Genomic DNA, 138,271 nt, shown 5'->3' with positions numbered 1-138,271 from the left:
GCTATCCCTTTTTTTCTTTTGTACCATGAAACTGATTTATCTTAGCTGCTCTTGAAAGAGAAGCATGACTATTACAGCTGTCAATATTTTCCCCAGTAGAAATTAAAGATAATCCTCATATTCAGGAAGTTTTTAGCTTGACCTCAACCTGAGTGGATTCACCAGGCAAAGGCTGACTGAATAATAAATTTGAGGGGCTGGGGTTGAGGCTCAGTGGTAGAGCATTTGCTTAGCATGTGTGAGGCACTAGGTTCGATTCTCAGCACCACATATAAATAAATGAATAAAATAAAGGTCCATCAACATCTAAATTTTTTTTTAAAAATTATGAGTTTATAAATACTATTTTTCATTCATTGAACTATAATTTCCTATTTTCTTTGTTGTTCAATTTTTTAGTCAGCAAACAGACTTCCTAATTACCAGGGATGGGGATCTATAATAATTAAAGGTGGCTCTTATTTCAGAGTTGTTTTCTGACATAGGAAATTACAAATTGTAGACTAGGGTAAGTGCTGGAATGTGCTTACCTGTGGAAACATTATAGTTGAGCAGATTTTTAATATTTTAAACTATGGGCTCAAATATGGAAGAAAAAAATCATTAATTTTTGTCTTGCCACTGAATCTGCCCTTATTATCATATCCCATGGACTTCTAATCTGTTTTCTCATTAAATAGCAAGTAACTCACCAAAGGGGTTTGAGTTATTCTGTGCAAAGAGTGTTTATGAATACTCATTTCTACAAGTTCTTCTAACAAAGGCTTTGAGCAAGGTACAAATGGAAATTTTTACCAGTTTGAAGATCATCAGGCATAGATGAAGATGAAGATAATGAAAAGAGTTTATATTGAGCAATGGGACATTTTTTCCATATCTTTCCTCCACTCAGAAAGAAGGAAAGCAAAGCAATGCTAATAAAGATAGGAAAAAGAAGTTTCAAAACAAGGGTAAACAATAAGGCAGGGAATGCACCCAATTCAGACTGATAGAACTGAAATGGGTCCACTGTTAATGTTTTCAAAAGATAAAATGGAATCAATTATCTTAAAGCTTAAGCCTGATGAAAATTATATTAAGATGTTTTATGGAGTTTTGGAACTATGGGAAAATTCTGACCAATTTAGAAAAAGAAAATACCTAATGAATGAACCAGGCACTGTGGCATACTCCTGTAATCCAAGCTACTCTGCAGGCTGAGGCAGGAAGATTGCAAATTCATAAATTTGAGGTCAGCCTCAGCAACTTAATGAGAGTGTCTCAAAAAGGGATTGAGATGTAGCTCATGGGCAAAGTGTTTGCTTAATAAGCAGCAGGTTGTGGGTTTGATGCCCACCACCATACACACAAAAACCCTAATGAATGAAATTTGAAAATTTAAGCAATAACCAACTTTTAAAAAATCAACAAATTAAGAAATAAAACCACATATACACTGTGTAACTTGACATTTCTATTACCAATTTTTAACCCCTAAAGGTGGGGTTCTTTTTCCTTCTCTGAATTATAGACCCAATAACAAGAACAAACACCCCTTGAATAGCACTTATTTTTTTAAGAGAGAGAAGAGAGAGGTAATTTTTAATATATATTTTTCAGTTTTCAGTGGACACAATATCTTTATTTTATTTTTATGTGGTGCTGAGGATCGAACCCAGCGCCCTGCGCATGCCAGGCAAGCGCATTACCACTTGAGCCACATCCCCAGCCCAAGCACTTATTCTTAATCAAGAATAAAAGTGGGAAATAAATTTACAAATCAACTTCCCACCCCTTAGGGGTCAGAAGTTTATAGGTATAGGGTAAAAAAAAAACAATAAAAAACAATAAGGGGGAAGGATAAGCTAATGAAGGTGAGAAATATTCATGTATTTTATTATAGTGAAGTTAGAGGTTGCTGGGTCACTGGCAATCATCTTAGATGGTTGGGCCAGTTTCAAGTTGGCCCACCCAAAGAGGAACTACTGGCCTTCAAACATCCTGTCCTCAAAGACCAGCAAGATTAGGGTAGGATAAAAATTCTGCTGGGCCACTCAGGCAGAACTAGACCAGGGTGGGATTACATTTCTACTTCTAGGTTCTTACCCTAGAGACACTCATTGGTGTGTGGAAGGAGATACATATAAAGATACTCATTTCAGTATTGTTTATAAAAATATGTTGGCCAAAAGAAAAATGTCCATAAAATAGGGCTGGGGCTGTAGCTCAGTGGCAAAGCACTTGCCTAGTATGTGTGAGGCACTGGGTTCGATCCTCAGCACCACATAAAAATTAACAAATAAAATAAAGGCATTCTGTCCATCTACAACTACAAAAACATTTTTTAAATGTTCATAAAAGGGAGAATAAATAAATAAACACATTTTGGTGTATATTTAAATGATTATATTTAAATGGGGACTGAGGCAGGAGGATTGCAAATTCATAAGTTTGATGCCAGACTCAGCAACTTAATGAGACTGTCTTAGAATAAAAATAAAAAGTGTTTGGGATGTAGCTCATATTTAAATATACCATTTAAATTATTTTAATGCTATATTTAAATAATACTCCTATCATCTTGTAGGTAAAGGTAGTCCACTAACACTCGTCATTATCAACATGGGTTATATTACAGAAACAATGCAATGAAAAGAAAAAGTGGTTAGAGGATGATTTGTGCAGCATACATTCATTTAAAGTAAAATTTGAAACCCAAAAGATAATACTAATTATTTTGTATATATGCTCATATGTGTGTAAAATGTGAGTGGAAGAATGTGAATGTATAAGTGAGGTAGAACAGAAGTATAGAAATAAAAGGTAGAATGGAGAATAAAGGAAGGACAAGATAAATGTAATTTTAATCTAAAAGCCTTGTGCTGAAGTGCCTCATACCTTCTCTTCCAAAGCTAGTATGCCTCCCAGGCCTGTCATTTCCCTAGTTAGCCATCTCTCCCACTCTCAAATTTCTGGGAAATCTATACATCCTTGCTCTCAATCTTAAACTTACTGGAAATTCAATCACTATGAAAATTGCCCTTTGTTCTGTTAATAAGCCCATTAATATATGTATTTTTGAAAAAAAAATGAGCAAAAGGAAATATGAAACCTGTAATATAAGATACTTTCCCAGTGTTATCTGTTGATCAGATGATGGAGACAACCTAAGAATCCTGAGAACTTCCAGAACACCAAAAACAAGTTTGTGATCAGCAGACTGATGTCATTCCCACATATCTTCCCATACCTACCCTTTACCTAGTTTCCTGTAAAAGAAGAGCCTGAGAACCCTAAAAACATCTCTCACTCTTGAGATGGCCCAAAATTCCTGTTTTTTTTTTTAAATAAATCTCTATGCTTCAATATCTCACATACCTAGAAAATCTTTTCTATGGTTTTTGTCAAGGGCCCCATCTTCCTGAGTTGAGGTCCTACTCTCTGGAACTTCCTTGGACCACTCATGCATTAAATTTATGGGAACAAATGAAGGAAAATAAGACTAGATTTGGGACACAAAGAGTCCAATTTACCCTTAATAATTTATTGACAACATTATAAAAAGTTGAAGTAAATAGTTAAGACAAAATCTTAACTATTGAGGATTTTTGTGGTTATTTCACGCATGTGTTTTATTGCTTTGTGTAACTTTCTATTTTTAAAATATATTGTTTCAAATTTTGTGTACTGTTTTCAGATTTTAAAGTTTAATCACACACAATTTTGTGAGTAAATCCATAAAGTGTAAGAATTAAAGAGCAAAACTTTTGGTGTGAGAAAACGTAGTACTTTGGAGTAAAAGGAACATAGATGGAATTACACATACCTCTCATGAACATAATCTAAGTAATAAGTACTAACCAAGTTGTAAAACTGCCATCAACAACTTTTTGCTGCCAGGTGTGGTGGCACACACCTGTAATCCCAGAAACCTGGAAGGCTGAGGAAGGAGAATATCTCATATTAGAGGCAAGCCTCAGCAATTTAGTAAGACCCTGTCTCAAAACAAAAAAACTGGGGATGTAGCTCAATCGTAAAGAAAACTTGGGTTCAATCCCTAGTACTGGGGTTGGGGAGGTTAAAAAAACAATCACTTTTCCTCTCAAAAGCTAAATTCATTCAAAAGTGTTTTTAAATAAGCCCATGAGCTGAGATGGGAATAACAAGTGTTTGTTTTACATAATTGTGTTTTAAAAAATCATACATTAATAACTTATTAAGAGAAGGATTTTTTGTGGTTATTTCACAATACATGTTTTGTGGTTATTTTGTGGTTAAGCTAGATATGATTTTAAATGTTAACATTTAAGATATCAAGTGAAAATTCCTTTAGTTTGAGATTTTTTCATAATAATGAAGAAGCCAGTTTCCATTACTTATTTTTGTATAGAGATCATGTGAGAATGTCAAGCTGCTCCACTGAGTAACCTCACCAATAAAGAAAACATGGCAGGAAAATGCTTTAGTACTTATGGTGCTACACCTGCAATGTAGCTCTAGCAAATCTGGTTTTAAGTACTCCCTAATTATATATTTAAAAATGCATATCATGTATCTTGTAGGCTGGAATGAAGCCCTATAGCCATTTCAGTTTATCAAGTAAATGAAGTAATTTTTTTAAAAAAAAATTACACAGTCAATTAAACCAAGCAGCAATATATACGCATGATTATTTGTAAAAGCTACCATTTATGGACTGATTTTCTGTTTTATTGTGTGCTTAAACATCAGAGACTTGAACCATTGAAAACTAACCACACTGCATAAATCCAGAAAGCTGAGATGATGGCTCAGTAGAATCCTTCTCTAATCATGGCAGCTCTTATTTAACATTCACAGCACATCAGTAGCCTTCTAATCATTTTATGGAATGTCCCTGCCCAGTGCATTTACCTAGTTAGCATCAAAAGAAAGACCTTAACGTATCACTGAACATCTATAATATCTAGTTTTTATTTCTCTCCCAAATTGCTCAGACTTCTTTTTTCTTCTACTAGAAAAAAATATTAGATATTCATTAGGAAATTTTAGAAAAACAAAAGTAGAAAGAAGGAGAAAACTCATCCATAGTACACACTTGAACTGCCATTATTTTGAGATGCTTATTCCTCCCCATGGATAAGGTTATATTGGGGGATTGGGGATGAATATACAGATATATACTCCTGCTACATATATGTGTATATATATATATATATATATATATATATATATATATCATTTTTAATCTTTTCAATTCAAACAGTAGTTCATCAAGTCTTTTCCCACATTGTGATATACTCTTCATGAAATTATTTTTTAAATAATGTCAATTTATAGAGTGAATAGCTGACAGTTTATTAAACCATGTACGATATTTACTACTTAGTTTATTTCCATTTTGCTATAATAACTAATACTGGAACAAATATACTTGGATATGTCTCCATCTGAAGAAGCTTCCACTAAAGTAGCAAGATGGAAAATTGCTACGGCATAAGGTGTGAAAATTTACAACTTTACTAAAAAATTGTTCTCCAAAGTGGTTCATCCTATTTATCTTCCTGTCAGTAGAATATTAAAATTTGCATTACTTCATATCCTAAAGCTTGGTAATGTCAAACTTCAATTTTTTTTCCATTGTACTATTATTTTGCATTTTCATATTTATCTGTTTTGATATGTTTATTGTCATTCAGGTCTCCTTTCTTGTAAATGTATCCATTCTTTGCCTATTTTTATTATGATCTTTTTCTTATTTATATTTTTATTTATATGTTATACATTTTAATTATTATGTATATTTATAATTTAAATTTTTATAATTTTTAGGATTTATCTAATATAAATTCTAATTTTTAAAAATATCTTCTCCCATTTGGTGATTTATCTTTAATGTTATATAGTGCAGAAGACTTTTTTCCATGCTTTTTATTGGTTCATTATAGTTGTGCATAAAGAAGGTATTTGTTGTTACATATTCTTACATGCATACAATATAACAATATAATTTGGCTAATATGGCCACCTGCTCCATTGCTCTGCTCTATTGATCTCTCCCTACTATTTTCATGAGAGTCCCCATCTTTCTTTTTCTTTTTCCTCTATAGCCCCCACATATGACAGTTAAGGATATAGTCTCATTCTTCTATGGACAACCAGTTTTCCTAGCACCATTTGTTAAGTAGACAGTCTTTTCTCAACTGTTTTGTTTTGGGCCCCTTTGTCTAGGATCTGATGACTGTATCTTTGTGGGTTCAACTCTGTATCTTCTGTTCTATATGGTATAGAAGTTTTTCATTTTAGTATAGGCAACTTGCAATTTGCTGGCCTCTTACTTTAAAGGTTGATATTTTGTACCTCTTAATAGAAAGCTTTTCTTATCCAGAGTTCATAATTACTGTTTCTTAATATCTGATTGTTTTTTAGAGAGAGAATTTTTAAATATTTATTTTTTTAGTCTTCCGTGGACACAGCATCATTTTTTTTTTTTAATTTTTATGTGGTGCTGAGAATGGAACCCACATCCCTCTCGTGCTAGGCGAGCGCTCCACCGCTGAGCCACAATCCCAGCCCCAATATCTGATTTTTAAAAAAATTTTTTTAGTTGTAGATGGACACGATACCCTTATTTGATTTTATTTTTATGTGGTGCTGGGGATTGAACCCAGTGCCTCACACATGCTAGGCAAGTGCTCTACCACTGAACCACAACCCCCACCCAATATCTGATTTTTTAAGGTTTTTTTTTTCACATCTGGAATTTAATTTGTGTCTGATGTGAGGTAAAAACCTTATTTTCCCTTTGGATACCTAGTTGTTTTCACACCACATACTGAGTGGTGTAACATTCCTCCATTGCTTTGTAATGGAATATCTGTGCTATATTAAGGACCTCTGTGTGCGTTTGTCTGATTCCAGGCTCTCAAGTTTTTCAATCGCCTGTCCCTATTGCTGTCATTCTTGAATGTGGAGACAACGTAAAGATGGCATATTCTTTGGTTCAAACTTAGAACTGCACACATCTTTTGCTTGATCATGGATCTTTGGGAATACATCCAAAATGTTACCTTAATTCCTGGAAAGCAAAATTTCAGCTTTTTAAAAATAAATCTAATTATACATTGATTTTATAGTCAGCTTGATAAACAGAAAAAAAATTCCTGTGGAATCACATTCCACATGAGGATTCTAAAATTATCTCAGAAATTGTTGTATATTCAAAGGTACAATGGTACCCTTATTTATTTTGCCCACAAAGTAAAAAAAAAAAACCAAAAAACATGTGGTTTTATATTTTAAACATGACGTGTGAATTCTAATGCACAAGAAAGTAGGAAAATCCAATCATCTTGTCTACAGAAAAGCAAATGCTGATAACCACAATATTTTATTTAGTAGAGAATAAATCTTGATGTCACTTAACAAAACTTCCCCTCCTCCTAATTTTATTCTTTTTCTTCAAATTTTACTTGGGAATTCTTAATCCTATACCCTTGAATTTGAGGATTGGCCCCTGAAATTCTATGTAATACACTGTTTTAGTCATTTTTCTTTTGTTTGTTTTTCTGTTGTGACTAAAAGACCTGACAAGAAAAATTTTAGGAGGAAAAGTTTATTTAGGGGCTTATGAATTCAGAAGTCTCAGTCCATACAAGGCTGGCTCCATTGCTCTGGGCTGGAGGTGAGGCTGAACACCTTGGCAGAAAAATATAATGGAGGGAAGTGGCTCAAGACAAAACACCAGGAAGCAGAGAGAGAATGAGTAAACTCAGCCAAATACATACCGCAAAGGGCGTCGCCAATAACCACCTCTTGCAGCCACAAACCACCAGCCTAGAGTTATCACTCAGTTAATCTCTATCAGGGAATTAATTCACTGATTAGGTTAAGGATTTCATGACCCAATCACTTCACCTCTACACCTTCCTGCATTGTTCACACATGACCCGTGGGAGGATACCAAATATCCAAATCATAGCATATGCTGTTGTCATTTTTATTTGGTATTACTTTTAGTTTATATATCAAGTTGAAATTTACTGTCTTTATGAAGTTGATTTATAAATCCATGTATATGATGTATCTTTTCATTTATTTAGGTTTTCTTAAATGCTTTTCAAAAAGTTTATCATTGTAACCAAGAAGGATTTACATATTTTCCTGAATTTATTCCAGGAGACTTATTCTAATATTGTTTAATGTGTTTCACTTAATCTTCTTCACAAGCTTTAATGGAAATATAGTTTTATTTATATAAAAAATGATCCGTGATCAAGCAAAAGATGCAGTTCTAAGTTTGAATCCAAGAATGTGCCTTCTTTCAAAGGATCAGCTTTGAGCTTTTTTTTTTTTTGATCCTTTTCGTTTCTGTTTTTTATTTTGTTAATTTCTGTGGCTTAGTCTATTGCACTTTTTTAAAGTCATAAAATGAAATTTTATTCATTAATTTTCATTTTTTCTATAGGTACATTTAAAACATTAAATATTGCTATAGGTCTGGTTTTTGCACTAAATCACTTTGCTATTCCTCTCTAAATATTATATAATTTCCAATTACATTTTATTTTAGCCATAAACCATTTGGTTTAGTTTTCAAACCCATGCTATTTTGGCTAATTTTGTTCAGAAAAGGAAGTCTTTAACACAAGAATTGTTTAGTATTTATTGAATTTTGTTTTATGACTTTATACTACTCAATTTCTATAAATGTTCCATCCTTTTAATATATTTTCTAATTGTTGGAAAGAAATATCTATATGTAATAATTAGATCAAGTTTGTTGGTTGTGTTTTCCTAACCTTCTTTGTCATTGATTTTTGCTTGATCTATACATTTTTTTGAAAGTTTGTCAGTTTCTACTGTGCTTCTTTTGTTCTTCTGCTTTGTATGTTTTGAGATGATTCATTTAGATACAAAATGATTCAGTATTTTGCATTTTCCTAATAAGCTGGTTTTAAAATCATTAAGTAGTGATTTTTTTCTGATTCCTTTTTTGCCTCAAAGTCTATATTTACTGAAATTTTATTGCTAACAGATACTAAGACAACTCAAAATAGATTTTGATATACCAGCAAAACCAGCTTTCCTTCATTGGTATTTCATTTGCCAACAATTTTCATTCTCTTACCTTCAGTATATTTGTATTTACATTTTAGATACTTCTTATAAATTATTTATGACTGTTTTTTTAAATTGGGTATAAGAAACTCTGATTTTCAATGAGTCAGTTAACCTATGTACATGTATGTGCTCTATATGGTTGCATTTCTGCTAATAGATTTTATGCCTTCTGCATGCTGTGCTTTCCATTGCTGCTGCTGCTGCGTCTTTTTTTCTTTCTCTGTTTGCTGTTGTTCCCTTATGTGCATTCTATTTGATTATTTAATTTACTGAATTATTTTTCTCCCTTTGAGTCTTCTGGAAGTTGCTGATTCTTTTTAAGTAGTGACTCTTATATTTTTATCATACTTGTCTTAAGAAGATCTAAAATTCACTGATATTTCTGCTTTATCCAAGTTAGAGTCACTTCTTTCCACCACTGTCCCCTCTTACCAGAAGCCCTTGCCATTGCATCCTAAGTTATAGAGGAGGTTTAATATCAGGACGGAATTGAGTAAATCCAGTGGGCAAGTGGGAACACTTTGTACAACTCACTTCCTGTTCATTCAACTTGACCTAACAGATATGATCACAAAACATTTTGAAAGTGCAATTATCAGCATTTGCTTTTCTTTAGACAAGCTGATTGGATTCTCCTACTTTCTTGTGCATTAGAATTCACACGTCATGTTTAAAATATAAAACCACGTGGGTTTTTTTTTTTTTGACTTTGTGGGCAAAATAAATAAGGGTACCATTGTACCTTTGACTATACAATGATTTTTGAGATAACTTTAGAATCCTCATGTAGAATGTGATTCCACAGGAGTTTTTTTTTCTGTTTATCAGGCTGACTATAAAATCAATATCTGATTAGATTTATTTTTTAAAAGCTGAAATTTTGCTTTCCAGGAATTAAGGTAACGTTTTGGACATATTCCCAAAGATCCCTGATCAAGCAAAAGATGCGTGCAGTTCTAAGTTTGAAGCAAAGAATGTGCCATCTTTACATCATCTCCACATTCAAGAATGACAGCAACATATGAGAAAAAGTCTTATCCTGTTTTCATCATTTCCAGAGTGAAATCAACTTTTAATAATCAGATTTCTTAGTGTGATAATCCTTAAGTTCAGTAATAAAGAGTATGATCCTAAAAAAACAGAGCTAACAAAGTTTTGATATTGATACGATTTATTATATATTGAATTGTTGTAGAAAAATAAGTACACTATACAAATAGTTCATTCTTTCTGCTTAAACATTATCAATAATTAGAAATACTTATATATATAAATATAAATACTTATATATACTATAGTAAATATTTGTATTATATTTATACTTAACAATTATGACTTAACAAACTTTTACTTGAGTTCTTTTATATAGGCAATACATCTCTTTGAATACATAAATACTTAATTTATTAACACTCAATTCTTAGCAGTTTATTTGATTTCAACTGAATTTAGATTTAGTTTCTAAAAAATGAAGCTCAGTGGGCTATAAATGATTAATATAGAGTCAGCAAACAGAAGAATAATGATATCACTTTACTGAGGCAAGCCAGTATCTGTGGTGAACAGATTGTCACAATTCTAAAAAAGAAAAAGTCGCAGATAAAGTGATGCCAGTTACAATATGTAAGAGTTACATTAGTGTTTGCTCATTTAATTTGCTGAGATTAAGTAATTATAGAAAGTTGGGGTAAAAATTGTTCTATCAAGAACTACCTATCTTTATAGCCTTATAGCTACAATATAATTTTGCCTTTACTGTTTCAATGTTGGTGTCTCTCTCCACTCTCCCACATCCAAATTTATAGGTAGAACCTGTGCCTGATGTGATAGTAGTAGGAGAATGGGGCCTTGGGGAAGTGACTAAATTATTAGGGCTCCAACCTTGGGAATGGAATTAGTGTCCTCAAAGAAGAGGTTCAAAGCATATTGGCTTAGGTCCCGACTTCCTTAACAAGACTCCTAAAGCAAAAAGTTAAATTAAGCATCAATAAATGGGATGGATTCAAACTAAAAAGCTTCTCAGCAAAGGAAACTCAAGAATGTGAAGAGAGAGCTCACAGAATGGAGAAAAATCTTTCCCATACACACCTCAGCTAGAGCATTACTCCCCAGGATATATAAAGAACTCAAAAAACTGAACATCATAAAAACAAACAGCCCAATCAATAAATGGGCTAAGGAACTAAGCAGACACTTCACAGAAGAAGAAATACAATCAATCAACAATTATATGAAAAAAATGTTCAACATCTCTAGTGACTAGAGAAATTCAAATCAAAACTACTCTTAGATTTCATCTCACTCCAATCAGAATGGCAATTATCAAGAATTCAATCCACAATAAGTGCTGGTGAGGATGTGGGGGGAAATGTACACTGATTCATTGCTGGTGGGATTGCAAAATGGTGCTGGTGGGATTGCAAAAAGTAAACTTGGAATGGAACCACCATTTGGTCAAGCTATTCCACTACTGGGTCTATACTTAAAGGACTTAAAATCAGCATACTACAGTGATACAGCCACTTCAATGTTTATAGCACCTCAATCAATAGCTAAACAGTAGAACCAAGATAGATGCCTTTCAATAGATGAGTAGATAAAGAAAATGTGATACATATATACACAATGAAATATAACTGAGCCTTAAGGAAGAATGAAATTATGGCATTTACATGTAAATGGATGGAATTGGAAAACATGCTAAGCGAAATAAGCCAATCCAAAAAAACAAGATTTTTTGATAAGTGGATGCTGATCCATAATTTGCAGGGAGAAGGGTTTCAATGGAAGAATGCAGGAACTTTGGATTGGGCAGAGGAGAGGGAGGGGAGCGAATTGTGTGTGGAGGGGATATGGTTGAGACAGACATTATTACCCTATGTATGGGTATGATTGCCCAAATGGTGTGACTCTACATGGTATTCAAACAGAGAACTGAAAATTTGTGCTCCATTGTGTAAAACATAAATAATATAAAAGAATACAAGCAACAATAAATGTTGGTGAGGATGTGGGAAAGAAAGATACACTCATACAATGCTGGTGGGACTACAAATTGGTGCAACCACCCTGGAAAGCAATATGGAGATTCCTCAGAAAACTTGGAAGGAAACCACCTTATATAGCACAACTTTCCATTTCTTTGGTTGAACATGATGTAGAGTCACACCATTCATGCAATAATACCAGTACATAGAGAAGTTGTACTCTATATATGTATGATGTGTCAAAATACTTCTACTGTCATGTACAACTAATAGAACAAATAAAAAGAAGAAGAAGATCTGTAAACGGGAAAAGGAACAATGAGGGAGGAGAGTGAAGGTGGAAGCACTGGAGATTAAAATGGAGCAAATTGTGTTCCATACGTATAATAATGTTAAAATGAACTCCACTACTATGTGTAACTATAATATGTTAATAAAAAAATGTTCAAATGTTTGATAAAAAAAGAAAAGAAGAGGTTGAAGGGAGCTCCCTTGGCCTTTCAACAGGTAAGAGTGCAGCAAGAATGTGGCATCTTTGAAGCAGTCTGAGTCCTCACCAGACACTAAATCTTCTGACACCTTGGGAATTCCCAACTTCAGGAACTATAAGCAATAAATTTTTATTGTTTATGAAATACCTCATCTAAGGTATTTTATTATAAATCCCCCCCCCAAAAAAAGACTAAGCCTATATCACTAGGTAGAGAATTTTTGCCTAAATCTGGGAAAAATTAAATGAAGAAGCCAACCTATCTCCTTAGACCAATCCCTCCAAACTTTAGAGAGTATAAGAATCACCTGTGAACTTGTTAAAATGATATTTGCTAAGCTTCAACTCTCAAAGGTTCTGGATTCAACATACCTGTTTTTAGGGCTAATAACCCATAGTTTAATTGCACCACATTTTAAAATCAACCACATACTTATATGACATGGGTAATCTAAAGAGCACACTAGAAACAGTGCTTTAGGTTGAGATGATTTTTTTTAACCTTCCAGCAGGTCCATTAGATAAGTAATATACCTTATACAGCAAATTTCAAATGAGTTTCATTGTCTCTTTATGAAGTTCAAATGAAGAATTTTATTCTCTTCATGAACACTTTGCTCTCTTATTTAAGAGTTCCTTTGTTTGAGAAGAGACCCCTAACATTTCTTTTAACATGTCCAAGTATACTTTTATTAGAGAATACCATCGTGTAGCTTTTTTAAAAAAATGCCTGAAAAATAACTTGTCCATTTCATGATAAATTTTCTTTCAATGGTGACAGCAAATACATACTAAAATCAATATTGGTGAAGATTTCCTTTCTAGTAAATAATCATTTCCCTTAGATAAATTTTTCTATACTTTCAAAAGCTTATTTACTCTCTTTAAACATCTTTCAAACCTGAAAAAAGTTTTTACCTATTTATAAGATGTTGTTTCTTTTCTGAATTAATTTATGCAATATAAAAATTGAGAGTTTGTATTTAGAAAGTTTGAAAATGCAAACTTTGTTAATAGTAGAATCATTTTGGGAAAACATCCTTTGTTTATTTAGAAAACCTGACAGTTCCGAACTCTTAATTTTCTAGTTTCCTTTATTCTCCTCTTGATAAACAAGTTTAAAATTATTATTTTTTTCTCTGAAAAGACTGAATGAAATTTGCTTTATACCACCATTTAGATGAATCACTCTAAAATAGTTAGAGCATTATAGAATCAAAAGGGCATTTCTTGTGACCACTCAGCTCTCTCTCTGATAAAAGCAGGGCCTTTTTGTTGTTGTTTCTTTCCTTACCTTGATATACTTCTACTTTCATTAACTATTTTAATTGGACAGTAGACCTGGGTTTTATTTTTAATCTTAACTTCCCTCCAAAGTCTTTTCGCTCTGTAAGTACTTATCAAGGAATCACTATCCTCAGAGAGTTGTATCAAATGTCTTTGAAGACAAAAAGGATAAAAGGGAGGGAGAGGGAAAGAAGAAAACTCTGGGGTATGTGCATTGATTTATAATCTACTTCTGTTAACAGTGATGTGTGCTATCCAGCTCAATGTATTTATGATTCTACCCCTCTTAAGCCACTTGACTCAATTTTCTCTGATTATAATTCATGAGTATGATGGTCAACTTTACGTGTTAATAGCTTTCTAAAGGATGCCCAAATGGCTAGTAAAACATTTTTCTTGGGTATGTCTGTACAGATTTTCCCAGAAAATATTAGCATTTTTAATTAGTACACTGTGTAAGAAAAGATACCCTGCCTACTGATGTGACAATGCCTAAAAATTTAAAATAATCACATAATTACTGGAGACTTAGGTATAGCTATTATATATTTTATTATAAATTGTGTTAGATTTTAGAAGTTGCCGCAGTCTTGCTGGGCAAATTAAACGGGGGGGGGGGGAGGGGGAGTGACAAGGAACTTGTGAAGGTTGGTACAGCGGGAGCCGCTTTATTGCAGGACGGCAGAGATATTTATACCTAACTAAATACACAGCCTGTTTCAATTTAGCATCATCCAGTTACAGCAATCAGTCATTAAGGAATCTTCATCATCTTAAAATTACACACAGCTTAACTCAATTAACATAAACTAGATACAGCAGTCAGTCAGTCATTAAGGAATCTCTATCATCTTAATGGCTCGATGGCGTTACTTCACAAACCACTCCTCTGGCAAAATGACAGGTGCCATCTTGACTTGTTTACGGACCCTAACAGAAGTCATTGCTAAAATTATCTTCCATTTTTCCATCCAGAGAATATATCTTATTCCATGCAATTGTTTATTATTTCTATCTATGATATAATACCCAATATATAATATATAACTGTGTAATGCTATATAACATGAACACAGTGATCAATTTTAAATCTGAATATATTTTGCTTTGTCTTAATTTCCCTAAGACACTTGTCTGTATTTTCTATTGCCACTATAATAAATCACCATAAACCTAATGACTGGAAACAACAAAAGTATATACTCATACATTTCTATGGAAGTCTGACACAAATCTTTTGGGCTAAATCCAAGGTGGCAAGACGGTATTCCTTATGGAGATTCTGGAGAAAAACTCATTTCCTTGCCTTTTTCAGCTTTTAGAAGTCACTCACATTTGTTGGCTTGAGGCCCCTTTATTTTATCTTCTTTCTTCCATAGTCAGTCATATTCGCTTCTGATCCTTTCACTTTTTAGGATTCATGTAATTAGACAGGATCTAATGGGATAATGCAAGATGATCTTGTCTCCAGGTCCTTAATTGTAATCACATATACAAAGTCCCTGTGGTTATATAAGATAGCACATTCACAGTTTCTGGAATTAGGACATAGAGATCTTTGGAGAGCCACTATTCTACTTTCCACATTGTGAATCCACAGATAAGATGACTCCAAAACAAGTCTTTGATCTATTAATCTGTTACGTTTCTATGTGTGTAATTACACATCATGAGCATATAAAATATTTTTGTATTTGGTATTCTAAGCTTCTTAGTATGTCATTTTATTTTTATCCCTAAGAAATCCTCGTGCAAAATATTGTGAGTAAAGTTAGACTTTTTTTTTTTTTTTTTTTTTTTTGGTACCAGGAATTAAACCCAGGGGTGCTTAACCACTGAGCCACATCTTCAGCCCCCTTTGTTTTGGTGGGAGGGAGCGGTACTGGGGATTGAACTCAGGGGGTAGTTGATTTCATTATTTAATTCACTTTTGAAAGAATCCTAAGAAATAAGTCCATTAGTCCCATCTTAAAGATGAGGAAAATTCTCCAGTAACAGAACTAGTAAGTAGCAGAGGAAGACATTTATCATTAAGTAAATTAAATTATCTGTAGAAGTATACTATTATTTCTTGCACATCTCATGTATCCCTTATGTTATTTGCATAGCAGCCATAAATATTTTTAGAAATGCATAATTAACAGAGTTAAAAAGGTCCTAAACAGAAGCATACTGTCTAGCAACAACAACAAAAATAAAATGATAAATATTTTTGTAAAATCACCAAACAATTTTTCTTTATTGTTGACATATTCTAACTTGACCTAAATCTACTGTGTGGTATGTAATGTCCTGCTGCTTAGAGATACCTGGAAGTCAACATTATGAAGATGCCTTATATTTCCATCAGTCCAAGAACAAGGATAGTCTCTAAGACCTATTATATTGTTCTAAAATTCTTTGTCAGCAGTTTAAATTTTTGTTTTGCGTCCTCAGCCAAAATGAAGGGAATGATTGTCCAAACAGAAAACCTGAATAATTTAGCCCTCTCTTGGGAGAAAACAAAGTAAATCTCTCTGAAATCTATATAGTTGCAGAATCAGTAGCTCATTGTACAATTCTCTATTTTACTTTGGTTATATAGATGTTATGTTTAGCATAACAAAAGCATTTTTAAACTTTTGAATGAAATATATAAAGTACAAATGATCAAATATATATTGTTAAGGTCAATATTTTGTTTAAATCATTTTGTCCATTTAAAACAAAAGATCAGCATCTCGAAACAATTTAAATTTCTAAAGTTCATCCATTATTGTGAAGCTTGGGAAAGGACCAGAGACTGCTTAGAGATTTCTTTTTTTCCTTTAAGTGGTCTTTTATCAATCTGGAAGTCTATCAATAAAGGCAAATAGAAAATAAAAAATGTAATATAGACTTTTCCTATTGCCAACTTTGGTTTAATAAGCTATATCACTATTGGCTGGATAGGACAAGCCAACTCTTTCTTGAAAAACTTTTCCATCATAAAGGACAATTCATTTTAAAATACTTAGAACCCACAGATTATATTCTCTATTAAGGATTTTTTGTTTTTGTTTTTTTCTTTTGCTTTCATTCTAGACCCATTAGACTACTTGATTTGTTTATTGATTCAAATCTGTTTAGTTGTGCCATCATTTAATGAGAATTGGCTACACATAGGGAGAATTGTTATCAATCTTCAGGTTAGTGTCTGCTTTCATAGCATTTTTTATATGCTTAAGAAGAGTTCTAAGAAACAACCCAGATTAATTAATTTGTAGACTTCATGCCCATGCCAAAATTCAACTTTCTAGATTCCATAGCAAAGGAGATATAATTTTGTTTATTCTAACTCCTTTAATTTAAACACATTTAGTAGGGGCAGATGGTTCAATGGAGTCCGCACAACTCCTTATTATCTTAAGGCATATTTGCTTCACCCATTTACATTAGCTATATCTAAACCTTGCAAGCATTTGAGTTTCAGCCCATAAGTTTAATCACCTTATTTTATAATGAGAAAACAAATGCTCACAGAGATTAAATAACTTGGCCAAGGTTACACAGCTAGTTAGTGGCACTGAGCCAGAGTCACAATCCAAGTATACTGATTCTTTGCAAAAGGTGCTATATTCACTTCACTACGATTTCATCCTCTTTATTGGAACCTAACATTTGTCTGAAATAAGAAGCTGCTGTGCTTTTTAACTTTAAAAAATGTATCGTGGCACTTACAATTTTTATTCACATCACAAATTTCAAAATGTCATTAACAGATTAAGCATTTTACTACGTGCTATTTTGGTGTTTGCACTCCTCCTCCTCCGCTGCCTTCCAGCTGCTGAAGGGAGAAAAGAGTTACACAATTACATAAGAAAAGAATGAAGGGTTTTGGGAGATGAATATGAATGAGGGGATGGTAGGATTATCAGAGGGTAAAACTGCAGAGGAAGGACAGGGGAGAAGGAAAAAGTGAGGCAGTGCTTCCTGAAGATTAAAGAGAGGAAGAGTAGAGAAATAAAGGCAGCCAGGTCACAAAGTTTTTTCTTTCAGGAGATATGCTTATTTTGTGTACATCTGCAATGAACTAAATCCACTGACTTCAGGCAGATTTTTCTTGGGCTCAAGTAGCCAGTCCCATAAAAAATTGTGAAGTTGGCAGAATTTATCTTGGAATTTTCTTTTGAACTTTCGCCCATTCAACCATTTTATATAGAACATGTTGCTTTTTCTTCTTCTCTGAATCACCCCATGCTGAAAACTAGGTCTTATCTGACAACTTAGTTTTAAGCCTCTACTCACTCTGGAATATTTATATTTCAAGTCCTCTCTTAATTTTTGAGTGCAAGGACCTCTCAAGGTTGGACAAGGGACTGTTCAAACAACAGTGAGTAGAGAAAGGAATCACTACAAGATCAAAAGAATCCTCCCTAGAGTATCTTTGATTTCAAAATCAACTGACTTTATGTGAGGCCCACCTTACTCCCATTAAGCCTGATTTCTAAAGTACTCAGCATTCTTTACCCGCTTTCCCTACTCAAACCCTTAGGTTTAAAAATAGACAAGAAAGATACAAATAGTATATTTGTAAAAGTTAACTTAGAGAAACATCACTGAAGACCCTAATTCAGAATAAGCAGATGTAATCTTCTGATTTTTACTCAATGATCTGTGTCATTCAAAGTAAGTTTTTATTAATTTCTCTTCCTATTGAATGTAGGAATATGGGCCTTAACTAATTTAGTATTTATGAACAATGTCTTATTTCTATTCATAATTGAAGAAAATATTAGTAAAATAAAGAGAATTTCTGTGAATTCATAAATGGAGGTCACTGAAAAGTTGATTGCTATAAATGAGATCATAAAGTTCAGGGAAAATTTTTAAAATTTCCCAAATCTTCTAAATTCTGAAGCCAGATTCCTTGCATCCAATATTGGGTTCTCCTACTTACTAGTCTCAATTCCTTATCTATAGAATTGGAATAATAATAATACCTTAATTAAAGATTTGCTGAGAGGATAGAGTTAGTACTTTAAAGTGTTTAGAACGATGCTAGTAACTCTACGTATGTTACTAAATAAAATATTATAACTAATATTTCTTTCCTGACTTTGATGGCAACTAGTTAAGTCTACAAATTGATCTGTTGTAGAACTCAAATTGATGTTGGATTTATACATCTTTATCCAGTTAACTTATTACCTTTAGCATGGTGCAGGTGGAGAAAAGACTATTTTACTTAGTGGAATGACTATAGGCATCAACATTTCTCTTCAATGAGAAAACTGAATAAGAGTATGTGACTCATTGCTTCTTCATAATATTATGTTTATAAATGATAGAGCACAATTTTGCCTTCAAAATCCCAAACACTTTTTTAAAAAGCTTTATTGAGATATAATTCAAATACTATACAATTCATTCTGTCATCAGTCTAATTCCTCCTGCTAATATTTATTGACTATTGTGTCCAAAGCAATATTTACATATTATTTAATTTAATCTTCACAAGAATCCTTAAGGTAGGTATTATAATACTCAATTTTTATTAATCTACAAGTTAAGTACTTTGCTCCTAGAGGTTGAAGTGAAGTTTGAACTAAATTCTACATGGCTACAACATATTATTTTCATATCATACTGCCTCTCTTTGGATAATTACTTTGGAAAAGGGGGAAAATATAACTGTGGATACCCATGTTTAGAGAAACACTATTTTTTTTAACCCATCAGAAGAAAAGCCAAACAAGAAAGAGAAGTAACTGGAAGTTGCTTTCAGACTCTCAAGTAAAGACTGACATGATAATGCAAAATAGTATTGTATAGCAACAAGCAATTATAATATGGATATAACCAAATCAAATACCAATATACAATACTTTTATTTGGTAAGCTTCAGCACTTCTTACCAACATAACTACACCAACCTTCCAAATGAGTTAGGGTAGGCATTAAAAATGGGGAAATAAGAGAGATCATGTCAGGATTCTTGTTAATCATTTTATTTGTCACATCAGATGTTAGACGTTATCTTAAAAAGTCACATCTGGACATCTTCATGCTTGTAAATACTTAATATTGTGGAAAACTGCTTAACTATGTAAGTGTTGTTTACGTTATTCAGCATGATGCTAGCCACCAAATTCCAGAGAGAGAGAGAGAGAGAGAGAGAGAGAGAGAGAGAGAGAGAGAGAGAGAGAGAGAGAGAAACCCTAGCAGAACAAGAGGAACTCAGTTGCAGCTTTTGTGGGATTTACATTTTAATTTAGGGTTTCCTAAGGAGAGGTAGAGTATGCTATAGATTATAGTACATGGTCTTTGGAACCTGGGCTGTGAACTTGCCTCTCCACTTGCTATATGTCTGACTTTGGCATCTCGATTTTGGACAGTTTCCCCAGTTGAACCATAATTGTTGGCCTCGAAAAAGCTCACGTTATCTAAGTTTCAATTCAGGTGCACACACCATGGGATGACACTAAGGAAATGTTACAGTGACACAGAGGAGGTTTTTCCCAGTTTTCTTCCCCTTGGTACCTGTCATGATTCAATACATGATTTTACTCCCTGTTCAGCGAGGAACTGGGACATGTTTTTCACTGCAGCTTAGTTGTCTGGGTGTGCCTGGGGAGGCGTCACAAAGAGCCTGTGAAAAGGTCCCTACCTATAGCAAGGGAGCTGGAAGGAACCTAGGAAGGGCACTGCAGCCAAACGTTCGGTTTCGGATTGTTCTTTGTGCCAGTAATCATTGAGCTTGGGTTCTGCAACTCGCAACCAAAAGCCCAAAGTCACGGAGCTGTAAATTTTCTGCCATATCTTAGCCGTCCCCACACTCCCCGCCCCACCCCACCCTCAAGCGTGAGTGAATACGCAAATAAGGGTTTTTCAGGCGTCCGCAGGAAGAAAGGAGGGGTAGGCAAAGTCGAGGCTGGACGGGCCCTGGCACCGCTGAAGCGCAGAATGCCCGAGTCCTCAGCCACAAGAGTTAAAAGCCGGCGGTCCCGGGCCGGAGGAGGCCCAGGCGAGATGCTGGACGGGCGGGGACCGATGGGGGGCAGCAGACCACAGACGCGCACCCAGTCCACCCCCGAGGCTTCCTCTTGTCCCGAGGCACCCCCCTCCCCCCGCGTCTCTTTTGGTTTCGACCTGCCGACTGGGAGGGGCCGCGGGACGCCATTCCCACAATGCTCTGGGCGTGCCGCCGCCGTAGCTGCCGCCTCCGCTGCCGCTAGTGGAAGAAGATGGCGGAAGGCGGAGCGGCGGACCTGGACACCCAGCGTTCTGACATCGCGACGCTGCTGAAAACCTCGCTCCGGAAAGGGGACACCTGGTAGGGGAAAGATGTTGAGGTGGTTGCAGTTGCCCGAGGACGGTGGAGGACTGGGCGGGAACGGCGGGCTGGTGTGTTTCTCTAGTGACAGGTGCGGGCAGGTTCGGCGGCGGCCGCCTTAGGCAGCAGGATTTTGGGGCAAAGGTTAGACCTGAGATGAGGGCTAGGGTTCTTGGCTTGTCGGTGCATGCTGAGAGGTATGTGGGGAGCGGCGTCGGCAGCTCGTGCGGGTCCCTTCGTCGTCCTTCCTCCCGTAGTGCCGCTCCCACCTCAGGCCTTCCCGAAGGATTGGTTGTAGTCGTTCGGCGTGGGTTTTACACTATTTTGACAGGTCCTCGTCTTATAGCTTATCATAGTTTCACTCGCTTTACTTTTCCAATCATTTCCCTTCCCGGCATTGTCGGCATCCAAGTTCCCCTTTATTCAGATTCTAGTAGGCTTCCGGGAGTCAGGCTGCAGGATGTTTGCGGTCTGTACTACACAGGTGGCATATGTCAGGGCGCTACTTAAGAGAAAGAAACCTTAATTTCCAGGTCCTTGTGAAAAGGAGGGAGAGGAGTAGGGAACCTTAAGCTTAAGAGAGATACCACGTGGTCTGGTGCTCTAGTGGAGGCTTGGTAGAAGCCGGCAGTATTTCTGTTAGAAGTGCAGCCCTTCCCTCCTGTTTGAAGGATAACATAGGCCTGCAAAAAGTAGATAAGTCTACTTGAGGCTTAAGTAACTTGCTAATATTCAAACTTGTAAAATACTGTACTTAAAATACTGAAGGAAGTGTGTGGAGATTTTAATACTTGAAGCCACAGCAAGGGACATCCAGAATAACTTGAATACATGAATATTTAACATAAAGGGAAAATACTTTTTGGAAGAAGGATAGTGTGCTTCTTCATTATAATAAAAAATTTTCACGTCCCTCTGTCATCAGAACAGTGATATATAATTCACAGTGGGTTTTCTTTTTCTCTCGTACTCCAGTGTGACTTAATGGAAGGAGTATAATAAGATTTAAACTTATTTCACTTAATTTATTCCATCACTTAACTTGCAATATGACTTTGAGGCAAATTCATGTAAGTCATTGCACCTCAGTGTCTTCATTTATAGAATGCACCTTAACAATTTTATTACAGGGGTTATATTTAGATTCAATCAAATATTCCAAAACGTGTAATACCTATTAAATAGTCTTAGTTACCTTTTTATCTCTGCCATTGACTCCTGACCAAATGCTGTATGTAGTATTGGAGTAGTTATCAAATAAGCTAATAGTTGGCAGATCTGGGACTTGAATTTAAGTACTTTGATCTAAGCCTTAGTCCTTTTTTTCCTACTTTGTTATGCTACATACAGTGTTTCTGTAATGAAAATCCCTAGGGGTGCAAATACACACTTGTTGCTATACAGCAAATATGGACTTACAAATTACTTAATAATCATTTTTGTTCATACTGCAATGTTGTTCCTAAGATGTTTATTTTTGAGGAGATTTTGAGCATTTCCTAGGACACCTATGTTTACCTTGGCCTGTGAATTTTTAAAGATGAAATCAGGCCTTCTTCTTTATTGTATGCAAAAGAATATCTTTTTATTTTTTTTAATATTGTTTAGTTGTCAATGGATGTTTATTTTATTTATTTATAAGTGGTGCTGAGAATCGAACCCAGTGCTTCACACATGCTAGGCAAACGCTCTACCACTAAGCCACAAACTTAGCCCTGCAAAGAATATCTTTTAAAAAATTTAATTCACTCACCCTGTTACTGTGTCTTAAAATATAAATGTGGATATCCATAAAATATAAATCTTTGAGTTATAATATATATTAATGTCATGTGTTGGGTATATTGAGTAATGATTGGTTGTGTTTACAGTATGATAGAAGCAATATGTTGAGGCATTGAAGTTTGGTATTTTTCAAATGAGTGTATTTTTGCTTTTTGGCAAAGTTACTGAAAATCATTTTTAGAGTAGGTCCATAGTCGAGTCAGTTCAATGCTTTCATTTTAAAGAAAAGAAAACAGGGCACATATATTCAGGTATCTGTGGAAATTTTGCAAGTTTGATCCACACATTAGTTTTCTCTTTTATTTAAAGGAAAAAATACAGGCAAAAAAGGTATTGGGGAATTTCAGAAACCAATTTGGTTTATCCATGAGCCACTTTACTCGCCAATTAGCAGGTGAAACCTGTCCAAAAAAAAAAGAGTGTAAAGTAAAAACTTGATTATAAAGGAAAATAATCTGATAAATAGAAATTATATAATGAACTCATGAGTACAGAACTGATAAGAATATTTAATAAAAATAATTTAGTTGTTAGACAAATTTTTGAAACTTATTAGAAAGTTTTCATTTTTAGGGCCACTCTGTAAGTCTCTGGATTAACCTTGTATAGGTATTTGGGCAAATCCTGTCATATTAGAGCTGAAACTACCCTTAACAAAAGTGGAATATTTTCCTTACCACATACATAAAACCATCTCAGAAAGACTGTGCTGCTAATAAAAAATGGTAGGTTTATCATAAAGTTTATTTACTCTTGAGAGTTTAATACAGGTATTTAGAATTAGAATCAAATGGATTAAATTAGTTCTTGAGCACTTTGCAAATAAGACTTTTTCCTAGACTTCTAGTAGGAAATCTTTATACTTGCCTAGGTACTAACTCTAGTACCTAGGCAAGTATAAAGATTTATTTGATCTTGCATGAATACCAGAATTCTGCTCATTTGTAAGCAGTGACTGATTTTTATATATAAACCGATATTCTACAGGTGAAAGTAAATTAAGTAAGTCTGAGATGAAGAGGCACATACCACTGTGAAGTAGTAGAGAGAGGAAAGTAACACCAATTAGCAAAGGAAGTAAGTCAGTAGTCTCATTATGCTATTTGTTGATCTGTTTGCATTATAATGAGATTCAGAAAATCATGAACAAGATTAAGCTAGAATTTAGGAACTATATAAAAAAGACTTAATCTCAAAATTGTTAAGACTGGTCTAGGTAAACAGATGAGTTACAAGGAAAGTTACTGGTTTGGGAGTTTCTTTTAAAATAGACCTATTGAGAACAAATAAACATTTATCAAAACGAAATCACTACTTTATTTTCCCCAATTTACTAAATGGCATTCATCCACCAATCATTTTCAGTAATTTTTTTGTTCTGTTTTGTTTTCGTTTTTGGTGCTGGGGTTTGAATTTGCTCAGACCTGAAAGGCAATTACTGAGCTACATCCCAGCCTTTTATATTTAAATTTTTACTTTGAGACAGGATCTCACTAAGTTGTCCAGGCTGGCCTTGTACTACTGGTCATCTTTCTGCCTTAGCCTCCTGAGTATCCGGGATTGCAAGTGTGTGTGTGACCTTGCCTAGCTTCATTTTCAGTAATATTTATGTCTGATTATATTTAATGCTAATGTGTAGCTAAATATTATGTGTCATTTTTGTGAAACACATAGTAACTCTATTAGGTTTTAGGTAACTTTGGAAAGTAATGTTTGTTAACTTGTATTTAGAATCATTTAATATGTCTTTATTTTTGTTTCAATAAATTGCCAAAGAATTTCAAAGATAAGTGAAGTTTTAAATAGGAACCCTTGATTTCAGCTTTTAGAGCTTTCCCTCTATTTCACAATTTTACTTAGAAATCTTTAAGGTTTTATTTGTTCCCTTATGTTTATGTCACTTTGACACAGAAAATAACTTTATAATCATAAATCAGTTAATAATGTAAAGGGAAATTATACACTAACATGAGTTCCAAATTGTTTACTATGTACTTAAGAAAATTATACATTACTATTTAAATTAATTTTAGTTGTGCCAGGGTGTTTACTACTAAGTAGGATACTTATGCTATTTACAGGAAATGAAACAAGACAGCAAAACTTTTTAATACTGATAAATGGGTGAAACTAAGGACAGAAATCATGCCATTAAAACACATTTTTCACAATTTAGTTGTTTAAGCATCTAGAAAAGCATTTTTTTCATACTTTAACCGTTTTCTGTAAGTTCATTAGTGAATCAAGGATTAATATACCCTATTTAGCCAAGAAAATTCAGTACTAGTCAGTGATTTCATTTATGTAGTTTGTGACATTCAGGCTTGATTTTGTACTGTTTTCCTATTAGCACACGCAAGGTATTTTTACAAAATAGTTTTATGTTAGTTACTAATCTTGCTTATACATAAATATAATAAATAATAAGTTTGTCAGGCATGACCTACAATGTTACATTTAAGAATACTATGTGCCAATTACTGTTATACACATAGAGACAGATTTGTTTACTCTTCATCACAATTCAGGGCACTTCATATTTGACAAAATAAGAATCCATGGCTCAGGGAGGTGTTCACATGGTAGTTCAGCTGGGATTTGACCCTAAGTGGTCAGGTTTTTGGTTCATTCCCTTAACTTGCTGAACTAAACTTGCTCTTATTTTAAAGATTCATTTAAGGGAGTTTTAACTGTAAAAAGAAAAAGAAGGACTTTTTTTTTTCCCCTCTTTAAAGGAAGTCTATTTTATATTTAGCTGCAGAATTCTACCATTTTATCCCACACTTGTCTCTTGTGACTGTTCAATTTAGATATGATGGAGTATGTGGGAAATCTTAACATCTTGCTTCTGGAAATTAAAACATATTTAAAGACTGATAGGTGAATAACTGAATATATAGAACAGATGTAATCTTGTTCTGAAAATACCTTCAAATAAAAGAATCTGGGATCATTTATGTTGAGCTTCTAAATTTTAATTGTTTTATCAATAAGCATAAGCTTTTATTAGTGGCAATATGCCTTTTTCTCATAGTATTTTACAAAGATAACACAGCAAGAAGGTAGTAAGATCTTTAGGGTATTTTGTTTTAGTATTTTGTTCATAATTTAAAAGTATTGGCTTACTGTAAGCTATAGGTACATGAAGTTCTCTTTTTGGATTATGAATCCCTAGAATTAGTCCAGTGTGAACAACACAGTTATTAATATTTGGTGTTTTATGTTCCATGTTTATCAACTGATATTTTTCAGAAATACTTCATATAATGAATTTTTTAATTTGAAGAACATTTTTAAGACAGTGGAAGGTATAGGTATAGTCTTAGGATATTAGTTTTTCTAAAAAAATGACAGTCCCAGTAGCATGACTGCTGATATAACAATTTTGTTATCTTAGTCATTGGATATGTTCTTTTTGTTTAGAGAGCTTTTTTTCCCTCACTTTGAGAATCACTTTATTAATAAGCCTTAATTATTTGGTATAGCTCAGTAGTAGATTGTAGTGAGATACCAGGTTCAGTTTTAGCACTGCATAAAAATAAATGAATTAAATAAAGGTATTTGTTCATCTACAACTAAAAAATAAACCAAAAAAAGCCTTGATTATTGATGAAAATGAATTGGGATGAATGTGTTCATGTACTCCTGTAATCCCAGCTACTTAGGAAGCAGAGGCAGAAGGATGGCAAGGGGATGTGGCTCAAGCGGTAGCGCACTCACCTGGCATGCGTGCAGCTCAGTATCGATCCTCAGCACCACATACAGACAAAGATGTCGTGTCCGCCGAAAACAAAAATAAATAAATAAATATTAAAGTTCTCTCTCTCTCTCAAAAAAAAGGGAAAACTCATTGAGTTTATTTAAAAAAAAAAAAAAAGACGAGCCTGGGCAGGTTTAGTGAGACTCTGAGAGAAAGAGGGAGAAGAGGGGAAAGGACAGGAAGGAAAAAAAAGAAAAGTAAGTTGAAACTACCGGTATATTGGCAGAGAAGTAAGGGGAAGGTTAAAAACATCTTAGGTTGATTACACATATTATCTGATTTTATCCTCAAAATAAGGATCAAAATATATGTTTATATTTCTTTCTTATAGGTGAGGAATCAGAGAAAAAAATTGGCTTGCCTGTGGTTCACTATTGATAATACCACTATCAGTAAACATTTTTGAATGTTTATTCTGTGCTAGTCACTATTTTAAATGTTTTACACTTGTGTGTCCTTAAAGTACATGTCCTTATTTACCTCATTTTTTGTTTGATGATTTCAGAGCTAGTATGAATACCTGGTTATAATCTTAAAATTATAAATACTGTCAATTTTCCCTTAGTATTAAAAATAGTTTTATGCTATCACTACTCAAATGTAATTCAAACAGTATTTCACATCCTCCTTAGTCTCCACATAGATTTTTTCTTTTTTCTCCCCTGAGTAATGTCAGTTCAGTTTGTGCCTTTTATTTTCATTTCCTCAGTTACCAATGTAGTTCACACTCTGACTCATTTATTGCCCTGAAATAATTTCTCCAGATTCTTTCTCACATCTATTCTTTAAACAGGAAATATATTATCCAGTTTACACAAAAGTCACTATTTAGAAGCCTCATCATAATATTGATAGATAGTGGCCTCTCTTTTAGATACAGATTAAGTATCTGAGGAAAGGATCAAGAACATGTCTCCAAGCCAAGTGCTGTGGCGCACTCCTGAAATCCAGTGGCTCTTGGGAGGCTGAAACAGAAGGATCCTGAGTTCAAAGCCAGCCTCAGCAAAAGCAAGGCACTAAGCAACTGAGTGAGACCCTGTCATTAAATAAAATACAAAATAAGGCTGAGGATGTGGCTCAGTGTCCCTGAGTTCAATCCCTAGTACAAAAAAGAAAAAAAAAAAAAAGGTCTCCAATAAGAAGGAAATTTATTGAGCTTGTGTTCTAAGATAGAAAGCCCATCTTTCTTTCATTGATTCATATATATGTATGTATGTGTATGTATATATGTATGTATGTGTATGTATATATGTATGTATATATGTATGTATGTGTATGTATATGTATGTATATATTTGTTGGTGGACTTTTATTTTCATTATTTATAATGTGGCATTGAGAATAGAACACAGTGCCTCACGTGTGCTAGACAAGTGCTCTACCACTGAACTACAACCCAGCCCACTTTTACTACATTCATGACTAAGATTCCACATGTTTTCTTTATAGCTTTCCAAAAAGAAAAGGGAAGTAATTACTAATTATTCTGAGAGAGCTAAGAATGCTAACCATCCCTTCTACTCTCCTTTTAATTTTGAGAAGACCCAGGTATTAGTGTGATAATTCCCACCCTTAGAGACACACCCATAGAAAGGACTTCTTTTGTGAAAGAAGTCAAAGGTTCTCACTAAAAAAGCCAAAAAGTGTCTCTGAATCCAGGCTAGTCATAGTTCCAGGGAGTCAATTAAATCAAAACCTTAGAGCATTAGAGCCAAAATTAATTGCTTGTGTAAAAGAGGTTTTAGGTTTCTTTATTATGGTAAAATAAACTTTAATGACTTATTGTTTTCTATTTTCAATTGTTTTTAGAACTTATTGAAGAGATTTATCTTTGATAAAGATGGAAAATGTTGTATCTGTAATACCTATATATAGATGTAGGTCTATAGATATATTTTGTGGTATGGTTTCCGTGTTACAGGGGATTAAACCCAGTGGTATTCTACCACTGAACTGCATCCCCAGACCTTTTTTAATTTTTTATTTTGAGACAGGGTCTTACTAACTTGTCAAGGCTGTTCTCAAACTTGTGATCCTCCTGCCTCCCTAGTAACTAGGATTATAGGTATACACCAATACATCTAGCTTTATGTTCATTTATTTTTATGGCTTTCAAGCTGAAGAATTTTTCTATTCTTGTTAGAAAGTACAGCTAAGTAGTTACATGTACCATATAGCTGTGGCTGTGGTTTACAAAAAAATTGCTCATTTACTATTTTTTGGTTTAGATCTGGAATGTCCCCCAAAAGCTCAGATGTTGAAGACCTAGTCTCTAGTGCAGCAATTTTCAGAGTTGGGACTTTGGAGAAGTGATTGGATCTTGAGGATTCTGACATCATCAGTGGATTAATCCATTAATAGCTAAATAGACTATGGGGAAGGTGGGACCTAGTTGGAAGAAGTAAGTCCCTGGGAGTATACCTTGGAAGGATTTATCCTCCATCTCCCTCTCCCTCTCTTTCCCTGCTTAAGTGGTAGTATTGTACAGATATAAAAACTGAGGTTGCAGAGTTAAGTATACATGGTCATATACTTGTTCAGTGAGTTTCTAAGTTAGGCAGTCCAACTCTGAAACCTGCATTTTTAGTAAACTGTAGCTATATTGCCTTCCTGTGCAGGAGAGATTTATATCCAGATTATGGGAGCAACTTTTTGAGCAATGAATACCCAGAAGTATTAAAATCAAGAAGTAACAGGTTTGCCATAATAGATAAATATTTTTATCTGTTATGAGAAATCTATAGAATTTCTAAGTCTCCTTGTCTGTTAACCTATGCTTTCCTACTTCCTACAAATTATTTACCGTTTCTTGCCTTATTGGCTTTATACATCATTCCTATTATTTCATATACATTTTACTGATTCCTGATTTTCTCTTACTTCAAAACTGAGCTCAAGCTGGGGTCAGCGCATGTGTAATCCTAGTTGCTAAGGAGGCTGAGATAGGAGGATCACAAGTTCAAAGCCAGCCTCAGCAACTCAATGAGATCCTGTCTCAAAATAAAAAAAATTAAGGGAACCTAGGGATGTGGCTCAGTGGTTCCATCCCTGGTACCATAACAAAACAAAACAAAACCCACAAAAAAATCTCAATAAAGTCATTCTCAATAATTTCATCCAGATCTATGGCCCCTTCACTCTTTGCTTTTTAAAGAAATACATACATGATAACAAATTATATATACATTTTCATATGTATATAAACAGCTTTATTATGATTTAATTCACATACAATACAGTTTACCTATTTGAAGTATTCATAATCAATTCTAGAATATTTTCATTATCCTAAAACAAAACCTCCTACACACCAACAGTCATCTTTCATTTCTCTCCAAACTCTTATACTGTAGGCTATCATGAATCTTAATTCTCGATATTTAAATGGAATCATATTATATGTGTGATTTTTGTTTCTCATTTCTTTCACTTAGCATAATGCTAATGTTCATCTTGTAGCATATATCATTTCTTTTTATTGCTGACCATTGGTTATATAAATTCAATAATTTATCATTTTTATTTCAAATTTTTTTAAGTTCCAATTTTTTAGTTGTCAGTGGACCTTTATTTTTTATTTATTTATATTTGGTGCTGAGAATCTAACCAGTGCCTCACACATATTAGGCAAGTGCTCTACCACTGAGCTACAATCCCAGCCCTCAAATTTTTGTCCATTGTGAATAATCCTCCTATGAACGTCTCATGTGCAGGTTTTCATTTCTCTTAGATATACCTTAGAGGAATTGCTAGGTCTTTATGTTTAACTTTTTGAGGAACTACTATACCATTTTATATTACCACTAGTAGTGTATGAGGGTTCCAGTTTTTCCACATTCTTATCAGCACTTGTTAATATCTATCTCTTTTATTATAGTCTTATTAGTGGGTGTGAAATGGTATCTCGTGGTATCTCATTGTAATTTTGATTTTCATTTCACTGATAATTAAAGCATTGAGCATCTTTTCATCTCCTTCTTAGTCATTTGTATATCTTTGGATGAATATCCAAATCCTATGACTATAGGATTTGGATATTCATCCTGATTTTTTTCTTTTTATCATTGAGTTGTAAGAGTTTATATGTTCTAGATACAAGTCACTTATTAAATAAATGATATGCAAATTTTTTACCATTCTGTGGGTTTTCTTTTCACTTTGTGTTCATTGAAGCACAGAAGTTTTTATTTTAATGCAGTTCAGTTTTTTTATTTTGTCATCATCATGTTGTGTGTCATGAATTAGAAACCTTTGCCTAACTCAAGATCATAAAGACATATTCCTTATTTTCTATAAATTTTATGTTTTTAACATATATAAGTCTATGATCCAGCTAAGATAATATTTTGGGGGTATGGTATTGAGGAAGTGGTCATTTCATTTTTTTGTATGTGGATACCCAGTTTTATCAGCTCCATGTATCAAAGACTATTCTTCCCTGTGTACTTGTCTTGACACTCTGCTCAAAAGTCAGTTGATTATAAAAGTAAAGGTTTATTTTTAGACTTTTCACTCTATTCCATTAAAATATGTCTATCCATATTTTTGAAATTTGAAAGTAATGAGTCTTCCAACAAGTTATTTTTCAAGTCTGTTTTGGCCTTCTTATTATATTGAAATGTTATTTTTTAATATTCTTAAATATGTGTCAACATTTCATTAGCTCTTATAAATAGCATCCTCCTCTTTTTAGCAATTTGTCTTATTATTGTCTCTCATGGAAATCTCCTCCACTCTTTTCTTAGAGATATCTGGTATGGTAATATTTACTCAGTGAATGTTGTATGTCATTTAACCCACAGATCTCTCACAACTCTTATCCTTATGCCCCAAAGACACAAACACTATCTTAAGAATATAGGTAAATATGCTAATTATCAAAAAGACATTTACAGTGTGTATGGAAGAAGGTAGTACAACAAACTCTGCACCTAGAAAATGGCATGGCATGCTACAAGGGGGTTAAACCTAAATTAATCTTTCAAGTGGAAAGGCAGTCAGATACCATGTAAATGTCTGAAAACATTCAAAATGAATCAGGCATGATGGCACATGCCTGTAATCCCAGCTGCTTGGAAAGCTGAGGCAGGAGGATCGCTAGTTCAAAGCCAGAAGCCAGCCTCAGCAACTAAGCAGAGCCCTAAGCAACTTAGTGAAAGACCCTGCCTCAAAATTAAAAAAAAAAAAAAAAAAAATTAAGCAGGGGACCTAGGCATTCAGCTCCATGGTTAAGCACCCCTGAGTCCAATCCCTGGTTTAAAAAAAAGAAAGAAAGAAAAAAGAAAAGAAAAATTAAGCTAATATGTATATTGTTCATGGAAATAGTTATGTAAGAAAAATATAAAAGGTAAGTGCTAAATTCTGGGAAACAGTTGCAAAGAGAGGGATGTTTAGGTATCTATATATTTGTAATAATTTTCTTTAGCTACATAGTTTGGGTATGCACATGAATGTTTATTATTCTCAGAATTATAATATGTGCCAGCATATGATACGATTTTTTCTTAAAGCAAATTTGGTTGTAAGGACATTTTGTTTTGAGAAATTCCCAATTTTTCTTAGTGTTTTTCCTTCCTCCCTCCCTTTTTTTTTTTCATTATTTTCTCTTCCTTCCTTATTTCCCTCCTACCCTCCATCCCCCATTCTTCTACTGTAAAACAATTAAACACATTAGCTCAGGAAATTTATATAGTAAAAATCATACATTATTAATTACTGTTTCCTTCTTGATTCACATATGCTTATCCAAATTTACATGTCAGATAGAGGTACAGGATATACTTAGTAGAGGGAGGCACATAGCTATCAGTGATCACATATATGTAGTCTGGATGCATAGTTTATAAAATAAACGTACTCTGACCTCCTTCTCAAGTTGCCTATTTGTCTTGGTTTAGATTTGAAAAGAGGTCATAAAAATTAGTTCTTGCTAACTGATGAAGTTAATATGGAGAACAGAAAATAGGTTAGAAATGCTTGAAATCTGACAGTTGAAGATAAACCAGGCCATTGGTTTATTTTAAAATAATTCAGTTTTCTTTGGTTAAGTTTTACTGAAACAATGAAATTCAGAGTTTTAGATATTTCATTAAATAAGGAAATTAGTCAAAAGAGTGAATTAATATCCAAAATTGTTCATGCTCTTAATTCTACACAAGGTAGTATTTTTTAAAGTTAAATGTGCTACATTGTATTAGGCTGAGATTGTTGTGTATTTTCTTATGTATAAGAAATTATAAACTAGAGCTTATATATAATATGCCTACTGTGCAAAGAGAAAGGTAGGATTTTTTAAAATAAGCAATATTATATTTATGTGTTACCCTGGAACATCTATCTGGAAGCTGTCAGCATAAACATGTATAAATTAATACACACAGTGTCATATATATCTAAAAGTAAGGAAGCAAAGAAACCCCGGGAAGGAAGAAAGACAGATGTATATATCTTCCTTTTATACCACTCTGGCTTCTTAAATCCTGCTATTGGGATTTCTGCACATTGTTTTTAAACTGTTATATCCAGGACTATTTCTGAATCATTTATTGGTCCCTATGTATCTTTCTTAAATTTGCTTCTAGGGTAATATTCTTCTGTTTTACCCTCCCTTGCCTCCACAATAAAAATCTTAATTTTTTTAGTTCTTATGATAGCTTTACTGCATTTAAAGAATGTCTTAAATTTGACTCAGATACCCCCAGCTTTTCTGGAGCCATTGAAAATTATTTCATCCAGCCCACAACAAAACTGTGGTCTTTGAGGCCTTTTAAATATTCAGCATCATACCATTTAGACCTTTTTACTCTTAGTAATATAACTTTATGTAGATTTGTTATTTACTAAGCTTTTCAAAAGCATGTGATTCTCCCAGTAATCTTGTGAAGTATTCCCAGTGATCTTCATGAAATTTAAATCAAACATATCTCTTCACTGTTTAAAATCATTCAGTAGTGTCTAGTACACTTAGGATAAAATCTTTTATCATTTCTTTAAAGATACTTAAAGACTGTATAGTCTTGATTCTAGTCTACCCTTTCAGTCTTATGTAGCTTTTACCTCCTATTTTCATAAATTCCAACTTGATGTAGTCAGTTCCTCCAACATAGAAAATTCCCAGAGTCCTTCTGACTGTAGTATATGATGTTCATCCAGTTTAGATAGCTTTCTTAACTTTCCTAGAGTAAATTTCATTCATATGCTAAAAATGTTATTGTTTGGAGAAATTCTCCTTTATTTTAAAGAGCACCCCTATTACATGCTTTCATAGTTTTTACCACATTTACTGTATGTCTCTTCACTGGACTCCAAATTCCACAAACATAGGGACTTTGACTATTTTACTTACCACTTTATATGTACTAGCACATACAAAGTAGGCCATCAATATTTTTTTGAATAAATGAATTCTTATTTCTAAGATAAGCAATTTAAGGATTTTATTTTAATTGTCTAAGATGTCACAGCAAATAATGTCAGAATCTACTGGCCTGGTTTCAGGAGATAAGAAAATGTATAAACAAAAGAAATTGTGAGAACAAGTTGAGATTGGGTTTGAAAAAGTTCATCCACAATTTAGTTTATATCATAATTCTAGAAAAGCTCGTAAAAGAAAAATAGTGGGTTTTGTGGGTTATTTTAAATAAAACAAAAGCATGACTTTCAGATAGCCATAGCATTGAACACTCAGGCTTTTTGTATTAAGTTCCTAATAGGTGAAGATCTAACATTCACCAAAGATACATTGCTTTGAAAATACTTTCTCAAAATAAGTAAAATGGATAAAAAAGTTAGATTTTGCCTTTAAATTTAAATGTGTTTTAATTCTTACATATAGTTTAGTAATATATCTTCTTTATAAAAAGAACTCTGTCATAATGAGGGAAAGTTGTATATGATTTTTTACAGTATCTGTTTTCTACTTAAGTCTTTCTAAATTAATGAAATTTAATCAATTTTGTCCCACCATCCCATATATGAAACACCTATAAAAATTTAATATAGTATATAGTAGATATATAATATATAATGTAATTATATATTTATATAATAAGAATATAACTATAAATTATAATAATGTTAACTGTATTGATATTATATATATTCTCTAGATTATAATTTCCAACCTATTTTAATGTACCTATATCAGTTGTATTGAAATATTCCCAGAACAGGAAAGTTGAAAATTAATGGGTTTAAATGAGTGTTAACTTTTTTGAGGGCACATTGAAGTTGGAAGACCTATTTATTGTACTAGATTGGGAAGTAAATGAGAGTTGAGGAAGAAGATTGCAAGACTAAGTCAGAAAAACGAGAACAGAGGAGAAAATGAGTATGTGAGTTTAAAGATGGTGTTGAAATATGCTGAGTAGGAATAGTCAGAAGAGGGAGAAAGAGGGGATAGGAGCTGTCTATGGAGAAAGTTTCCAAAGAGGCAGAAGGAAATTGATCCAAAGCAAAGAAGCAAAAATTTTTGGCCTGGGATTTAAGAAGAATTATATTGTCCACCAATATATAAGGGAATCTCTTGAGATTAATGTGTGGTACCGTGGAGTTATACAAAAAAAATCAAGGTTTGCTTTCTTGTACGGAAGACAACAAGGTAACAAGATTGTTGAAGTTAGAGACTAGTGAAGATTCAAAAAATTATTGGGAATGACGGAGATTATGCCATAGTCAGACAGGAGGATTGCAGGTAGTCTTTAAAGGACTTGATAGATTGAAAACTATAGATTTTTAGAACACATGAGATTTTCTTTAATAATTTTGAGCCCAGAATAGTATTGGTATAATATTTTCATGTTGATGTACTAGTACGGAAGAATCAAGATAAATGACCACTGAATTGTTACCCACTGAAATGGGGAAATGATGGTGATTAAGCCACAAAGGTCTTAATCATAAATGAAATGATGTTCTTGATTATATGTTAGTATATTGACTTCATAACTCTTTATGTGTTTCAGTAGTATACAGAAGTATTTCACCTTTGATCTCATCTGTGAAGCATAGATTCCTGTATAGAAAATTAAAATTAGTCTGTTAGTCACAAAAAAAGTTTATTATTACTTTCATTTTGGACTATTCTAGATGTTTACATATTAATAATTAAAATTAATCTTTAAATTTTAGATGATTGTAAGCTATAGTCTATTGTAATATTTGCTCCTAAAGTTTGATCAGCTTCAAGTCAGTAAACATGTCAATTTTAGGATTTTTCTATTGTTTATAGTTTTCCAAGATATCAGGAATAGTAATCTCTACTTTATATGCTTCTCCTTTGTTATGAGCAGTCACTCCATTTTTATTTTTCTGGCTTATTTACTGGTTGTTCTAGTTATCAAAAGGAAATAATTTCTCACGACTGAATATTCTGATAAATTAAAAAATGATCACAAATCAATCATACTTTTCTAGTTGGCAATTCTTCAAGCCTCATAGGGATTTTTTTTGTTACAATCTAATACAAGTTCATCTGTTTAGAAAACAATAAAAATATAAAAGATAACATAAATTCTTAATGTCTTTCAAAGTAAATAGTTGTAAGCCAAAGTGATATAAATTTTATTAAATTTACTGTGTGTATTTTTGATCCCAACTAAAAAGAAAGCTAATCTGCTATTTATAATTGTTTTTCTTGCTTTTCTGCTTAAAATTTCATCTAATTGTCATTTAACCCTATCAGTTTTGGTGGCCTTAGGATTATTCATAGTTTATAGTACTTGTGATTGTACATACGTGCCGTCACTTGATGTGCATATAAACTTATTATTCACATTAAACAGAAACATTTATTCATTCTTAATTGTAATATTTTATGAAGACAGAAGAATATAAAGAAAAATACAATAAAACACTTGTATACCCCCATATTAGTTTAAAAATGAAGTATTATAAATACAGTTGAATCTCCCTAAATGTTTCCCTAATCTCATTCCTTTCCTTTCTTGCTGAGGAAGCCATTATTCTGAAACTGGATTTTATAATTCTCTTTATTTATACTTTACTACTTATGCATTCATTTATAAATAATATGTAGTATCTTTTAAATTTTTATATAGTTGTACTCGTCTCATATCCTTGTATTGCATGTACAATTTTACAGCTTCCTTTTTTCATTCAACATTGTATTTTTTAAAATTTTTTTCTCATGTTATATGTAGTTGTAGTTCTTACTTCAGTTTTTATTTAGTATTTCATGGTATGAATAATGCATATTAGATTTTTCCAGTTTTCATTCTTATTATGGTGCAGTAAATATTATTATAGTTTTATTCTTGTAAATGTGTGCAAAAGTTCTGTAGGGGTAGAACGTAATAATATCAAAACATGATTGTATGAAATACATATCTTCATCTTTAATAGATCATGCCAAATTGCTTTCCAAAGTGAGGGTTCTTGTGTAACCCATGAGCCCCCCTACTGGAAGTATAAAAATTCCTGTTAGTACACATCTTCTACATGTTTAATAACATATGTGCATATATGTGCATCTCTTTCAGATATCAATTTGCATTTTCCCCATTGCTAATGAGGCTGAGCACCTTCTCTGGTGTAGAGAACATTCTGATTAGGTAGATGTTTGAGATGTGTTTGTGCATTCCTATGAAGCTCAGTACAGATGGGTAATTTTCTATGTTTACATAGTATTTGAGGTAGAGTTAGGACTAGGATAATGCACCAAGGCGATATTCATTCTCAGGGTCTCTAGACATTTTACTTGCCTCACCTAATCCGGCCTTGCTTGTGAATTAAATAGTGCTTAAGCACACAATGTTCATTGTAATTCAAATTATTCCCTAATATATCTGTTTTTATTGTGTTAATACTTGATACAAGAGCTACACTCCATTTTTACATCATTGTTAACTATAGGCACAATGTTATACAATAAATCTTTGGGGCTTATTCATCTTGCATTACTAAAACTTTATATCCATTGAACAGCAACTTATTTCTTCATCGCCCCCACCCCCCCCCAAGTTCCTTCCCTATTCTGCAACCTACCATTCCACTCTGAGATTTGAGAGTAAGACTATATTAGATGCCTCATATAAGTAGAATCATGTATATTTGTATTTTTATGACTGATTTATTTCATTTAGCATAATGTATTCCAGGTCCATTCACATTGCTATATATACGGGATTTCCTTCTTTTTTCAGACTAAATACTGTTGCATCATATATATGTGCCTCATTTTTCTATATCCATTCATCTATATGTAGAATTTTTAGTTCATTTTCCTCTATTGGCTATTGTAAAAAATGCTGCAGTGAACATGGAAGTGTGTATATGTCTTCCAGATCTTGATTTTAATTATTTTGGATGTTTGTTTTTTGTTTTTTTGAGGAATCTCCACTTGTTTTCCATAGCTAATGCACCATTTTACATTCCTACCAAGAGAACAAGAATTCCAGTTTCTCTACATACCACCAAACAGTTGTTAACCTTTGCTTTTTTAATAATAGCTAACCTAACAGGTGAGACAAACCTCATTGTGGTTTCCATTTATTTAATATAACAATTGCATTCTAACACATTCAAGTTTTCAAAACAAGCATTAGAGCAGAGCTGACTGCATGTATAAAGTAGAGCTGTAATTTGTTTTTTTATGTATGTGGTTCGTTGTCTCAGTAGTTTTAAATTTGTTTTAATTAGTTATACATGACAGTAGAATGCATTTATGTACTTTGATATATCATATGTAGATGGGATATAATTTCTCATTTTTCTGAGTGTAAATGTTGCAGAATCATATTAGTCACGTAGTTATATATATATATATATATATATATATATACACACAGTAATAATGTCTGTTTCATTTTACTATCTTTCCTATACCCACATCCCCTTCTCTCTCCTCCCATCACTTCCCTCTGCCTAATCTAAGGTAATGGTGTTCTTCCCTAGTGCCACCCACCCCACCCACCCCACCCCCAGCGCCTTATTGTGTATTAGCATCCGCATATTAGAGAAAACATTTGGCCTTTGGTTTTGTGGGATTGGCTTATTTCGCCTCAGCATGATATTCTCTAACTCCAGCCATTACTGGCAAATGCCATAATTTTAGTCTTCCTTAAAACTGAGTAATATTCTCATTGAGTAGGTGAACTGAGCTGCTATAAACATTGATGTGGCTGTGTCACTATAGTATGCTGATTTTAAGTCCTTTGGGTATAAACCAAGTAGTGGGATAACTGGATCAAATGGTGGTTCCATTCCCAGTTTTCCGAGGAATCTCCATACTGCTTTCCGTGGTACCAATTTGCAGTCCCACCAGCAATGTACGAGTGTACTTTTTTCATCACATCCTCGTCAACATTTATTGTTACCTATATTCTTGACGATTGCCATTCTGACAGGAATGAGATTAAATCTTAGAGTAGTTTTGATTTGCATTTCTCTAATTGCTAGAGATGTTGAACACTTTTTCATATATTTGTTGATTGATTGATTGCCAGTCCATGTTTTTTGATTGATGAGTTTAGGCCTTAACATTCAAGGTTATTATGGAGATGAGATTTATATTCCCTGTCATTTTGATTTATTTCTGGTTTTTGATTTGTCTTAGTTTTTCATTAGGTCGAATATCCCTTTAGTGTAGATCCTTCCTTTTCTGGTTTTCACTTTTTTTTTTTTTTTCACTTCATCCTCATGGAATATTTTGTTGAGAATGCTTTGTAATGTAGACTTTCTAGTTGTGAATTCTTTTAATTTTTGTTTATCATGGAATGTTTTAATTTCAGTTTAAAATATGAAACTTAATTTTTCTGACATAAAATTCTTGGTTGGCATCTGTTTTCTTTTAGAGCTTGAAATACATTATTCTAGGACCTCCTAGCTTTGAGGGTCTGGGTTGAGAAATCAGTTAATAGCCAAATTGATTTCCCCCTATAAGTACTTTGATTGTTTTCTCTCACAGCCTTTAAGATTTTATCTTTATCCTGTTTTAGTCATTCTCATAATGTGTGTTGGTGTGGGTCTGCTGTGATTTTTGTATGCTTGGGGTCCTGTAAGCCTCTTGTATTTGGTTTTCCATTCCGTTCTTTTGGTTTGGGGAAAATGCTGCTATTATATAATTGAAAAGATTGTACATTCTTTTGGTTTGTATCTCTGGTCCTTCATCTATCCCAATAACTCTTAAATTTGGTCTTTTCATGTTATCCCATAAATCTTGGATGTGCTGTTCATGGTTTCTTATCTTCTCTGTGTTCTCAACTCTGCTTTCAAGATTACATATTTTGTCTTCATTGTCTGAAGTTCTATTTTCCAAGTGGTCTAGTCTGTTGATTTTGCATTCTATTGAATTTATAATTTGGTTTACTGATTCTTTCATTTTGAGAATTTCTGCTTGGGTTTTTTTTTTTTTTTCACAATCTCTCTTTATTCAAGAGGTCTTTCACTTCCTGTATTTTTTCTTTGATTTTATTCCTTATACTATCCTTTACTTCTCATATCAATTTAACTATGTACAATCTGAACTCCTTCTTAGACATTTCTTTTACTGTGTTATCAGTAGCTTCTGTTGTTGAAGCATCATGGTTTGTTTGGGATGCTTAATTCCCTTGTTTTTTTTTAATGTTGTTAGTGTGTTTTCCCATCTAAAAGTATGGATCAAAGGCAGGATAAATTCTACCCTGTAGCCCTATAGTGTCCCTGAAGGTTTCCATCACCTCACCTTTACTGGTAAGACCAATATCAACAGCACTCAGTGTACACAATATATAGCCTTAAACCTGATATCTCCTACTAAAGCCTCTACTACTTTCTCACGTTAAACCAAAATGATGAGTTCAATAACTATCCACAGTATAAACAGAATATTTGTTAAAACGATTTACAGTTTCAAATGGTAGATGAGAAAATAGGCAGTGTAGTATGCAATATTCATGAGGGAGCAAGAGAGAAGCTAGAAGTAAAAATTCACAGGAACAGTGGAAGAGGAGTTGACAAAGATTGGCTGTTGGTTGGAGAAAAATTGGAAAGAAAATCCAAGAAAATAGACGAGAGAGGAAGAATACAAACAAAGAGAAGATATTAAAGACAGAAGAATACAACAAGAATGCAAAACACCCTTCATATATCATTGTCCTCCACACACTGATGCATAAAAAAAAAAATCCTGTTCCAAATATGGTAGAGAGATTAGTGAATCAAAAAATAAAGTAAATCTTTTTGGAAAGTTGAACCTCTCTGTCAGTGGTTAGCAGTTTCTCAGACCTGTCTCTGACATCTCTCAGAGTCACCAAACTCAGATCAACCCTTGCAAACCCAGTCTCTGTACCACCAATCTGTTCTTCAGATACCTCAGGCTTGGCCATGCTGCAGTCCCAAGATCTCAATGTTGCTCCTACTTGCAGAGAGACCACCAGGGATATACTCATGCAAAGGAGCAACCCTGAGATGCAGCAGCAAGACAGGGGCCACCAGCACTCTCAGGAGGAAGACCCCAGGCTGCTCCAAACCCACAGACACCCCCACACTGGACTTGTAGGTCCCAGCTGGAGTCCCTAGACAGAGGCTGGTTAAGGTAAACCTACTGTCACCCAGGCCCCAGGCCCTGGCTGGTGTCCCAAAATGGGTGCAGCCATGAGCAACCAAACCTGGAGTCTCTCCTGAAGCAGTCCTCTAGGCCATGGCAGCAGGTCATCAGTAGCTGCAACTGCAGGTGTGGGGCCAACATCACCAGGTGATCTCTGGGGGTCAGCAGCAGTGATTTCTTCCATGACAGCAGCACCCAGAAAGAAGACCTCCAGGCGACCTCAGGTTGGAAGCAGTGGAATCAGAGGCCCAGCAATGGCGGTAGTGGTGCAGGTGGTGGTTGATTGACAAGAGACTTCCAGTTCAATGGCAGTGACCATGGAGGTAGTGTCAGAATTCGAGTCTGAGGTGACCAAGGCTGTGCCCAGTGAAAAGACCTCGACAGCCCAGGAAGACCTCCAGGCGACCTCAGGCTGACAGCAGCAATGGCAGTAGCAGTGCAGGCCTGTCTCAGTATTTTTTAATAGAGGTAGTTCTTCTTTCCCCACTAATCTGTAATGATGCTTTTGAGATCTATCATGTCTTCACATATATGCAAGTCTAGTTCTTATTTCTTTGTGCTTTTTCACTCGTCTTTTTCTGCTTCTGTGTATGCCAATATCACATTTTCTTAATCACAAGCTCTTGTACTTTGTAACCTTTGATATGTTAATTTCTGTGGGCTTGTGTGCTCCACCTATGAAATTATGATAATAGTACCTAAATCATTGGGTAATTAAGGAATAAGTGAAACAATATATTGAAGTGCTGAGAAGTTTGCAGGAATAAAACTCAAACTTTTATTATTAAAAGTAATTTTTATAACCTAATAAAGAGTCTTGGTATGTAGTAGAGATTGCCATCTTCCAAACTCAGAGGAAGAAGGTAGAGGCTTAGAGAAGTAATCCCTGAGAATGTGTCATTTAGGCTGATTTGCGAAAGTCTGTAGGAATTAGCTAAAAGAAAAAGTCTTGGCCCATTCAAGCTCCTATAACAAAGTATCAAGAAGAGACTTTAAGAAACAACAGGGAGTTATTTCTCAGTTGTGGAAGGCTGATAAATCCAAGATGGCAAAATGCTGACACATTCAGAATGTGGTGAGGGCCCACTTTCTGCTTCATAGGTCTTCTTCATAGGGTGGATGGAATGAGGTATCTCTCTGAGACTTTTTTTTAATAAAAACACAAATCTCATTCAAGAGAGCTCTACACAGGCTAGGATTGTGGTTCAGCGGTAGTATGCTCACCTAGCACATGCGAGGCCCTGGGTTTGATCCTCAGCACCACATAAAAATAAATAAAATGAAGGTATAGTGACCAACTACAACTAAAAAATAAATATTAAAAGAGAGAGAGAGAGAGAGAGCTCTGCTCTTATTACCTTATCATCTCCTAATATCTTGGGAGTTAAGACTTTAACATACAGATTTTAGCAGGGGGACCCAAACTTTCATGCTATTTGTGTTTTGTGTTTGGGGAAAAGGGAGAGTATTTTAGGCAAAAGGAGCCATGAGCCAGAAAACAGTGTGTTGAAGAACTGAAAGAAGGCTCTTTCTTATAGCAGGAACTTAGCACAAAGAAAAGTGGTTCCAGCTGCAACTGAAGGAGTAGGTAGGGGCAGATTACCCAAGACCTTTGAAGCAATGTTAAGAATTTTATAACTATTCAAAATGAAACACAGAAGCAAAAATTTGGTTTGTCCAGACCCCAAAGGCATACTGAGTGCTATTGAGAAGGTATAAATTCAGCTTTGTTCATTTATTTATAATCTTTGTGATTCTGTTTTGTTGAGACTATTGAGATTTTAGCAGATTTCATAGATTGAGGGGTAGAGTTTTTATGGGACAACAAATTTACAGAGATCTTGAAATATAATTTTTTTTGTATTTTTTTTTTCAGTTTTTTTATTGTTGGTCGTTCAAAACATTACATAGTTCTTAATATATCATATTTCACAGTTTGATTCAAGTGGTTATGAACTCTCAATTTTACCCCGTATACAGATTGCTCTATCACATCAGTTACCCTTCCATTGATTTACATATTGCCGTTCTAGTGACTGATGTATTCTGCTATCTATCCTATTCTCTACTATCCCCCCTCCCCTCCCCTCCCCTTTTCTCTCTCTACCCCCTCTACTGTAAATCATTTCTTCCACTTGTATTATCTTGTTTTACCTCTCCTTTCCTCTTATATGTAATTTTGTATAACCCTGAGGATCACCTTCCATTTCCATGCGATTTCCCTTCTCACTCCCTTTCCCTCCCACCTCTCATCCCTGTTTAATGTTAATCTTCTTCTCAAGCTCTTCGTCCCTACCCTGTCATTGGTTACTCCCCTTATATTTGAAATATAATTTTTTAAATTTACTTGTCTACTTCATCTAATCTTATCTTACTTGTGTATACCTAATAAGATTTCCATGGTTTTGTTTTTTTTTAATAGATGCCTCTATTATTTCTGTTTCTCTCATGTTTCATTTCCACAGAATGTAATAGAATATAATGCCCATTTTCAAGTGAAGGTAGTACTGAGTGCAACTCAATATCATTAAATGAGAAAGTAATACTTTACACTTCATATCATTATAGAGAAAGTCACTTCAAGAATCTAGGAAAGAGAGTTGATCTACTGATGTTGTGACAGCAGATAAATACTGCCAATTCCAAACCTCCAGTATAACTGTAAAGGATTCATTAAATACTTTGGAGATAAGATCCCATCTTTAAGAAATATCTCTTAAGTAAATATACATTGAATTTTGATACTATTCCACAAATGGTTTGCAACATAAGGTTTGGAAATGACATTTGTAATTATAGTAGTAACATTATCTCAAGTCTATTTCTATTTTTCAAGCATGTGACATTAGCTATTTAAGAAAATGAACTGGGAAATCTGTGTTTCCATTTTAAATGCAAAAGTCAGTATTTAAGAAAATTAACTACCCTCCAACAGCTTTTCATACAAGTACGCCAAATCATAAAGGAACAGATTAATCTGTCCTTTCAAACTACTTTTATAAGCTAGTGCTGGGTATGGTGCTACAAACCTTTATCCCAGCATTTGGGAGACCAAGTGAGAAGGATCGCAAGTTTAAGGCCACAGTTTAGCAAGGCCCCAAGCAACTTAGTGACTCAGTAGTTAAGTTACAAAAAAAAAAAAAAAAAGGGAAAGCTACCCTAATTTTGTTCAGTAAGGGGAAAAACATTAAATGCAGAAAAATTTCACACACTCAACAATTAATCATGGTAGTCTACACAAATGTTAAGTAGAGAGGAACTTCTCAAACTTATTTAAGAAAACAAAAAAACGGGCTAGGGTTGTAGCTCAGTGATGGAGCGCTTGCCTAGCACATGTAAGGCACTGGGTTTGATCCTCAGCACCACATAAAAATAAATCAGTAGGGCTGGGGTTGTGGCTCAGTGTAGAGCACTTGCTTAGCATGCATGAAGCACTGGATTTGATCCCCAGCACCACATAAAAAAGCTAAATAAATGAAATAAAGATATTGTATCCATCTACAACTAAAAATGTTTTTTATAAACGTACAGCAAAAATTATCTTACCTAATGTGAAACTTTAGATATTACTATTAACGTTATTATAAAAATGTCTTGTCTTCCTCTATATTATTTTTGAAGTTCTAGTCAGTGATTAGACAAGGAAAGCAGAAGTAGAATTAGAAAAAAAAAGGGAAAACACATTATTGTTGCAACAAAATGACTTTTTATAGAAAAATTCAAGGAAATGTACAATCAAATAGAGCTATTAATAGGGATGCTGGTGTCTGTTTTATTTTTATTTACTATTTTAAAGATTAATAACTTTAAAAAAATTAATCATTTGTTGGAATACTGTGCCCATCAACTGATGAATGGGTAAAGAAAATGTGGTACATATTCACAGTGGTGGAGTACTTTTGAGCTATTAGAAAAAGGATAAAATCCTGTCATTTGCAACAACATGAGTGGAACCACAGATAATTTTGTTAAAATAAGCTGGGTATAGAAAGGTAAATACCACATGATTTCATTCATGTGAAATCTAAAACAAGTTTTAATTTCATAAAAGTTGAAAGTAGAATGGTAGTCAAGGTGGCTGGGAAAGGAAGAGTTGGAGAGATTGATCAGCTTGTAGTAAATTATAGTTAGGAAGTAAGAAGTTTTAGTGTGCTGTTGCCCTAGGGTGACTATAGATAATATACTGTGTATGTCAGAAAGCTAGAAGAATGGCTGGGGTTGTGGCTCAGTGGTAGAGTGCTTGCCTAGCATGTGTAAGGCACTGGGTTTGATCCTCAGAACCACATGGAAATAATGTGTTCATCTGCAACTAAAAAAATTTTTTTTAAAAAGCTACACAAGAAAAGATCTTGAATGTTTTCACTATGAAGAAATGATAAATGTTTGAAAAGATGTTTACCCTGATTTTAACATTACATAGTGTATACTTGTGTCAGAGTGTCACATGTTATGCCACAAATATGTAGTATTTTTATGCATCAACTACAAAGTTGTAAAATGTAACGATTAAAAAAGTAAAATTCACATAGCAGAAATACTGAGGTTCCTAAGAATAAATTCAACAACTTAAGATCTTTATGGGGAAAAAATAATAACATTTATTGAAAGATGTTAAATCGTACCTAAATAATGGGGAGAGATTCTGTGCCTATGGATCAGAAGGCTCATTGTAAAGAAGCCAATTCTCCCAAATTAATCTGTCAGTTTAATGCAGTTTCAGTTGAAACTAATAAACTGATTATAAAATTCATGGGGAAAACATGGGAAGGACAAAGTCTAAAAATGTTTTAGTGAGTTGATTTCTTTTTTTTCTTTTTCTTTTTTTGAAGAAATGATAAATGTTTGAAAAGATGTTTACCCTGATTTTAACGTTACACAGTGTATACTTTTTTTCAGTAGTAGGTATTGAACCCAGACCTTGCACATGCTAGGCAAGCAGCATACCACAGATAGGGAGTAATTTTCAACCAAGTATGATTTATTTCATTAAAATTTTTTTTTTTCCAAACATGATTTTAGAAAACAGTGTTTTCTCAAGACTTAGTGCCTCATTTCCTTTTTCAACAAATCTTAAGTTCCACAATTCTTCCAGTTGCATAACTCTGACAGTGGATTTGGAATACGGATACATAGATAATTCTGCATATTCACTTTCAGGAAGTTAAAATGCTTATGAATATTCTTGAAGAATTATGGGGTTTTGCTACTTGAGTGCCTTTGCTTTAGTTATTTTCAGACATAATTGTGGGTTTTTATTCCTATAGTGTTGTATGTGATAAGCCCAGAAGCATTAGGATGATGATCTCCTGAAAATCTGTATTATTACACACATGAGCTATAAACATCTCAGAAACCTTCACTTTTGCTTTTCTTTGCATCTGAACCCAGTTAAACATGAGGAAAATACCCCAGCAGATTTTACTACTGTATAAGAACAGTCAGGGATAATATTGTTACTAATATTTTTTGTTAGTAAAAAAAAAACCTTATTTTTAATATTTTTTAAGTTTAATTATAATTATTCTGATCAACTTTGCAAGCTCTTAATAACAAGGTTTTCCTTCCTTCAAAAAAAGCAAAACACATTAAAGTATATGAAATACTGTATAAGTTTCTGGAAAAGAGCCATTTTTTTATATTTCTTTTTTACCACATTGAATTTTAAAACTATGTTGATTGATTCTTATAATTATTTGAACTTTTGTTTAATTAATAAGTATTTTCTTGAATACCTATTACTTGCATCTTTGTAAAATGACATTTTCATGTCAATACCTATCCTCAAATAGCATAGAATAATAGAAATAATACTTATACAGATATAAATGAAGTATTTTTCTTCCAAATGCTGAGTGGTATTACAGTAATTCTCAGTAATCCTTTGAGATAGGCTTGTTCTTTAATACAAAATGAAATATCAAAAATAGATAGCTCTTCTGCTGTTCTTGTGTTTCCAGGTATTTTCCTAAACCAATTTCTTTTCTTTTCTAGGTACCTAGTCGATAGTCGCTGGTTCAAACAGTGGAAAAAATATGTTGGCTTTGACAGTTGGGACAAATACCAGATGGGAGATCAAAATGTATATCCTGGACCCATTGATAACTCTGGACTTCTCAAAGGTCATTATTTTCTTCATTAAGTTGTAAATGTGTTAAATTGCAATATGTAAATGTCAATGACTATAATATGGGAATGTAAATAAATGAACAAATTAGAACTCTCTTTTTGTATTATAGAGTTGAACTAATGAGCTCAGATTATTCCATGATAATTAGTTACTGTTATGTATTATGACAAATTTTGTTTTTTCATTAAGGTTTATTGTTCAAACCTTGAAGTGAAGAATGTAAATTACAAAGCACAGTGTTATTTAATGTTTCAGGAAAATGATATATATCACATGTATTTTTCCTATAGTATAGGAGACTTTTTTTTTTTTAAGTTGAGAGAACCAGTATATGTTTACCTTCTTGGATTTTTGCATTATCCTTCTACACCCTCACCACTTGCCAGCCCCTCTGTATCTCATTACATTTAAAGGGAGTGAAACGTAAGTACCAGAACTTCTATTTCTGGCCAAAATGAAGAAACTTCAAACTTACCCTTCTGACAAAAAATAAATGAGATAGTGATTCTCAGAACACTGGTTATCAAGTACCTAAAAATGGTGATCCCTGAGAGATGTAAGTATCAGGTGAGTTAATTACTTTCAGCTTTCTATATTGAAAATTTCCAGGAGGCAGCACAGAAAGGAGAAACCCAATAAGACTCTCAAAGTATCCCTTAGTTAAAGAGACAAAATTTGAGTTCAGGAAGACCAGGGAAGAATGAACATCTCTAAGAGAGAGACCTATGTTGAGAGCCACAGCCAAAGGGGCCCCAGCAAACTTCCAGCTACCAGCAAACTTCCAGCTGCCGGCTGATGATTGGCTCACAGTGGCCTCAGCAACATCTAGCTGATTGGCTCCTCTGCGGTGATGTTCATTGGCCTGTTTCCCTGCCCTTCAGACTGCCAGCTGATGATTGGCTCACAGCGGCCCCAGCAACATCTAGCTGATTGGCTCCTCCAGGGAGCTGCTCATTGGGCTGTTTCCCTGCCCTTTCAGACCACGGAGCTGCTCATTGGGGGACTTCTTTGGCTCCGCCCACGCGACCCAGCCAATCGGCCTCAAGAGCAGGAGGATTTGGGGAGGTGGTGAGGTTGGTGTGGGTGAGAGGCTTGTGGAAGCCAGTGGTGGCAGTTGGGCTCTGAGGGTTTTTTTCCTGAGGAGCTGTTTTGTTTGGCCTTTGTAGTTCTAAAAATAAAGTTAGTTTCTTTTGACAAGTGGCTCCTGAATTGTGCCCAGACAGACTGGCATTTGGTGGCCCATAGGGGGAACGAACCCGCGACCTTGGCGTTATCTGCGGTGATGTTCATTGGGCTGTTTCCCTGCCCTTCAGACAGCCAGATGATGGACCTAGAGATCTGCAGAGGATCTATCTTCTGTCTTTTAAATGACTACTGATCTGCATATGTGTATGAGGAAGCTGTTAAGGCCAGGAAAAGAACCATCCAAAAGAATCTGAGGGAACACTCAGTCAGGACTTAGGACCAAAAACAATGGTATGCCCAACAGCCAGTGAAAAACCTAATAATTCACAGTGTAAACTACTGAGAACAGTTTTATCCTTACAGTTGGGTGAAATTAATTTTCTTGCACCGCTAAACTGAAAGCATCAAATTGTTTCCAAGTAACTTAAGCAAATTTTTGGATAAAGGAATATTTATGGTAATACAAAAATATCCAGCGTATAATATAATATTTATAATATCTTGGATTCAACCAAATATTTCCCAGTGTGCAAAGAAGCAGGAAAATATGACCCACAGTGAGAAGAAATATCTTAGAAAACAAAACAAAACAAAAACCTCCCTCCAAAAAGTGGACAAAAAAACAGATGAGACAAGTGCAAAACAAATAAAGGTCATAGATTTAAACACAGCTCTGTGAACGATCACACTGATTGTAAACAATCTAATTAAAGGTAGGGACCATAAGATTAGATTAAAAAGTTAAGACCTAAAAAAGAAAAAAGTCAAAAAAAAATGTGCCATGCTGATAAGACTGACCTCCAACAATTGTCTGGTATAATCCTCTGCCCTTTGAATAGATGGAACTTGTAAATAGGATATCACTCCCATGATTGATCATAAGGCAGAGGGGAGATTATCCCAAGTGAGCTTTATCTAATCGCATATGCCCTTAAAAGCAGAGAATTTTTTCTGGTTGTGTCAGAAGTAGTTAAATTCAAAGCAAAAAAAAAAGACTCAGTGCATCATTGCTGGTCTGTAGGAACAAGACAGCCAGCAAAGATGGTGATCTCAAACATGCAACCATGAGTAAATGAATTCTGTCAACAACCTGAATGGGTTTGAAGACAGAATTTTTCCCAGCACCTTTAGATAAGAGCCTAAACACAGGTGACAATCTTGACTTCAGCTTCATGAAACCTTAAGGACAGAGCCCACCTGAACTTGAGCCCACCTGAACTGCTGACCCACAGAACTGTGAGTGTTGTTTTAAACCACTGTGGTAATTTATTATGAAGCAGTAGAAAATTAATGCTCATGCTAACACTATCAAAAGAAAACTGAAATGGCCATATTAATGCCAAATAGTAAGTTTCAGAACAATGCTCACTTCATAATGCTGAATGGGATGGGACAATTCATCAAGAGACTTAATTATCCCTAATATCTAACTTCCTAAGGGCAAAATTTAAATAATAATATGAGGTGTGATATCAATAATATAGTAGAATAGAAAGGTTTCATCCCTTGTTCCCCCACAGAAACACTGATTTAACAGTGGCATATGGACCAGAACACCTTTATGGGAAAACCAGATCCAGTAAAGTTACAATACTCCAGATGAGCATAAAACTGAAAACAAACATTGAAACAGGAAAGAATAATAATTTTATTTTATTTACATGGACTCTTCCTCCAAGCTGGCCTCTTAGAACAAGAGAGAGACTGTGTTGGTGCAGGACATCTTCCTTTGGGGGAAAGAAAAAGGAAAGTTCAGGTTTAACATCCCACTTTTCAGTGTGCTGCCCAGGAGAATAGTTCTGATACCTGAGGGCAGTTAACAAAAGAAAAGGTGTGGGTGGTTGCTGCAGTTAGAAGTCTCTGTGAGGTTGAGAGAAGGCTTAGAACCTGAGTCTTCTCCCAGGAAAGGAGAAGAGTGGAGCATCCTGCCACTTAGTTCAGTAGTTACAGGGCTAGTTTCTGCTTGTTTCACTATGCCTGACTGACCTAGCATAGTTTGGATTCCAGAAGTTAAGAACAAAGCAAAAGGAGTCAGTAACTTGCTTCAGGTGTGATAGCTCTACAATGTTGGGAGAATATGTAGAACATTCCCTGGGGATTACCCCCTAGGGAAAAGGAGTGGAGTATGCCTTTATATTATTTTGACCTGTGGTATGGTAGTCAGTTATCAGAGAGGGGAAGAGATTATGGGTTCATAGAATAAAAAGAAATCAATGAATAGTTACAATTAGGAATTTACATATTCTGGTACAGAAAAGACATATCCACAGAAAAAGTTCTCACTGATCCCTGAAGTTATTTTCCTGTCAAAGCTAATCCATAAAGACTAAGAAGGGGTGGTTGGGTTTTTTTTTTTTTTTTTTAAGTTACACAAACACCAAATGCAAAACTACAAGGAATATAAAGAATCAGGGAAGCTTGTACGGTGGTACATACTTGTAATCCCAGTGACTCTGCAGGCTGAGGCAGGAGGATTACGAGTTCAGTTTACCAAGACCCTCAGGACTTAATGATACCTGTCTCAAAATAAAAAACAAAACAAAGCTGGGGTTGTGACTCAGTAGTTAAACAACCCTAAATTCAATCCTTGATACCCTTGCCCCACCACATACAACACATTTAAAAAAAGAAAAAGCATCAGGGAAAAATGACAGAAAGAAGCAAAGTAAATTTCCAGAATTGGAGATCTGCATGACAGAATCTAAAGCAGTTGTCTAGAAGAAGTGCAGTGAGTTGCAGAGAACAAACAACAGAGTTAGGAAAATGAAAATATCAACCAAGAGATAGAAATTATAAAGAAGAACCAAACTAATTTTAAAGCTGAATGATAAAATAACTGAAATATTCGATAGAGATCTTCAAAGACAGACTTAATCCAGTAGAAAAATTGACAAACTTGAAGACTTATCATTTACAATTATTCCACCAGAGAAACAAAAAGAATGAAAAAGTAAAGAAAACCTGAGGAATTTATGGGACACCATCAAGCAAACTAATATATGCATTATAGCAATTTCTGAAGGAGGAAGAAAAGAGAATCTGGGAAGGAAAATAGATATACAGATCCTTAAATCCCAAAGAAAAATTGAGTAATGCTGACTGACCTAGCATAGTTTGTATTTCAGAAGTTAAGAACAAAGCAAAAGGAGTCAGTAACTTGCTTGTTTCAACTTGACTCGGTTGACATTATAGAACATGCCACTGAAAAATAGCAGAATAAAAGTTTTTTTCAGGTATATATGCAGAATATTTACCAAGATAGACTGTATTCTGGGCCATAAAACCTTTCTCAGTAAAGTTAAAAGCATTCAAATCATACAAAATTTATGTTCTCTTACTACAGTGGAATAAAACTCACTTTGAAGAAAACATACAGCACAGTGGGAAAGGTAGGCAAATGATTCAAACAAATGCTTTACCAAACAAGGGTTAAAGTTTTAAAAAAAGCACATACAAAGATGCTCAGCCTCATTATTATTAAAGGAATGAAAATTAAAACCACAATAAGGGAGCCTGAAGATATAGCTCAGTAATAGAGTGCCTGCCTAGCATGCTTGAGTCCTTGGGTTTGCACCACAAAACAAATGCACAGTATGGTACTACTACACATGTATTAATATGACCAGAATTTAAAAGGCTAATCCTTACAAAATGTTGACAACAATAAAAAACAAGTGAAATTCCAAGTTAAACATACATTTACCATAGTATGCATTCATTCTATTCAGGCATTTACCCAAATGAAATAAAAGCATTTATCTGTATGAAAAATTGTACATGAATGTTCACACAGTGTTATTTGTAATTTAAAAAATTGTGAACAATTTTAAATGCCTATCAGCACTTGGATAAACAAATGATAGTATATCCATATAATGAAATCCTACTCAGCATTTAGGAAAGAATGAACTGTTGATAGGTAATAATATGGATGATCTCAAAATAATATCAACTTGACAAAAAGCAAAAACAGGACATATTGTTTTTATGTATGATTCTAGAAAATGCAAGTTAGTCTGAGTTGTAAAACAGATCAGTTTTCTTAGGACAAGATGGGCAGGAAGAAGAAATGATAAAGAGCCACCAACTTGGGGTTAAGAGAGATTTTCATAATTTTGCTAGTGGTGATGATTTCACACTTATTTTGATAATGTCAAAACTTACCAAACTATTTTTTAAATGTATAGTATATTGTATTGCAGTTATATACCAGTATATAGAGACAGAGCAAATATCAATTCTGTATTTAGTTTAAATGTGTTCTCTCCTGAAAATGAGTTGATTATTTTATTTTATTAGATATGAATTACTTATTAGATTCTGGCACATAATTTTAAAACTTTCTAAGTTTTCTTCAAGGCAGTGTATTATAATGCTGTGTAAATGGGTATTCAGTAAACAAATTTATGTTTTAATTGAGTCTCTGCAGTTTTCTCTGTGTGTGATTTTTGTCATCCCTAAATCTACATCCCTGAATCTATTTTCTAATTAAAATGGAGATACCTTCTTCATATTGTTACTTTGAAAATTAACTGAGATAACTTGATTTTCTGTAAGAAAGCATTTTATAGTATCTGTATAAAAAAACATTTTACAGTATATGTAATTTCCTATAATTACTTTGGGTAAATTACTCAATATCCCTGAGTATATATTCTAATCTTTAATATTAGAGATATCTCTCTAATAGGGCTGTTTTGAAATTGACAGATATTTCCTTTTTGAGTGGTAGTATGTCTCATAGTACATGATGTCTAGTGAGACTATATTTCTTTTACCTTCAGAGAGTTTTTGGAAATGTATTATAAAATCTTCTCATCAACAAAATAAAATTTTTTCATCAACCAAATAAATGATTAAATAAAAACTGAGCTAAAAAATTAATACTTGGTTTATATCTGCTCTTGAAATTCATAAGATTCAGAGTTTTCTCAAAGTTTAGAAATGTTGTGACTACATATTAATTCTGAGTAAGTGACATTCTGTTTACATCTTCATTTTTCTTGCTTGTTGATTCAATCATTAGACCTTGTTAGGTCTAATACACTTTTATTATTGAAATGCTGCCAAGAACCGTATTGCCCCCAATATCTATTAATTAAGACTAATTCAGAATAAGAAAATCTCCTTTAAGTTAGCTAAAACCAGTGAGTTATTTCTGTACTTTAGAAATTCAAATGACCAATTAATAAATGAGTCCCAGATTAGGACTGTGAGGTAGCTACAATTTAGGAAATTGCTTCTAGATTTGGCTGCCCTGCATTTAATTTTTTGTTTTAACTAAAAAATTGAAAGTAGATCACAACATTGGAAGCATGTCAGAATAACTCACCATTTTGGATCTTGGGAAGAATCTGAGCCTTCTGGGATAATGAGATGGTTCACAAGATACCTCTTTGTGATTTCTATTATAGTTCATAGCCCATTTTTCTTGGAATCATTGTAAAAGGTTATTTACTTGTTTATGAATTTCCTTCATTCGTTAATGATAAAATGAACCATGTGGAGATTCTTTGATGCTCAAAATATTACATTCTTCTTTCAGGTATCTTGGCTAATAATTATGTGAGTATATTTTAAAGCCTAATGGATGAAAAATTACATTTTTAGAAAACTGACTAATCATACACATTGAAAACTTTTCAAGCAACAGTGGAATTTGAACTGCTCCAGTGCTTTTTTTTGGAGTTCTCTCTTTTATATACTTCAAAGTAGTCTTCATGAGTCTAAATAATGTGTGATATGTATAATCAGAATACTAGGGTAAAAAACTATTGCTTTGTTTATGTATTGAGTTTATTTTTCATTTCACAGATGGTGATGCCCAGTCACTTAAGGAACATCTTATTGATGAATTGGATTACATACTGTTGCCAACTGAGGGCTGGAATAAACTTGTCAGCTGGTACACATTGATGGAAGGTCAGGAGCCAATAGCACGAAAGGTACATCTGAGAATAACTTAATTATTAGTTTTCTTAAATAATTCACATTTTATTGTTTTTTAATATGTATTTTTTAGTTATAGTTAGACACAATGCCTTTATTTTGTTAATTTTTTTATGTGGTGCTGAGGATTGAACCCAGGGCCTCACACATGCTAGATGAGCGCTGCACTACTGAGCCCCAACCGCAGCCCACACATCTTATTGTTAATACAATGAACTATGAAGCCTCATCAATTACTCTAGCAAAAAGGTTTAGCAAAATGTTAGTCTACATTGCATTATAAAAATTATACAACAGCTAATACATAGAAAAGATTTACTGTATGCTATTCACTGTTCTAAGGACATTACTTTTTTAATAAATAATCCTTATGGAAAACTCTGTAAGTAATATTCCCACTTTATAGGTGAGGGAATGAAGACCAAAAGTTAGAAGGGGCCAGGGTAGAAAGTACACCAGTATACAAACTCAAGCAGCCTAACTCCATTTTCTGTACTGCACTATTTTTTTGCAAATAAAAATCTTCCAATTTAAAAATGTAGATTTTTTTTGTATCTTTTTAAAAATTATATATATATATATATATTTTATTTGGGGGGTACTGGTGATTGAACCAGAAGTGTTACCTAATGAGACACATCCTCAGTGCTTAGGTCTTTGCTAAATCACTTAGCCTGGCTTTGAACTTGGGATCTTACTGCCTCAGCATCCCAAGCCTCTGGGATTACAGGCATGTACCACCACACCCAGCTTCATATCTTTATTTTAAAGTTTCATATTGTAGTCCAGAAATATTAAAAATTTCCAATTTTCCTTTTCTTGCAACTAATAAGAGTTATGAAAGTGAGGTTATTCCTATATTAGAATACCAGATACTCAAGATAAATTAGCTAACCTTACACTTATATTGATAATTTATATAAATAGAGATTAGTCTAGGTGCTTTATCATTCCTGGAGAATTGAGTGTTTTAACCAATTGAAAGATTGCCTATTTAGCTGTGTAACCATTCTAAAAGAACTTATTTCCCAGGATAAAGGAAAATCTGATCAAAATATCTTCAAATGTATTAAACTATATTATTTTTTTCCTTATACATGTATCATATTATACCCTACAAATTTTTACTGTGGTTCCAGGTCGCCTAACAGTTTCATTACCATTACTCTTTTTTATTCTTATTTTCATTACTCTCTTTTATTGTTAATTTTTTGGAGTGATAAAATCGACATCTTTGGCCATTACTCTTTAAAAGAGGCCTTACTGATATTTCTTAAAATTTGTTTGATAAGCAAATTAAAGTGAGAAAAAAATAAAATAATAAATTTTAAAAATACATAAGTAAAAAGAAAGAAATTTGAGAAGTCTATTAGAAGACCCTACTTTTATTTTTAATAAGGTGACTGAAATTCCCTGAACCTGAAAAATAGTTTTCAAACTTTAATTTGCACAAAACTGCTTGAGCCCTTATTAAAGATGAATCTTCCCCCAAAATTGAATCACTAAATGTAGGAATTGACATTTTTATTATACCCATGTGACTGATGCAGGTGAACTTCACTTGAAGTAAACAGACTGCCCTTGTAGAGTAGAAAGTTCAACTTTGAATTATAGAATGATTACTTAAAGAATCTAGAGTTGGTAATAGCCTTAGTTATTATGCAGAAACAAAGTTACACATCTTCTCAGGCCTCAAATAATCTCTAAAATGTTTCACTTAGAAATTTGGACACTTAGTTTTAATAACAAGCTACTATGAAAACATATAAACAAGAAATACACTAGGACCAAAATCCAAGAAAAACAATAAGCAATAGAAACAGACCCATAAGAAATCCAATTAATGGAGTTATTAGACAGAAACTTTAAACTACATGTGTTATTCTCAAAAATAAAGGCAATAATTGAAAAGTAGGGTAAGATTAACAACCAGATGTAATTCTAAAACTGAAAATATGAAAAAATATTGAACTTGGTATTTGGATATTATGCTAAGTAAATGAGAATTTATAGACTAAATGATAATGTCAGTGGACCATATACAATCTAGAAATTAGGCAAAAGAATGGAAAATTTAGACAAAAGTAAAGAATACATGGAATACAGTGAATTAGTTTAACACACAAGAAATGCTATGAATCCAACTTGAGAATATATTAACAAAATCATACCTAATAAAAAATGTTGAAAATGGAGAAATATAATTTCTAACAGTGGCAACTCCAGAATAGAATTCTATGATTATGGAAAGATCATTTGGAAATGAAAGGGAAAGGAGCCATTTTCAGACAAATATAAACTGATAGAATTTTTTTCAGCAGACTTGTAGTAAATATTGTGAATAAATGTTAGTATGGCTTGTTTAAAACATTAATAATTTATTATGAAGTTGAAAATATATATAAAACTATGTAACTTCTATAAGTTTCTAAAATGATCCCCTATATTCTTCAACTCCTCATATCTACATCTTTGGGTCCCCTTCCGTGTTGTATGATTCATTTTATAATTATTAATGACTATAATATTATGTGACCATTGGTATATAGAGAACCAATGGCATATTACTTCAAGATTCGGTTATAAAAGACACTGCAGCTTACATCTTGAGTGTGCGTGCACTTTAGTTCTCATATCTCACTTCGGGGAATTCAACTGCATATGGCAAGGTCACTCAGAAAACCTATGGTGAGTAACTGAGATCTGTGCTAATAAAGAGGAAGGAGGCCTAAGTTGTAAGCTTGGAAGTGGATTGTCTGGGCCTGGTTGAGTTTTCAGATGATTAAAGCTCCCACCCACAGTTTTTACAGCAACCTCATGAGAGATCCCAAACCAGATCAACCCAGCTAAACTGCTCCTAGATTCTTGACCCTTAGAAGTGACATGAGAAAATGTTGCTGGATTAATCTGCTAAGTCTCAAGGCAGTTTTTTATGCAGCAAAAGATAACTGATATTGGTTTTGGTACCTAGGTGTAGGGTGCAAAAATTGAAATGTGATGATTTTGGAGGTGAGCAGTGTAGGTAGAAGCTACAAGACTTTATGAATATTAATGAAAACCTAAAGGGCCTTGAATACTGTGAGAATTTTAGACAGAGCATTGAACTCAGGGGTGCTCTACCTACATCCCCAGCCCTTTATATTTTTATTTTGAGATAAGGTTTCACTAAGTTCCCCTGGCTGGCCTTGAACTTGGTGACCTCCTGCTTCAGATTCAGAAGTTGCTGGGATTAAAAGTATGAGCTACCATGCCCGGCTGCTTTTATAGATTTTCCAATGACTTTCTGACAATTCAATGACTAGGTTCTTTTCAGAAAAAATATCTATTAGTATTCTGAAAATTGATTCTCAATTAAAAGCAAAAAATAAAAACCTGTGCTTATTTGTAAAATATATTCCTCAATGTAACTCCTAATGAGGGGTTTTCTTATTTTTTATTTATCCTATTTCTCTTTTTTTTGTTTTTGTTTTTTAAATATAAATGAGGCCTGCAGTTTACCTCAGTTTTAGCAATCCAAAAATGTTTAGTAAGTAATACTATTTTAGGATTTTACTCAGATATTGAGTCCCAGAGCCAAAATTTCTGTTTGATAAGAATCAAATATGATTCCTAGTTTTTCTCTGCTTAAATATAGCTACCAGTAGTCTTATGAAATTATTAATTTTATAAAATAATAATTTATTAGTTTTATAAAATGAATTAAGTTTATTAACAGAGGGAGAGATGTAGGCCATAATCTGTTTTAGAAATTTGTAACATGATTAAGAGAATTTAATATGATAGTGTAAAAATTCATATTAGATTATACAGTAAATAATAGCTAAGCTCTTTTAATTTTTTGAGCTGAAAACAGATTCCCTGAAAGTGAAAAATGAACTTGTAAGTCACATATTGAATTGATGTCAGCTTGTGAGTACATCTAAGTTATTTTGGAGCCTCCCTTTCACCATATTTGTCTAATGTATCACATATCAGGCCTATTACTATTTTCAGAAACAGTATTCATGACTGAAATCCTACAGTTAACCTTTAGAAGATCAAAAGGAATTATACTTATTTAAAAGGTGACCCTAATATATAAATATTTTCTCTCTTTATACTTTATTGCTTGCATGTGTGACAGCTTCTTTTTTAAAAAAAAAAAATCAATTGCATAGAATTACTAAGCATGCATGTAAAGGTCAAAGAAAGTCATTTTAGAATGAAACTAACATATCAGTTACAGAGCAATAGCCGAGTATTTTGGCAGCAGTAATTTTGAGTTACCATTTTAAAATATTTATTTTAACATACAGAGTGATAATATAGCAGTTGTTTAAATTGTATAAAACTTTTTAAAGGTTTTCTGTTTGGGGATTACTACTAAAAGCTAGATGTATGTTTGTGTCTTTAATCAGAGGTGCATTTGTATATTAACACATATTACCTAGAGAAAAAAATACATGTAGTCATTTTTGGTAAACTTTCTAATCATAAAAACTAAATGTATTCACTGTTTATATTGTACCAAAGTTTCTTTATAAACCAGTAGGCTGCCTTTCCCAATGTTTTAAATCATAATTATTCATATTTTGCTAAAATTTCCCAAAATGTGTTTTTTAACTTTCAGCTATAACAGTATCTTTTGTTTTATATTGACAAGTTTTAATAGTTAATTTATTTCCATTAGATATCTGCAGCTTCTTTCTAAAGCCTTTTTAGAGAAACATATTACTTTAAGAATGAAATATTTTAATATAGGTGAAACTGATTTGTTCCCATTCTTTTAGGTGGTTGAACAGGGTATGTTTGTGAAGCACTGCAAAGTGGAAGTGTACCTCACAGAACTGAAGCTCTGTGAAAATGGAAACATGAACAATGTTGTAACTCGAAGATTTAGCAAAGCTGACACAATAGGTAATGCAAGATCCTATCTTTTTTTTTTTTTTTTTTAAGTTGTTGATTCTTTATGGTGCTGGGAATCTACTGCAGTGCCTCATGTGTACAAGGCAAGCGTTCTACTGCTGAGTTACAATTCCAGCCCCATGATCCTATCTCTTTTTAAACCATTGCTATTAGATATTTAGTTATAATTCTCTTTTTATATGCAACTAGCATGATAATCATTTTAAAGGCTTATTCATAAACATCACAGATTCCTAACCTTGACACAATATATCTTAGCTTAGAGATGAATTATTTATTATTTCTTACTCTTGTTTTCCATTTGTTTAATGAGCTTAACATTTCTGTCACTTTGCTTAACATTTGTCACTTTGCTTTAAAAAAATCATATAGTTATTTTTTTAATTTAGTACTTAAAAATATATGTCATGTCTTCTATAAAATGTTAAATTAAGGTAGAATTTTAAATAAATATTTGGTTAAGTAGCAGTGAAAATGGCAATGGCCTATTTCCATTTTTCTCTCAATTTATTTTGTATTCTAAATACAATTTAGTAGTTAAAGCAACAGGCTTAACATTATTATGACACATTGATATTTTTGTTGTGAATGAATAACTTAGGGAATCATAATCACAAATATCAGAGGATTTTATTTCTTTCCTTATCTTTATATATCTTTATATATATATATATATTTAAAAATACAAAAATTTTCATTCTATTTAAAAAGCCATGTTTTATTTTAAAATCAAGAATACATTCAATAAAGTTTTAAAAATAAATTATTGTGAATTTAATAAAAATTACAGTACTTTTATAAACTATAAGTCAAAATAAAAACAAAAAATGATTGTTTCATTTTAAATAATGATTAGTGGTGATGATATTGATCATTTTGGAAAATGTAAACATGGAGAAGGATACATGACATGTAGAACTCAGCATGGAGGAGAGATTAGCACATTTATTAATTATAACACTGAATAAGATTACCTTATCCGAACCTATCATTAAGAACATTAAAGTAAATAAGGGCTGGGATGTAGCTCCCTGTTAACAGTGGTTGCTTAGCTGGTGAGGTCATTTGGCTTTTACCACTTTCAATTTCATAGCAGGAAAGTACTTTTAATCTGTATATTTTATGAAATACTAACATTCTTCAAAACATTAATTCTAATATTTTTACCAAATAAAATATTATATCATTAATTCTTTATTCTCCCATCTTTATTTAGCTGGAACATTAATAAGTTCAAGGTTGAATTTCAGTAAACTCATTATAATTTATTATGGATAAGTTATTTCACATTTTGAGTTTCCAGATTTTTAGAATATATTTAAGATAATAAAACATTACTACATATTAAGAACTAGATGTTTTCATAATTGTGAAAATTATGTTAATTGTGGTGGTCTGTGCACAATCAGAATCTGTCTTGCTAATAAAATTTATTCATTAAAATTAATTCAGAAACTAATCCCTGCAATCTGCAGCCAATTGAAATATAAATGAGGAGCTATCTCTAAAATTAGTTGATAAAGTTTTCTAGATATTTTTAAAGTTTGATATTTTCTTCATAGTTTCATATTTACATACATAATATTTACATATTTACATACATCCAAGCCCAGCCTCTGCAACTTGGTGAGACTATAGATAGTTTCATATTTGCATACTTTTTTTGTTAAAGTATCTAAATAGTTTAACAGGAAAATTAGAAATGAAACCATAAGAAACATTATTTTAGATGATTTATTTAATGTTTTTAACTTATGAAAATTAGTAAATGGTTTAATTTCTGAATTCATAACAAGCATTTTATAGTTCTCATGTTAAGTACCAAGTAAGAATTTGTCAGGGAGAAATTCAATTTGTAAAGGATCTCTGCTCCAAAAACTTTATGAACTAGTATAGATTTTAATCAGCAGTCTGAAATATTCTACTTTTCAAAATGCCTCATGCATTGAATATATTTCTTAAAATTGAATATGAACTTAAATTTTCTATACAAATTCTTATCCTGTTAGATCAATGTTTTTCCATCTGGCAGTCATTCCTTTGGTGTCTTTTTATACAGTTTTAAAAGTAAATAGAATTGAATGAGAAATATCAGAGTGTAAAATATCAATGCATATGTATGTCTGCTAACTCTCAATTTTTTACTATAGGTTTTAGTTTAAAAAGTTCTGCAAAAATTAAAGTTAATTGAACCAGGCATTTTAGAGGCTTCTATAGTTATAGTTATCATACAACATAACAGCTATTGAACACTTAATATGGTTTTAGGCACTTTTCAGGAATGCTGTTATTTGAACCTTAACAACCATAAAGCCTCATGTTAAACATGATGAAGTTTAGGCTTTCATCCACTTCAGTTCACCCTGATAGCAAATGGGAGAGCCATTTTTTTTTTTTAAGTTGTAGTTGGACACAATACCTTTATTTTATTTTTATGTGGTGCTGAGGATGGAACTTAGTGCCCCGCATGTACTAGGTAAGCAGTCTACTGCTGAGCCACAGCCTCAGCCCTGGGAGAGCCAGTTTTTAATTTCATTAACCAGGGCTCTTATCTGAAAATCTTCTTCTTAACTGGTACCTTACAACAGTTTGTGCATGGTAAAATAATGTTCATTTTAATTGGACTGATTTTTACTTTTCTAAAGAACATGAGTTTTGAAACAGAAAATTTGGATAATAAAAATGAATGGAATTTTCCCTTTTTAAAAATCTTGGTTGAAAATGATCAAAAAAGTCATGTACATGAAATGGTTACATTAATTATATAAGCAGGATTAAGAAATATAATTTCTGGTACATACTTGTAATCCCAGCTGCTCAGAAGACAAGTCCAAGCCCAGCCTCTGAACTTGGTGAGACCCTTTCTCAAAAATGAAAAGGGATGGGGATGTAGCTTAGTGAGTGCCTCTGGGTTAATTACCTAGTGCCACAAGTTTTATTTTTAAAAAACATAATTTTCTGGCTTTCATTATCACTAAATTAATAAATGTTCTGTTTTCAGCTAATACTGTCTATATTGATTTATAGTAGAATGATAGAAGCCATAGTCAAAAACTAAATAATCTGCCATGTAAGGATTTAAAATACTTGCCTTTGAATATTTTTCTCCCTAAATTGATATCTTAGGGTAGTGAACATGCTCCAGTAAGATAATAAAATTAGATTTTATATTTCTTAAAGGCTAACCACTAAAAGCAGAATTTTTGTTCTTAAACTTTTTGAAAAATACTTTGTAAAATTTATTAATAAAATTGGTTGGCACTCTTATTAAATAGTCCTACTAGAAATGTTTGTCATAATTTATTTCTATTGCCTATTTGTTTATTTCCTCTTTCTGTAGCTTTTCATTAACTGGCTAATAGAATCCAATTAATATATGGGAAAAAATGCTCTCAATCTCTGGGAATTCTCAACCGCAGTGATCTTGACTTGCACTTAACCTCAGCTACCAGTTCCCACAGTTATTGTCTAGGCTGTCATACGTAACTGTACTTGCCCATCTCAGTTTCTGTATCTTGATTTCTGGCTCATCTGCTCCCATTCTCTCTCTAGCCAGTCACATTAATGTTACCACTCCCTAGACATTCCTTCTATCATGGTCTCTGATGACCTCCCTATTTCTAAGTTCAGTGGTAATTTAGGAGTCTCCCATCTTCTTAACCTGCCAGCCAACAAAATTTAGCACAGTAAACTACTTTCTGTCTAGAAACACTTTATTTTCTTGTGGTTTTCAGGGCACAGTTTCTTCCTAGCTGCATCTTGTGAGAATCCTTTGTAAGATTGTCTTCATATTCCTGATCTCAAAATATCAGTATCTCCATGCTAAGTACTTGGATCTCTTTTCTTTTTCTTGGTGATTCGTCAGAATTTTCAATATCTTTTAAATTTGTATGTCTTGCCCCTAATTCTTCCTAATTCTAGTTTCATCTACTCCAGATCTTTACTTGTATATTCGTAAGATCCTCAAGGTAATTATCATTTATAAAGTGAAACTCTTCACCCTCACTCCAAAATCCCGTTCATTCTTCCTCAACTCAGTAATGGCCACTTCTTCAGGTTGCTAAGGTCAAGAACATTGGTATCATTCTGATTCCTTTATTTTTCACCCTCAAATACTTTACAGTCCATCCTCTGTCTCATCACTTAAATCTAAACACTTCTTCCGTTTCTACCACTTTGTTTTGTATTACTTCCATAGCCTTGTCTCTGACCCTTGAAACTCCTGCCATCTATAAAAGTGAACATGAAGAATGTCAGTCCTGTCATTTCACTTATTTCTCCAAAGCTCCTCCATGACTTCCTTGCTTACTCAGAATGAAATTAAAATTCTCTGATAGCCCACAAAATTCTATGTAAGGTACAGAAATACCTTTAGGTTTCATTTCTATCTCATTCATTATACCTCAGCTACTTTCATGTGCCTTGCTCTTCTAAAACATGCCAAGCACATTCCCATCTCAAGGCCTTTGGGTTGCTATTCCTTATACCTCTTATGTTCTTTCCCTATATAGAACTAGATTACAAAACTTAATGAAGAGGAAATTTCCATGTATTATTGTATATACTATATATTATGTACATAAATATCTGTGTGTCGTAATAGAAAAAAATGTCTAGAAAAGACATTAGAATGTTAACAGTGATTATTTCTTGGTAGATGTCAGTATTTTCAGTATTTTTGCAATGAACAAAAACTATTTCTGCAGTCAGGAGAAATGTATTCATTTTTATAGAAAGACAAAACTTCTTTGGCTTCTTTCTTTCCCTTGATAGGAATAAGGGGAACATAGTGTTCTGTTTTTTGATCTAAGCACTATTTATACTGTCATTTATGTGTCATTTTGGAATCTTAATCCAAAATAATGATGATGAATGCGTTTTTCTTACACATTTCTATTTTAATAAGAAAAGAAAAAAATATATAGAAAGACAGAAAGCAGTACTGATCATTCATTTATATTATGTCATTATTTAAATTTCTGCTTAATGTGCTTTGTTTTGAGATGCACTGCAATATTTACTACTAATTTAATAACCTATCAAAATTTCATTGATTACAAGACTATTACCGAAATTTAGCTGCTAAATAGAATGTAAATATAAACATTGGGATAAATTTATATAGAATAGGTATAGCTTTTTAAGTTTCTTAAAAGAACATATATTATGAAGTTGAGTGTTTTACAAACAATGTTTTTCCCCAAACTAATCAACTCTTCTAAATTTTATATTATTTCATATTTCATCATATCATTAAATATTCTATTCAGATTTCATGAGTCTGTTAGACAAGTTATTAACCAATTAACTGTGATAATTCTGTCTAGTATTTCTTTCAGTTATTTCAAAATCTTAAAAGATTCATTTAACTATAGGTACTGAAACATAATTACATTTGTACCTTCAGATACAGAGATAATCTTATATCTTATTTTATGCAACTTAAGCTACTGGTATAAAAAATACTCAAATATTTGATTTAGGATTAAGGAAAATGTGTAGTTTTACCTTGAATATAAGAAATTTTGACAAATACACACTTCCCATCAAGCAAGGGACATTCCTTTTCATTTTGTGTCTGTATGATCTAGTTAGCTATTCAAACTATAAATTATTTTCTGTAGTATAAATTATTCTTAAGTTTTTTATATAGTAAATTAGTAGCATCTTTTAATCATACTTTAATTTGTACATATCCACAGAAAATATTTTGATTTTGTAATTAATCAAAAATTCAAATTCATCTTGTAAAACAACTTATGCTTTAGTGTTGTGTGAATGAACTTTTTTGCCTTTTGAGGTCTTTAATTTTTCAAGTAATCATTTGTCCTAGTTACAATTATTTTTTTTCCCCTAAAAACCACAACTGGTTTTACGAACTTTTTTTGTGTGTTTGTTTTTTTCTTTAAATATTTTTCACATATATGTTCATCTGTTCTTGCTATTCTATTCTTATTTTAAGCTTAAATCTTGTATTCAGGTAAACATCTAGCTTTTCATGGTATGTTTTTAAAATTTATTATATTGACATATCTTTCCTTCTTAAATCTAGATACAATTGAAAAGGAAATAAGAAAAATCTTCAATATTCCAGATGAAAAGGAGACCAGATTGTGGAACAAATACATGAGTAATACATTTGAACCACTGAATAAACCAGACAGCACCATTCAGGATGCTGGCTTATACCAAGGACAGGTATTGTTTAACAATATTGTTTCTTTTAAGCATATTACACATGAAACTTGTTGGATTCACAAACTTTAATGAATATCCTGTAATATATAGTGGGTTCTACTGTCTTCACCTTCTATCTCTTCTCATTTCTACCCATGCTGGTCAGTAACTATAACTTCTGATTTCCTTGAACTTATAAATAATCTATTTGTTAAGAAGAAATTATTTATGTTTTTTTTTAAAGCAGTTAATAGTACAAACTGGGTCAGCAGACTTCCTATAAAGTTCAAGTAATAAATATTTTAGTTTCTACAGGCCATGAAGACTTTGTAACTGTAACTGCCCTTGTAATAGCATGAAAGCAGCCATAGCCAATATATAAACAAGTGTGCATGACTCTGTTACCATAAAACTATTTTTAGCAGTATAGCACACTAAGTGGACCATAGTTTGCCAACCCTTACTAGCAGGTATCATCTCCCAACTTGGTCTTTCTCTAATGGCATAACCCAAGAAATGAACATATTGAGAACTTAAGATTTTAATCATAATCAGCAATTGATTCTTTTAAACATCTCTTGAGTTATTCTCTTTATTCTATTCCCAGCCTTTGTCCTTCATATTCTCTTAACAAATGCTGCTACTTTCAGTCTCTTATATGTCCACACTCATTCTTATTTGTGCCAGAATATTTATTCTAAAATGTAAATCTGATTGTTTTCCTTTTATATACCTTTTCTCATTCCTTAATGACTATAAAGTCCAGAAACTTTAACTTACTCGTGGTTTAACCTCTTCTCTATTCTTCCAGAATCTTTAGATTATACTTTGTCTTATACTTTTTACTGTGGCAATACCAAACTGAACTACATCTGAACACAGTATGCCATTTCATACTACTAAACTTTTGCCTACATAATTTATCTGCCTGATGTACCCTTCTTCCCATTCCCTGCATTCTTCTGGCAAAAATTGCTTTTTATCATCCAAATATTCAAATTATCCATCCCATCCCATCATGTAGACACACCAGATCAAATTATTCATTCTTCAAATTCCTACTCAAATATTATATTTTCTCTTAGACTTTACTCTATTTCTCAATATCCCTTGATTTTTCTACTTTCAGGAAAAATTTCTCCTTCCATGATGATTTACAAATATGTCTTTTGTATTATTCATTTTGGTACTTTAATTATATATATAGTATACTTATTTAGACTATGAGGTTCTTCTGTTAGTTGGATTACATATTTGTAAAAATTTTTATTACTTAACGCAGTGCCTGATGATCCAATATATAGAAGTTTAGTTTTGTTCTATTTTATTAAAAATTATTACTAACATCAATAATATATTACTGGATTGTGAAAAATTTAGAGAAACCAAGGGAAATTAGTTTTTAATAAAAAAACAGTGATTTTCAATCTTAGTCATGATATTTTAAGTAAAGTCTTATAAAATTCAATATGTAAGGATTAAAAGAGAAATTATCTGATGAAACTGAAGTGAGGACATTGGAGCTCTACCAATTAACCTACACTCCCTTCTTTAGCTTCTTTTCTGTTTTCCATTGTTTACCACTAGAATTGAAGGAGTATAATTTGAAGTTATATAGAATTATTTTTCTAAATTTTTTAAGAAATCCTATGTAATAGGATATTATTCTCCTCACTGTATACATTAGAAAACTGAAGTCTAAAAACTCAACCCAGAGTGGATCAAGGACCTAGGCATTAAACCAGAGAGACTGCAACTCCTAAAATTAAAATGTAGGCTCAACTTTCCATCATGTCAGCTTAGGAACCAACTTCCTTAATAAGACTCCTAAAGCATAAGAAGTAAAATCAAGAATCAAAAAATGGGATGGTATCAAACTAAAAAGCTTCTTCACACAGCAAGGAAAGGAACATGAAGAAAGAGCAGAATGGGAGAAAATCTTTACCACCAGTACCTCAGATAGAGCATTAATTTCCTATGAAGAACTCAAAAAAGCCCCACAAATAATCCAGTCAAAAAATGGGCAAAATAACTGAACAGTCACTTCACAGAAGAAGAAATACAATTGATTAACAAATATATGAAAGAATATTCAACATCTCTAGCAATTAGAGAAATGCAAAGCAAAACTACACTGACATTCCATCTCACTCCAGTCAGAATGGCAATTATCAAAAATACAAACAACAATAAATGTTAGCAAGGATTTTGGAGAAAACATACACTCATACATTGCTGGTGGAACTGCAAATTGGTGCAGCCACCCTGGAAAACAATATGGAGATTCCTCAGAAAATATGGAATGGAACTACCATTTGACCCACCTATCTCACTCCTCAGTATATACCCAAAAGACTTAAAATCAGTGTACTGTAGTGATGCAGTTACATCAATATTTATACCAACTCTGTTCACGATAGCTATAATGTGTATCCAATCTAGGTGCCCTTCAGTAGATGAATGAATAAACAAAATTTTCCTATACACAATGGAATATTATTCAGCCATAAAAAAATGGAATTATGACGTTTGCTGGTAAATGGAACTAGAGACTATCATGCTAAGTTAAATAAGCCAATCCTCCCTCAAGAAAACAAGGATAAAATGTACTCTTTGTTATGTGGGTGCTAATATGCAATAAGGGCAGAGAGAGGAAGAACAGAAGTTCACTGAATTAGACAAAGGGGAAGGAAGGAAGGGCGATGAGAATAGGAAAGACAGTAGAATGAATTGGTCATAACTTTCCTATGTTCATATATGAATATACCACCAATGAAACTCCACATCATATTCAACCACAAGAATGGGATCCTAATTAAATATAAGTTATAATCTTAGAAGACATAGAGACATACCAACATAAATAAAGTTATTTCATACTAGACAGAGGTGTCATAAACGTACATTGTAGAAAAGATAGCCTCTTCAACAAATGGTGCTGGGAAAACTGGAAATCCCTATGTAGAAGAATGAAATTGAACCCTACCTCTCATCCTGTACAAAACTAAAAGGGGATCAAGGACCTAGGCATTGACCAGAGACTCTGTACCTACTAGAAGAAAAACTAACCCCACTATGTCGGCTTAGGAACCAACTTCCTCAGTAAGACTCCTAAAGCATGCAAGAAGTAAAGTCAAGAATCAGTAAATGAGACTGTGTCAAATTAAAAATCATCTTCACCACAAAGGAAACAAGCAAGAACATGAACAGAGAACTTACAGAATGGGAGAAAATATTTACCAGCAGCACCTCAGATAGAGCATTAATTTTCAGGATGTACAAAGAACTCAAAAAACCTTACACAAAAATAATAATAATAATAATAAAAACAAAGGGATAATGTTCTCTCTGATATGTGGATGCTAACTCACAACAAGGGAAGGGAAGGGTAAGATTAGAAGTTCATTGGACTAGACAAAGGGAAATGAAGGGAAGAGTGGGAGGATGGAAATACAAAAGATAGTAGAATGAATCAGACATATCTTTCCTATTCTTATATAGGAATATATGACCAGTGTAACTCCACATCATATATAATCACAATAATGAGATCCTAATTGGAACAAGTTATTCTATGTTGTATAATATGTCAAAATATATTCTGCTATCACATGTATCTAAAAATAACAAATTGAAAAAGGAAGAAAAAAAACCCTGAAGTTTAGAGAAGTTAAATAGTTTGATATTCTTGCTATAAAGGTATGCATTTACTAGGCTGAAGAATAGGAGAGTAAGTTCATTTAATAATAAGATTGAATATCTTTAAGGATCCTTGAGTTGAAATGTTTCAAAGAATATTCATTAAATATTCTAGATCTTTTAACAGTTCTTTTCTTTTTTTATTTACTTTTCTCCACCAGGTTGTTAAGATACAATATTAATGTTTAATAAAATATAAAATTCAGTTGCAAATACCTTCATAGACAAGGGAGGAAAGAGCTTGGAGAGAGCTCTTAGGAAGAATTCCTGAGTGTATCTAAAGATGTATAGGATGGGGAGGGAGGGACTTTGGGGGAACACCAGAAGGAACCTGGGCTTCAATCTGAAGACAGTGTCAGATACTGTGAAATACCCTCACACTATGTCACCTCCACACCACAGGCAATTTATGAGAACAGGAGGGGTAATTAGCTTCCTCCTTCTCCCAGACTTAGTCTGTCTCCTTAGTCAAGCTGTCCTGCTTTATTCCTGCCTTAGTCTTAGGCCCTGCCGTGGAATGTTAAAAAATTTAGATTTTCCGTCTAATTAGCAATTCTTTCTGTGATAAATGAACTAACCATTATCCTTCTTTTAATAAAACTGAAAGTATCCTCATTAGAAAGTAAGGCAAAGTGTCTTTATTAGAAAGTAAGGCAAAGTAAGTGTCCCAAAAAAGGTAGATTTTCCCTTTTTCCTTTTGTGTATGTGATTTAAAATTTGAAAATTCTCTAAAAATGTCTTCATTTTGATTTAGTTTTAATATAAGCAAAATTTTATTCAGAGAATAATATAGAGACATTTGAATAAAGAAATGAATTTTATTATTTCTGATGATAACCTTTTAACATTAACATCAGTTGCTATAAAAACATCAAGTTTTCAGTACAAATACTGTTAGAAATGAAGGTATTGTGACTAAACAATGTTAAATGTATTATTTTGAAATTTTCTGCAGCTAAAATCTCTTGTTTTATAGCTGATTTAAGTTTTCCAAATGACCATTATGTTATATGTGTCACTAAAATTACAAGTTGTAGTAAAGAAAAACTTTATTCAGAAATGATCAATCATGGGGCTGGGGATGATGCTCGCCTGGCATGCATGCGGCCCGGGTTCGATCCTCAGCAAAGATGTTGTGTCCGCCAAGAACTAAAAAATAAATATTAAAAAATTCTCTCTCTCTCCCTCTCCCTCTTAAAAAAAAAGTGATCAATCATAAATTCTATTATATAAATCTTTAAAATATTGGAATGATAATTTGAAATTGAAGCAATGGCTAATTGTCTCTCGTAGATAGGGAGAGGAATATGACCTGGAGGAGACCAGAATGGTAGGTGGACAATTTTAGGGTAACTGGCACAGATATCCACGAGACACGTCTCTGAGTTCAAGCAAAAGTTTATTAACAGAGAATTCTGCCAGGCTGCCCTTTTGCAAGGCGCAGTAGCCAGTGTCACTTGAATGGAAGCTTATGTATCTTTTGGAGAAGGAACAAGAGCAAACTAGAATTGACCTTGGGTGTAGGTGGTTGGGTAACAACAAGTTTTTTGTGTTTAGGAGGGAGGGGGTCAAGGGGATAGGGTACCTTAAGTTTCTTTTTCTTAGCAGTTTATAAGTTTTGGTTTCAGGTCAAGATGGAGTCCCAGAACCAAAATGGAGTTACTAATGTTTAGGGACCTAACACGTAATGCACTTGTTCTTTATGTTATTTATTACAAGTCCATCACTTTAAAAAAAACAGACAATTTTAATACATTTTAATATTTTAGCACTATCTTCCAACATGGTTTCATGAATTGTTTAATCAGTGTTTTATTCATTGCATGTTCTGAAATAGGTGTGTATTTTACATGGTTAGAATCAAAATGCCAATTTATAAATGACCTGGAATCATATAGTCCATAAAAGTATATTGCTTAAAGTATGTAGAATAGATTAAAAAATTACAACTATGAGGAAAATTAATGAAACTGAATATATAGAATGTATCCAGATTTGTAATATATTTATTTATAAAATCATATAGACTGGGTTATCTTATTATCACAAATTTCTTTTGGTAATTATTTTAAAAGTAAATTTTTCTTCTTTGCACAAACTCATCTACATAGCAAAAACTGGAAGAAAGAGTTCCTTTTTATTCTGGAATATATAAGGAAGAATTGGGGATGTTCAAATGAAGTGCAGCTCTGCCTCACCCTTTCACTTTATTTATTTATTTATTTTTATATTTATTTTTTGGTTGTAACTGGACACAATATCTTTATTTTATTATTTTTATGTGGTGCTGAGGATCGAACCCAGGGCCTCCCACGTGCTAGACGAGTGCTCCACTGCTGAGCCACAATCCCAGCCCCTCACTATATTTTTTTTTAATTTTTAAAAAATTAATTAATGTATTTATTCTAATTAGGTATATATGACAGCAGAATGCATTTTGATCCATTGCACACAATTGCAGAACAACTTTTCATTTCTCTGGTTGTACACGATGTAGCATCCCACTGTATGTGCAGTCATAGGGTAATGATGTCCATCTCATTCCACCATCTTTCCTGTCCCCAAGCCCCCTCCCCTTCCCTTTGCCCAAAGTTCCTCCACCTCCCCCCATTATGGATCATCATCCACTTATCAGAGAGAACATGCGGCCTTTGGTTTTTTAGGATTGGCTTACTTCACTTACTGCTTAGCATGATGTTCTCCAACTCCATCCGTTTACCTGAAAATGCTATAATTTCATTCTCTTTTAATGCTGAATAATATTCCATTGTGTATATATACCACAATTTCTTTATCCATTCATCTATTGAAGGGCATCTTCACAATTTAAATATTATGAGTTGACCTGTTATAAACATTGATGTGCCTGTGTTACTGTAGTATCCTGATTTTTAAGCCCTTTAGGTATAGATTAAGGAATGGGATAGCTGGGTCAAATGGTCAAGCCCTTTAGGTATAGATTAAGGAATGGGATAGCTGGGTCAAATGGTCATTCCGTTTCAAGTTTTCTAAGGAATCCCCATACGGCTTGCCAGATTGGTTGCAACAGTTTTCAGTCCCACTAGCAATGTATGAGTGTGCCTTTCCCCCATATCCTCTCCAACACTTATTGTTGTTTGTATTCTTGATAACTGCCGTTCTGACTTGTGTGAGATGAAATCTTAGCACATTTTGATTTGCATTTATCTAATTACTAGAGATGTTGAACATTTTTTCATATAATTGTTGACTGATTGTATATCTTCTTCTGAGAAGTGTCTGTTCATCTCCTTAGCCCTTTATTGTCACTCTTTCATTTATTAGATGCAATTTTTATCTACCTCAGGTGTGCTGCAACAGGGAACTTCAGTTTGATTCTCATAAATATGACTTATTTAAATATTAAAATATTCTATAAACTACATAATGACATAGTAAATGATTTAGCTAAGATCAGACTGTTTAACAGCTATACCCAATGGTTAAGCATCTGTTATTTGCAGTGTATGTTACAAACTACCAATACAAATAGAAAACATACCTTCTGAGTTTATATTCTATTTACTTGGTTTAAACTTTCTTAAAAGTTATAGAACCAGAGATTTTCTTTATTTGCCTTCTTTTCTCATTATCATTACTGACTTCTGCTTGAGATCTTTTTATCTCCCTTGCCTAGTTTTGGAATCAAAATGCAGATATATCTTTACTTTGTCTATTGTATCCTTTGAATAGTCACAATTATTTTAGTTCCTTAGCATATGTAGCTTATCTTTTAACCTATTTTAACTTAAAAATAATGGGAAAATGCCCTTTATGTGTCATATTTGCAGGTATTAGTGATAGAACAGAAAAATGAAGACGGAACCTGGCCAAGAGGTCCTTCTGCTCCTAAGTAAGTGCTTCCAGTCCTTATGACTTAATTGCATGATTTTGTTGCCTTTGATTTCAGATAATGAAGTCCAGAATGATAGAAGAACCTAGTTGTATATTGCAAAAATACATTTTTTAACTTTTTGTAATCTAAGTTTACAATTGAATTAAGGTATTACAATTTAAAAAGCTTCCAGTTCAGATCTCTTATATAAGGTACAGTGTAAATTAATGTTACAAATGGAAAAGTTGCATTGTCTAATATACTAAATGTTTAAACATTTTTATTTTCTCAAACTGTTTTTGTGATTTTTAAGAAAAGTATCTGTTAAGTTAGTACTTATCACAATGAATCTGATGTGAAAGTAATATTTTTATTTATTTAAATAAATGTTTTACAATATAAAAACGTAAGTAGAGATGTACCTAGAGTACTAAGAAAGAGATGTTTTTAATGGTAAATGAGGGAGGAATTAAAAATCTTTTTAAGTGTTTTTAGAATTATGAGAGCCACACTCCATTATGACAAACACTTAACTCTGGTTGTGTTTCAATATTTAGACTTTTCAAATCTTTGAGAAGTAATATGGTACATTTGCCACCTATAATTGCAATGGAGAATAAATACAAGAGGGACGCTCTATATTCAAATGTGTTATTTTCCTCTAGCAAATATTTATTCCGAGTGAGATAAGTGAGAATTATGAATAGCTTTATATCAGTTCTGTTTAGTTGCTGCCAATGAATTATGAAAAAATATCTATGTTTTTAGAGCTTTAGAATTTCAGATTTTCTGATGAGGGATTATGACATTTTGAAACCCTTAAAATATTGATTTTTAACTAAACTACTAATTTAGTAGATGCTAGCACATCAAATTTAAAATAAAAAGCCTGCTACTTTAGTTTTTTCAAGACTAAAATGTACCTTCAGTAAGTGGTTCTCTATCCTTTTTATCTTGCATGAAGTTTTTTGGTTTAAATTTGTCATGAGAAGATGCCTAGTAGATATGTTAATTACATTGTCATGACTTTTATTCTTTTTTTAAATACTTTTAGTTGTAGATGGACACACAATACCTTTATTTTATTTACTTATTTTTATGTGTTGCTGAGGATCAAACCCAGTGCCTCGTACGTGTGAGGCAAGCGCTCTGCCACTGAGCCACAATCACAGCCCCTGATTTTTATTCTTTCTTACCCTATTTAGTTGAACATAATTCAAGGGTAGAACTTAGTACAAAAGTAGAGCTTTTAGCCACTGGGGTTGTGGCTCAGCAGTAGAGCATTAAAAGACTATGAGTTGAATCATACCTGTTAAAGATTTAGAAGGTAATAATATTTTTATGAACATTTATTTATAGTCTTTAGATCAGAACCATTGCTTTTTTTTTCTAACTTAAATTGTAGTATACTTGCTACTTTAAATAATTTCTGAAATTACAAAACTGGCTATAGATTAATATAAAAATATAAATGAATTACAAAGATTGAGAAGTCTTTGATACATAAAATTACTGATTTTCTGCTAGCTCAGTGCTTTATTGTGGTATTGTTTTGCTTTTCTCTCTTTGAGACAATGTTTTGCTATGCTACCCAGATGGCCTTTAGCTACTGGGCTCAAGTATATTCCTGCCTCAGCCACCTAGTTGCTGGTATTGTAATGCATGCTAACACACCCAACTCAGCATACTTTTTATCCACTCAAACAACTATACTATTTACTTTGTGTAAAAGAAAAAGCAATTTCTTATATAATATCTATCACACACATGCAGTAAATTGCCGTGACCTCCATGGCTGAATTTTAGAAACTGGCGAGGGTCGATAGGGGATTAAGAAAGACAAATATGGAGAGAAAGGTGGGACACTGTCCTCTGATGGAGGAACAATGACCCAGATCTAGTACAACACATAAGTTTTATCATCAAAAGATTTTATGGGAAAGTTTCTACAAAGGATACAGACTTCAAGTTCGCAGCACTTGGAGACTTTATGCTTAGAATTCTGTATCCCTGGCAGTTGGTGTCTGAGCTCAAGATCAAGACTGTTATGGGTTCATGCCTTTGCACAAAGCTTCCTCAGGCAGGGCATTACCATAACAACTGGACAATCTTGTCCTCCCACCTTTACACAGAAAGTTCCCAGTGCAAGCTCAGTCACAGCCATGATGCAGTCAAAGACCATGATCCAAGTCACTGCTATCTACAGTAAATATCGATAATGAAAGTACAGTATTAGACATGCATGGAAATAAAATTCAGAGTCCCAGGCTACACTAAAACTGCTGGTTTAATAAGGATCCTAGATAATCAGATTACTGGGATGGAGAAAATTCAGCAAGACTGCCTAATATAAATAAATAGACTCTTTCTATACCCAGAGGTCTGCAATCTTTATACAGGAGAAGAAAAATCTTTTTAGTTTTGTAGTCCACATGGTCTCTGTCAATACTATATAACTCTGATTTAGTGTGAAAGCAGTCATAGACATTATGTTAAAAAATAGCATGACTCTGTTTTAATAAAACTTTATTTATAAGAGGCAAAAGGCTTAGATTTAGCCTGCAAGCCACAGATTTCTGACCTTTCCTATAATACCCATAGTAAATCATGTAGGAATTAATATAATAAAAATTAGCCTAATTATGGTAACAAAAACATCATGACACTGTGACGAGGGAGGCAAGTAGACTAAAATAAACTAGTAAGCTCACAAAGATTTAATTATAAATGAGAATGTGATATATGATAGTGTGTACCTAGGCAGTGAGGGTGTTTAAAGCAGATGAATACTTAGATTTTATTAGAACTAGATATTTGGAGAAAAGATTAAAAAGATTAAAGACCTAAATTTTAAAAATTAAATTTTAATTTAGAAGAAACTTTGGAGAATATCTACATAAGAATCATAGAGTATAATGTGAAAAATTGATTTGATGATATTAAAATTAAGACTTTCTGAGCTGGGACTGAAGCTCAGTGGCAGAGCGCTTGCCTTGAATGTGTGAGCATTGGGTTCGATCCTCAGCACGATATAAAAATGAACAATAAAATAATGGCATGCTGTCCATCTACAACTACAATTTTTTTTAAAATTAAGACTTTCTAATGAAAAACCATATACAAAATTAAAATGTCAATTTTGGAACATCTATAACTTACAAGTAAATAATATCTAATACATAAAGAACTGTAATAAATTAATAGAAACAAAACAAAATTGCCTTAAAAATAGACAAAAGATAGGAATAGACAGTTTAAAAGAAGGCCAACTGCTGATGGTAGATGGAGAGACAAACTCACTAGTAATCATAAAAAGAAATAAGATACAACCTTACATCCATTAGAATGAAAAAAAATTAAAGGTTGCTGATGCAAAGTGTTGGGTGGTATATGGAAGTCTATGTACTGATGACAGAAGTGTAAACTAGTATTGCCAGATTCTATAAATTAGTCAGTATTGAATTAAAATTGGAGTACCATAATCCTCTGACCTAGTACTCTGAGGAATTTCTATGGTCCTTAAAGGGTATAATCTTCGCAGCTGTATTTTTGGTAGTAATGGAACGTTGAGGCAACCTTGCTCAATATCTGTTACTGTTAAAGTGAATAAGAAATATGAGGTGTTGGTTAATAGTGGTAAAATCTTCAAAACATACAGTTGAGGGGAAAAAAATCAGAATGAAATTTACAGTTTAGTACCCTTTTTTAACATTTTAAACAGAATATTATGTGAAATAAAAATATTACTTAAGAACATAGAAAAAGCACAATACAGGAGGGGAAAAAAGGAAAAGGTGAAAAAGTTTCACTTGCTTTTATTTGTATTTATATAATTGAAGCAAGGATACAGATTCTTTTTTTCTAGATGAATGTCAGCTTTAAAAAAAATCAACTCGGGGCACATAGTGGTGCACGCCTGTAATCCCATTGGCTCGGGAGGCTGAAGCAGGAGTCCAGGAGTTCAAAGCCAACCTCAGCAAAATCGAGGTGCCAAGCGACTCAGTGAGACTCTGTCTCTAAATAAAATAGGGCTGGGGATGTGGTTTAGTGTTTGAGTGCCTGTGAGTTCAATCCCCAGTATTCCCCGACCACCAAAAATAAATCAAGTGGAATACTTGTGTATTTACTGAATCACATTGTACGTTTATGTGTATTGACACTAGCAGAGAGAATATTTTAGATTTTTCAAGAAGAAACTTTCAGATAAAGATTTGGTGTGAAAATGCTAGTTCTAATAAACATCACGAATATCCAGTAATCATACCATATAGCACATAACCAGTTCCTACCGAAGGTGTCAAAGGCAAGGAAAAATTGAGTTGTATTATGGTAGAAAGAATAATCATCTGCAGGGTTTAATTAAAACAGTTTCTTATTCAGTGGATCATTCCTAACGAATTCACATGTGATGCTAATGCTGACGCCTCAGAATTACACTTTGAGAAATTCTCTAAGTAATGTTTCTTGACATGTACTCTGCGGTTCCCACCCAGATCAGCAGAGTATGTCTTTATGGTGTGCCCAGGAATTTGCATTTTAGGTGTTTCTCATGAACAAGAAAAAAACTTAAATGTTACTGTAGAGGACATATATTAAAGCATTTTACTTGTCTGACTTTCCTAAACCACTGAAAAAAAAGGAATGTTGTTGAAAATGGAAATGAACTAAAACCATGTGTGCTCATCTGAAGCATAAATTTTGGGAGTGGTGGTTTTTACTTTGAGAAGAAATATTAAATATTCAAAGGTGTTAAGGGTAAAATAATTTTTTTAAAAAAACATGTAGTTCTGTAGTCACTGTGTGTATTCTTTTAATTAGCATATCAAACAATCCATTGTCTACATTAGAAATCTAAGCACTACTCAAAAGTTTTCTAACAGAATTTTTCTGCTAAATAGCAACATAATTTGAATTTTTCATCTTTATATTTATGCTATATATTAAGAATACTCAATGCTTATTTGTTTTTTGAAAGCTTGCATTTCTAGTTTCTAAGTATCAGATTTCTTACAATCTCTCAAAAGCATGGCCTCTTCTAATGGTACCTTAAAATTTGACCATTTATTTTCCAAGGATATTTTCCTAGCATTAAGTGAATAGTCTAATTATTCTGTTGGGGATGTTTGGCTAATTAAATCTTGAATTTCTAAAAAAAGATTTTAAAGTAGAAAAACTGTAGAAGCCTTGAGGAGGGGGTCCTAAAGAGTAGAAACCTACACAATTAGTTTAACTTTCACTTTATCAGAATAATTGACAACTCATTTCTTAACTGTGGCTTCTAGCTGAAGTACAGCCTATTAAATAATTATGTTATGGTCAAAATTCCTTTTTGTGAGGGTAGCATTTGAATTTAATCCATTCATTTTCATTAATTCTTCAAGAAATATTAAAAAAATAAATGATAAAGTTTTTGGAGAAAAAAAGCTAAAGAGACAATGATGACTCTAAAGACTGTTTTTATGGACTAGAAAGCATCCAGAGAATTTACCATCAACCAGATAAAGCAGTGGCTGAAAAAAAAAATATAATGGAAAAATACTGCTGATAATTACACATTGTCTCTCTGCAATTTGTAGAGTTCTGATTAATAAAATTCCAAATTGGTGACTGAAACTCTCAAGTATAAACTTAATCTAATGCCATAATAGTATTTTTACAGCATTCTATTCCTGAGAAATCTGTTTGGAAGGGAAAGCACTTTGTGAATAAAACTATTACATACTGTTTTTTTTGTTGACACTTATAATAGGAATCATTGTAACTGCAATATTCTGTTTCTGCTTTTCTGTACTGTTTCAAACACTTCTTTAGATTATTTTGAAGACTAATTAAGCCCAGTTCACATATGTAACTGCAAGAATTAATTGATTCAGAAATGGTGCATAGACCTATTTGGTTAAAAAATTATTAAAATACATATTAGGAAACCTTACATAAAGTGTTGATTTCATTTTAACAAATTGTACTGAAGCTTTTACATTTTATCTTATTGTTCCCATTAAGAAACAGTCACGGAATAACTTTTTCTGAGACTTGTAAAATGTGAGATAGTGGAACAGCCAAATAAAAGTGTTATGATACAATTAAAAGATATGGAACTAAAGTTTGGCGAGTAATGAGCACTGCAGGGATGCAGTCACGGTAATAGATTTGGGAAGTTAAAGTGTATATGAATTATCAGGAAATGTAAAGAACAATATACAAAATTTAAAGGGTATCGCAAAGTATTGATACTAGAGGATCAAACAGCATAATCATGAAGGTTCAGAAAACTTGTTTCTATGGTCAGCAAAGCTAAAAGTTGAAGAGATGGGAGGGATAGAGAACAGAGGGTTAATGAACTTGACAAGCAGAGACCATTGTTTAAACTAGCATGTAAGTTCAGGCAGCAAGGTGGGAGTGGGAAGTAGATGACTAGGGAAAAGATGCTAGTCAGAAAATGGTACAACTGGTGTACAAGTACTCTTCATGAAATATACTTATTTATCAAAGGTGGTACTTGGTTGGAGAGGAAGGATTCCCAGACAGGAAGATAAATCTGTTTGTTATTTAAGTATATACATTCTAGGTATTTGTCACTTAAAGGCAAAGGTATAATGGTAATATTAAAGTAGAATTTCTATATACTGCTATTTACCAATAAATTTAAGATTTTAAATGTTTATGTAAATTTTGCATTGCTAAAAATATATATGGATTAAACAGATCATTTCTACATCCAAACTTCTACCAAAGTACTATTCCACTTTCTGTTGTGAAAAAATAATGTATAACCTAGTACTAGATCTGTTTTTATCAAACAAGCCACATGGTCACAGTCATGATTAGCCGATGTTAGCATCAATACTTAAAAGCAGTATCTAGATTTAGTTGAAATTAGAAAATTTAGACAGTGAAATACATGTGTAAATGAATATAATTTTAAGTGTAGACTTCTCAGTAAATGCTTGACAGTGTTGGTTCATAGATACCCAGGAATACTTACAGGTTAAATATATCTGAAATGCTTGGGGGACTGGATAAAGAGCTCAATTGGTAGTGTGTGGGACCAGAAGTGTTTCAGATTTCTGAATATTTGAATAGACTTCACCAGTTGAACATTTCTAATCCAGAAATCTGAAAAACATCTAAAATTTGAGAATTTTTTGAGTGTCAAGTGCTCAAAAAGTTTCAGATTTTACAACTTTTCAAATTTTAGATTTTCAAATTGGATATCTATCCTGTATTGGATACTTTCTTTCTCTTCTAGTTAGTTCCAAAAAAGATTTGAGCAGTTTATAAAATTTACATTAACACATAAAAGTCAAGGTTACCTGTTTAAATAGGTCAGAAATGAGGACAAATGGAAAATAATTGTATTTACATTATAAGATGAAATCAAAGAAGATAAGTTAGCTGGTAGAAGTATTAAGGGCCTTTTTTTATTAAAATTGATATACATAGGTATGAACTTTTTTGGATCTCAAGTCAAACTAACCAACTGAAAGAAAAATAATGCATTTTAGATAGTTGGAAAAATGAGCACAAAACTATATTAGGTTGGGACTGATAATGGTATGTGGTGATTAAAACAAAAGATTCCTATCTGTTAGGGATGCATGCTAGTATTTATGGGTGAAATTATAAATCTTTGGAACTTACATTAGTCCACAAAAAGAGGGGAGAAGGGAGGAAAGGGATGCTTAGGGAATTATAGTTAAAACAAGAATGGCAAATGGTCATTGTTGAAGAAGAATTGCTGATATTGGGTAAATGAGAGTTTGTGTATGTTTCAGAATTTCTGTAATAAAAGTTTAAAATAAAGTATATTGTGAATTTGATGCTGAGCATAATAATGACTGAAGAAATGACTGCAGCTTCATCTTCTAAAGTGGAAAGTTATATATTACAAATATTTTCTGTAAAATTAAGCAATTAAAATACGAAACAAAAATAAAACTATGAAAAGCAATGTATTGTAAATTCTTGCATATCGTTAAGTACCTAATCCCCTGCCTGTTGTGCAGGAGGCTTACAGAAAACACTTCTTGAACTGAACTATCTGTATCTCACTTAGAAGATGATATTTTTCAAGAGATTTTAAATTTTTTCTTTAAGAACTTGGCTTATGATGGTTGTTAGAAACAGTTTAAAGTTGGTCTTGCTTTTGTTGATAATTTTTGCTTTGTCTAGGATGATTAGATTTTATAAAGTTGGGTTGTTTTACAATGTTAGGTTTGAAATAAATATAAAAATCTTTTTAATAACTATTTTGCTATGTTAGCATTCATACTTCTACATTTTGATTGTTCAATATCATGGCATTCAGTTTCCATGTATGATAATTATTCAGGTCACTTACCAAGAAAAACTTTGTTTCTGTTGAAGCAAGAAGCTCAATTTAGCCTTGAATTACATGCTTTTAGTTGAAACATATTGGACGTAGAGGAATTCAGATACTATAAACATTCAGTTGTCAGGGGTAAGGTTTAATTTTCTCTGAACTACTTAAGCTAAATTGATGTCTTGCCTTTTTTTTTTTTTTGTCCTATTTAAGAGATTAATCCCTGCCTTATATTACAGCTAGACCAAACCGGCCAAGATTAGCTTAACGCTAGGTAAGTGGCTTGGTATCCAGTCAGATATCATATTTCAAACATTTCTTTTCTTCCCTCTAGAAAGCCACTAGAAAGTGAAAAATATAATTTCTAAATTACATCATGGAAAGAAAAAAGGGACTGATTATTACCTGTAGACTTAGGAGTCAACCCTTAAACAACCTGACATTAATTCCACAAATTTTAACTAGATTGGACTACTTAACTGATCTGTAATCATTTGTCAGTAATATCGATAAAAGCATTTTTATATTGTCTTCCTTCAGCTTCACCTGTGGACAACATATATTTTTATCTCTCTGATCTACTTGCTATTTAAGGACAACTATAGTTTTTATATCATTTCATTCTAGACTTTGCCCTTTTTTTTCATTAATTCCCCCTCTCCTACATGTATAAAATGCCTACCATACTGTTTTGTTTCTTTTCTAATGTCATCCCTCTTGACCTATGAACATAAACAAATCTCTCCCACATTGAAATATAAAAACATTAACTTGCTCCAAATACCACCTTTTTAGTATTCAACTTTTTGCAAAATGCTTTACTTAATGTTCATTGCCACCCATGCATCATTTAACAAAGTCTTATTTGTTGTTTTTATCCAGTTTGATTTTAATACTTCTTTTTGATTGCTGTCTCCCAGAGTTCCCTGAATTTTAATCCACACTACAAATGTTTTTCAAGAACTATTCTCACCTCTCTGACCAATCCTCTTTTCCTCTTCAGTGTCACCACATTTGATTTTGCAGATGGTGTATAGCCTCTTGCATTACATGTGAAAGTCTCTCCCTGTCATGGTCCATTAAACAAGTTCACTGACTATAAAGAACAGCTGTGCTCAGACCTTAAATGCATTCATAATATACAAAATTTGTCTGAAGATCTTTTCATACCATAGTAGGTACTCAAAGGTTGTAAGTTCTATGTTAATCCTCTCCCACAACTCAAAACTAACACAATTATGTCATCCTGTATTCTTGCCTGTAACTCTTTTGAATTCGCAATTTTCTCTAAATGTCACATAGAACTTGGAGATTCCTTAGAAAATTGGGAATGGAACCACCATTTGACCCAGCTATCCCTCTCCTCAGTCTATACCCAAAGGAATTTAAAAAGCATACTATAAGAACACAACACAATTCACAATAGCTAACCTGTGGAACCAACCTAGATGCCCTTCAATAGATGAATGGATAAAAAAAAAAAAGTGGCATATATACACAATGGAATATTACTCAGCAATAGAAGAGAATAAAATCATGGCATTTGCAAGTAAATGGATGGAGTTAGAGAAGATAAGGCTAAGTGAAGTTAGCCAATCCCAAAAAACTAAATGCCAAATGTTTTCTTTGATATAAAGAGACTGATTCATAGTGGGATAGGGAAAGAGGGAGCATGGGAGGAATAGATGAACTGTAGATAGAGCAGAGGGGTTGGAGGGGAAGGGAGGGGGGCATGGGGTTATTAATGATGGTGGAATGTGAGGATCATTATTATCCAAAGTACAGGTATGAAGACACGATTTGGTGTGAATGTACTGTGTATACAACCAGAGATATGAAAAATCATGCTCTATGTGTATTAAGAATTGTAATGCATTCCGCTGTCGTATATAAATTTTAAAAAAGAACTTACAACATCAGATTGAATAAAATCTATTTACTCTACTTCCTATCCCCTCAACCTCAAAGTATTCAATTCCTGCATTCCTTGTTTAACTACTATCTCAGAACCATCTTGAGCTCCTCTTTCCACCTCACTCCTTTCAAGTTAGCAAGTCTTGCAGTTTCTATCTCCTAAATCTGAAATTTTTAAGTGTTTTGTCTCAGTTCCCCTTTACATGCTTAAAAATTATTAATGAATCAAAAAAAAAAAACTTCAGTTCAGGTGGGTTTTTAATCAAGTGTTTATCATAATAGGAATTAAAATTAAATTTTAAGATATTTATAAATAACAGTGCTGAGCCATTATCTTTTGATGTAGCTTACGAAGGATAACTTTTCTTTAAAAAAAAAACTAGGAAAAATAGCATTATTTTACATTTCTGCAAATTTCTTTACTATCTAGATGAATAGAAAACAACTAAATTCTCATGTGCTTCTAAATTTAATTTATTGTGGCACACTATTTGTATGAAGTACATGAAGGAAATTTATCTTCATATAGCTACGTAGTTGAAAATGGGAATAGTATTTTCTAATATTTGATACCTTATCAAAACTTGACCAGAGGTGGTTTAAGTATTAAAGGTTAATTACAGTGTGGATCAGAAACCACACCGTACAATGAATCTTTTGTTCTTTTCCATTAAGACCAATCATTTGTAATTTTATGCATCTTGGTTATTTGAAGAATATTGATTCACTGAATTAGGCAAATCTTTCTTATGTTTTTTTATTTTGAGACAGTGTCTCACAAAGTTGTTAAAGGCCTCACTAAGTTGCTAGGGCTGATCTTGAACTTGTGATCCTCCTGCCTCAACTTCCTAAGCTGCTGGAAGTACAAGTATAATGCCACCACACCTAGCTGTAATTTACATTTTTAAAAATTTTATGAGAAATGTCTGGGATCCAACAACCACATGGTGGCAGAACTTTTTTCAAAAATTCTGTTTTTTGATTGAAAATTCAGATTTTTTATCGTTGGCAATAAATTTTTAGTTATTTTCCTTGAAATAGTAGGTTCCCTTAATTCATTTTTGAGAAAATGTATACTGGATAACCAAGTCTTAGTAGCCACCGGAAGTTGTGTTGTGGTGGTGTTTGGATTTTGGTTTTGTTCGGATTTTGGTTTTGTTCTTACAATACTGAGGATTGAACATAGGGCCTTGCACATTCCCACCTCTGGCCCTTTTCCTTCCTTCCTTCCTTCCTTCCTTCCTTCCTCCCTCCCTTTCTTCCTTCCTCCCTCCCTCCTTCCCTTCTGACTGGTCTTGCTAAGTTTCCCAGGCTGACCTGAAACATGCAGTCCTTGCCTCAATCTCCAGTTGTTCTTCTGTGTAGGAGTGAAGAGAGATGCTATAAAAACAGTGACTGGTTTCACTTGCAGTTCAAACAATTACACAAATTTTTCCTCATGAAAGCCATGGTACTTCATGTGTTGCAGATGTGCTGCTTCCTGCAAACTTCCCAGTTTGTCATATAATATTAAAAAGTAGCATAATTAAAAGTCTAGATTTAATAAGAATCAATAATTTTTATTTTTCAACATGATTTTCATCAATGAAATTTTGTTTTCTACTGTGGAAAAGTGAAGAGTATAGCATCACTGTTACTGCTTTGATTGATGTTAATGTGCCATTAGTTTTATCCACCATTGTTTTTGCATTATCAGCACAAATACCCACCCAGTAAAAACTGTCAAGTAATATTTAAATAACATATTGGTATTATAATGAAAATAATTTTAACACAAATACCATGAAAGGGTCTTAAAGAACCCTAGGGTCCAGGTACTATACTTTGAAAATGCTTCCAAAACATCAAAGACATGTTGCAGTTGCCCACACCATTTTCTTAACTTCAGCCCTTTTAAATTTTCCCCTTTGTTATCTTTATAGTCTCCTACTGACTTTCCAGCCTTCATTCTATTTTTCTTCCTGAGTTATCTTTTCTAGAATGTAAATATGATTTTGTTGATCACCTATTAAAATTTTTCAACAAGTCCCAGCACAATTGGATCAAATCCATTTTCCTTCACAGAACATAGTGGCCCTTTATTATCATACCTACTTTACTAACTTCTGTTCCTATCACTATATATTGGTTTTTTTGTTTGTTTGTTTGTTTTTTAATTTTTTATTTTTTTATTGGTTGTTTACAACATTACAAAGCTCTTGACATATCAACTATATATTGTTTTGCTGGATTTACTGATAATTTCCTAAACACATCATATTTTCTACGATCTCACATTTGCAAATACTTTTCTTTCTACCTGGAATATTTCTAGTTCTCACCTGTTCCTTTCACTGAACATCATGTTATACCTACAGAATGTTGTATTAAAGTCTGTTATCACATTTATATTGTTTTGTAGGTATTTTACTTATGTGTCAATTTTCCCTGAACTGTCTCTTTTGTATTCCTAGTTTGAATGAATTCCACAGAAACTGTTACCAAAATACAACTTAATTCTTTTTCTTCTAATATAATCCATAGATAAAGTTAGTAATGAAGAGTTTTTTTTAAAAAAAAAGCACAGATGGACAGAAAAAGGAGAAAAAAGTAAATAAATACACATCTATACGCTCCTCAGCCATTTTTAAAAATTTTTAAATATATTGATGGACCTTTATTTTATTCATTTATTTCTATGTGGTGCTGAAAATCAAACCCAGTGCTTCACATGTGCTACTCAAGTGCTCTACCATTGAGCCACAATCCCAGCCCTCCTAGCCATTTTTATTAGAAGTAGTAATATATTTTTTATTTCCATATTTCTTACTGATAAATAGAAGGGAACAAACATTTCCATTAATATATGTGTTCCTGAAAAATTGTAATGAATCACATTTTGAAAAATTGACATCCTTAATCCATAACTCTAATCATAGTAGGGTTTTTTCATAGTTAAAAAAACTCTGAATATGGCAGCAAAAATGCCAAGATATTTCTGTTATTGAAAATAAAAGTATTCTAAGATTACTTTTAAGTGTGTTTTCTACATTATTTTCTATTAAAGCTTGGTTGATTGTATTTTTTATTTTAACTTAATATAGTAAAATGACATTTTATTAAAGATATTTCTGTCAGAAAGTTGCCTAAAGAGAAGTTTTACTTAAGTAATCCTTTAATACACAGCCTTCACAAAAGAAGGTTTTTTGTTTTGTTTTGGTTTGGTGGTGCTGATGATTGAATCCAGGGTATTATGCATGTGAGAAAATGAAATTTTTGACAGATTATATAATATATAAAACTTCAAAAGTTGAATTTTTCTTACATACCATTTATTATGTGTAGTACATTTATACACATGCACATGTATTTTTTTTTTCTGAATCCAAATTATCTGAAAGTAGATTTTGTAGATTAAACTTTCCTACCCATTGACCATTTCATAGTTCCTTAGTAACTTAATAGAGGAAATAAAATAATTTTTAGAAACTTATCTGTTTGGGCCTCACTAATTTATAATTAGCAATGAATTAGTTAACTGGCTTGAAACCTGGACTAGATATTGCCTGGTGAATTGAAATTGTGTACAAAATTTCAAAGGAAACTGAATCTTTCAGAAACCTTTAAGTAATTTAATCATTTCTATATAGTAGGTTTGTTGGTTATAAATTATGCCTTTAAAGTGTACTTATTAGTTAAAAGCCAGAGTGATTTTGGGCAAATTTTACTACTTAGGTTTGATTGAAACTCTCTGTGCTCTTAGATCCGCCTTGCCTTAAAATTTTTAAGAATTGGTAATATTCTCTGTTCTCTGTCAGTGTATATATAACTAGAATGCCAGTGGTACCTACTGAGAAACAAAAGTGGAAAATTTTCATTCCATTTATTTATGGAAAGTGATTATAAAATGTTAATAATTGTTACCTTAACTCTGAAATGGGTATGTGTACAGTTAGTAAATTTATAGGAATAATAACAAGATGTATATTTAATTTGAAAATAGCTCCCTTTTATTATATATGAAAAGGACAAATACAGTACAAGTTAAAAACCAAAGAATATATAGTGATTTTGCTCATAAATCTGTTTTCCAGCATTCATTTACTACAAACATTGTCATCTGTTAGTTCTTTTCTTTATTTCATAATTATTTTCAAAATTCTTCATTTTTTATCTAATTTAACATTTTCATATTTTTAAAGGTCCCCAGGTGCATCCAATTTTTCAACTTTACCAAAGATCTCTCCTTCATCTCTATCAAATAATTATAACAACATCAACAACAGAAAGTAAGCACTGAATCTTAAAAACTCTTTGTTTAATTAATCGCCCTATTTTGGTTGCAAAAAAAATCTCTTGTATCTAAAATTTAGGATAAAAGCTTAATGCATTAAACTGGTTTTCTTTTAAATTACTGGTCAGTTCTTCATGAGTAATTTCCTAAGAAAGCAAGCACATTTATAAACTATTTCTTGATTTAATATGAATACTATAATAGTTAACTGAAAGAAATGAAACATTTTTGGAATTTTATATTCTAAATATTATTGAAATATATAGAAATTTGTTATAACTCATTTTTGTAGGATAGATATCAACTTCAGGTGTCATTTTGGAACTAGATGTATAATCACCTAAAATATAATAAAGTGTTTATCAGTGCTTCTCAGCTGGAAAGCACACACAGATTTTTATGTTTATGAAAAAGACAATTACATTTTCTTAAAAAGAGGTTTAGAAAAACAATCCCTCCCCCCCACAATTAGTACAATTTGGAATCTTGGAATTTAGAGAAGTTATGTGAAAGTATGTTCTATATTGCTATAATAAAAAAGGTTGAAAGTCATCTGAGCTTTAAATATAATACCTGACTATGGGTGTATTACCTTGAAAATTGTCATATCTATTTTATTGGAAAAAGTAAAAAGAAAACCTCATCATTTGTAGTTAGCCCAATCAATTTACTAAAAGAATTTGATCCAGAGATGAATATTTTTCTTTTATTTCATGGATCTGTGTGTGTGCGTTGTGGTTTATGTATTAGGTTAACAGTTTAGATAAATATTTTGACTATTTGTCCAGTTCATAAATGGCATCTGATAATTCTTATCAATAAATTCAAAAAGACTAACTTGTGAAATAATCTTTGAAATAACACCAGTAATTAAATTCATAAATTTAATTTTCCCTTAAGATTAATATCTTTAGTGGGGGACTTGGCATCTGGATTATAAATAGATGACAATAATTAAAATAATTTTAGAAAGAAAAAATGACAAAGGATTAATTTTACGTATCACAACAACATGTTACAATGATATAAAAATTTAATACTGACCAAAAATACACATACAGATTGATGGATTCAGACAATCCAGAAGCATACCTTCTTATATAAAAGAAGTTAATGTGATCAGAAAGCATTCTAGACTAATGGCGAATGGGTCAGATTATCCAGGAAATTTCATTGAGAAATTGGATAACTCTTTTGTCTTTTAGAACTTTAAATATAAGATAATTACCAGGCATATAAAAAGGGGGAAGTAAATGGAAAAAAAATACTATTACAAGTGAATTTTTTAAAAGAATAAATATCAAGGTCTAGAAAATAAGAAAAATGGACAAATGATATAAATGTGTAATAAAATAAAGGAATTAAACGTAAGATAAACATTTTCAATGTCATATTTATCACCAATTAGAGTTTTGTAAATTAAAACCATAAAAAACAACTTTGTTTACTTTCTCCTGCCTCAGTCACATTGAGAAACTTAAACACAATCATATTCATTCTTATAAGATTCTCTTTCATGGTTGGAATATTAGTACGGCTTTTCTAGAAGATAGTATTTACATCTTTATATCAGTAATTCATAAAGATACATGTATTTTGTGTATTAGCATTACAATACTGAAAACACCATGAATATCCAAAGTTAAAGTGTAACACTTTCTTTTCTATTTAAAATTATATATCCACAGGCAAAAAGGATGAAACAGTATTATCCTGTAATTGTTTGTATTTTATGTAATATCTTTTAATTCATCAAAAGCAATTCCTGTATGAGATAAAGTCTTACTTGTGTTCCTACCAATTGTAAATCACTCCCACATTTGTTGTAAAAGAATTTATTTACAGGTATAACATGTATTTATGGTCATTCTTTGGAGAGCTTTTTAACATTGTTTGTATACTGTATTGAATATAGACTGTTTTGATTGGAATCTGTGTGTTTCTGTTTTTATCTCATTTCCTCCCCAACATAATAAAAATGGTAGTACAATCTTATGTCAAAACCTCTGACTACAGGAGTTTTAAACCAGGTTTAATGATTTTATTCCTATGACTAGATTTTATTTTTAGCTAACTAAATTCAAGACAGTAAAACAATCTTTTGTATTAGGAAATTTTAATAGTGAAAACCTACTGAGAATCCACATGCTATGGTTATTTTTGAATTTAAAAGTAAATTTTATTTATGTATTACCTTTCTTAGGCACAGAACTTAAGCATTCATAGAATGGAAGGGAGTTTTTGTTGTTTTTACCTTTAAACCTCTGAACAAAAAGTTATTTTATATGAAAGTCTATTTCTTATATTTCCATTCTACTTGTGGAAGTTTAAAGCTTCAAATGGAAATAGCATAGTTTCTCTGAAAGTATGTTAATAGATAATGAATAGCCTTTTTAAATTAAGTGCATTCTTGAAAATTCATGTATGTGGAAATATTCTATAAGTATAAATTATATAGTAAAATCAGTAGTTATAAGCTTATTGAACTATCCTGTATTTATACATTATTAAGATATAAAACTTTCATTTCCAGAAATAAGAATATTATAAAGATAATACCATATGCTTAGAATTATTTAAAGTTAAAAAAGTTTTTATTAAAACTAATTCTGTGAAGAGTCCATTGGTGAAGTACAGTTTGTTTACTGTATGTAATTTTATCTGTAGGTCCATAGTTGTCTCAATTATAATTTATGTGCATTTTTTAATGTCTGTCAAATTGTTTCTCTGGTTATAGGTTTATCACCTGCATAGTTCTCTCCTGCTATATTTGAGTTGATATATTACTAACACTTTCTTAAAAATGTTTTAATGTATTTGTTTTCTGGACTATGGCATTCCACATGAGAACACATTTCTGTTTTTCTAAATTTATTTAAATCTCTCATTTGAAATGGAAATGATTCCCTGTATAACATTAATGCATAAACAGGAACTGTGGATTTGGAGACAGAAGAGTTAACCATATGACTCTTGACAAGTTCCTTAGCTGAGACAGTTGTTTCATTAACTACAAAGTGAACATAATTATGGTTATTAGTATTAAAATATATATGATGTCAAGATAAGTTTTGATTTTATAAAAATCTTGCATTTTTAATTTATCTTCATTAAAGAGGATAGATTTATAATATAGAATTAATCTAGCATTGTATTAAAATTCCCATATACTTCTGTAAATTTATTTTTGCAAAGTAGCATAAGCTTAAAAGATGATAACTAGATTTTTTTTTTTAATGAAATAATTAGCAATTGTGGTCATAAAAGACTTCCATTGAGGCTTTCTTTTGGACCTAGGTTCCATGTATTTTTTTTTTGAAGTATTGTAGACAACTTCTAGTTTTGGTATTTTCCATGATAATTTAAAGTGCACATAACATATGAAATACAAGTGATGAATCAATAATATTTAAGTATTTTACATTGATTTTCATTATTATCATTGAGTATCTAAACTATTGCAGTATTTGGGCAAGTTTTATACTTACCCTGTCATTTAAAACAAAGGCATAGATACCCTTTAAAGAGTCAGAAATCTGAATATATACTTTTGGAATGAGCATGTAAATGTGTTTTTAATGTTTCCATGGGAAGGCAGGTAGGCATGAGCCTGTGTTAGGGCATTCTTCCCTATGTGCTCTGGCTACTTACATCTTACTATCATTTTACCATCAGACCCATATAGATACATATTATTTTTTTCTTCTCTATGATGTGTACAATGTACAGAAAATGCAGTTCTTAGACTATTTAAGTATACAAAAGACTTGATTTTTTAAGTTTAAAACAAATTTCTACAAATCTGAATTTGAATTGATCAAGGTTGCATTTCTTTGGACACTGCTCTTTTGTAAGGTGGATTGTTTTGAGAGTTGGGTCTGTCTTTTGTTTAAAGAAAGGAGCTTTTTCTGAAAAAATGCATAATATTAATGTGTGTGATTTGGGATTGATTTGGTTTTATATTGTATTTTACTAGTTCAGTTTGGAGGGGTATGTTTACATTTACTTAAAGCCTTTGTTAAATATGCAATAGTATAGTTCACTTAAATTATAATAATCTAGGGATAGTATAGTGTATAAAATAATAAAATGAATTATTTTAAATTATAAAAAATTATATTGTTTTAAAATAATACCAGGAATAAATTATAGCCAGAGGAGATAAGTGGAGTTACTAATTCATCACATTTATTTGTAAACTGTATTTTATTTACATCATTATTTGCTTTTAGCACATGACCTTGATTCTCATTCAGGTTTGTTCTAATGAGTAAAAAGTAATGATTGAAAGTATGCTTTTCTGAATTATGTCCAAACTATCCATCATAAATATTTTATAAGATAGGCTATTAAAAATTAAGGGAGAATTCATTCTTTTCCACAAAATTTATTTTTTATTACGTGTAGAAAAAAGGAACCATTTAACTTATTTATGGACTTCTTAATTTTTTCAAAAATTATCCTGATTTTTCTAAATTTTTGATAATAGCTTTTTTAAGATTAACATTTATTACACTGAGAGTACAAATTATCCTGAGTTAATATTTATCTAGTTAAATAACCTGTATTATTCTACCAAGCTAAGAAAAACACAAGGTAAATAATATAGGAATGTACTTGCTTGGAATCACTTTTTGCATTCCTGATCACCTAGACTTTTTTCTGCATTTGAATACTAGATTTTGCTGGTCTAGCATAGAATTTATAAATAGAATCTTCAGTGCATCAGAACAGTGATGTCACAGTGGCCTTGGAAATCTCTGCTCTCACCTGTAACTAAAGCACAACTCTTCCTATTTCTACTGTTCTCACTCTACTGGATGCAAAAGGAACATAAATGAGATGATTTATTGTTGCGGGTGGTGTTTAAAATCTGAATGTTTTAAATTTGATGGAGCAATGAAGAATGGAGCAAGCTGTGATGCTGCTCCTGTTAATCAATGGTAGAAAGATATAATAGTGGTTTGTATTGGTTGGTGTGGTATTTGATTGCAGTAATTTTGTTGATTGGATAGAGTACATTAATTTAGAGGGGTTAATTGATTTGAGAATCATGTCTTTAAAAGTACCTGAATTGTGTTTCTTAAAAGAAATGTAATGACTAACCATCTCAAAAATAAAATGAAGTATTCTGTTCATTACAACTATATTGTAATGTAATTGGCTGCATTTTAAATTTTTTTCTTTCTTCCAGTGTGAAAAACTCAAATTATTGTCTCCCATCATATACTGCTTATAAGAACTATGATTATTCAGAACCTGGAAGAAACAATGAACAGCCGGGCCTTTGTGGCCTAAGTAACTTGGGAAATACGTGTTTCATGAACTCAGCTATTCAGGTAGGTCTTGTCAAACAATGTGAAACTCGTGTCTCGTGGAATTTATTGATATAAAAATAATAGACAGGTTTTTCATATCAGAACATGAGTATTACATGTATTTGGGGAATTTATGTACACACATTGACTCATTCATTATACTACTAGTGGTAGAATATTATTTTCTTGTTCCTCAATTAGGTAGCATATGATTGATGACCATTTTGTAGAGTAGATTAAATAGTACTTCATGAAAAATTGTGGTTCTTAACAGAAAGCTTAGGCTCTCTAAGGAAAAAAGTAAGCTAGTGAGATCTCTCTCTTCAGTAGAAGTCTATTGCTTTTTTTTCCCCTTGTCACCTCCTGTCCCTGCCCTTAACCTTAATGGGAAATTTTCAAAATGGGAAATTTTTGTGGACCTTTTCTATACATATTTCAACAAATCACTTTGCCTTCAATATCTTTTAATTTGGGGATGTATGAAATTACTGCCTTTATCCCCACCCCACCCCATTTTCACGGCACTTCCCTTTTCTTTCTATTCTATACCACCTTCTTGACTTAATTTGTTAAATTTGTACTTTGATTCTAAACTAATAAAAGATGTATTTTAATATCACTGTCACTGTGTGTAAAATTAGAGATAGTTATTTCATTCCCCTTTTACAGATAAAATTCTGTGTTTAAAAAAGCCTAGGATAATGGTAAACTGACTATTCTTCATATTTGAATTTTCACCTTTTTTTATAAATCTTTTTGGTGAATTCTGAATTTTTAGTTTAAGTCTGAATATTTTGTTCTACTCACATTCTAATATTGAATCTCCTCTGCATAGGAATCAACCTTCAAATATGTAGATAACATGTAGATCAAGAATTGATGACATTATAACACATCTTTAAGTGAATTATTTTGTACATTGTCATTAATCCAGTTGTCTCCTAAATTAACCATTGTCTTTATAGCATTCTTGGAAAATTAAAATTTAACTGGGGTAACTGTAGGCCAGGAGTAACCTTTTAGAAACTTGGGAGAAGGGGGAGAACTAATTAGTAATTTTCTGATTTCATTGTATAGAATTGAGCCACTCACAAAATAGCATATCTGTTTAGGTGGATATAATATAGATTAATAAACTCTTCTTTAAATCTTCTTTGAATGAGTAATACTGTTCATTCCTTAATGTGAATTAGTTTATTTAAAATTATTTTTCTAGTATTCCTGTTCTAGCTAAACAAAATAAGTTTTTTTGTTTGTTTTTTCTGGAAGTTAAGAAGTGGGAACTCATCTGAGAAGACTACGCTAAAATTATTATTATCCTGATAGCTCTTTAGATAACAAAAGTAAAATACTGAGTACTAAACTTTCAGAGAAAGGGACAGAACAGGCTTATTATAATTTGGTTTGTGTTTGGACTACCCTCCCTGGCCATAAAAATTCTTTCATATAATCTCTGGAAAATATTTTATACAAAATGTGGTTGCACCAATACCAGAAAACCTTCTTTTAGGGTCCCAAAGTCATGTAATTTTTATATAACTCTTTACTCTCACAATAGCAAAATTACTTTGACTCCTGAGGCTTGATATTAGCTTGATGTTTTGTTTTGATAGTCTGGTATAGAAAATCGATCTCAGTGCTTTTTCATAAAGATTAAGAAAATATTTTTACAACATAGACAATAGAAATTTGAGTCTATCAGAAGAGAACCAGAGTGTTAAAGCTAATCATTCATGGGAGGCTTTGGCCAGCCTTCAAATTAAATTCCTTATAAGGCAATAATGCTCTCTAGTGTCCTGTATCTTTAACATAGTCTGTTTAGTTAATTTCCATATGATTAACTCCAGTTTTTCAAAATGGCTATTAAAATTAAATCATCTAACCAAGCAAGTGAGCTAGATTTAGCATTTGAATAGCTTTCTTATATGCTGTGTTTAAGGTGTAAGAAACTTCATTTTATTCATTTTTGCTTCTGTTCAACGCTATTTTATTACAATAAATTTGCAGATCTACCACTTACCCTGTCAATGTTTTTCACCATCCTATCTTCCATTTTAATTGAGACATAGACACAAGAGTGATGTTTGTAATTTTTATGATAGTAATCATAAAGATTTTTTAATGAAAATTTAAGCACTCATTATTTTAAGCAGTGGATATTATTTCATGTTTGTATCTTTTGGAAACTGTACTTTCTCTAAAATAAAATTCTGCAGACAAGTCAGAGAAGAAAAAAGTGACTTGTTTTGCTGCTTTTGACTTTTAATACAAATTTTGAGAATTAGGAAAGCTAGGACTTTAGTTTTGTTTTCTTTAAAATGCTATGGTTTTAAATTGATTTAGACATCAGCTCTCAAGCTGAAAATTCATTGTAAAAGGAAATACAAAATAATGCCTCTGCTTCACAAACATCCATGTTCATAGGTCCATAGATGAGAAGACTAAGAGATAACTAATAAAATAGATTTTATCAATAATTGTTTTCAAATACTGTTACTCAATTATGCTTTTTCCAAGTTTTCTTGTAATTTCTTTAAAATTTAAGACATTCATGAGCTTCTGAAAATAGTATAAAATAACATTTCTACTGATAGTGTATTTTAATATAACCACTTAAAATAATTCAGTGAACCTAAAAAGTGTGAGTGGTCACTTTAGTACATCAGCTGGTCTGATATATCTACAAAAAATGGTATGTGTGAATAGCATACCAATTTTGTATGTGTTTGAGAATGAGTTATGCTTAGTCCATTAGTCGCTTTGAGATAGTGAAATCTTTTAGTCACCCATGACTGAAAACTAAGCTAAATGTCCTGTAACATAATTGTTATTATTTAATTATATCAGTACTCAGTATTTCTCTGATGTAATAATGGTATGAATATTAACTTTTTTTAGTGGATAAAGTATTGCCATGTAGTTTCAGTTTATTAAATTAACATTTATTTAACATCAAATATGTGAAATATTTTTGGACTTGTATCCTGACCTTTATGAATGTTATAATCTAGACATTGGGTGACTTTTAAACTTTTTGCTTTATAGCATCAAAACTTTTCTTTAACTTAAAGTTTAATTGTATCCCCAATATTTAAGCAATGGTAGTAGTGAAATTGCTTTGGTTGGGTGGAGTTCCCAGAACCCCATCTGCTTATCTTTATTTTCCTTACGTTAACGGCCCCAGAAACATTCTCATGGAATCCCAGGACTCTGAGGGACAGTTTGAAAACCAAAGTCTAGCTTTAAAAAATGAACAGAAAAACCACATAAAAAAATTACAAGTTAGAGCAGTCCTAAAGAGTTATATACCGGGATTGAAAACATGGATGTCCTGCTTATTAACTGTGTTGCCCTAGACAAGTTATTCCTCAACTCATTTTTGTCTTCAAATGATAAGAAAATAATAGTATCCATATTTTAGGAGTTTTGCAAGTGTTTAAGTGAGTTGATAAATATAAAACTCATAGAATAGTGATTAGGTTGATACTATTTTTGTGTTAGTCTTTTTTTTTTAATTAAAAGAGTTAACCAGAATGATTCCTGAAATATTCTGTCTTCCATGGCCCCAGCATTTGTTTTCCTTTCTTAATAATCTCTTATTCCATTTTGACTAGACCTTGTGAATGAGAAAAAGGAACTTGATGTATTTTTTTTCCACTTAGTGTTGCTGCATTCATGGTTATTTATCATCTGCTCCATTTCTGAGCTGTGATAGGTTAGGTTTCCATAGGCAAACTGATAGACAAAGAATATAATAAAGTATAACTGTTTATTTATATGCAGTCTTCAGGGTGCTCCAAAATTCAAAATTCTTCAGTTCAGGTTATCCCGGAACTCAGCCTCTTGAGTGTCCTGGAGGTACAAATAATATATTTAAAAAATAGTTTTCTAGTGCCCCAAATCTATTACTTCATCTAAAGAATGTCCAGTTTTACAGTTTGCATTTTTGGAGGTAATTTGAATTAGTGTTAGTTCGGTAGATTCAGGAGCACTCCAACCCTTGTCTTTTTCATTGTCAAGGCCTACCTAGGAGGCTCATGATTGGCTTCCTGGAAGAAGCAGCTCTTCAGATGGATTTGAAGCAAGGGAATGATATGGTCTTTTCCACTGGAAAGCAGCACAGCGTAAGATGGTTGTTTTAAAACTCTTTACTTGACAGGGCCCCTTAAATAGATTGTAGGAAGTCATTGAGAAAAATGAAACTAATCAAGGACTTGTTTATTATTCTTGTCATAAAATAGAAAATGAATCGAGACTCCAAGCATTTTAAAAGTTATCTTTTTTTCTGTGATTTGTTGAGTTAGAAAAAAATTTATTAAGTTTAGAGAATGCAACACTAGGTCTTTATTACATAGTAAAACTTAAAAAGTCCTACTACAACTGTCATTTCTATGTTATACTACTTCATAGCTTGAATATGATTAAATATAACACTACCCTACACTTACCTTGAGAACTTCTTTTTGCATTTATTGCAACACAAATTCTCAGAAGTCCACTTAAACAAATTAGCAACCTTATGTTAAAATACATATATATAGTTTCCATCAAAAAAAAAAAAAACTTTGCCCTCTGAGTTATATGACAGTTTTTTTTTTTTTTAAGTTGAGGATCTTCTAGAGAATAATTTCTTTTGATAAACTGAGAATGTGGCTAACTAAAACTTCAAACTGTTTCTTTCCAGGCCAAGTGTTTAGTCTAATCCAGGATATTGTTTGAATTTCTTCCATGTTATGTGCCAAATCTTGCATAGCAAACTATCATTTTATTTTTTTTTATTTTTTTTATTTTATTTTTTTTTTAAAGATAGAGTGAGAGAGGGAGAGAGAGAGAGGATTTTAATATTTATTTTTTAGTTTTCGGCGGACACAACATCATTGTTGGTATGTGGTGCTGAGGATCGAACCCAGGCCGCACGCATGCCAGGCAAGCGCGCTACCGCTTGAGCCACATCCCCAGCCCACAAACTATCATTTTAAAAAATGTTAATCAGGCTAAGAATATATTGGTAAAGAGCTTGCCCTGCACCAATCCCTGAGTTCTTTCCCCAGCGCTACCAAAAATTTTTTAAAAAGTGTTTCTGTGTGTATACACACGCACAGATATATTAAAAAATCTATTCAGTCATCTATCAGATGAAAAGCAAGTCTTCTTTCCATTTTTACAAAAGCAAAGAAAAAAAAAGTGGAGGGACAATCTTGCATTATAGTATAGTTCTGTAGGAATTTAATATTTACAACTAGGAGAGAAATGGTAACTCTAAAAGAATGCCTTTGTAGTTACATAACTTGGTTATTAGGGATTTCTTCTCATGAAAACATGCCTTAAATGGGGGAAGGAAATCGGATTCATCTGCTCTTCACCTTCTCATTTAATAAGTAGCTCTCTCTAGGACTAATGCTTTTATTTTTCAATTAATACAGACTTTTAAGTATTTTTTTCTGTCCCTCATTCTATGACAGGAAAATGACATGAGTGTAGATCACAGAGAAATAAGTTGTTTTAAGGATTTATAAATAATTGCATCTGATTCTAACATACAAAATGGTTTTATATTACTCTGGCTAAAAAAAAAAGCCAACACCAAATAATAATATAGCTGGCCTTCCCTGGATTCAATCAACTGCAAATAGAAAAAAAATTTTTTTTAACACATCTATACCTAACTTATATAGACTTTTTTCCTTTCACTATTCCCTAAATATAGTATAACAACTATTTATATGGCATTTATGTTATATTAGGTATTATAAGTAATCTAGACATGATTTAGAATATATAAGAGAATGTGCATAGGTTATATGCAAATACAACACCATTTTATGAGACTTGAGCATCTGTAATTTTGATATCCATAAATATCAAGAGATGAATATATACTTATTAGATAGTATTATAGTGATCACATCTTGTATTGATTGTGATAATTATTATTTTAGTAAAACATAAGGAAAAACCTAAGAAATGTCAGTCAGTGATCTATAGTGAGAGCTCAGTATTTACCTCCCCACCACAAGAAAAGAAAGGAAAACTGGTTCCAGTTTTACTTCTGTTACTTAAATCACACAACTCATTTTCTTAATTAAAATAATACATCCTCATTTACTAAATGTATATTAATATCATTCAACACTTTTTTGATTGGAAGATTCTAAAGTGTTTCGGTTTTATATTCTAAATTATAAATTGGTATGATTGAATGGTCACTAGAAAATTTAGGAGATTGGACTGAAATATTCTTGAAAGAATGAAAGTCATGCCAGATCTCTCTTGGGGCTTGTTTTGATGTTCATTGCTTATTTCTTTTAAAAGTATACTTTTATTCAATTGTAGCCAGTCAAAACTGTGCTTATTAAAGGCTCTTTTCTACTGAATTTTGTTTCTTTTAAGACAGCTGATCTTGAGATCATCTTTCTGTTTTAGTTTATAAGTAGAAATAGTTTTATGATTATGCTTTTTTTAACATGATCAACTTTCTAGGTGTCATTGTCACTTTCATAGTAAATGGATTTTTCAGTTTAGTATTCTGTTAAGAAACATTACAAAATATTATTATTAATCACTTTTTTAACAGTGATTTATAAACAAAACTATTTGGGACAAGAAAGGGTTAATGGTTGCTGAAACCATTGTAAATGGTAATATCTAAATTACTAGCTGTAATACCCTTATTAAAACATGTAGCCCAGTGTTGAAGTTGTAGTCTCTGATAATAGCAGTATCCTTTTTTGCATAGTACAAGTTGGTTTTCATATCATGTTTAGTTTTTTAACTTCCTCTTTTCAGAGATCTGTGATTTAGGGCCTAAGTATGCCTATTTCACTAATAAAGAAATTGAGGCAAGGAATGTTCAAGTGACTTTCCAGTTACTAAGATAACTTAATAAATTGAAATTGAGTTATTATTCAGAACATTCTGAGACAATGTATTTTTTTCAAATTATGCTAATCAACTGTCAAGAAATACTTTAAATACATTTTATTTTATGGTGGTAAAATATACAAAAAAAATTACCATTTGAACCATTTGAAATGTATAGTTTAGTATATTCACATTGTTATACAACCATTAAAAATAAGTTTTTTAGTTGTTTTTGTTGTGCTAGGAATTGAACCCAGAGCCTTGTGCATGTAGGCAAGTGCTCTACTGCTAGGTTATATCCCCAGCACTTGTTTAAAAATGCTTTTGAGGCCAGGCATGGTGGCACACACCTATAATCCCAGTGGCTCTGGAGGCTGAGGCAGGAAGATTGCAAATTCAAAGCCAGTCTCAGCAAGGGTGAGGCACTAATAAGCAACTCAGACCCTGCCTCTAAATAAAATACAAAATAGGGCTGGGGTTGTGGCTCAGTGATTAACTACCCCTAAGTTCAATCCCTGGCACCCTCTGCCACCAAAAAAAAAAAAAAAGCTTTTGAGGTGAAGATTAAACCCAATAGAATAATGTTTGCCTGACTTACATGAGACCCTGGGTTCAATACCTTGGACCACCAAATAATTTTTAAAACCACCCAAAAAAAAAGTTTTTATATTTATGCCAAGAGAATGGTCTCTATATTTCATGATACTCCCATAAAATAGCATTATTGTTTGGTTACAGCTCATCAATTCCCTTAAGAAGTTATACAAACATTTATTTAATGGTAATAATGTTCAAAATATAGTTCAAGTACTCCTTTTTGAAATTGTTTCATTCTTCTGAACATCACTGGTAGGTATTTTTCCTTCTTGAATAAGTTGGTTTTCAAAACTAGAAATTATTGAGAATATTATATTTGGAATATTGTAGGTAATCAAGCTAAATAATTTTTCCACTAAGATACACTTATGATGTTGTTCATTTACTCAGCAAATATTTCTTGAGGCCCTACTAAGCGTCTTTTTCACTCTTAGCACAAATTACAACATCATGAACAAAGCAGTTTCTATTTCCACAGAGTTTATAGTTTAGCAGGAAAGATAAGCATTAAATTAAACATAATTGCATTAGGCATCAAGAAGAGGAAACAATGGAATGCTGTGAGTGAATGACAAGAGCCCAGAAAACACCTAATTTACACTGGGCATCTTACTCAGCAGAAGTAACATTTGAGTTGGGCATAGTGGCACACACCTATAATGCCAGCAACTTGGGAGCCTGAAACAGGAGACTTGCAAGTTCAAAGCCAGCTTGAACAACTTAGCAAGGCCCTATCTCAAAATAAAAAGTAAAAAGGGATGGGGAGGGCTGGGGTTGTGGCTCAGCGGTAGAGCGCTCACCTAGCATGTGCAAGGTGCTGGGTTTAATTCTCAGCACCACATAAAAAATAAGTAAATAAACAATATAAAGGTATTGTGTCCAACTACAACTGAAAAAAAAAAGGTGGACTGGGGATATGGCTCATTAGTTAAGTACCCCTGGGGTTCATTTGAGCTATGACCAAGAAATAGGTAAATTTGGCAGGTGAGAATTAAAAATGATACAAAAAATGCTCTAGGAAGGGCCAGTTTGAGTAACGTATAAAATGACAAAAGGAGAGTAGGACAAATTAAATTTGAAGATATAGGCCAAAGCCAGAGTATACAAGGAGAATTTAGATTTTAATGCATTATAAGGGTATTGAATATTTCAGGGTACCATTATCTTACCTAGGTTACTGCAGTTATCTTAGCTGGGTTGTTTGGGGGATTTTTGTTTTATTTGCTTTTACCTTTAATTCCTGTAGTTTGTCCCTTAAAAGAACAGCCAGAGAGATCCTTTTCTGTTGTTATTGCTGACAACACTAAAAGCTGAAGCCTTAAAATAGTGGAAGGCCTTATACGATCTGGCCCCTTGATGTATCTTATATTCTATTATTTTCCACCAAGCTCACTTCATTCTGTCTTTACTAGCTTCTTCTACATGCCAAAAATATTCCTGCCTCAAGGTCTCTGATCTTGCAATTTCCTATACCTGTGATGGTATTTCTCTAAATATTTATTTATAGCTTTACTTTCTTATTTTTGTTAGATATTTATTAGCAGTCAGATTCTTCTCCATTCACCCTATCAAAAAAAAGAAAAAACGGGTAACTGCCCTTTCCACATTCCATTCAGCACTCATCACCTACTGACATGCTTTACTTATATTTATCTTTTTTCTTTCTGTCTCCCTCTACTCCCAACACACACACACACACACACACACAAGCTCCATGGGTACAGGGATTTTGTGTTAGTTACTACTGTAGCTTCATTACCTAGAATAACATTTGGCATTAAACAAAAAAAAAACTCAAATTAATGAAAGGTGAAGTTTCTAGTTTCTGTCTTATACGTCATGATGATGGATATCACCATTTAGCAAAATCAGGGTAGTGGGAAAGGAGACATGGTAGGGAGGACTAGATTCAGGGTGGGGAGAAGATATGAACTGATTTTTGGCATGTCTGTTTTGTGTTGCCTATGAACCATCTAAGTAGCTAGATCAGAGGTAGGTGAATATTGTATGGAATATAGATCAGAGCCTAGGCTGGAAAAAAGAAATATGTTATTATAGGTGGTATTTGAAATCATGGAAATGAATGTATCTAAATGAGGAGGTCTGTGAAATAGAGGTACTAGAACTAAGCCCTGTAATGCAACATTTGAACCCAGAGAAGACACTGAATGTTTAAGTAGGAGAAAAGAAAGATTATGGATGTCATTTCTAGATTCTGCAGTGACTTCCCATTATCTCCAAAATATGAGACCAGATCATCAGCTAAGAATTGAAAGGGGAAGATTGCTCAACAATATTGAGAACTCATTTGAGATTGGGAAATATCAGTTTAGAATGATAGATTTATTCACTTAAGATTTTCTCCAGCACTGTTTACATGGTGCATAAAATAGACAACTGAGTTCATCTAGGGTTGGACAGAGAAAGGGGGAAAAGGATTGCTCTTAAATCAACTAATGTTCTTGTTTTATATATTTAGCTGACCCAATAAATAATCCACTGAATCTCTACTATGTACCCAACATTGTTTTAGACAATGATAAAAAGAGAGTGGCCATCCTTTAGAAGTTCATAAACTAGTGAATGAAATAGACATAAAAACAAACAAGATATGATAGCATGAGTAGCAAAATGTTATGGAAGCAAAGAGAGCCATTCAGAAATAAGTGAGGCTTCACCAAAGTGACATTTGAATTGAGTTTTAATTTTATTTGGTGGAGTATGTAACTATCCATTGTGACATTTTTATTCATCTGATCATAAAATAGCAGAGAATTACCAGAAATACAAACTATATCGTTATAGCTTATGTATGTTTCTACATATTTTTTTCACCATAGAAATCTATACATAAGAAATCTGTTTTATCAAAGTAAAAACATTGTTCATACATTCAATAAATACATACTTGAATTTCCTACATGTTAACTGTTGATGCTTTTTCATGTATGCAAGCTGTAAAAAGAGGAGTACCTAAAATATTTTGAGCTATATGTAATGCTTATTCATAATGCTTCACTTACCAGGTTTGGTATATACCAGACAATACTGCCTCACTTTCGTACTAGATTTGATATATAATTGATGCATTATGAATAATGCCTAGGGCTTTTTAAAGTATAATATGCTTTACCAGGAGAAATCAATTTTTTAAAAATAAATTTCTGACAAAAATATTACTAGTAATTAAGTTAAAAAAATACTTTGAGATTCCTCTTATGCTTAATAGCATACAGTCTATTGGGTATTGCACAAAAAATTTCTGTTGCCACATTTATATCACTGTCTTTCTGGAAGCTCCATTACCTTCCCCAAAACTTGTTCCATTGTTGTTCATTATTTGTTCCTTTAAATTCACATTTTTACTGCTCCTTTCAGCTTATATACATGTCTTTTTTAATAAATGAGGAGTGGTGTAAGGGGGATCCATGACCTTGTAAAGAATAGTCTGTGCTCTCTATCTGCTTTCTTATTTTTCTTCAATCCACATCTTATTTAAATCTATCAAGTGCCTAGCAGGATAGGTAAAAGCATGGATTTGAAATCAGATTGCTAGGATTCAAATCTTAGCTCTCTCATTTGCAAATTGTATGACATTGAATAAGAAACTTTCTAGTTTCTTCATCGGTAAAGTGAAAATTTAATTTTTTAAGAAGTGCTTGATGCATAGTAAACAGTATATAAATATCAACTCATGTTGTCACTGTGATATTATACCACTCCATAGAAATTTTGATAAGGTCACTCTTGACCTCCTTGTTTGCTAGGTTTTCTGTCACCCCTTTACCTTTGAGAATTTGACGTCCATTTTTACACTGGCAAATCCTGAAGCTGTCTCACCCATAATTCTCCCTCCTCAGTTTCCCTCCAGTATGAATCTTTTAAATGGACATTGATACAGATATAACCTACAAATAACTCAACATGTTTACTAAGACTAGTCCCAGTCCTCTTTATTTCTTATACTTACTCTTGTAACTACAATTGTCTACCCAGTAACCCACATTAAAACATGAGATTTATCCAAAGTTCTTTTCACTCTTAAATAGCAGTTATATCCACTGTTTCCTCCAACAGGACATTATTTCAATACTCAGCATTTTTAAGGTGAAGTATAAAAATATAAGCCAAGTCATTCCTGTTGCATTATTTATCCTCTTCCAGCCCATTTAGTACACTGCTTCCAAATACATTGATTTGAAAAGAAAATATGATTATAATATGTTTAAAGTTTGTTTACTATCCTCTGAAGGATAAAATTCATACCAGATCCTGATTACTTTTTTATCCAAAATTACTTTCAATTCTTAGAACTCATTAAGTTTCAAAACTCTTTGAACATATTATTACCTCTTCCTTAGTTGTCTTTCCTATACTTCCCCCCTTTCTTCTATCCCTTCCTCCTAGACAAAATATCCATTACACAGAATCATGAAAGCAAAAGCTGTCTTTGGTTTTCTTTTATATCCCCTATATTTAGTATAATGCCTGATGTATATTAGGACATTGTTTCTCATGATTTGCCTGTGGATTTCACAGTGTTGATCAAATGAAATAACTATAGAAATTGAAAATGGTTAAAATTTTCTATAGCAATCTGATAGAGCAATTTTATAGCTATTAAATCTAATAATAAAAATCAGACTTGGCTTTTGTATATTGTTTTTTAGTTTTATATTCTTAGTGGTTTGTACACAAAAGTACCAATCTTTGATTCAGTAATTAAAAAAAATATTAGTCAGTCCTCCTAACACAAATGTTTTGAGAAACACTAATTAGAAAAATTATTACCAGAAATGTTTGGAATTCAACCTGTACCAGATTTATAATATTTTTAGAGCTGCCTAAACTCCAAACGAACTCAATAATTTTAAAAAGAATTAAAGTATGTAATAAACAACTAAAAAATGAAACTTCTTGCAACTAAAAACTGAAAAAAAAAAAAAAACCCAACATAAAAAGTCCAAGAAATCTGATACTACTTGGATTGGGTCATCATTGTTAGTCCTAATTTGACAGGTCATACCAGCACTGCAATACAAATAGTTCCTTGAATAATTTTACAGTGAATCATATGAGAAAATCTTTTTAGAACATATTTTATATACTTTCAGAGGCTTTTGAAATAATATTTTCTTAATAAATACTTGAGTGATTAGGTAAATTTGAAGTTTTTAGATTATGAAAATAGACATCTTCATAGTTCATGTTATCACATGATGTTTAAATTTCTATTTCACTTCAGTTTAATTATTATCAATTATGGGCCTAGTGTAATGAAATGACAAAGAAATATATGGCTTGGTTATTTAGAGTGTAATAAGTCAGTAAAACTTAAAAAAATTCTGCTGCCCCTTCTTATATGCCCTTGCAAGAAAATTAAAAATTAATAAATCATATAATTCTTAATATTCAGTTACTTGAAAACATTTTTTATTGAATATTTTCTGCAAGGGATTGAATACCAATATTACGTACTTGTGTGTGCACGTGCGCATGTGTGTGTGCGTGTGACTATATGTTTTTCACCCTTAAAACTTCTATCTTGCCTGCCAAAAAGTTAATATTAGCATTTATTTCATTGTGAGCCTGTTTTGAATTATTAATGGGCTAAGAGATGGTTTCTAAAACATTAAAATTATTTATAAACTTTAGTTTTTAAATATAGATGTAACGTAACATTGTTTCTTAATGTTATTATAGAAACATTTGGTTTTAGCATGCTTTCCATAAAGTGAATACCTTAACATAAAATCACTCATAGTCTGTTGCTAAAAAGTAAAAAAAAAATTTAAAAATCAGAATTGCTATCATAGTCTAGTGGTCTAAAGCCTGATTTAAATACACCTTACCTGAAGCTTATAGCTTTGTTGGTATAATAATAATTTATAGCCAAAACTTTCAAATTTATCTTTATCACAAAGGATCTTCTATCCAATTTCTTTCAGCTTTCAATATGAAAATCAGTGATCTTTACATAATCATGACGTTTTTAACAGGGACATCTATAGTTACAGGATTACAAGGTAATCTTTTTGACAAACTTAGAATTAGTTTTCCTCAATCCTATAGATGAGGGGGAAAGGATTGACATTTCTTTGCTGACCAACAAAGTGTATCCCATCATTTTTCGTGTTTCCCAGAACTTTGATAATAATTATTCATTGAATTCAAGTAATATACAAAGAAGATATATCATAGAATTTGAAGGAAAGGGAAACAGTGGGACTTTTGTTTAATTTTATTCATGTTGTTAAACCTAGGGAGTGAGTAATTAAATAAAAATGATAGAACAGCATCTAGAGTATGTAGTTCTCTATTTTTACCAGTTGTATAGAGAAGAAAACACAGCAAAAGTTTTTAAAAATAGATAAGAGGAAAATTATATCCATCTTTTTAAAAAGCTCAAAGAATAGAAATGTAAATCAAGATAGAGCAATATTTTGTTTACTCTCACAAAATATTTGGAGATCTTCAGAATTAATTTCAAATCTCATATGAGATTTGACTTTTCTAGAAAAAAATTAACAAAAATAAGATTAAATTACCAGAAAGCTTATTTTTTTAATCTATTTGATGATGGCACAGGCCTATATTTCAGTTCCATTGTGAAATCTTACATCAGACTTTCTAGTATCATCCACTGTTTTGGTTTGGTTTGTTTTGGTTTGATTGGTTTTTTGAATTTTACAAAACTAATGCCAGTATCCCAATATTAGTAGAATGCTTTTAAATTATGGCAGTACCTTTTCAGAATTCTGATACTGTTCTCATGACAAATTGGAAAACAACAGGCAAATTTAAAAATTCTTTATCCACATAACCTTAAAATTCAGGGTGGAAAAACATATTTGAGGGTATTCTAAAATGACATTTACTGTTAATTACTTTAGGTTTTATTTTTTAAGTCAAAAAATAAGAATGAATCCCTTATTTTAGATTGGGTTTTTATTTTTACGTTTGGTCAGTTTGAAGGTGTAGCTATTTTCTAAAGGGTTGTGAGTGGCATTACATTTTTATCAGTTACAGAATGAGTTGCACAACTCAAAAACTTTAGGTAATCAAAAATTAAGTTTGTTTTCTTTCCTGTTCTAGTTACCGGTTTACTAAATAGTGAGCATACATGATCACTTGAGAATTGGGCTTCTGGAGCACCTGAACAGAAAGGGAGTGGTTCATATTCAGCATTACAAAAGACAACTTTCTCTTTTTGAAGGGGATTACTTTGGCTATTTTCCAGGTACTGGGGAAATTCCAGTTCGTTACAAGTTATGGGATGGCTATTAATTATTCATTTCCTAAAATATGTTGATTACAGACTTGAGATTTGGTTATATAGTAGGACTTTGTCTTCATCAGTTTAAAACAACAACAAAACCTACATTGAAGTTTATAGTGAAATACAAAATTGAGACTCTTACTTGTCACTTATATTGTTTTAGAAATATCAATCTTAGTTATCAGAACATATATAGTAAAAGACTAAGTCTTTTACTTTCAAAAAGTAAGAACAGTAAGATTTGTGCATGTGTATGTGAAGAAAATGTATAAGATGCTTTGCATCTTCCAAGCAATTAAACAATGAAAGAAAATTATATTTCCCATATATATTAAAGTTTTAGGATGTTGGGTTAAGGAAGGAAGTTTGTAACTAGATAGTTTTTATGAAGAATTAATACTTTATGAACAATTTGAATGTTTATTATTTTTTAACGTAGTTCTTCAGGGTTGCAGTGGATGAAGGTGTGTATACATTTGAACCATAACAGCAGAATGTCTTTTGATGAGACATCTGATTATTTAAGAGAATTCTCTTTAGAATTTTCATATCTAGTTCCAGGGTGAAGATTTTAGGGAAAAGAAAAAAAACTGCATTTCAAAATATATTTTTCACTTATCTTTTACTTATAGAGAGTTATCTTATAGTTTTATAGATATTACACACACATATATGGGGTATATACAGTAGTTATTTTCTTTCACTAGGGAAATCTCTCAGGAATTATTTGGACTATAGTTATTTTTGAACTTGTAGAATTTTGGTGTAGAGTTATAATGGGTCAATTTAGATGTCCTTTTTAGTCTGTTGTTTTCCCATTGCTTTCTTACTTGAGGAATGTTTCTTAGTCTCTCTACTGTACAAGTTTTCATTTACTCAACACACTTTAATTGAGCTATATGTCAGGTACTGTGCTAAATTCTGAGGTATAAATTATAAGACATGGACTCTGCCGTATATGTAAGTTGAAGGTGGTATAGTTTTAGCCCTGATGATGGAATATTAGTTTTTGTTTGTTTGGTTGCTGTTTTTTTGGTTTTTGAGGTGCTGAGGAACTTATAACTTTGAGAAGATGCTAAAGTAAATTTAAAGAATTTTAAGTGTGAATTTCTTACAGGGGAAGAAATTTCTAAGGAGAGGAATGAATACATGTGAAGGTGCAGTCTTAATACTTTAAGCTAAGGCATATATCTTAAGATTCATAATTCAAAAACAAGGATAATCTTAAACTTGAAATTTATAATGTGAAATACATATACAATATAAAATGCATGTAGAGAAAAACCCCATAGCCACTTCAAAGAATAGATATGTAGCAGTCGCTTCTCACTAAATGTTTAGCTTGCGCATACACCAACCATTCTTACCATTCTTTCGATCAACAGCCTTTCATTCATAGTAGCTTATTTCCTGAACCTTACCTCTAGTCATTCTATCACAAATGCTAAATTAGTAAATTCCAAAAGCCTACCATCTACTAAACATGAAATTTCGTTTTTTAATCCCTAAATCTGCAAGTGCTCTTGCCAGTTTTGTACACAATAAACTTGCATTAAAAATACTTTACCTGGTTAATAGTACCTATTATTAATAGAAATTTTTTACTTTTTAACTTTTGCATTGAGTTGGAATGTAGGTACAGAACCTTTTTATTCTGTCTGGTTAATGCTTTAATTGTAACATGCTGTTTGACAAAATGAGTTGAAATTTTAAGACCAACTCTAGGCACAAATAATGATAGAAACAAAATATGGCTTAAACATAAAAGCATTTTATGATCAGTCACATTGCTTGATAGATAAAACTCATTTTATTAGAGTTGAAGTACAAGATTTAGTTCTCCCAAAGCACTGAGATTTTGACATTCATCTTTGTCAAAAGAGTTGACTTCAGTAAATTAACAAGAGACATAGCTCCAAATAACATGAGACTAGTAGACATGTTTAAAACTCGGAAGTATTTACAAACATAGCATACTTACAGTGTATCCACAAACTAAATCATACTGTTTATATATTTATTTTTTATGACATATTTATACATATTCTCAGTTTTTGCTAAGAACAATTGTGTTGTTAAGAAAGGGTGAGTTTTGTTATTTTACAGTCCAAGAAGCATTGAGAATAAGAGAGAGATTCACATAGACACAACACATGTTAGATGACTTTTATATCATATCATTTAAAGTATCTTACAAACGTAAAGGAAAATGCCCTACAAACAAAGGATTTTAAAATATGTGTCTTTAAGAAAGGAAATTGTTTTAGGACAGTCTCATCTAATAGAAAATGATACTTGTATAGTAGAAAAGCTTAACTCTGATTATGGTTTTTATTATTGAACTGTATAGAAATTACTATTCTGTAAAGCACTGTGTTTTATGGCAGCCAGTCCAATTGTACAGTTTTCTTGCAGTAGTCAAAGATTTTCATCTTTCCAAGATAGCTTACATAAAAATGATTGAATAATGAGTTACATGAAGTATTACAAATCAAATTATATTATAAAAATATTTTAAGAAACTGACTTTCTTCTTCCAGAATGGTGGTACTGAATAGTAGTAGAACATCACCCGGGGCATGTAAATATTTTAGTTGTTTGATCTTTTTTCCAATTATGTCTTGAAATTTGTACCAAAAATTATAATGAAACTTTTAATATTTTAACTTCATCTTATGCTATTTCAAGAATTTATTCCTCATTTAGTGGTATTTTCAAAATGAGGGAGGAAAGCCTGACATCACCCTAGTTTTTAAATAAATATGTGTTAGTATATATTTATATATATTTATACTGACTATTGAATTTCCAAGTTTATCTGTGTTTTTGCAAATTGTTAGAGAATTGTAGCTTGAGAGTTTCTTAAAACATTAAATTCCAGAAATAAGAGGCTTGTTTTGGCCCATTTAGGACTAAATAGCTAAAACGTAGATACTAGTTATGGTATCTTCATAGGTAATTTGTATAATTACTTCTCATTAAAATTATTTTTGGGCTGGGGTTGTGGCTCCATGGTAGAGCACTCGCCTAGCACACGTGAGGCACTGGGTTCGATACTTAGCACCACATAAAAATAAAATACAGTATTGTGTCCACCTACAACTAAAAAATAGAAAATATTTTGTGTTTCTTAAATAGTGTGTTAACAGTGAATTATAATCAGTTTCAAACCAACATGTGTCACTGTGAAAATAAATGCTAGTCTAAAAATAAAGAGTGGACGTTTTTAACGTGCATTGCCCTTCTTTTGGTTTCATATTCAAATACTTGGAGATTCTTTTGAGATTACTCATTACAAGTAAATATATTTTTGCTGCATCTAGTAATATTTTATTTGAAAACAAATCATTGAGCAACTGAACCTAACATTGAAAGAAAAGAGTAAATCTGAGAAAATAAATGCATTAGTAAACATAGGCAAAAACATTTTTATTAAGCACATATTTACTATATACATTGTAAGGGCCAAGTGAAGTAGTGCTCAGTGCTAGAGGTGTAAATATAAAAGTTATTGTGGTACCTGCTTTCCTGGAGGCAGACCATTTGTCAGACCATTTTGTTTGTCTTTCCTTGTCAGATCATTTGACAAAACAGGCAAACTAAAAATTAAAGCTATAGTTTATTATAAAATCAGTGCAGAAACATACAGGAAGAAACAAGTATTATGAAGGCTTCCCAGACACAATATCAGAATCTTGATGGATTGGTAAACATTAAGTAAGGCAAAAAAAGGTACATTTTCAGATAGCTAAAGTTGCAAACTTAGGATGTTTAGAGGTCAAGGAACCACAAGTAAACTAAAATAAGGCTCAATAAAGTAGAAGAGAAAAGATATTGGCGAAAGATTGAGGGTACACAGGTGGGCAACAGACCCATTTAAGGATTTGGTATTCTAATCTGAAAGCAAGGAAAGCCATTAAACAATTTGTAGCAAGGAAGTAACTTGATAAAAGATCATCCTTGGGCTGAGGTTGTAGCTCAGTGGTAGAGCACTTGCCTTGCACACGTTAGGTGCTGGGTTCGATCCTCAGCACCACATAAAAAAATAAACAAAATAAAGTTATTAAAACAAATCACCCTTGATGATATATGAAAACTAAAATAACTTTTTATCTTTGTAAGATAAGGATATATGTGAATAATTAAGTAAAAATAACTCGGGAATTATTTATATTTACACAACTTGGTTCTTTGAGATATTTGGTAAAATGTAAATTATGTTGTTGTATGATTGCATTAATAGATGATAGTGGAATATGTTATATTCTTATTATAACTCTGAGTTGATCAAATATAAAGACTTGAAAACTAATTGATAATTGTTGGAAATTGCTATTCAATCTCCCTTTACTTAATTGTCTTTTAACATTGATCCTATCTGTGCTATTTCGGTAATATAAGATGGCATTTTTGCTCTGTATAGCTGTATTGTATTCTAGATTGCCTGGACCTCCCTCCCCCAAAATGTTTTACACTAAAAGTTTTATACTGAATTTGGGTTTATAATTAAAAGGATACATAATAAAAAAAGAAGAGAAAATTAAACTCCAGAGGAGTATGAGATAAGGAGAGGTGTTGAGATAAAAAAGAAATTAGAAAGGATAATATCCTTTCCCTTAGTTGCCTCCTACACTGTAGCCTACTTCTCTCTTCCTCTTGCTAATATAAAGAAAAATTTTTACACTAATAGTGATATGTAAATGATCTTGAAAACTGTATAGCCCATCCTAGATATTTTTAACTGTATAAAAATCTGATAATACAAATTTCATGGCACTATAAGTAGTTCTCCCTTTTGCCTTGAGAATAGGGACTAGACTACTAATTTAGACAATATTATTTTTATTATATAGAAAATTCCTAAATAGATACTACGATTACTTGAGTAAACATAAATTGATTTATAATTGAAACCACAAAATTAAGCTCCATAATTTACTTGAAAGACCTGAGTATAAGTTGAATAAGTTTATTTTACAGTTTTAGCTCAAAAAGATAGTTATAATTCACAACATCTGAGTTATCAAAAAAAACAGCAGACTGAATCTTTCACCCTAAGTATATTTAATTTAATAGCAAGCACTCTTTGAAAAACTTTGAAAATAAAATGTTTTACACTGAATTTCCATTAATGTAAATCCAGGCTCTCATCAAACTGGGCCTTTACTATTTTACATGCAAGCAACTAGTTCCTTATGTAGCAGTTTGTCATTTGACTCCAAGACAAATATTTTCTGTGCAGCAGGGGGAAAAGGAAAAAACTAATTACCTATATGGCTATATGTCTATAGCAGACACTGCATTTTTTAGGCATCTCATTAATTAAGTAGTAATATTTGTATTAAAATCAAATTATATGGTATCATCAGCTTAAAATTATTCCATCTTGAAATAAAATATTGTGGAAACTGTACTTTCATCTATTTTTAAAGAATATATTGTTTTATTTAGAATGGAAGAAAGTTGAAGAATTAAATTACTCATAGTTTTTATTTTTCCATAGAAGAAAACTGAATTGTATTAAAACAAGAACTGAAAAAAGTGAGAATACACTTACCCAGAGTCTACATAACTGAAATTTATTTTCTCAGTTTCAGCTAGTTTATACTATTCCTTATAAAGGTAGTTGGCCAGATGGAAGGCTTAAAGGCTGCTCTTTAATGATAAGTAACTTATAGTGGAAGCAGTAAATTTAGTCATCCCTCAGTATCAATGGTAATTGGTACCAAAATCCATGAATGCTCAAGTCCTTGATATAAAATGATGTATTATTTGCGTATAACCCATGCACATCCTTTCATATGTCTTAAATTATCTCTAGATTACATAAATTCCTGATATAAATGCTGTGTAAATTTCTGCTATATTGTAATGTTTAGGGAATACTGAAAAGAAAATAGTCTCTATATTCATTGTAGACACAATTTTTTCCCCAAGTATTTTTCTATCTGTGTTGGTTGAATCTACAGATAGAGAGTCAGCTAAACCTCTTTTTTAAGTTAATTTCTTGCTTGCACTCTTATCTTAGTTTTTACCTACTCAGGCTAATTTATAGGTTCCTGGGATGAGTAGACAATCCATAATTTCTACCAATCAAGTAAAAGAAGGAAAGAAAACTCTGAGCTTCTCTCCCAGCTAACAGGTAGTTTGCTGTGTTTAAAATTAATGCAGATTTCACAGCAACAAATATTAACATTTCATTTATTATAAATAATTGATTTGAAATTTGGGAAATGAATAGTTGAGTGCATCATTTCAGTGTTTATTTGAACAGTAACTTCTTAGTGCCAGAGACCATCTTATTTTTTTCTGATTGCTGTGGCAAACAATTTGTTTCCCTTTAATTTTAGCATGTTTTAAAAAAAGTGTGTGTATGGTTACTTTTACTTGAAAATATATTTTATTCTTTGCAGTGTTTGAGCAACACACCTCCACTTACTGAGTATTTCCTCAATGATAAGTATCAAGAAGAACTGAATTTTGACAATCCCTTAGGAATGAGAGGCGAAATAGCTAAATCATATGCTGAACTGATCAAGCAAATGTGGTCTGGAAAGTTTAGCTACGTCACCCCAAGAGCATTTAAGGTTAGTATGATAAATACATTCTCAACAAGAGTGATATCATCCCCAAGAGGGCAAAAACTAGTTCCTAGAAGAGAAGGATGAAAAATAGTAGCTATCACAATGATTTATAGCCCTTCAAAGGAATATAGGATGGATGGATGGATGGATAGATCATCTGTGGTAAAAAATTTCAGACAGATGACAGAGTGGGTGATTAGTTTTCAGAAAGTCTAAAAAGGATTTAGGAGGGGGGAATAATTTTAAAAGACTGAGAAAAACACTGGTATGATAGAATTACTACAGAGAAATAGCAGTGAGCATTTATTTGCATATTTTAGAATACATCTCTGAAAAATCTACATGACTATTTCATATTATACAACCTTAAAAAATAAATTTGAACATTTCATTAAAGTCTAAGAACTCAAGAGTATTTCAGTAGTCATTGCAAGTTTGAAAAATTAAAACTAGTCTGCAAAACAGTCACTAAATATGAATGTTTTCAATGTAATTCTTTAAAGTCAAAGTTTATTCAAATTTGTGAATAGATTTCTTTTTAGAATCAATAATATTACAAATGATTTTTCATTCAAACAAGAATTAAGTTAAAATTTGGCTTTATGTGTTAAAAAGTTTTCCTAATTAATTGTAATAGGAGTAGGATGAGAAAGTATGTACTTTTGAAGAATAAGCAATTATAATAAGCCATAATTTTTACAATCAACTTAAATGGTATTATTGTAGGACATGTACTAAGTAACCATATACTACTTCCTAAAAAGTAAGAATCGACTAAAAAATCATGTACCCCTACATTTGGACAGACTAGTCTAGACAAACCATCTCAACTCAACCCTCATTCCAAGTAGTTTTGTTTTGTTAGATTTTTTTTTCCTCTTTAAATTTTATGTAAAAATGCAGGCTCTTGATATTTGACTTCTTTCATATTATGATTTATAATTATTTTTTTTTTAGTTTTGGGTGGACACAGTATCTTTATTTTTATGTGGTGCTGAGGATCAAACTCAGTGCCTCGTGCTGGTAGGCGAGGGCTTTACCACTGAGCCACAACACCAGCCCCTCATATTATGATTTATATTATTACATTTCTTTGTAGTCCAATCAAAAAATAGTATTACAAAACTAGGAAAATTGAACATAAATATTATTATTATCTTTATGAGATTCTTCCTCTTTTTACACACAGAAACTAAAAGATTTATAGTTTTTTCCCCAGTGGACCCAAAGCAATAAGTTACTAAATTTTTTAAGCCTTCAGTGTTTCCCAATTTTTTGTACAATATTTTATTATATGTTCTCCTTGTTCTTTTCTCATGTCAACATTTCTCTATTTTAGAGAGTAGTTATTTTCAAAATTCTTTTAGATGTATGATTATCTGTATGATAATAATAGCCAGAATAAAAACTTGTCTTTTATTGTCTGCCTGACAAACATTTACAGGAAGAGGCAATAGGAAAACCAAGAGCTAAAAATTAAGAGTGCGGAAAACTCCTTTGACAAATAGTGAAATGGCAATTAGTAACAAAGAAATATAGGACCCATAATGATCAATACCCATTTTGGGGGGTTTTGTTCGTTTTTCATCTACACATTTTTTTAAGGAGTCCATGTTCTGTTCTGTTTTGGCCTAAATAAACTTCATTGAGGACTGGGATTAAAGCTCAGGAGTAGAGTGCTTGCCTACTGAGTTCAATCCTTAGCACCACATTTAAAAAAAAAAAAAGTGAATAAGATAAAGGTTAAATTCTAAAAAAAATAAATAAATAAATAAGCAAGCTTCATGGAATGTATACTGGAATGCAAAACAAGATATATGCTCCTATTTTGTATATATACATTTTCATTATTCACAATAGTTATATTCCTTAAATGTATTGCAAACACTGAATAACCATACTAAACTGTTGCTACTAGGGAAAATATAGGTTTTGATTCTATCAAACCTTCTAGTTGTAACATTTTCACATTTTCACCAACCAACCAGTGTGTCATTTTGTTTTATGTGTATTTTAGTTTAAAGACCCTTATTTACCATGTGTGGTGGTGTATACCTGTAATTCCTATGGCTCATGAGGCTGAGGCAGGAGGATTGTGAATTCAAAGCCAGTCTCAGCAATTTAGGCCCTAAGCAGTTCAGCAAGACCCTGTCTCTAAATAAAATATGAAAAGGACTAGGGATGTTCACAGTGGTTGAGCGCCACTGGGTTCAATCATTGGTACTAAAAAGAAAAAAAGGAAAAAAAATTGTTTAATATGTGTTGTTGATTCATTAACATTGAATTCATAGCCAACAGCACTGTAACTTATGTCTGAAGGAAGCTTATCTAACTATGTTTTCTCCAAAAGGTACATCACAGCCTCCTTCTAGCCAACACTTCAGCACTATGTATGGGGGGCTCTTTAAACACTGAAATAACTAGAAGACAGCACAGAAGTGTGGAAAAAAAAATAGCACTAAATCAACTACAAAAAGACATTTGTTTATATAGTATGAGAGCTAAAATAAAAAGGGGAGAGGATCACTTTGTTCCCCAGCTGAGAATGTGCATGTTAGATGACTCAAATTTTTCACCTCTCTGAGGATATCCACAATGACTGCTAAAGTGTTTAAATTTTATTTGAGGGTTACAAATAAATTTTAGCAAGTAGGCAACTCATAGATATGGAGTCCATGAATAATAAGAATCAACTGTAGAATTTTAAAGGAATCCTGACTCTTGCTGAGTTCATGGTTTTGCTTTTCTCACAGACACAGGTAGGACGTTTTGCACCCCAGTTTTCTGGATATCAACAGCAAGACTGTCAAGAACTATTAGCTTTCCTATTAGATGGACTACATGAAGATTTGAATAGAATTAGGAAAAAACCGTATATACAATTGAAAGATGCTGATGGAAGGCCTGATAAAGTAAGTTTCATGATATTATTGTCTGCATTGTTGCAATTCTATAATACCTCTATAATTTGATCTTATTTTCTTTATAGGTGGTTGCTGAAGAAGCCTGGGAAAACCATTTAAAAAGAAACGATTCTATCATAGTAGATATATTTCATGGCCTTTTCAAATCAACTTTGGTTTGTCCTGAATGTGCTAAGATTTCAGTAACATTTGATCCTTTTTGTTACTTGACACTTCCATTGCCCATGAAAAAAGAACGTACTTTGGAAGTTTATTTAGTTAGAATGGATCCACTTACCAAACCTATGCAGGTAAGTAGTGATTATTTTCTTTACATTTGTTACTTTTTATCAAATATTATAGGGTTGAGTACTATATTAAATTAGTTTTGAAGCTGGGCCTGGTGGTATGTGCAATTTAGGAAGCTGAGGCAAGAGGATTATAAGTTCAAGGTCAGCCTGGGCAACTTGGAAGACCCTGTCTCAAAATAAAGTTTTGAAAAGGACTGGGGATGTAGCTCAGTGGTAAAGCACTTGACTAACATGTGCAAGGCCCTGGATTTAATCTCTAGTACTATATGTAAATTAAAAATTAGTGTTGAATCCTAAAGCACAGTTTAGTAATAATGTTTGTGTAGTGTACTATAAGCTTAACACTTTGGAAATTAGTATAATTTTTAGAATCTTGAAAGGATGAAGGATGTCATGTAAAAAGTATTCTCAAAGACTTTTTCTCATCAAAGAAAACAGACATTGTTTTACAATTAGCTTACAAAAATGAGAAATGGAAATTTAGTTAGATTAAAATATTTGATTCAATAATGTTTTAATCTTTAATACTTTGTTTTATCACATATTGTTTATCCTATGCAAAATCACTGGTAGTAGGCATTAATGATCATGTTTGCTTGATTGCATAGTGTAGTGTTATAATTGGACTATTTTCTATTTTGTGAATAAAATTCTATATTTTCTCCCTTCTTTATCAGTGCTTTTCTGAGACTTGACCCCTCCCATCGAAAGTATCTCCTTTCTCTTCCTACCTCCCCTAAATTCTGTTAACAGCACTTAGCAAATTTTATTTTGACCTTTATTTGCTCTTGTTTTTCTTCCCTAGACCATAAGTTATTTGAAGATAGGAGACTTATAAATCTTGTTTTCAATGCTTAATTTGTGTATGTTAATGCAACAGTATACAAGCCGGGCATGGTGATACACGCCTGTAATTTCAGCAACTCTAGGAGGCTGAGATAGGAAGACTCAAGTTCAAGGCCAGCTTTTTAGCAGTTTAGCAAGGCCCTGAACAACTTAGAAAAAAATTTTAAAGGCTGATAATGTAGCTCAGTGTTAAAGTACCCCTGAGTTCAGTCCTTAGAACCCCTCCCCACCAAAAAAAGTATTCACAATGCTGTATTAGGCACAAATAGTATAAAGTTTTGTTCACTAAACAAGGCAGATATGGTCCTACTTCAGAATATTGTTTTCTCTAAATCCTTAGAGTTCCATCCAGATAGCTCAACTTTGTTTGGTGCCTAATAGTCACAAAATCTATATGAAAGTTATGCTCTGAACAAAATTATGATTTTACCACTCAGGCAGGAAAGTGAGTTTAGTTTACTCTTAACAAGAAAAGGATATTTACAATATTCTGAAAAATAGTTATTTCATTCAAGGTAACTGAAGTCTAGTTGTAATAAATAATGCAATCCCATATAAATTTCACCTTTTTTTTTCTGCTTCTTTATGTTTCCTTCATGAACTAATCAAACCTAGTGGCTTTATGTCGGTATTTTGTCAAGTAGTGTTGAACTTACCCTTATCTATGAGCAGGATCAACAAAGACCTGCTTTTACTTTTTACACTTTTTTTCTGTTCATACTTGATAATAATATATATTCTTTAGGTACTCGCTTATTCATTTGTTTGTAAATGCAGATTGTTTACATTATTTTCAGTTCTGTCAGTGTTAAACTATACCCTTACCTCACTAGCTTGTAACTTTGCAAATATATGCCAATGGAGCAAAAGAATATGAAAAATTAGTAAAAATGTATTATAACAACAACAAAAAAAAGTAGATGTTTTATTTATGTTCAGCACATTTATTAAAGACAATACTCTTCCAGGCTAATATTATAAAATAATATGTATTATATAATGACAGGTTATATTAAAGCTACACATTAGCCCTTAAGGTATATGGTGAATGTTCTTCTGTAATTTGCTTTAAATCATTTTTTCAGCATTGTGAATTTCATTGAGTTACTTCTTTACTCACTTGGTGACCAAGAATATTAATTGTGAGAGTTAGGTCCACAATCAACACAGGAATTGGATTTGGGTGTTGTTTAGGTTCTTTTTTAGAGGGATGGGGGTGGTATTTTGTTGTTGTTATTTTTTCCTCTTAAACACAGCTTACGTACAAAGCGATATCCTCATTAACACTATGGTTTAATCAGCTGGTAAGGAAGTGAAATTAGCTAACATCCTGTTACTGAAGTTGATTTAGGTTATATTAGTAATCATATTGAGGATGTATTATCTGTTGCTCTCATACTCTGTAAGGGGTTGGAAATATGAAAGTGTTTCTAATCCTAGTTCTTAAGAAGTTTGTCATAGAGTGTGAGAAGTAGTATGACAGTACCACAGGAGCTCACAGAAAGAATAACCTGCACAAACTGATATACCTGTGATGAATCATGAAGAATGATTAGATTTTAAGTAGGTAGCAGCTGGAAATGAAGATATTATAGGCCAAAAAATTGGCATGTACAAGGCCTGAAGACAAAAGAAGTCATGGCCCTACTTCTAAAAATTATAAGTAGCTAAAAATACGGTAAGCAGGAACTTTACCAATGAGTATCACAAAGACCTATCACAAAGATGTTTGATACCATGATAGGAAATTTGGACTTCTTCCTAAAGCTAGGAAAGCTTTTAAGGTTTTTAATAACCTTTAAAAGCGTAGAGATTATATGGATGTATTTGTGTTTGAGAAATAAGAATCTGGCTAGCACATAGATTAGATAGGAAAGACTTAGATCAGAACTATGAAGACCACAGATAAGAGGCTTTCAAAGTGTTCAGTTGACAAGGGCTTGAAGTTGTGTCAGTATGGCAGTTTGATTGTAAAACTAGTTTTGAATCTAGGAAGTGAAAATGTGTAGATATATTTAAAGATGATTTCACGTTTCCTGGACTAGAGAATTGAGGGCTTAATGGTGCTCTTTGTTTTAATGGGATGTATAGGAAGAATATAAGTCTAAGAAGAAACCTTTTTAGTATTAAACATAATAACATAACCTATTAGTGTTGGATACATTGACTTCAAGATGCAGAAGGAATATTTAGATGGTGATAATCTGATAGGCATTAAGTTTATGTATTCACACTGGAGGAGAAAGACTGTAATTAAGACTTAAATTGAGTAGTGAGCTCTTTGAGAATGGTAGTCAGTGGTTTAAAAGGATGAGATCACTTAAGACTAGAGTGACTCTGATTTATCATCTAAACTAGAACTCTCCTGAAAATAAAAAGGGCCTTTGTTAATAATTATACTAGGATAAGAGTCTAATCCAGGACTGGCCAAAGCAATTGGAGATATATTGTCATTAGTCTAAGGAGTGTATATAGAATCAAGGAAAGGTCTAAGAACAAAATTTTAAAGAACAATATGGAGGGGCCGGTCTGTAGCTTAGTGGCAGAACGCTTGCCTAGCATGCAGAGGCACTGGGTTCAATCCTCAGCACCATATAAAAATAAAGGCATTCTGTCTATCTACAACTACAAAAAAATTTTAATTAAAAAAAAAAGAATATGGAAGAGCTTCTAATTCAATATTATCACAGCAATAGAAAAGAATTAAGAAGTAGTGTTATAAGGAAAGAAACATTTTTAAAGATTGGTGTGGTCAGCAGTCATTCTGCAGAGAGATCAATAAAATAGAGTCTGGTAAAGAGTGAGTTGTGTAGTAGTTTTGGTAATGTTGGCAATAGGTTAAATAAAGGGGTGAAGACAAAAGCCAGAAAATGGGTTGAGAGTGAATGGGAGATAAGGAAGTTATAATAGTGTAGATATTGTTAATAAAGTCATTTATAAAGCAGGGGAAATAAGGGAAAGCAATGAAGGACTATTTTTGTTTTGTTTTTTGAGATGTTTATTGTATTCCAGTGCTTATGCAAAAAAGTCAAGATAATAAGAAAGTCTAGTTGCTAGATTTAGGTCTTAACAGAGGATAGAATTCAGAGCATATAAACTAGGGTTCTCCCTTAATGAGAAGAAAAACACTTATCTTGTATTGCAAGAGACAGGAAAGAAAAAAAAAACCTATATGTCCTCAAGTAATTTTTTAAGGGAACTGGAAATTACAGATTTTTACCACTTGGCAGCTTCCATTTTCTTAGTAAAATAGATGTTCTTCTGAAGGGGAGATACAGTGAAATAGGAGGGCTAAGTAATGGTGAATATTTTAAATAGTAATTGAGAGAAATGAGAAAAACAGCAAATAAGATTCAGAGAATTGTTTCTGGGCAGTGTTAAGGATCAGTTGAGACTGTGGATTTGAAGTTCACTGGCATCTGAAGTTGGGGAGTTTTCTGCAGCTTATCTGAACTGCTTTGAGAAAGTTCAGCAAGAGTGGAACTGAGTAATAGAGGTTAAAGGTTTTATAATGGAATGATTGAGTTGATGAAGAATATGGGGTCGGGATGGAAGTGCATGAAGACAGTAGGGAGAAAATCTGAGTGTCATAAGGACTAGAAATCTCTATAAAAGATAAGAATAGGAAAGAATATGTTTCCAGGTAAAGCAGGTAGTGGTAGTTAGACAATAACCTGCTAGAGTTTAAGGTATCAGAAGCAAAGCAGATTCAGGTGGCAACAAGGCCCAGGAAGTTGACTATACTTGAATGTAAGGATAGATCTTTAAATTGAGAAACTGAGGAAAAATAAGGGGTGGGATGAATCATCTATATGGACATTATCTCCTGGGGTAATGGCAAGATTGGAGGTAGACATTATAAGCCAAATACTGAATACCAAATGAATATAAGAAAACAATTATGAGGTCAGTCTCATCTACTCAGTGTTTTTTTTCCCAGTATAATAAGTTCATTAAAATTTTTTGTGTTTGTTTTTTAGTATAAAGTGGTTGTCCCCAAAATTGGAAATATACTAGATCTTTGCACAGCATTATCTACTTTGTCAGGAGTACCGGCAGATAAGGTAAGATGTTTCTGGGATTGAAGAATTTAAATTGGTGTTTAGTTTCTCGGTGTTAAAAAACCAGCTTAATAGAAATTTATTTCCTTTTAGATGATAGTTACTGATATATACAATCATAGATTTCACAGAATATTCCCTATGGATGAAAACCTTAGTAGTATTATGGAACGGGATGATATTTATGTGTAAGTATGAAATTTATTGTGCAGAGTATTACTTGAAAATAATCAAAAGAAATAACAAGATTTTGAGAGTTTATCGTCCATTGTGTTCTTATAGGTTTGAAATTAACATCAATAGGACAGAAGATACAGAACATGTGATTATTCCTGTTTGCCTAAGAGAAAAATTCAGACACTCAAGTTATACCCACCATACTGGTTCTTCACTTTTTGGTCAACCTTTTCTTATGGCTGTCCCACGAAACAATACTGAAGATAAACTCTATAATCTTCTCCTTTTGAGAATGTGGTAAGTGCCAGACAATTCTACTTCAATAAAATAAGCATGGGAATGAAATACAAGTAAAAAAGTAAACATGCAAGGAACTACCAGAATGTAATTGAACATTATCTCAACTTTGTTTAGCCAGGTAGCAATTTAAAAATCAGATTACAGTCATCTACTTTCATGATCATGAAGAAAATGCATTACTGAGGTTATTTTAAACTCAGTATTATCAATAACTGTGATACATGTGTACACTCTGGAATCATAGCAAATGGCAGAGTCTCATATCTTTATGCGTAGTATTAGCTCAAGAACTCATACTAATTGTCTTAAAAGAATAAATATTCACAATGTATACTCCATTTTTTGCCTTCCTAAAAATCTTGATTTGAATTATATAAGGTAATCATAAACACCATTTGATCCTTTTTAATTTTTTTATAGTTGACATGTTCAGTATTATTTCTTGTATACCTAATTATTGTAGTTTCATAACTCATACATAAAGATCACATTATCCTCATTTTGATCACTAGTGCCACAAAAAATATTATTAAAAATGTTCACATCATATAAAAGCAAGCTTTCTTAGTAATAACATGTATATCATTTAAATGGGAATCTTATAATACTTTAAAGTTGAGAAATTATTTGCCACAAACTTTAATGTATAAAAGACAGATATAACACTCTAGAAGTAAGAAAATATTCTTTTTATAAAGACAAATAAAACACAATTAATTCTACTTATGGAATTGTAAGCTTTGAGTTTTAATTTATTTTTAAATCTACCAAATAACCACTGTTGTTGCATTGAAAAGCTCCATTTTATTGGTAGAGTGGAAAATAGTTTTTAGATCTCTGTAGAATTGAACTTGTTTGATTTCTGATTTTATTAAGCCGATATGTCAAAATATCTACTGAAACTGAAGAAACTGAAGGATCCCTGCATTGCTGTAAAGACCAAAATATTAATGGGAATGGCCCAAATGGCATACATGAAGAAGGTTCACCAAGTAAGACTTTCCTGTTAAATTATTAAAATGTTTCACTTGGATTATTGCCTCAGAGAAAAAATTTTAAAAATGGATATTAAGGAACTAAAAACAAACCATCTGTAAATCTAGGTAAAATAATTATTTCAGAAATGTTAATACTGGATTTATTTAAAGATCTCTAATATCTAAAACTAGGTGAAATGGAAACAGATGAACCAGATGATGAATCCAGCCAGGATCAAGAACTTCCCTCAGAGAATGAAAATAGTCAGTCAGAAGATTCAGTTGGAGGAGATAATGATTCTGAAAATGGATTATGTACTGAGGAAACTTGCAAAGGTCAACTCACGGGACACAAAAAACGATTGTTTACATTCCAGTTCAACAACTTAGGCAATACTGATATCAACTACATCAAAGATGATACAAGGCATATAAGATTTGATGATAGGCAGCTTAGGCTAGATGGTAAGTATTTTTTGTGAAAAAATGACTTGAGCATCAAATTTCAGTAAGTGGGGTTTTTTAAAATATAAAACCATGAAATTCAGCCCAACCATGAAAAATACCATTTATCTATTTTAAAATATTAAATAAAAGGCCTTAATATCTAGGTACACTAAAACATGCAAGTGTTTACTAAAGCAGGGTTTAACTTCATGCTTCAGCTTTGTATCTTTTTGTCTTTTGATCTCACTTTGTTAAAGGCTTGGAAATAGTTATTTGTCCTAATCATCTGTGCAAGTAGAAAAAATTGCTCCTTGTTTATTTTTATATATACCCTAATGTTAAAATATACAAATTTTAGTTGTAAAACACATTGAATTTTAAAGAAAAAAATGTTTTTCACCTTAGAAAGATCTTTTCTTGCTTTGGATTGGGATCCTGAATTGAAAAAAAGATATTTTGATGAAAATGCTGCCGAGGTAAGTTATCACTCAAACACTGCTTTTTTACCTTTTCTTGGCTTACTTTATTCTAATTGCTAGAGTTAACCACACTCTTTTGTACACTTTCTGCTTCCTTGAAATTAGTTTATATTTTGCCATTAAAAATTTGGTCACAAACTTTTTTTCAACTAGAGGGGTTTTGAACATGCTTTTTGTTGACACGTTTTAATTATAGAAGGTCATTTAGGAGTTATTAAAAAGTGTGATAAAAATCTCAGCTGAAATAAGTTTTATGATTCTCTTGAAAGTTTAGGAGTTTTCATTATTATTCATAGTAAGATGGTTTCACTAAAATGAGTTTTGTTTCATTTGTTCTCTTAACTCAAGAAATACTTCTCTTTAGGATTTTGAAAAACATGAAAGCGTGGAATATAAACCTCCTAAAAAACCCTTTGTGAAATTAAAAGACTGCATTGAACTTTTCACAACAAAAGAAAAGCTAGGTGCTGAAGATCCCTGGTAAGAGACAAAGTTAAATAATTGTTTCTAATTATTTTCTTTAAGGCTTTACTCTGAAGTATGTGCTACATCAAGTTGAAAAAACGATTACTAAATATTCTTATTGCTATAAATTTCTGTAATGTAATAGTCTATTAAAAGGGATGGGAGTATCTTCAAAAGTATTATCCCAGTATTAGCTTTAATCTCATTACTATATTTTCCCTAATAGTCATTTTACTATTTATAATTACCTTTTTCCTAAGAGGTTTCAGCTGTGTTGGAAAAAGTTTTTTAGGGAAATTATTTTGTGATATCACTCCATTAAAGTCCAAAGTTTTGACATTTTTCTGATACCTGTGTCTCAACACACATTTGTAATATTATGATACATTCATATCTTTTTTAACATAATGAAATGTAAGTAACCTAGCTCTCATCATTTATTTGAGTATTTATTTGCATATTAGTTTATAATGGTTAGACTTATTTTAAAAATGTATTGAAAATAAAGAGGAGTTGCTGCTAGACTGGTATATATTACTCCTAAAATAATTGCTCACTGAAAATATAGGGTTCCCCCCCACCCTTGGGTTTTGGCTTGTTATTTTTGTTAATGGAGCTACCCATTTATACCTTTTAAATATTTCTTTTTGGTTTTAGGTATTGTCCAAATTGTAAAGAACATCAGCAAGCCACAAAGAAATTGGATTTATGGTCCCTTCCTCCAGTACTTGTGGTACATCTCAAGCGATTTTCATACAGTCGATACATGAGAGATAAATTGGATACTTTAGTTGATTTTCCTATCAAGTAAGTTAAATTGTATTTAATAAACATTGAGCATTCTAACTTTTTTCAAACTAATTTTGATGCTTTTTGTCATTGTATCTTAGTAAAAGATTTGAATTTATTTTTGAGTAGATATAACCATTTTAAGGGTTGATATTTCGCAATTTTTATTCCTAGAGATTTTTCCAAAAACAAAAGTGAAAATATTATTTTTAAATAAATATAACTCACTGTGTCTTGCATTACCTTATGTGTTCATTGACCCCATTTATAATTATAAGATTTTTTATGGACTTAGCGATTTTGTTTTTCCTAGGATTCATTTTATCATTATTCATCAATTATTCCTAAATTTTTTTAAATGACTAAAATATTATAAAAATAGAAAAATGGAATTGCTTAGAATGTTGATTTAATAATGAAATAAATTATCCCTATATGCATTTATCCGTCAGTTTTTCTTGTTGCGTGGTATGACTTCATACTTGTAAAAAGGTATAACAAAGTCTGGAAACCATCTTCATAGTCTCTTTTTGTTTGTTTGTTTGTTTTTTAGCTTTTACTAAACACAGTTAAGAATTCAGGACAAAAAGGGGAACATTGTATTCTCATTCACTTAGTCATGCAGCAGGAAGGACTTCATCACACAATATTTTGTAATAAAGAGCTTGGCATTATCCTGTATTGCAAAAAAGAACATGTGACAGTATTCTTTCATATTTTATGATATTTGTGCACCAAAACTTACTTGAATCAGTTAGTAAGTGGACAAATGCTGAAGGCAGGTGTGTATACAAAAGGGACTGGAAAGGATATAGGTGATTTTAAAAAATTGAAAATATTAATTATTCATTCCACTTATTGAGCAGGAAGAAAAAGGTTATTTATCAAAATTGTGAGCCATTAAAATTTTCAAGAATATAGCATTTTGACAATGTAAATGCAAGAAAACTAGATTCTAATATAGGTATATTTGGAAGTTAGAATTATTGCTTTTGCAGGGCGGGGGTGCTGGGGTTAGAACCCAGGGTCTTACACATGCTAAGGGAGTGCTCTACCAACTGAGCTACACTCCCAGTAGAGTTGTTGCTTTTTAATGATGTGAGTATAAGAACAACAACCAGAAATTATGCAAATGTAAGAACAACAATAATAAACTATTTATAAGATGGTGTGTTCCAAGTTCATGCATATATGATTATGAACAGTCAATTGCATTCAAAGAGTGCTACCCATTTCTGGTATATAGGTTATCAAAATCAGGAAAATGTGGAATAAAAATGGTCTTCAATTGACTTGATTGATAGATATTGGGAATTGAACTTAGGTGTACTTCAATTGACTTGATTGATAGATACTAGGAATTGAACTTAGGCGAGCTACATCCTCAGTCCTTGTTATTTTTTATTTTGAGTCAGAATCTCACTCAGTTGCTGAGGCAGACCTCAAATTTGTAATCCCGCCTCAGCATCTGAGTAGCTGGGATTACAGACATTCTTGATGTTCTAGTGTCTAGCTTAATTTTTAAAAACTCATAAGAAAGTTGTTTTTCACTCTCCCTTTATTTTTTGCTGTATAAATCATTCCTAAAAATTATTTTAAAATAAAAAGCTAGACATGGTGGCACATGCCTGTAATCCCAGTGGCTCGGGAGGCTGAGGCAGGAGGATCTCGAGTTCAAAGCCAACCTCAGCAATGGTGAGGCACTAGGCAACTCAGTGAGACCCTGTCTCTAAATAAAATACAAAATAGGGCTGGGGATGTGGCTCAGTGGTTGAGTGAGTGTCCCTGATGCTCAATCCCGAGAACCAAAATAAATAAATTAGTTGATTAAATAAAAACAATTCATTGGATCAAAATGATAATGAGTTACTTGACTCTTGATAATTTCTTTGGTGAAAAATATAGAGAGAGGCAACACTGGCAGAAGGGAATAGAATTCATTGCATTTCAAAGAAAAAATGAATTTATTATATTTAGGGAAAACATAACACTAACTTCATTTCTCTTTAAAAAAACAGTGACTTGGATATGTCGGAATTCTTAATTAATCCAAATGCAGGTCCTTGCCGATATAATTTGATTGCTGTTTCCAACCATTATGGAGGGATGGGAGGTGGACACTGTAAGTTGACAGTTTATATTTTAACCTGATGATGATGTTCGAATAACTATTGATTTTTTTTTTCCTTAATTTATTACTTCTGGTAAAATGTCAGATGGGTCTTTCATATAATAGTTATACAATATTGATTAATGAATGAATCAGCTTTTGAACCCTTTTCTTTTAAATATAAAAAGAAAGGATTGAGTTAATCATTCTCCGCATTGTCAGTTGAAGGCACTGGAAGAAGTGTCACTGGTCCATTTGGGGTTCCTCTTCTCCATTGTTTTTCCCTTCTCTTTGTAACATGTTTAATGCATGTGCTATAAACCATGCATATTTGCTCACTTTTGTAATTGCTACTGTACTACAGATCTCAGCAGATCTTGCTTGTTTTCTTTATACTTTTGTTATCTATTTTGTCCATTGCTCCTCACTACTCATGGTTTACATTCACCATATTTTATCTCTGCATTCACCATATGGTGGATATCCAACTTGCCTTTGAGACTGGTAAATATTATTGTTTCTGGTCTGTTACATGAAAATTTCTTTGAACTGTGTACTCAGATGAAACTGCCAGGTTTAAATGAGTGTTTAAATACTGCCAGATTTCTTTCCATGTTGAAACTAACAAATCCACCCTCTCCTCCACTTGATAGGTTTTTCTATTGAATGATCTTTGCATTCTTGGGATGATCCTACTTGTCTTTTTGTGGTTTTTGATACACAGTAGAATTTTATTAACTAATTAAGATTGTTAAAATTTCATAAGTTCAGTGGTCTTATAATTTTTTATATTGTTATTTGACTTTGAAATCAAAATTATAGCCGTAAAACAGATAGGATGCCATACTCTTTTTCTGTATCCTTTTCATCTAGGTTTTCCAGTATACTTCAGAATGGTTTATAATACTTTTATCCTATGTTTTTGTCCCTTTTTTCATTCTTTTCTTTTTTTATCAATTCTTCCAGAAGTTCACTTTTCATCTTATTAATTTGTTAATTGTACTTATTGTCTCATTTCATTTTTACCTTGATGACAGTTTTCTTCTTGTTACTTTGGTTCAGATTAACAAACTCAAAATACACAGTGGCAGAGCTTACTTAAATTTAAGAACAGATATAGAGGCTGGAGATATAACTCAGTTGGTAGAGTGCTTGCCTTGCATGCACAAGGCCCTGAGTTCAATCCCCAGCATCACAAAAAAGAAATAAAGAACACATATAGGAAAAGAAACAACATAACATAGACACAAACTGTTTAACAGAGGTCCTAGGTAATTGGTTGTCATTTTATGTTGCTATTTTTCTAACTTCTTGGGTTGACCGCTTAACTTTTTGCTTTCCACTGTTTTTGAAACTATATTGAAAGCTATAATTAAAACTATAAACTTCCTATTAATATTCCCTTAGGTCTTGGTGATAGATTTTTATTATCTTTTAATACTGTGATTTTTTAAATTTCCTTTTGATTTTCTACTAGCCCAGGGTCATTTAATTATTTGCTTAATTTTTAAGTACATGGGGTTTTTTTTGTAACAATTGGGAGCTTTGTCTATATTAATCTTTAAGAGTTTGAAGCTTTGACAGTAGCCTAATACATGGTTTCTTTAAATTTTCATACATTTGAAAAAAAAAATGTTATCCATTGAGACATAAATCCATGTTTCTTCTTTTAAATATTTTTTTTTAGTTGTATATAGACACAATGCCTTTATTTATTTTTATGTGGTGCTGAGGATCAAACCCAATGCTTCACATATGCTAGGCAGGGCTCTACCTCTGAGCTACAACCCCAGGCCCCCTTATGTTTCTAAATAGTTTTGTCAGTTGTACCCAACTCATTACACTGTATGATTATTTTTTATGTTCATTCTATTCTGAGAGAAATTTATCAAGACTCCTATTTAAAGTGTTGATTTGGTCTGTTTCTCCTGATAGTTTTATTGGTTGTTTTGCATTAATAGTTATATTCATTTTTACAATGGTTAGCTCTTCTCTCTGTGTAGTTCCTTTTGCTGGGATTTGGCTTTCTTTTGATTCAATCCTCTAATTGGCTAACTTTTGTTGGAGATTTGTCTCTTATATAATTCACAAGATTGTTCAATCTTGACTTTTTACTCAGCCTGAGAATATGTTTTGCTTCACAGTGGTCTTGAATTCAGATTAACAAACACAACACACAATATGTTTCATCCAGCAAAGAGTTTACTTAGATTTAAGAAAGGATATAGAACAGAATTCAACATGTACAGAAGTTGTTTGTCAAAAGTCCTAGGTAATTGGAAGGGGAAAAATTGGGAAAGGCTGTACTCAAAGGAAGCTATTCAGTGCATGGCTGTTTTCCTCAACTCCTTGAAAAACTAGTTTTTTATCAGAGTACATGAATGAGTATTGCCACACTAGTTGTCAAATGTTTTGTTAATCCAGCAAGTTTATAAGTCTTGTAAACAACAACATGCCTTTGATTCAGGAGACCTGAGTATTACTGATAATCTCTGACAAAGAATCAGGCAATGGTTGTCCCATGTGTGAAATTTAAAAACATTATTTTAATCTGTCTTCTTATTGCTGCCTCTAGCCAGGCTTTTTTGTTTTTTGTTTTGTTTTGTTTTGTTTTAAGTTTGACTTTCACTTCCCTCTTACAGCTTTTTTCATGGTTGATTTTTGGGAGGGGAAACAAACAGCAGTCCAAATATTAGACATTTATTTCACATGGTAGGTGCTTAGTAAATATTGTTAATAGAGTTTAAGCTATTGAGTAGATGATTATAGAGTTTTGAGAATTCCCTAGATCATTTTAGTCATAGAAGTGATTTTATTTTCTCATTAGATACTGCTTTTGCAAAAAATAAAGATGATGGAAAATGGTACTATTTTGATGACAGTAGTGTCTCCACTGCATCTGAAGACCAAATTGTGGTAAGTATATTATGTATTTCCCAAAAATTGTGGGCTCAACTGTTTTTAAGAAATGAATAAGAATTCGAAAAATGGAAGGGATGATGGTGTAGTTCATTGATAGAGGACATGCTTAGTTAGCATATATGGGTTCAATCCCTATCTTGTACACTGCCCCACCACAATAAAAAAGGCAAATTAATAAAAGGGGCCCATGGAACACTATTGTATATATTCTAGCATGCCTAGTAGCTAAGAGACACTTGCTCTGATTTAAAGAAACATAAAATTGTGCCCTAAATGGACGCTTGTCTTCAAATTTGCCCATAACAAAAGCACAAAATGCAGTCTGAAAATTTTTTATGTAACTTGTACAATGGAGTTTCTAATGAAAATTAGTTTTCCTCTAAAAAGTAGGTCAGCTCTTAACATTTTAGATATTGACTACTTACAAGTCAAAATCCTTTAAAGCCTTACCATACCTATGATCTTTAAAGCCTAAGACAATTAGACATTTAAGTTCAAAATGACATAATCTTTTAAAAATTATTAACTTCTTTTAAACAATACAATTTTTAAAAGATTAACTCCTTTTGTATGCTTGTTACTCTGGTATTCTGTGACTAGTAGAAAAATAAGAATGTTACATCTGTTTACGCTGGCATTCATTTATCATCACATTTGTTGTGCTTTACATCTGAGCAGATTTTTATTTTCAGATGTTGAGATGGAAAATGACTAGTATGTTTTTAGAAGAAAGTTAAAAATTGTTTAATAAGGGTTTATTTTTCTATAAATTTTGCAGCTCTATAAATTTTACCCATTGTTAGAATATACAAAGAGTGAGAAATATTGTATTTGCTCATATGATAGTATTATTCAAAAGGCTTTCTGTTGATGTGAGAAAAACTAACTTACTTATTTCCCAGATTAAATTATATTCCCTGAGGGGAAAGACTAACTTTTTAGTTTTTGATGCTTTAAAGTCTTCAGTTTATAAAAGCAAATTGATAAATTTCTGAGCCAAATTATTGGCATAGTTTTATTCTGTCCTTGCATGAATAGCACTGAAATGTTTGTTTCTCTCTTCCCTTTTTCTCTCCTTCCCCGTGTGTGTGTGTGTGTGTGTGTGTGTGTGTGTGTGTGTGTGTGTGTACAGTCATATATTACTTAAAATAGGAACACATTCTGAGAATGCATTGTTAGGTGATTTGTTGTATAAATAGCATAGATTATTCTTACACAAACATAGATGATTTAGCCTACTACACACTTAGATTATATTATAATCTTACATGATGACCATCATATATGCTTTCCATCATTGACCAAAATGTCATTCTATGGTGTGTGCCTAAGTTAACATTTCCAGTTTATATTTAAACTCCTCATTCTTTTGTCCTCAGTTTTTTTCTGTTCTCTTTTATCTCCTAGCCCAAATATCCTAAAATTGTCAACATCCCATCCTTCAAAGTCTCTTTAACATTATTGCCCTAATCTCCCTTTCAAGTAATTTATCTTATTTATATACACTACATGAATTTGATTTTGCCATGCATTTAATAATGATGGTTCTTTGTATGTGTGTGTACATACACACAATCATGGGTCACTTAACACTTAACAGGGATACATTCTAAGAAATGCATCTCTAGGTGATTTGTTATGGATGTGTGGTGTCTTTTATATGTAGGACTCTATTACAAGCAGCATTAAAAGACAACTATATCTCTTCTTGGTAGTGCACACCTGTAACACCAACGATTCAGGAGGCTGAGGCAGTAGGATCGAAAGTTCAAGGCCAGGCCTAGCAGTTTAGCTAGACACTATCTCAGAATAAAAAATTTAAAATGTGCTGGGGTTGGAGCTCAGTGGTAAAGCACCACGGTGTACAATCCCCAGTACCTTAAAAAAAAAAATAATAAGACAACTAACCAAGTTAATAATTGTGTTATAAGTACCATTAAATATTTTACGAAGGTTACACCTGAGACAGCTGTCTCAACTCAGATTTGGAGTTTAAGCAAATAAGACTAAGGAAATCCTCATAGTGAAAGTGCTGTTTGACCTGAGTCTACTAATACAAATGAGTAAATTAAGGAAGCAAAGGGGTTCTAAACAAGAAGAACAATACTGCAAAAGAAAGGAGACATTAGGGCAGGATGTTTTAAGGGCACAAAATGTTCTTGTAGGAATATGGGGAAGTAATTAGGCTAGAGATAAATTTAAGTCTTAAAGAAAATCAGCACCCCAGTTTTTAAATGTTTCTTTAAAGACTGAAAAAACAGCCAGGTGTGGTGTGGTACACATCTGTTATCCCAGTGGCTTGGGAGGCTGAAGCAGGAGGATCATGAGTTCAAAGCCAGCCTCTGAAATTAGCAAGGCTTGTCTCAATTAGCAACACCCTGTCTCAAAATAAAAACTAAAAAGGGCAGGGGATATGGCTCCTTGGTTATATACCTCTGAGCTCACAATCCCTGGTACAAAAAAAGAAAAGAAAAAAAAGACTGAAACCATTAGATGATTGTTAAGCAGTAGAGTGACATTATTAAATTTGTATCTTAACTTCTCTACAAGAACATTTAGATTTAAAGCACTTGAGTAGAGAAAGTAGAAAGTCCATACAGAAGGCTGTCACAATTAACTTAATCAAATTAGTGGTAGTGCCAGTACAGACAAGGGGAGAGTGAATTTGAGAGAGATTTACAGTATAAAATAAATAAAATTTTATAAATAATGATGTAGAGATACAGGAGGGGAAAATTGAAAGTGACTCTTAACAATCGAGATTGGGAATTTAGGAAGAAAATTTGCTGTGTAGTTTGAAGTACCTATATGATAGTTATCTTGTAGAAATTTCTATTAGGTAGTTGTATTAATAAGATGAGTTCAGAGGGTGATAACTGGTTTAAATTATAAATTTGAGGAGTTCAGAGTTGATAACTGGTTTAAATTATAAATTTGAGTTGTCGGGTAGAAATTGAAGCCAAAAGCTTGAATTAGTTATCTAGTGAGGGGATACAAATTGAGAAAGAGAGTTGAGCTGAGTGCAAAACATAAAGGTTAGGATTTAATGAAGCCACAGAATAGTCTGAGAAGAAACCTGAAGAGATAGTAGAAGATCTAAAGAGAACTGGTGTCGGGCTGGGGATGTGGCTCAAGTGGTAGCACGCTCGCCTGGCATGCGTGTGGCCCAGGTTCGATCCTCAGCACCATATACAAACAAAGATGTTGTGTCTGCCGAGAACTAAAAAATAAATATTAAAAAAAATTAAAAAAAAAAAAAAAGAACTGGTGTCACAGAAGCCAAAAACTGATGGGAAAAGTAGTAGGTAGGACATTAAATACTATAGAGAAATTCGCCATTTACGTTGTTGTTCAGAGGTTATTGGCCCAGTGAAAGTCAACTTATTAAAATGGTTTGGGCAAAAGTTAGATTACATTGCATTGAGTTTGTGTGAGAGTGAGTTATGGGTATAGACGACCTTATCAGCCTAGTTGTAAGGAAGAAAGAAGTATGTGGCATCTAGAAGGGAGGTAGAATGGTAGGGGATTTATCATGAAAAAAAACTTAAGTATTTTTTAATGCCAAAGAGAAAAAGTCTAGAAGATAAAGTCTCATTAAAATACACAATGAGTGGGGCGTGGTGGCACACACCTGTAATCCCAGCAGCTTGGGAGGTTGAGACAGGAGAATCACCAGTTCAAAGCCAGCCTCAGCAATTTAACAAGACCCTGTCTCAAAATAAAAAATAAAGTGGGCTAGGAATGTGACTCAGTGGTTAAGTACCCCAAGGTTAAATCCCAGTACCAAATAAAATAAAAAGATACATAGTGATTGGGTGGAGGGGGATGCTCAGCAATAGAGTGCTTACCTAGTACTCATGAGGAGGCCCTGGGTTGAATCCCCAGCAGCACCACAAGCATACCCCCATCATACACACACACAGAAAAACACAGTGGTAATTGATGGAAAATGTCCTTAATACAGTAGAAGAAGTTGGACTATAGAGCAAACATGGGATGAAACAATTATTAGATAAAAAGCTCACCTTTTCCTTAGAGTCAAAAGGAAGACATAGAATTCTATTTCATGTTAGAGTAACTAGGTTAATCTATTCTATAGTTGTTTATTTCTTAATCCAAATAACAAAAAAATTTTAATCTAAGCATTTTTCCTTTACATGTAGAAATCATCTTATATTTACTTAATTTTAGTAACTTCAATTTGACCATGTGTTTTTTTTTTCTATTTGATTTGGGCCTCGTTAACAAAATTGATACCAGGTATAATACTCATATATAGTTAATGTATTCTTTAAGAATTGTGATCATTTTAACATCCTTTATTTGTTTTGACAGTCCAAGGCAGCGTATGTACTCTTCTACCAGAGACAAGACACTTTCAGTGGAACTGGCTTTTTTCCTCTTGACCGAGAAACTAAAGGTGCTTCAGCTGCCACAGGCATCCCATTAGAAAGTGATGAAGATAGCAATGATAATGACAATGATATAGAAAATGAAAACTGTATGCACACTAATTAATGAAAGTCCTAGAAGCCATAAAAGAGAGACTTCCTGCTGGTGGTATCTATGGAAATGAAGTTACCCACCACATTAAAACAAGTCTGAGATGGGGAGTTTCAGATAACCGAATGTAAATCCTTTATCAGATTTTAACTTGTGCAGTACTTGAAGTGAAACACAATGAAAACTTTAACAGAAATTGTCTCATAATACATTTACAGTCTTGTATTTACAAGCTAAATATATATAGGAAATCACAAATAAATCCCTTTTAAGTTTGCTGCTGTTTTGATGAATTATGTTTTCTTTAATTTTTTGGATGTGAGTTGATGACAAATGTTAAATTTGTGGATGTTGGTCATTTATTTTGCTCTGATTATACTGCAAGGAAACTATGAACTTAGTTTTTGGATAATCTAGTTCATGTGCATTAGGCTGCCATATATACTACTATAATGTTTAGCTGCAGTATCAATATGGCCTAAATACTGCAGTAGTGCTGGAAAACCAAATTTTCAAATCTATCCCTGGTAATCAATATGGGCCTATTAAAAAACCAAGAAACAATCTTGATAAGTCATTTCCTTTTTTAGTATCATTAAATATCCAGTCTATTATGTTCATCTTATTGCCACTATGGAAACAGGTTCTAGAATTCACACTACATTCTAAAATCATTTTTCAGTTACATGTAAGTATTTTTTACTGATATTGGAATCTTAGATATTCAAATTTTTCTTTACATGCTGTAAGATGCTGTCTTTAATCTGGTGTTGGTCCAAAACTAAATTTTTGCTGCCTGTTTTTCCCCCATTTTTTGGTAATTTGGCAAGTTTTAGCTCTCCCAATTATTGTAATATAAGGACATACTTAGTAGTATTCTGTATCCATAATAATAACTGCATCAAGCTTAGATGAGAGTTTTTTTTTTCATATACTAGCCTTTAAATCATTAATTGACAATTGGCTATAAAGGTAGGTCTGTTAACTTTCTTTGTGTGTTCCTGATGGAATTCACCATAGCCTTACAGCTTTTCTCAGAAGGTAACTTGTTATAAGAGCAATGGCATTTGCATGTTCCAGAGTCAGAACCTGTACAGTATATAAAGCATACAAACCTTGAATTTGATTTTAGTTCACCACATTCAAGGATCCAGGATGCCAAATATATGTGTGAACATTTGAAGCATTTTCATTTGCTGCTTTTTTCCCTTTGATCTAGTTGAAAGAATGTATTGTCGATTGGCATACAAAACTGCCTTTAATAGAAAATCTAAATGCTGGGGCACATTTCACATATCGACTACCTGAGAAATTGCTTTGTGTCCCACTGTTAATAAAGCAAAAAGTATAATGTTCTTCACTTGAACTAATCAAATACAATAGATTATAAATTGTGTATTGTAAATAAAAGTTCACTCTGTGAGTGCACATTTTGGTAAATTATTTATTTATGTTAGCATTTTAAAGTAAAGGAAAAAAATTGCATTTGACCAGGATAAATGAGGTATGTTAATCATGGCTTTGCTTTATACCTTGATATTAAAGCTGGTTTTTCATCCTGGTATTTTAAAAGCTGCTTTGGGTTTTTTTTCTTTTTTCTTTCTTTCTTTCCTTTTTTTTTAATGTAAACTAACCTCCTGCATGACAGAGGTTAAAATTTTGTCTGCACTTGGGTTCACTTGAGTTTACATTTGAAATGTGCATGTTTATTTATACAGATTTCAATAAAGCTATTCAAGGCCTTATTTAGTCTTTTATTTCTTACTCTGAATATTTTGATAAAATTTTTGTATGAGTAGACGACTGTATGCTAGACTTTTTAATTATAATATAGTTAATATTAGACAGGAAAGCATGTCAGAACAAAGTGAATCCTACTATTAAAACATGTTTTAAAGTAGATGTTTTTAACTAAAAAAAAAATGTTTGTATACCTGCCAATCACTGTTCTGGAGTCTGGAGATAGAGAGTAAACAAATAATCTCTGCCCCCACAGAGCTTACATTCTTTCTGCCCTCCACTAATTAATAGATTATATTATTTTTTTTAAGTTTAGAAAAGGTCCAAGTGAACTTTTTCAAGACCTAGATTTAGTCTTTACCCCAATTCTCCATAGAGACCACTTCCTTTTTTTATGCCTGTCATTAATAATAATTAATAACACCATTGAATATGTCAAACTCAAATGTCATTTTTAGCTGCAAAAAATAACTTTAAAATTGTGCAAAAGGATAATAATATAACATTAAAAGTAGATATCCATAGGTAATACAGGGTAGTACAAATATATCTAGGTTAGAATTCTTCTAGCCTTGCCAGTTAGTAATTATTTACTATGGACCAAGCATTTTAGTAAAGTGCTTACATACATTATCTCAATGCTACAACAGATATGTGGTAGGGACAGTCATCATCCTCATGTTTCATATGGAGAAACCAAGATATGAAGCATTTAAGTAATATCCCCAAGTTCACACAATTACTATGTGGTACGGTATTCTAAAGATATATACTACCTCTCACTGTGTTAAAATGTCTGCCTCAGGATTGTTGAGAGTTAATTTGAGATCGTGTATTTTATGGGAAAGAGATTTGTAAACTGTGTGATATCCTCATTAAAAGTTTCTTTAGTCTGAATGGAAAATCATCTTGAAGTCTAATGGCTTTGCTTCCAAAAGTATTCTTCTTATTTAATACTGGCTAGAATA

At 32.4% G+C, this 138,271-nt stretch overlaps 1 protein-coding gene across 7 annotated transcripts; it reads left to right on the top strand.

Moving 5' to 3' along the window:
- Window positions 1–20,980: 20,980 nt before the first annotated feature.
- Usp15 (ubiquitin specific peptidase 15) lies at window positions 20,981–137,308 on the top strand. 7 transcript variants are annotated; one of them, XM_005328682.5, is made up of 22 exons: window positions 20,981–21,139; window positions 47,221–47,348; window positions 54,356–54,486; window positions 59,260–59,386; window positions 65,448–65,593; window positions 73,081–73,142; window positions 87,543–87,629; window positions 92,829–92,973; window positions 114,103–114,276; window positions 117,027–117,185; window positions 117,263–117,487; window positions 122,314–122,397; window positions 122,488–122,582; window positions 122,677–122,868; window positions 123,748–123,863; window positions 124,041–124,313; window positions 124,701–124,771; window positions 125,139–125,254; window positions 125,897–126,046; window positions 128,047–128,150; window positions 130,966–131,054; window positions 135,396–137,308. In XM_005328682.5, exons 1-22 carry the CDS (start codon window positions 21,051–21,053, stop codon window positions 135,576–135,578), a joined length of 2,946 nt encoding a protein of 981 aa, XP_005328739.2. In that variant the 5' UTR covers window positions 20,981–21,050; the 3' UTR covers window positions 135,579–137,308. The 7 variants fall into 7 exon arrangements, 5 of the variants coding, with proteins under 5 accessions (XP_005328739.2, XP_005328740.2, XP_040136328.1 ...); XM_005328683.5 differs by lacking the exon at window positions 87,543–87,629; XM_040280392.2 differs by lacking the exons at window positions 20,981–21,139; window positions 47,221–47,348; window positions 54,356–54,486; ... (2 more) ...; window positions 73,081–73,142; window positions 87,543–87,629 and adding an exon at window positions 96,973–97,076 and having other exon boundaries at window positions 92,836–92,973.
- Window positions 137,309–138,271: the final 963 nt, after the last annotated feature.

Source organism: Ictidomys tridecemlineatus, chromosome 6 (assembly GCF_052094955.1).
Source record: "Ictidomys tridecemlineatus isolate mIctTri1 chromosome 6, mIctTri1.hap1, whole genome shotgun sequence".
NCBI classification, from domain to species: Eukaryota; Metazoa; Chordata; class Mammalia; order Rodentia; family Sciuridae; genus Ictidomys; species Ictidomys tridecemlineatus.
This window is presented reverse-complemented; position numbering and strand designations above follow the sequence as displayed.

What these genes read in the sequence shown, in the direction of transcription:
- Usp15 (XM_005328682.5), top strand. Translation starts at nt 21,051, where the DNA reads ATGGCGGAAGGCGGAGCGGCGGACCTGGACACCCAGCGTTCTGACATC. An exon ending in CTAGGTGCTGAAGATCCCTG is followed by an intron (nt 125,255 to 125,896) that starts GTAAGAGACAAA and finishes TTTTGGTTTTAG; the next exon opens with GTATTGTCCAAATTGTAAAG. An exon ending in CATCTGAAGACCAAATTGTG is followed by an intron (nt 131,055 to 135,395) that starts GTAAGTATATTA and finishes TTGTTTTGACAG; the next exon opens with TCCAAGGCAGCGTATGTACT.